This window comes from Ciconia boyciana, chromosome 5, assembly GCF_034638445.1.
Source record: "Ciconia boyciana chromosome 5, ASM3463844v1, whole genome shotgun sequence".
NCBI classification, from domain to species: domain Eukaryota; kingdom Metazoa; phylum Chordata; class Aves; order Ciconiiformes; family Ciconiidae; genus Ciconia; species Ciconia boyciana.
The window spans coordinates 79,645,586-79,754,849 of record NC_132938.1 but is presented as its reverse complement, the minus strand read 5'-3'; the positions used below and the strand labels follow the sequence as shown (position 1 = coordinate 79,754,849).

Here is a 109,264-nt window from a genome sequence, read left to right as displayed (position 1 = left end):
AAAAGCAAATGTGTTTCAGAAAACTGACTGTGGCTGCTTTCTTAAAAAAGACTTCCTGGCTAATTCAAGCCTCTGGATTTTTCAGTATCTGCAAACTGTGAGGCTCCTCTGCTTACTCTCACTGATGGTTGCTATTTTGGTTTTCTAATGAAATCAACATTCTGGCAACTTGATCTGGAACATTTACAGGAGATAGATACGCTGTTCTGAGAAACTGCTGTGATGTTTCAGTTGGGGAATTTCAATTACTGTTTTTAATTAATTTAGTACTGTCTAAGATGCATGAGAGTAGAAGATTGCACTACCAGTTCTTAAAGAAAAAAACCCAAGACTTGATTACCTTGCCATAATTGCTACATAACAAACTGTAACATAAAAACAAAGATGAGAACGTCTTATTGTAATCTGATGAATAATGTATGATATATATAAAGCACTGTGAATAAACATTAAGCCATCAGTCTGAGAAAGGACAGCAGAAAGTTATACGATCCTTTCCGTGTTTGCTTGCTGAATGTATGGATTTTCTCAAACTTAGATATATTTCACTTTTACATTCAAAAGCATCTGAAGTAGCTTTACTGTCATTGGCTTTCATTTTACGTTTCTTGCTCGTGTATAAAATTTCTGATGTGTTAGTGGAATCTTGCTATAGAAGACTACTCAAATAAGCTTGCTATCATTAAAAAAAACTAGACTGTTTGAGTTAACTCTTCATAGCAAAGAGCTGTTTGATTGATTTACTCAGTTTTCTCATTGGAAGACATGGGATGAATTTACAGTCTGTTTTTTCCGTTTGTCCAGTTAATAACAGAGTTGTATTTCAGCCAGTGCTAGTGATCATTCAACACACTGTGAATATAGTCCTACTGTTAGTAAGTCGTATTTGTTCCATACAATTGGTTGTCTACTGCAACTCACATGATATTATTTCCTTTCTCTGATCAGCTGATATCAAAGCAGGGTAAGCTGGTTTCTATTTGTTACTACTGACAAATACTCATAACTGTTGAATGAATCTGTTGTGTAAGAAAAACAGCTCTTCAAAAACACTCTGAAATTACTTAAGATGCAAATACTTTTATGATTATTTGCACTCACATTCACTGTGCTTCTGCTTTACACCACCATTAATGTGGAAGTAAAGAATCTTCTACCTGAGCATGGAAAAATAATAGAGGTACTACATACCAGTAAAGCATCTCTGCCATTTGTAAAAGTATCAGTATTGATTACAAGAGTATTTTTCAAAATAGTGGTTTTGTGCTATTTGGATACCTTTATTATAAACTAATGGATGCCTTCCCCATCATCAACAAAAATAAACATCAGAATTAAATAAAAAAAAAACCAGAATTGAATTTTAAAAAAATCCATCACATTATTTGTATACGATAGATGCAACAAAGGGATAGGAGATGCAGCTGGCATGAAAATAACAAAGGACAGGAGCAAAATTCTACATCACGCTTGGTGTCACAGCACATACTAGATTTGCTCTGTGGAGGCACAAAAAACACTTGTTCAGGATTTGGAGACATTGGCAGTTGTCTAGAAATCTGGCAGATCCATGGCAACACCAGCTAAAAAGTAGATTATCACCAAAAGCAGAAGCCTGTACCAAAGACAGAAGGAGCTGAGAAGTCTGGAAACTGGTTCCTGGCAAGAAGGTGCAGCGCAACAGGCAAGGATGTAGGATCAGCAGGGGTTAAACATCAAGGTGTTTTTGGAGGGCAGACTTTTCTAATATAATCTGCTCCATTTGGAAAGGAATTAGTTATCAAAGCAGAGAGTTGGAATTCTTGTTCCTATGGCCAGGAATGAAGATATCTGGATTGCTTTTTAATCTATCGCAGTTATTTGTACGCGGGGGTAAGATTTCATGCAGGGCGGTCCTTGTTGTATCATCTTTCTTGTTACTGTTTCTCTGGTAAAAATCTGAACAAAACCATCCAGATGCAAAGAGCGGGCAATGCTGTTAGCCTTACGCAGACGTAACTTGATGCCATAGCAACTTTTTATGCACTGTCCTTTTGCTAGATGCTGTAGGTCGAACCACCAACATCAGACTCACTGGAGCAGACACTGAACATAATACTTCACTGTATTTGTAAAGTGAGTGTTAGAAACTGCTTTACAAATCTTACAGCTTATTTTGTAGTACAGAGGGAAGAACAGGGTACTACAGGAGGATTCAAGCTATCAAACTACAAATAGAGATTTTCAGTTCAAGCAGCTTTCTCAAGGTTACACTGTGTAGTGGCTATTTTCCCCATTTTACAGGCCCAGACCAAAAATTAAATGTGAATTTGCAAGTGTAAAAACGGAATCCAGGCTTCCCGAGACCCATACTGTATTATAACTCAATTGTTCTCTGCTTCTCCCGTTCTTATTTTCAGTACTGATAAACTCAATCTTACGAGCCTTCCAAGTGACAAACAATACCTGCTTTAAACTGCAATGCAAACATAGTTGATCTTTATGCTGGACTGCGGCCATGCATGTAATCAGTCACTGAGCTCTTTAAAAGCAACAAGTCAAAGGGAGTTAATCACTGTTATGCTAGCTAAGAGGAAACAAAATTTAAAAGATGAAATTTGATGCACGTGAGTATTCATCAGACTAATGTTAAATCTTCAAAATCTCTTCAATCTTCAGTTCCACATTAAACCATCATTACAAAATTTAGTAGACTATTTGGGCCTAATTCATAGCTCAGCTATGATTAAAATATTTTCTAACTGAATATGATATGGTTACTCGTGATTCATTTCACTGTAGTACATCAGAAGAGAGTTTAGCATGGTATATTTGTTTAGCCCAATAAGTAGACATGAAATGATCGCACTGGGTTCTTTCAGTAGGAAGAGGGGAGATCATAAAAGCTAAGACGAACAGATAGATAAAAAGTGTCGTGTTACTTAACCGCCACCTTTAAATGACAATTCAAAGAGCAGGGTGAAGCACTATGGCAGAGGTGAGGAACATAGAACACCTACTTACAGGCATGTTCAAGACTCAAAAGCTTTTGCACGGAAGATAAATTTTGATTCCCGTAGGCTCTATTAAGAAGAATGTGATGCAACCTTTTGCTGCCAAAACCACAAAGAAAATACCACATAAATAGTTTTCTTTTTACTTTAGAATCTTTTATCAGAATTTTCCCAACTACTGAAGCCAAAAATGTAGTCATCCCATCTCCTGGGAATCGAAATGGAGAGAGGCACCTAAGAGTCTCCCTGAGTCCTGAGAGAAAATCAGTTCTTGCTTGCTAAAACACAGTGGTAAGTAAAAACAGCGGTGGAATGATACCTGGAAACATGAATTCTAGCCCAAAGCGTTACTTCAAGATTAACCAGAAACAGGTAGTTAGTTATTCCAGTGTCACAAACATTTCTCCATGTTCACAAATTTTGCAGTGAATGTTTTACTTTTTCCTCACAACAAACTCTTGGGGAGCTTTTGTAGCTATTTTGCGTATTGATTCTTGGACACATTCTGCAATCCTTGTCTTTCCATATATCTTACTGGCCCCTTTCCCAAGACCCCTTCGGTGCTTTGAGACCACCTGTACTTCCAAATTGCCTAGCCCATACAAAGGAGTGGGAGAAGGAAAGGAAGCTCGTGTTGTAGTGTGCAGCTGGGACGTGGTGGGGCCATGTATGCACACCTGGAATCTCAAAAGCCTTCTCAAAAGACTTTGAGAGTCCAGGAAGAAAAAAAGTCTACTTCTCTTCAGCCAGTAGTTCAGGAAGGTATCTCCTGAGTATCTGGGACTGGCTGTGATAGGAACAGGTAGGACAAACACCAAAGAAACATCGCAGTTCTCTTCTGCAAACTCTTGGCTCCTTACTTGAGTTATCCATACATTTTTACTCACTGTATTTAATGGTGACAGGTCTTTGGCTACAGAGGGCCTGTGATATGTTGCCACCTAGGCATACGCTTAGAGAGCAGCTCTTCGTTAATCTACATCCTGATGTGGTGAATTGTAGAGTTACAGGGGAACTCTCTCTGCACGAATTTTTATTTATTGTGTTATCAATCAGTAATGCTCAAGGATATCAACTTTGTTTCTGTGTTTTGGAGGAAAGTGGCTTGTCTGGTTTTTTTTCCACAATAGATCCTTAAACCATAATGATAAAGCCATTACAAGCATCTAGGATGACACCCACTAGTGTAAGTGCTGAGAAATACCCTCCTGGTAGTGGCACGGCAAACTTCACATTTTCAGCTGACTTACATTGTCTTCTTAGCAAACCATATATAAATGCTGGGAGTGTGATCTAACTAACACACCTGTCAAATAACAACGCCTGTTACTAACTGCATAAGCAATCAGCTCAGGACTCACAGAGAGATACTTTGCCTTAATAACAAAAGGCATGATTGTGACCGTTGCTAAGTCTGCCATTAAGAGGAACAGAGTTCTTATTCCTCTGCATGAGTTACCTGCATTAATAAACTTTTGCTTGTGGCTAGAGTTACTATTACTCATCCTACTAAGAACACGACGGGGAACAAAGAGGTAGGGGCAAGATAAACAGGCAAAAGTTTGACTCTTCCTCAATGTCTAAAACTTTGTTAACCTTAGCTGAGCTGGCACAGAGGTGAGGTAATCTGTTTCCAGCAGAGAACAGCAGCAAATTACTTTCCTCCTTCAAGAGGAGCTTGGTTGAGCACCGTCCTGCATTACCCCTTACACTGGGCAGATTGCAGACAGTTTTTCAGAACATGACAGTGCAACCCTCTGTAATTCCACTTAGAGAAAGAATTATCTCAGGTTCTAAATCATGATCGGATTTAGTCATGTTTCTGAGAAAGTGGTTTCTCACACCAGAGTCAGATTCAGTACATTTCTCTGCTTCTTCCACTACACTTCATTTGCTAGTCTTGAAGTTGGGGAAAAAAAAGCAGGACTAGTTCTAAAATTCCAACCTATCACACAGTATCTAGCCTCATAATCCACATTAGGGATTAAAATTTGAAGCCTTTACCTTTACTGGTGAGGAACGGCTCATGCCTCTTAGGAGTGTGGGAAGAGCTTTCCCATCTGGCCTTAGAGGTAGCTAATAATTGTCTATGACTTGTATTTTTAATTTCTTTTCTCTTCACTAAGAACTTGGTATTACTGTTTTTTAGTACCTTTACCACTCCGTGTCTGTACTTTCAGTCAGCAAACCCTCTTTAGCTGGCAGTGCACTGCAAAGTTCCTCGTGCAATCAAAACATCTGGATTCTATTAATTTCTCTTGTAGGACAAGAGAAATTTGCTGGGAAAAAATGAAGAGCAATCAGCTTTAATGAATGTTAGCTGGAACCGTGCATTTGAACCTTCCATCAATATATTTCATTCACTTTGTCTGTCATTTTATACCTTTTTTGAAAATTAAATCCTTTCCATGTGGCTCTGTTTCTTGTTGCTTCTAAAGTCAGGAGAACAAAAATTAAGGGTAGGAGTTAAGCAGAAATGTGTCTTTCTACTTCTGCAAGGTTTGGGGAAAATGATTTTTAGATTTGCCTTCAAAATTCGTTTTTACCTTCTGCAACTACTGAGTTGTACTACTACGAAACAAGGAATGTTATTAGGCAATGATTCGGGACAATAACATATGCTACGTTGCTTTACATTACCCAGCTTGCAGAAGCCACTTTTTAAAAAAATCTGATTTGAAGGGATATCTTAGAAGAGGCCATCTTCACTTCATTTGGAAGAGACTGTATGTCATGTCTTCTTAAGTGGCATGGCTGTGATTTTATCTTTTGTTCCATTAAACTAGCTATATATTTACAAGTGGTTTTTTTCCATGTAATTAATAAACAAAAAAGCACTGTCAATTTTTTTTCTTTTTTTTCCCCCCTGCTGATTCTCCCATTTGGCTAAAATCACATCCTACAATAAATTGGGTAGTTTATTAAATTGTTTACAGATGATACAGTTAGAATCTACTAGAAAGATGTTAAAATAGGTATTTTTAGGGAACTAGCTTATGTTGATTCTAAGTGAAAAAAATCAGATAGGAAAAGAAAATGAAATGCATAAAAAGGAGGAAATCAGACCACCTGGGTATTTACAGCAGTGAAATGCTGCCCATAAATTAGAGATCATGATATTCCCTTTCCCTCTCTCTCTTCCTCATTACTAAGGAACGGGTGGAAAGGTTTGCATTTTTAAAGGATCCACAGACCTAGGATGCTATTGTAGGAAACTGTAGGTGAAATGGCAGCTTTTCTTTTATTGCTGAATGAAAGACAAACATACGTCTTATTTTTTTTCACATTTGTAGAATGTCTTCTGAACTCAGCTACAGAACTACTTAATTTAAATTAGATTTTAGATAAGTCCACTCATAGTAAAACTGTTCAGAATCATAAATGATTATTACAATAAGAAAAGAAAATATATGGACAAGTGACAGTAAATGAGGCAAATAAAATTAAGAAATAGTCACCAAGACCAAGCAGAGCTTTAAAGGAATTCAAGGCTGAAATAGCTGACTCTTACTTAAGACTGTTATCTGAGATTAGAGAGTGCCATTTTTCAACAGGAGTGTTCCAAGAGAGATTCAGAAAACAACAAGCCTGTCAGCCTGCTATCTATACAAAACAAATAGGTGGAAACTATAATATGGAACAGCGGACATCTGGATAAATATGACTTATCTGGGAAGAGTTAAAAAGGTTTTCATAAAAGGAAGTCCTGCCTCACAAACGTAAGGCAGTCCTTTGAGGGGATCAAAAAACACGTGGATAAGGGTGATCTGATTGATCTTGGATTTACAAAAGGCTTTCAACAAATTCCTTCACCAAAGGCTTTTAAGAAAACTAAGCAGCCATACCATAACATGGCTTAGAAGTATAAGGTGATACAGATTGGGGAAAAAACCATTAATTCACATATAAAACAATGAGCTTTGAACTGACTATCATCAGAGAAGATTTTAAGATTTTAAAAGATAGCTCCATGAAAACATCAACTCAGCAGTGCCTGGAAAAGCAAATCAGGTGTTAGCAGTGTTGGGGTTAGCAACTAGAGAACAAAATAGATGGCATCATCACGTTATTGTATAAATCCCAACTTTGTCTGCAGTCTGAAGACTGTGTGGCGTTCCAGGCCCCCATCTCAAAACGGATATAGAACTATAGAGGATGTAGAGAAAGGCAACAAGGATAATGAAAGGTATGAGACAGCTTCCATGTAAAGAATGACTAATTATTCTATTCTTCTCTTGAAAAATATGACTGAGATGGATATGCAAGAGGTCTATAAATAAGCGCCCGGAAAGTGTGGCTGGGGATTGCTTGGTCACAGTTTCCTCTGATCCAAGAAGCAGGGGACATCAAATGAATCTGTAGGATCCAGATTCAAAGACGAAAAGGTGATTATTTATGTCACAATGTAGTTAGGGATGACTTCCTATGCTAAGCTATAGATACTAAAAGTTATGTGGGCTCAAGAGGAAACCTCATGGGAAAGTTCATGGAAGAGAAATTCATAACTGTTAGTAAGTACAGAGGAACTGCATCCAGCTGAGGAAGTTTCTGAGTGGAAGTCACTGGAGGCCGCCTGAGGAAAGTGGTGTGCATTTTCCATGTTCTCACTCTTTTTCCTAAGCAACCATTTTCCACTCGCTATCAAAGACAACATTTTAGGGTAGATGGCCTCACTTTGGTCTAAGTATGGCCATTCTTAGTTTATCACAGTTCATCAAGGCTAATGTGCTAGATTTTTTGACTGGCAGTTCTTGAAAACAGATGAGCAGGTGGGGGTTTGACCTGGAAATTTCTTCATACAGATCTCATCATAGAAGACCAGATTCAAGCCAAAGCTTTACCTGTATTTGGGCACAGAGAGGTGTTGGGTGACTTCTGGCATTTGCCATTCACTGAGTTTATAAAGTTATTTTTTGTGACATAAGATTTTTATCAGTTGTTGCCTAGAATTGGATCTTCAGGTTTTAGTGAAATGATGGAGATGGTGGCAGTGGTTAAGCGGCTGTGGTTTCCATTAGCTTTCAATTTTTCAGTGGATTTCAAAACTTATCTCAGAATTTATGCAATTTATTTATGCTATAGAGACCACAGAGACCAAAATGTCATAAACCCCATGAATGACTCCACTTTTATCATTATCTCCAGTTTCTGACCAGCATTTAGAAATCCCAAAGGATGCAGAGAATGTACAACAAGATAAGACTAGTATTAAAAAGCAAGATATGCTGCGGCATAAACATTTAAGAAAGTCATATAAGGCAAATGGGAATTGTTAATGCCTATGGAGTATTATTTGTTAGATTAGGACATAGGAAGCTTTGGGTCTCCCCACCATGGGAACAGTTTAGTTACAGACTTCAAATGTTTTTCTTACTGCGGAGCAAGCAACAATTTCTCTCTCAGAAGAAAAAAAGCAGCAATTTGTTTGGAATTGTTGTTATAAAACCCCCTCAACATATGGACTAGAAAAAGTTATTTTTCCTATCTTTGTTCTCCTGTCAGGACCACAATTCTTGCCAGTTCAAGCAAAGTGTCCTATATCAGTTTAAATGTACCAGGTTTAAATGTCCCCAAAGCTTTGTCATTATACTGGGTTAGTCTGAGTTTACAGATTTTGCATTTTTTTGTTTTTGTTTTTGTTTTAAATATTACATTCTTTCACAACTTGTTCTGGAGTAATTAGTACTACACAATATATATACAAACTCAGCAGAAAAAAAAGAATTTTTCTTTGGAAAGCAGAGATCTTACAGCACCAATGATGTTATGGATTGTGGCCATTACTTCCACAAGATGATTTAACTTCTAGAGCACCATGTAGATTTCACAGATTAGAAGCCACTAGAACATTAAACAGACACTAAATTATTCAACTTTAAGGATCCAAAAAACTAGCTCACAGTGTTGTAGACAACTGTTAATCTTGCTTTTAAGAGTATACATGGTGATTCTAGCCAAAACCATTGGCACGATTTTGCTACATCTTTTGCTATGACACAATCAAATTCAAAGTGCTTCTCTCTGCTCTTTTGCCTTAAGGACATCAAATAGATGGTGGGGGATTAACTTCAAGGAACACCAACTACTGATACTTCAGCAGCTGTACGGAGACACTTCAGCTATGTCATGCAACAAAATCAAATAGATCCGGGTGTTCTGACTGGTTATTTTTTCAGCTGAGCAATGACTAATCAATTGTTCTGTTTCATCATTTTACACAGTTCTGTCATATGGTCAAAGGAGACAGAAGCATCTATATCTAGTATGAATTCCCATCAAATATATGAACATCCAAATGCAGGGCTGTTTCGCCTTAATTAGTTTCTACAATAAGTATATGAAGAAGTTCAGAAGAGATCAGATTTGATTATTCCTTTTTACTAAAATGATAAAAGAGAGCCTAATACAAGCTCAAAACACCCTAACAGTAATTAAACACATAAATTTCATTATAAACTTATAATATTTGAAGAGCTGATAATTATGTGATTCATTTTCCTAAAAAAAAAATTGTTTATTTTTGGATTTCCCAGAGTGTCACAGGGCACTTTTTGCAGCTGTATACTTAAGAATTTTATTGTCATAGAAGTATCTATTAAAATGTGCATCATCAGGCAAAATTGAGAGAATTTTGTCTAAAGCAAGATTCTGCCTAGGGAAAGACTAAAAAACTGTGTGCTATAGCAACAAATCAACATTGCACAAGATAATAAGCAGTTAGCCACCTTGAACTGAGTTATTTTAAACAAGGCATCTTCAGTCAGAGGTTGTCCAGCAAAGTTCCTTTAAAGACCATTCCCTTTCTGAGTATGGCTTCTCTGATAGTGTTTTCCTTAAGTATTTAATTATATGGCAAGCTGTGCTTGTTTTGCTTCTCCAGAGCCTTTGACTTGTAGTCAATAAAGAAAGCACTCTTCCTCCCATTAAATCCTGATATTTAGCAAGTGACATTTTCCCTGTTTGATTAGGGAGCTTGTTTCCACCCAGTCTTTGGGTTATCTTAGTGTCTTCAGAGGCCTGATGAAGGGCTCAAGCGCCTAAAAGCCTGTCTACTTTTTCCAGCCATAGTATTTCAGTTTAACAGAAGATCCTGCCTCTACCTTGATATTTTGCCTAATGATCTTTAAAGAACATTGCTGTAGTGTAAGGAAGCATCACTTCAGGGACACTTAATTGACAGACACACAGGCTTAGGTTTAAAGCCTCAATGGTTACCAGCTACTTAGATGCAAAGTCGTGTAACTTAAGTGCCTGTTGCCCTGACGTCTCTATAGACCTAGAACCAGCCAACCAAAAACACTTCATACAGGGACCTCGGTGGAATTTAGGCTGTGGGAATCTGACATCAACCCCCAGCAACCTGGGTCTCAAAGCAAGAGGTGTTTGTTTCAGAAACTCGTCTAGCCATTAAAGATGTTTCTGCCCACCTGCTGAACACTCTCCTTTAGAACCAGCTTAGTTCAAAATGCAATGTGATTTAAGCCAAGCTAACTGACTTTGGGCTGAGGTGGGTAGGAGCGTTTATGCTGTCAGTTGTTAACACTCAGCTAGGGGAATATTCATCCCTTGCTGAAGAACAGTCACCTCTTAAAGCACTCCAACTAGACCTGGAGGAGCTCAGCTGCTTACAGTCTGCAACACCCCAAGTCAGCAATGAGGAACAGAACTGAACTGCCTTACAGGTCTTGTAAGGCACCGGCAAATTAACTTCTCACGGAATCTTTTTTTTTTTCATGCTTGTGGTAAGGTTCCCCTTTAATGACACAATGCAAATCATTCCTTGGGAGCATCAGTACAGAGATCTGATACTTCATTCCACTAATCCTCTTCCCCTCTCTGGTAGGAAAGGCAACAGGCTGCATAAGAACAGGTATTATTAGGGTCCGATAATAATTCAGGTCATTGCTAAATAGCAGTGCATGTTAAACTATACTGAGGTTAGAGAGAACCAGCAAAAGAAGCGATTCCAAGACAGGGAAGTTAGAAGGCTTTTTTTCTTTTTTCTTTTTTTTTTTTTTTTGCATACCTGCAGTGCTGCAGAAAGTGCATGCCAGGTAGAGATGAAAATCATAAATCTAGTTCAATCTAAGTGTATCAGTTATTCAGGGGATGTACAAGATGTGTCACTCGAGATTCTGCTTTCTTCTTTGTTTGGAGTATGAATGCAAGAAATGGGTAAATTAGAGTTCAAAACGTCTGGCACCATTTCCTAAAGTAAACTTACATCCTAAATTGTCACTGGGAAATGTACACTTCTTTTTGCTGTTGTTTTGATTTAGCTGTCACAAGAGTCATGTTTAAATACAGCCTTTTCTGCCTCATGGCCGAGCCTCTTTGTGTGCATTTCCTCAACGTTACTTACTTTACTTTGAAGGTGGGCTGAGCGTAGAAATCTGACGACAGAGTGGGCTGTGCCCTTGATCCGAGGGAGCTCCTACATTCTTCTGAATGACTACATTTGCTAGTGCAGTACACAGCAGCAGCAACAGTGTGGTGCTCTGGGTCTCCAGCTCTGCCTGGCAGACAAATCTCCAGCTCGCTGAACATCTGCAAGACAAATTTTTCATGTTCTTCTGTAAATGAATGCTGCCTAACTGCACCAGGAAAATGGGCACAGGGGATTATCTCTGCATTGCTATGAGTGGAGGGGCGCCTTGGGGCTTTAGATTGCAAGGTGGCAAGGAGCAAAAGAAGCCTTTGCAAATCGCCAAGGTAGGATCATGAGAGAAAGATGTTATCGGTGTTTTGTGAACGCGAGTGAAGAGAATAGTTTGTTTAAATATATACTGCTTCCAGTGAAATGGCTGGTGTGGGTCCTATTGTGATGCCTGTTTGAATTTGCTAACATGTTTTGCAGAGATTCTACAGGTGCTGATTATGTTTGTTTCAAGAAAAAGGAATTATTACTTTTTGGTAGCTTGCAAGTATCGCAAACATTTTCTTAAATGTTAAAGACTTGAAATTGTGAAATGATATATGCCTTTCAGCTCCTGTTTGATTCGCTGTATGTTTTTGAATGCATTCGGCATATCGCAAAACTGAATCTCCTATTAGGAAATGCTGTTACAGTCATCTATTTATGACACTTTTTCTACTCTAGGCATAGAATAAATACTGCTTTATCATGACAAAATGTTCTTACTATTTTGGGAATCCTGGAAAGCATTACACTGAGTTATCTCTAGTTTTGGAAAGTAATCCAGTCTTAGAAGCAGGTTTAATAGATGCCAAACATTCCCTCTTATATTTCATGAGCAACACTGAAAATTACTGAACACTTCATAAATTATCTTCATGTATAAAATGACAGCAAAACAGACAGCAGAAATTCAGAATAAATAAAAAATAAACCCCAAGTTGCAAAAATAATAGTTAGAAAGTAGTTTTGTTAAAAATCAGTGCTCACTCCATTGCAACAGCTTCTCCACTGGTGCAACAATGAAGATTTGTCACGGTTATTAAGGCTTATGTAACTGCACGGAGCTGCGTTCTGTTCTCCTAGACAAGAGGGACAAATTTTGTCCAGAGCTCCGAGGTCAGCAAAATACCACTGGCTGAAATAATACTGGGACTGATCATCATACAATGAATTCTGCCTTGTTAAGTTGAGGGAGAGAGATTAAAACGTATCTTATCACCTTTTAGTATCTTGGTAATCCAGTACATTGAGTGTTAAGTTTTTTGTACTTTGATATAGTATTTTAAATCAGTAGTTTAGCTATTTAAGCTCTAACTTTCTTAAGCTAAATTTAATTTACTGGATCAGTTAACTTTTTCACACGTAGCAGAAACAGTAAGTCTACCTCATTTTAGAAAAGAAGGACTTCTTAGTTCCTCTGTCAAGAACAGAACATCTTTCACTATTATTTTCAATGATTTCCAGCCCATAATATTAATCATATTCGGTAATAGAGCTATGATTTATTGAGTGTATGTATCATTTTTCTCATTACTGTTAAGTTTTTTGTTTGTTTTTATATTTTGCAAAACTTGAACTTGTTTAATTTTTTTTCCTACCGATGGGCAACTGTTGCTTTGCACGTAAAGCCACTGATAATAGATAACAGTGGAATCCTGCCATCTAGTGAAAACTTGTAGCTAGAACTTAAAATATTGTAAGTAACGGTAACAGGCAAGTGGCTTTGATTACATAACACCAAAGGTAAAAAGCACAGTAGTTCGAACACAAGATTCTGATTAAGCTTTAGTTTTCCTGATAAGAATGGGCTACACAATTTTTTTTTCATATTCACATCTTAGACTGTGGCACATAAGTATGGGTTCTGTTTTACCACTAAAATTTGGGACTTGAGAACTAGATACATGGTAACAGTTGTGCCTTACTTCTAATGGGAAAATCCACCAGTAAAATAGATCTAAATTCAGAAAAATAATAATATCTATTTTTAGAAAAAATATCAAAGAAGCATGAGTTTGTTTTCTTGAAAATGAACCCAATCAAAAGGCCACGTAATAGTAATACAATACTTCAGAATACCCTTTGTAAGAGTACATGCATGTCGGCATATATAAGTGTTATAAGCATGGTGGATTGGGTGCTTTATGAGTTCCAGATCATTTATTTCTCCACGCTTAAGAGTTGGTCGGGATCAGTGAGATTTGAAAATTGACACTAGCATCTGGCTGAAAACCTGAAACTTAGAGTTGACAGGCCACAGCTTGCTTTGGGACTCACTCTGTCGGCAGGCTTCACCCTCCTCGCCGGCGAGCCTGGGCTCTCTCAGAGGCACGCAGGCGAGGGTCTCCAGGTCAGGCACCACCGTCAGGTTGAGGCACGGCGAGGTGGGGGGTCTGCAGCTACGCTGTGTGTGACCCTTTTTGGGGAGAGGCAATGTTTTCAGCTTTTACTCTGTTATCTGTGAAAACTGAATCTAATAACTCATGAAGGAATAAAGAATTGCCCAACTAGTGCATAGTCATTTTCCTACTGGCTCCAAAATCCAAAGGTTATGTTTCCTAAACACAATAAAAATTTGTTTTGGGGTTGGTTTTTTTTTGTCAGGTCAAGGTTCAGCTTCTCCACTGGTGCATACTAATGTAGCTCCATGGAACCAGTGGGTCATTGCCAATTTACACCAACCAAGATTTTGTCAGAAGTGTGTATTTCTGGTTTTGGTGCCTCAGCCTGCGGGAGCTGGGAAAGCTGCAGAGGGGTTGCTCGCCTGGTTGCCGACACAACCTGAGCACGGTACACCCCTGGACTGCTGCAGAGGGAAGCGCACGCAGGCCCCGGTCATGAGCAGAGCGGTGGTTGTGATACAGATCTAAAGGGGAGAGGGATGTGAAAGGGAGGGAAATGAGATAATCCATGAAATGCGGCAGGATACAAAAGTCCCAAATTCACACTTAGCTACCCTTTTGATAAAGGAAACATATTGTTTTTAAAGCTAATGAAATAAGTCACTGCAGTTCACTGCCAGAAGCAACTTTTACCAGTTTGTTTTATGCCTTTTAAAATACTATTTTATTACATTTATAAAAAAACATGTAAACCCTCCCCACCTTGTTTGTTGCCTAGCTCTTAAAGCATATATACAAGTAGCATTCCTGCTAAAATCAATGAGAGTTTTGCCTGTAGTATAAAGTATTGTCTTCCCTTGTCATGCAAAGTGTTAACAGAGAGACAGAGACAAACCTGTTGCCTTCCCGAGAAATATCTCGGTATTTTTTCTCACCAGCATATACAGTAGAAAATTTTCATCAGCAAATAATTTTACAACCATTAAATTAGACTCAAGATATTTCAGTAATTTGTTAGATGTGAGATTGCAACAAATGGATTTTTTTTAAAGTATCACAAAGTATTATTTTGTTGTCCATTTTAAACTCTTATTCAAAATGTAAATTTTGAAAACATTTGAAAACATTTTCTGTAGAGGAATACAAACTCTTTAAGGCCCCTCCTCCTCCCAACCCTGGCTCCATAGATCAACTTACTTTGTTACGTTCACTAATGTAAATACTTCATAAAAATTTATTTTCAGTTAAAAAGAATTTGCGTATTCTATATACTGTCCACGTACACCATAATGACTTTAAAAAAAAATCTATTTTAAATACTGTGTCAAAAGAGATATTGTGCTAAGAAGGATATCTAATAAATGAATGTTACTTAAAAAAAAAAAAGATAATCCAGAGCATAAAGCTAAGGAAAACAGTGGTTGTATGAGTTGTGCTGTGTATGCACCAAGACACTAAACCATGTCAGTATTGCACTGTAGGATAGCTTTCCCAAAGCAGGAGACGGCTGGGAAATCTCAGTACAAGTGACCCTAGATGGCTAAGAATCCAAGATACAGAAGAGCAAAGTGACACGATGTCCTTTCTGTTTCCACTGTGAGATATATGAAAGGATGCTTTTTAAATGAATATCATAGATTTTTTTTCTGTAAATTTCTTCACAGTCTTTAATTTAAAATATATAAAAACTATGTACAAAACAGTGGATGGTTTTCCAGATTAGCATTTGCAAGGAAGTCCTGTAAGTTTTTCTACTAATACTTAACAATACCAGCTATGTTATACATAATGAAGCTATATCCTTTAAGAAGCATCTCTTTCACAATAGGTAATTTAATGGAGTTGTCCTATAGATTACTTAGATTTATAATTCAACCATGATGTAACTCCATTAAATCATCTGGCTGCAATAGAAGTACATTATTCTCAGCATATTTGTTACCTACTCCAACAGCAATTTGATGAACTCATTGTTTGTATCTGTCAGTGTCTTGCTAATTTAAGTTTGGGAACTTAACTGAATAGCTCTAGTATTCAAGGGTGGTAAGTTCCATGACTCAGACCCCTAAGCACTTCAAAGGCAATTCAGTCCTCTTTTTCCTATCAGTATCCTAAAAGTAAAAATGGACAGATGCTTAAAAATCCATATGATCATGTTGTAGGTTTTCACGCTTGAGACATTGGGGAAACTAATGTTCTTGAGACAAGGTGCCTCACTTGTTATTGAATTCAGATCATGTCAGTTCTGGCAGTACTCTGGTCTATATGCAGTATATACAGAGATACTTCTACATACATACACTGCAGCAAGAAAGATATCTTCAAAGGGGATCATGTTGTCCTATTTTATATCTATGAGAGCATTCATCTTGATCTCTCCCTGATTCATCAGCAGCAGAACAATACGTAGTTGCATATGGAGAAACACACAGCAATTTTTTTTTTAAAGTGCTGACAGATTTTATGTACTTTTTCAGCAACTTTTTTCAACAAAATTTTTAGAAAAATAAAATAGTAACATTTCCCTTCCTTTAATTTCTACCAGGCCAGTTTGCCAGTGCATAAATACAGTTATAATGCCTATCGTCTAAAATGTCAAGTTATTTGAAAGAACTTAATGGGTATTTTGAAACTCTTACCAATGTGACTTTGCACCCTGAAAATTTTTGCTCTACTACGGACATTTTCTTATGTCCAAACATGCCAAATATCCTGCAATTTTCCATTGTCTTGTAAATGTTAACTATAGTCCTAATTCATCCTACGAAATACTTTGATAATTCAGGGTTCAAATCCAATGGCCTCAACTAGGCTTCATGCAAAACTTATACAGTTTGTGACTATTTTGCCAATTTCTGAAATAGACTTCTGCTGCTGCTGCACAAGTGGTAGTTTTACCTTTAGCTCAGGAATGACATGTGACAACTGGCTGCCTGGCTATTTTAGACTTGTGCACTTGTCCATCGAAACGCTCAGATTTCAATTCAAGTCTCAGTTTCATCATTTTGGATTCATTGGAACCTGAAACTGAAAGTGAAACTCAAAGACTTGGGAACAACCTGAACCAACAGTGTGAAAAGTTGATGTCTGAATATGATTACTTAGTGGTGAATGTATACAGAGGTGGGCTCTGTTGTGGTAGTTTGACTTTCTCTCTGCATTTATCCGAAAGACTTGACACATGCAGAACAACCCCAAGGGGCTTTCATCAAGTTGACCTTTACACTTAGTCTAGTAGAAAAAAAATAAAGGATAAGACATGTTAGCACAGTTATGCTTTTGATCCTGAAGTAAGGCAAAGCATGTCACTATCACATCTATGAGAGGTATGTTAGCACACAGTTGGTCCATCCACAAAGTATATCAAAGCTGCTGGGTTTAAGGAAACTTTTTCAAGTTTCTGTCATTCTCTTACATTGTCACCATTGGCAACTGCTCACACTTCCAGGCAGAAGCTGTGTTATACCTGTGCTCCCAGCTCATTTCCGTGCTAAGTCACACAGACGAGTATAAGCCATCAGTTGCTGAAGCAGTGGCTTTTTGCTCCCCTGCTTGCCTCTGCACCGATGGCCTAGGAGCACCATCCTCCTAGTAAGGGGAAGGTAAGAGACTGTTCTGTGTTTCAGGTCATCTCCAGTTGACATTAAAAGTCATCTTGGAGTTGGAGTTGGTGCTTTGGTGCCGTCTGCTTCTGAAAATATACTCGTTAATGCATAGCCAAGTGGGATCTTACTATACGCTACTGTGTCTGAGATGAAGATGCTCAGCATGCGGTGTAAAGGCTCAGTACTGAGCTAACATGACCCTGCTGATATTTCCTTATTTGTATCAATTGACCTTTTAAACAGAATTTGAATACAGCTTCATGCATTAGCAGTAGACAGAGCAAGCCATGCTTAAAACATGGTAGTTGAACTTTGGCAGCAAAGGAAGGGAGTTTAGAGTTAACCTACATGATTTTAAACACAACTTGCCTTACTTGGACTTTATTTAAAACTGTTTGTTTAAATTTGCTAGCTAATACATTTCCAAACATAGTTTGTTTTTGCAGCCTGGACAAACTCTTATTCTCAAATTCACTCTTCAGACCATCTAACACAGCCAGTATTTGCTGATATTCAGAAAACCCTGTAAGGCATATTTACTTATTCTTTCACATAAGCAGTTATGTGGGAAATTGTGGTTTTATCTATCTCTTCTGGAGAGGATTTTGACTCCGTTACGAGCCTTGACCCAATTTAATGAACAATACATTTTTGCACATGTTTAGATGACATAGTTCAGCTTCTATTTAAGTAAATGACACAACTTCCATGGACAAACTGGGAAGAAGCTGGGCTTTATAAAGATTAGGTTAATTCATTTTGCAAAACAAAGGAACAAATGAAAGTTCCCAAAATCTAACTAAAATAGACCACTGCTAAAGAACTCTGTTCCTGAAAATCTGCCATTGCTAGTTGGAAAAACAATGGGGAAAAAAAATTCATACACCTTGACCAGCAACGGTTTATATGTACTTCCAAAGGTTAGGGGTCTGTGTTTTCTAGTTTCAAACTTTTGCATTCCAGCTATTGTGCCAGTGGAAATGTTTAGTACTAAAGTCCCATCTAGTTGTTTAAAAACTGCAGGCTGAACTAGCAGATGACTGTAGACCCTGTTTTGGATATACAGAACTACATACCAAGCTGGTTTTGGCATGCTTTTCACAGTATTTAGGCAAATACAAGCATCCTTTGGATACATGGTAGTATTCATTTGTGCTTGTTTCCAACAGCTACTTTTCCAACTCTCACGCTAGGAGAGTTTTCAATGGAATAGAATGAACAACATAATTCACACTGATTTAAACTAAACAAACTAAAAAAACCAAACAGTGTATTCCTACTAAATTAGATTAGCTGCTTTGTATGGAGCTTTGCTTCATTTTTTAGTTTCTTTGCTGGAAACATTTAAAATGACACTGCATGACACTATTATATTTCAATGTTCTGTGTTTTCTGCCATTGCATTCTTATCAGGAATGTGAATGTAATAGTAAGTCTTTTGGCCAAGTTCACATTAAAATATCACAACAGGAAATGTTGTTTACAAAGACCTTTAGGATTGTGTCAGATTGTTTGAGAGGATACAGCTAGCAATTTATGCATATCATGGAAGGGCTTTCTTCCAAATACAGAACTCGGTGTTCTTCACATTTACAGCAGAAATATTTAGAGCAGAAATTACTTTAAGGGACCATATTTCATGGGCTAAATGCTTAACACTCTATAAAATGAGACTGATTTGCAGAGATAGCTTCAACTTTAAGAGGAACAATTCTGTGCATGGAATCAACTGTGGGCGAAAATGATAACATTTAGATTGCAACCAGTACTTACGAGCACTGTTCCTTGGCTGGAACGAAACTGGCAGTAAAAAACCCCCCTGGATATCAGCTTGAAGGTTTTAAATTTCAGACCTAATGTACACAAGTTACACAGTGGATTTCTTTTTCCTTTTCTGTAATTTTTCCCATCTGTCCCATTTCATTAGAATCTGTAGTCCGTAGTCAGTGTGGATGTTAGGATGAGACTAATGCACATTTAGACTGAAACACTTCAGCGTGCACCAAAATCAAAGTGCTGTTTTTTGGTTACCTGCCAATACAACATGGTGTTGAGCATGAAAGCCAACAATCTTCAAAACACCTCAGCACCTTGCTCTCAGTGGGGTGCTAAGAACAGTGAAGAAGTGTCTGCTTTATTTGTTGCTTATGTGGAAGGTCAATTATAACTAAAACCTAGCTCTAAGCTCGCCAGAGCCAACAGGCTTATACCCTGAGCTCTCTGTCATGTGCTGCAGTCCTGGGCATAGCACAGAATCTTCTTTTCTTGTTTAGCGGGGAAACGCTGTCTACAAGTCGTCTTTCTACTTCCACAGAAATGTATTTTGAATCCTTTAAGTTTCCTTCTTTGTTTGCTATCTCCTTCCTACATCTGGGATGGGGCATCAAATGCACGGGTAACCTTTTGCTTCAAAAGAGTTATGTCATCATGGACTGCATAGCTGTAGAATCGTTATTTTATAAACTTGCCTTTTTGTAAGTATATTTTAGAAATATGGTCCCATTTAGGAAACTGGATGCTTTGTTTTTTGTAAGCATGTTTTATATTACTATTCATTAGCAGATGAACTGGTGATGGGTCAAAACTATGAAGAAAGGAGATAAGCTATGGTTTTCTGTACTGCTGGTTTCATTTGATATGTTCTCTATAGCATAAACATGCCACGTATGGCATAAATTGCTACAATATTGAATTTCAAGAAAGTTTCTAAAATAAAGATAATGCAAGACAATCATATGCCCATTGTGGCACTTTAACAGAAAGAAAAACAAATGGAATGACAGGGGAACATAATTTAATAAGACCAAATTTCCCCTTCCTAGTACTCTCTGCCTAATACAAGGAGTATCAGGAACTGCTTGTTGTGTGCAGGCAAAGGTGGCAAAGCTGAATTTTTGTTTTAAAACCCTAACAGTTGAAACTGCTATAATGGAAGCCTTAACAGAGGAGTTAGTTACATTTTTTCCCATGAACTCAATGGGAGCTTTGCCACTGACTTCAAAGGGCAAAGGATTGGGCCTTAGTATGTATAATAGAGTGCAGTTATTTAATTAGAAGCAGATATCATGAATAAAATTCCTCATTGGGAAGGGTGTAGCAGTTTTTGCTAGGGATCTACTTACTACAATTTTCTGTGTCTAGCAGAAGCCGTTCCCTTCAAAGGAAGAAAAAACCTTAGACTTTGGGGTATTCCAATAACACTGCTAAATAATTTAACTGTTTTCAAGTTATTTGCTAATTGTACATTTCATTTCCAAGCTGTCTTGGAAGTCTTTGTAAGGACAAAGATACTCGAGTTGAAGACATTTCAGTTTGCGTATTTATAAGAGAGGAAATGATTGCTAATAATAGGTACTAGACTGACATTACTAGAAACTAGAGGCCATTTATTAAAGGACTGATAACGTATCAGTGTAAGCGAAGGAAAAAATGTAGACTGTGGACGTATCTCTCAGTTGCAAATGTTTACTGGCTGAAGGGACTACTTGTAACTGCCCTCTTGCTTTCTTCAACTCTGCAAATAGACAGGCTTGTGTTGGTTGAAATGGGCAGCTATTTCTTGAACAACTGAGATACCAGGGCTTTGCTAACTCATCTCATTTTGCCTGAGAGCTCAGGGAACAATCATACAAGCAGCTCATCTCTAAGATTTGAAGTGTAGAAACCTCCAGGTTAGGAGAGGGAGGAGGAAAGAGAGAGGAGTGCCACGCAGCTGTGGGTGGCAACCTTTTCAGCAGGCGCAGCTGTGGCTGGACAAGCCGGACAGTAACTCCTTGTGTTGGCACACCCATCTTGTTGTAGATGCATCTTCAACAGTTTAACTGATATCACTTTGGAAAGGCTCTAAGGGTCCTGCAAAAAAAACGGCTTTTCTTCCAGAAGACAAGCATCTACATGGAGAATTGTGCAGCGGTAATTATAATGGTTGTCTATACCTGCATAATATCAGGTGTTTCCAAGATGTACTGCAATCAAGGAGAATCACATCATGAGTTTTGTTAGCTTCACTCAACCACCGCCACTGGAGCCCCTGAAGAGATCATCTCTCTATTTATCTCTCTAAATCCTCGTCTTCTCTGCCAGAAATTCTTGCTCTGCTTTCTCTTCTCATTCTCTTGGTAGTACTTTTATTTAAATACACAAGTCCAGCTACTTACTTAAGCATCACTTACAGTGAATTCACTGAAAATTGTGGGCAAACGATGCCTCAGACTTCAAACTTTCTTAGTTGGTTAGAACAGTGCCCATCACTTCCAGTGAAATTCCTTTGGACTGAAAGAAATACAGGAAACTTTCTGCTTTGCATGAACTCTCTCATCACAGAAATCTCTGAACTACCAGACCTTAACAGATGTGGCTGGAATAGGCTGATCAGCATTTTGTTCCACAAATTACATTTTCCTATTTTGCAGAGATCACTTCAAAGACTAGCTGCCATAAGCCACTGATTTAATTACAGAGGATGCATATGGAAATAATCTGCAAGGGATAAATAGCTTTATATATTATCATATATTCATAATGATCTTCCCATACACTGAAATAATACTTGCAGAATGGATAGTGTAAGACCCACTTATAAAATTCTTCAAATTAGCAAAAAACTATCATTAAGCATGGATGTTTTAAGCAAATTCTAACACATAATACTATGTAATGCCTAAGATCCTTACAGAGGAGCAGCTGTTTGACATCCTTCACTGAAAAAAGCCCAAAGTTTCAGAACTGTTGGCTTTCCAAAAAACTTGATACCTAGGAAATTAGAATGGTTTCACCTAAATTCTCAGTCAGTGGAATAAGTACGTTATGCTGATCTATATAAAATGAGCCATTCACAAACTTGCAGGGTTTTGTTACAATAATGCATAATAAATTTACATCATTGGTTTATGAAACAAAATGTTAGTTTTCAAGTGTTATCTCATGGTATCCATAGTGTCAGCCAAAGTTAGTCTTTAGATGTGTTGTGCATGTTTAGGAGTATCTAGGGGAAGACACTAATTGTTAAACTGAACTGGAAGTCACTAGAACACTGTTTCCTTTCAAGCCCCCAAATCCCTTTGCTAAGTGAATTAGGAGTGTGCCTTTATGTCCAGACTGAATAATCACCTTTTCATGATACTGACATATTATTGATTATCACTAGATGGTGCTCTTATTCACAATCCCCAAAATCACAGGTAAGTGAATGTAAAGACAGTTACACCTTGGAGAGATTTTGGTTGCTAGCTTTAACGTTTTCTTACTGAACCTGCTAAGTATTGTTCAGCTCAGTACCTCCTGGACCAAATAATTTCAAAGATAAATATGTATATAAAACAAGTCCAGAATCACATAATATCAAATTAATCAAAATCATAATATCAAATTAATTATCCCAAATCTTCCTTTCACTTCTACTTATTATTCCCTGCATATAAATAGAACATAATCACCTTAAGGAGGGCTCCATAGATTTGTATTAGGGTTTGATTTGTGGTTTCATAACACTATAATTAGGACACATTTTGATCTTTAAAAAGCTAACTAACTAAAAAGGAATATTTCAGGCCTTAAGAAAGAGGCAATCGTAATCCTTTAAAGAGAAAACAAAAAAAAATTTCTGCACCTATTTTATACCATATTATGAACATTCAGTAGTAATATTGCACACAACTATTGAATACATGTTGTGTAATAATAATTAAAAAAGAGTATAAAAAAACATTATATCAAACCTCAGTTTCTTCCAGCCCAATCTGGCAATAGCCAGAGCAGACAGGGCTGGGAGCCCTGGAGATGGAAGAAGTCTCCCAGGTCTTGTATCCAATTTAAACCAAATTTTGAGCTATATTAAAATGATGTTTTTCTAAATTCCTCATTATCTTGCTTTTCCTTTCTCTGCCCTCACTTTCAGTCATGACTTCAGTCTGTAATATTAGCTCTTCTAAACTCAGGTTATTTTACTAATCTGATGAAGAATAGACTCCCATGAAGTACACTAAAACCAAATCCAAGAATGCATCCTTGAACAGCTAGGGTGTTGGAAATCTACCTGAGTTTTGCAACTTGAGCCCATTTTTACTCAAATAGTTTTAAATTAACAGATCAGTACAGGTGTGATCCAACTAATTTTTCCATGACTGAATCTTTATTTGAAAGGCCCTGATTCAGCTCCTGCATGTGCTACATTTGTAAGTCATTTTCCAGATCACCAGGATAATGTTACCAGATTTCTGATTTCATGGCACAATTTGTGACTACAAAAAGGATTTGACTTTAAAACCTCTTGTAATTCTACAAAAGCAAAAATTTCCCAGACTCTCAGAGTTACAGTTTTCTTCCTCTATATTTACAGGAACAGTGAAAAACAATCCAGTGAATCTAAATGTAGCGAGAGGACCATGAATGCCTCTTTTTCTACACTGGCAAGAACAGTACAAAGGGCACGATAATTAAGCCTGAGGAGATAGTTATCTTTGTGGCCTATCATTTATTTTAGTGTTACTCCATGAACAAATGGCGCACTGAAATGCATGGCCTGAGAACAATGGTGCCCAGCCCCGTACCAGCCTTCTGGGTCATTCACTTGTTTGCTTCCAGGCCTGATTTGCATAAGAGGCCTGGAAAAGTTGCAGAGACTGGGAATTAGCACAAATTGATGTTGGGTGCTAATTGACTCAAGCGAAAATTAAAGATGCATTGGCCTGTTCAAATCAGGCTTGAATTCAGGCCTTCTGGATTCCTGCATCATCCAGTTCTGAAGAATTAAACCCTGGCATGGTTCATCAGCTGCTGGGTCCTGGGATAAAAATAGAGGCAGCAATGGGATCGTGTTTTAGCACATCTTAGCTGAAACTGAAACGGTCGGGAAGGAACCCTTCCTCTTATGAAAAATATTTTCTTTTCAGGTGTTCTAGGCAACAGCATGGCAATCGAGCTCACCTAAAATGAGAGCCAAACCAAATCTTTCCCCGAAAGCTTTTACTGGTCTAGACCCAAACATTTTTTTTAAAGGCTGGAAAATATTCATTGTTCCATGTTTATGTGCAGATGTCTTCCGTCAAGAACAAGGGATACAATTTATTTCAGTGACTGGATCGATCATGCTGGATGCACATACATACAGTGACAGTCATAGCTGTAGGAGTTACCTATTGCCTCAGACCTATGCAGTGCCTCTTGCCTGTCTGTTACCCAACTAAAAAGCTTCTTCTAATAGGTTTCCATCAGATCATTATGAGTAAGCCTTCAAATGAGACTTGAGCTGTCTGGCATCAACAAACAGTTTCCAATGACCGTAACATTTTTAGTAATCCACAGATTGTGGGACTGAGTTTAATATCTGGAGAAGATCTTTGGTCTGCATGAGGTCGAAACACTGTGTGAATAGGTTTCTTTGTGATTGCCAGTCCCTTTTATGTTGTAGGACTCTTGTATATCTTTCTCCTTACTGGAAGGGGAAACGATATGCTACAAAGTCCTCTCTGGTTTTACAGTTTCATAATATTACAGAAAGCAGTGTTCTTCCTTAGGGATTCACATAATCTCATGTTATACCTGTATGTCACCTCAAGCAAAACTTACACATTGGCCCAAGTGAGTTTAGTTTCATTTAAAAGCTTCCTTGAACATTTTTGATTTCTTTAGTTTTATATTTGTAAGATACTCTCAGGCCAGACAATATTTACATGTGCTCAGGTTTCATTCTGGCTATTTCACTTGGCTCCCTTAGGCCTTGTGTACCTCTGGTTTCTCCACCATTTTAACACAATTAGTCACAATCTAAACCAGTATCTCAAATACAGATCCTGCCACAACTGCACTTGACTGGTCAGAAATATATCTGTATGACTGCTTTGCTTGGACTGAGCACACAGCTAAGGAGTATTTAAGGCAAAATCCTCTCAGCAGCAGGCCCCAACTCCATCCTTCAGCTAATATTGGTTATTGTCAAGCAAGTATGTGTTGCTCAGATCTGCTGAGGTTGTCCTTGTTGAAACAACCCTTCCATCTCTGGACCCTTCTTCTTTTTAATGCAGAAAGCTTTGCTGCACTCCTGTGGTGCCAGCCGTGGATAAACAATTTCACGGAGTAAAATACGTATGCAACGTACATGGAACACGGGGTGGGGGGCACGAGGGAAGAGGTTGGACTTGGTCTTCTCTGTCTTCTCACAGATTACAGTAATATCTGGCATCAAGGCTTCTTTCTTCAGGCATGGAGGATGAGATAAAGTTTACTTCAATGTGCAGATTTCTGGTTTCTTCCATGCAAAAAGAAAAGAACTGGAAAGCAATCCCCTCTGATACAGTGACATTAAAATGCTCTTGCTGTGTGTTTTTGTTTAATTATTACGCTTAAGTTAATAAGAAAAAGGTAAGTTTCAGGGCAAAATAATAAAGAGAAAAGGAAACTGGACACTGATTCTGACACTGAATTTAATTTATGAAGGTGCTGACCTGTGACATCTGTTTAAAGACTACGCAATCCTTAAAAAGTGTGCTTCCTAGAGAAACTTGAGAAGATACTAGCAGTTCATATAACAGGCCCTTTCCCTCAAAATTATATTAGTAAGAGAGGGGTCAGCAAAATTCTAAGTCTTCTGAGGCAATCTGAGTCAGATTATCTTCTTTTAGGTGAAAAAGAGCACTGTACATTTCTACATTCCTATTCAGTTGCTTAAAATGCCACTCTTGATCTTCAGTTGATTTTTAAATGACTTCTTACATCACCAATATGCTGAAATTTGTGTCTGACTGTAAAGGTTTCTTAAACAGACAGCTATAATCAGTGCCATGAGATAAGGAGCTACACCACCCATCAATTTCCAATGTATTGGAATGAGTATTCCAATGTATTGGAAGAGTGCCGCAGATCAGGGCTGACTTAGCCATTACCACAGGTTTCCTGACACTCCTTCGAACAATCATTCATGAATACCATACTGTCATATTGTCAGATGTTCCTTCAGATTATTTTTTCTTTCACAAATAAGCTCTGATAGCAGTACAATGCATGTGAGAGGAGAAGACAGAGTGATTTCAATTTCCTCTTCTGCTTGTCTCTCATGTTTTTAAGCTAGTATTTGACCTTTGTTGGGAGTTGAAGCACTTTCCATATATCTAAAGGGAAATACTATATGGAGGATTTTGGTTTGGTAGCTGCCAGAGCCTTAATTTCAGAAGTGGTTAGAAAACGTGCCTCTTTGCTCTGTACAAGATAGTTGTTTGTTGCTTTCGTACATAGTAAAGCCAGTGCTCAGTCTAAAAATCAAGTCATGAAGATCTGGCACAGTTTTGGATTTATACATACTAAGGTTACTTGGAGGTTCCATATGGCCATAACAATGCAACTGAGTTAGACGCATCATTTAATAGTTGAAAAATACACAGGATATCTTGTAGCAAAGTTGGAGCAACAGTGGCCACACAAAATGAAAAGGAATGCTGTTGTCCTAAACTAATTTAACTAGGGCTGTCAAAAAAATTTCTACCACTATGCTGGGGTGAAATATTCTGATGGCAAGTAGGTATTTTATAGCCACGTGTTAATCTCCTTGAACTCTTGATGAGTTATTAAATTAAATCCTTAAAATGAGTAGCTCTTTTATGTGCACTTATATTTTCCAGATGTTTGATACAGTCAAGATTATCCTGTTCATTTGCATGTGCTTGTTTCTTTTGTTGTTATTTTTAGAAAATTCTTTAAAACTTACTATTATTCTAACATCTGAGTAAGATTTGGAAATCTTTTTTATTTTAGTCCCATAGCATTTTTCAATTATCTTTTTTAATCCTTATTTCTATTATTTATAGTTTTGGAAGAAGAGACAAAGAACAGAAGCCTATCATGACTTCAGGTTCTAACATTTAACTCAATAACACTCTACAGAATAGGCCATACCTCTGGGGCATAACTCTTCAGAAGCTGATGGAGCTACGCTAGAAGAACTATAGTGCATTTTCGACAGAGCTCAGGGGGAATAAAAAAAGGTTACATCAGAGAATATGACTGTAATTTGGGGTAACACAGTATTCTTCAGAACTATCATACTCTTATAGCAGGTTTCAGATCTTTAAGTTTTCAAAATAGGAATGTTCGATAGCAGCAAAATCCAGGACTTAATTTAAACTAATGAAGCAAGTAGGATTTTGTCCTAGGTTTTGTCTCCACTAATTGACTTTAACATTTACATGGAAGTTTAGTGAAATTATAATGCACAGGGACTATGATGTCTTTAAAAAACACAAAGCTTTTTACATGTGCTCTTCCATTATAAAAATATCTAAGATACTGACTCTTTCACACTTCAGTTCCTTGTCTTCAGGAAATGGAGATGTACCCATACATCTACTATGTGTGACTAGCTCATTGGTAGACCACAGTTGACTGATATGCTGCATTTGTGAGCTACACGTCACTTAATGGAATTAGCAACAGCGGTGATATGCGTCTGTCATATTTAGCAGTATGTTTTTATAAAAATTATATCTATGCTAAAACTAAAAACCATGCATCAAACGTAAATAATATCACTTCAAATTGTGATTTCGTCTTTCAAGGGCCTTCCTTCTTGACAAAACCAGAGTGTTGCAGGAAGTTAATGCTGTGCATTCAGTATGTGGCCGTGTCCCTGCTGAGTCAGCCCTGGAGTAATCCTAGCAAGAAATGTGTACCTGGGGGTTCTGACCACCTGCAGTAATTTCACTTTTTAAAAATCCATTTGCAGGAGAGAGACTACTTTTAGTATCCCAACCAAATTCCAACTTGTGCCTAGGATCTGATTACATTAGTTACCCTGTATCCCTTTCCTCTTTGAAAGTTTTGTTAGGAAAATATTACTTTACCTCCTAGAAGGCACACAGTGGTGCTCTTGCTATAGGATTGCTGCATTTCATGAATGTGTGGGCTGCAGACTTCTGTGTATATAACTGCATCCTTGACTTGGCCAACACATCTTAAAGCTGGCACAGATTTTGGCCAAAGGTCATTAAAGGTCAAAGGTCATTGGTTAGCGACCTGCTAGACCACTCAGACACACATGAGTCTATGGGGCCGGATGGGAACCACCCAAGGGTACTGAGGGAGCTGGCGGAATTGCTCACCAAGCCGCTTCCAATCCTTTACCAGCAGTCCTGGCTAACCAGGGAGGTCCCAGTTGACTGGAGATTAGCAAATGTGATGTCCATCTACAAGAAGGGCCAGAAGGAGCATCCAGGGAACTACAGGCCTGTCAGCCTGACCTTGGTGCTGGGGAAGGTTATGGAGCAGATCGTCTTGAGTGCCATCACACGACACGTATGGGATGACCAGGTGATCAGGCCCAGCCAGCATGGGTTTATGAAAGGCAGGTCCTGCTTGACCAACCTGATCTTCTACGACAAGGTGACTCGCTTAGTGGATGAGGGAAAGGCTGTGGATGTTGTCTACCTAGACTTTAGCAAAGCCTTTGACACGGTTTCTCACAGCATTCTCCTGGAGAAACTGGCTGCTCGTGGCTTGGACGGGTGTACTCTTCACTGGGTAAAGAACTGGCTGGATGGCCGGGCCCAAAGAGTGGTGGTGAATGGAGTTTACTCCAGTTGGCGGCCGGTCACAGGCGGTGTCCCCCAGGGCTCTGTGTTGGGGCCAGTCCTGTTTAATGTCTTTCTTTATCAATGATCTGGATGAAGGGATTGAGTCCACCCTCAGTAAGTTTGCAGATGACACCAAGTTGTGCGGGAGTGTTGATCCGCTTGAGGGTAGGAAGGCTCTGCAGAGGGACCTGGACAGGCTGGATCGATGGGCTGGGGCCAACTGTATGAGGTTCAACAAGACCAAGTGCCAGGTCCTGCACTTGGGCCACAGCAACCCCATGCAACGCTACAGGCTTGGGGAAGAGTGGCTGGAAAGCTGCCCAGCAGAGAAGGATCTGGGGGTCCTGGTTGACAGCCGCCTGAATATGAGCCAGCAGTGTGCCCAGGTGGCCAAGAAAGCCAATGGCATCCTGGCTTGTATCAGAAATAGTGTGGCCAGCAGGAGTAGGGCAGTGATCGTGCCCCTGTACTTGGCACTGGTGAGGCCGCACCTCGAATGCTGCGTCCAGTTTTGGGCCCCTCACTACAAGAGAGACATGGAGGGGCTGGAGTGTGTCCAGAGAAGGGCAACGAAGCTGGGGAAGGGTCTGGAGCACAAGGCTGATGAGGAGTGGCTGAGGGAACTGGGGTTGTTTAGTCTGGAGAAAAGGAGGCTGAGGGGAGACCTTCTCGCTCTCTACAGCTACCTGAAAGGAGGTTGTAGAGAGGTGGGGGTCGGTCTCTTCTCCCAGGTAACAAGCCATAGGACAAGAGGAAACAGCCTCAAGTTGTGCCAAGGGAGGTTGAGATTGGATATTAGGAAAAATTTCTTCACCGAAAGGGTTGTCAAGCACTGGAACAGGCTGCCCAGGGAGTGGTTGAGTCGCTATCCTTGGAGGTATTTAAAAGATGTTTGGATGTGGTGCTTAGGGACATGGTATAGTGGTGGACTTGGCAGTGTTAGGTTAACGGTTGGACTTGATGATCTTAAAGGTCTTTTCCAACCTAAACGATTCTATGATTCTATGATGAAAGTACTTCAGAATCTATCTGGGATGAGAGATGCCATATTATGCTTGGGTTAATACATAATAATAATACTTCAGAGGAAGATAATTAAGTAAAATCATAGAAAATGTATGCCAAAGATCTGCTTGAAACAATACTCCAGTTTCTTATATTAAGAATTCCTAAAAATGGCAGCATTAAAAAACAACTGGCTCTTTCCCAAGCTACAAGCCATTTGGATTTCCTTAAAAATTCAATCTTTACAGTTTCTGAATAATGCAACCATTTTAATTCAAGGACGCTCCCCTGCTGGTTTTGATTAATTTCTTTTAACAACACAGAAGAAGTCTGCTGTAGCTCCTCTGGTAATATAAGTCCATGTTACAAAGAATTCTGTTGTCTCCACTTCTCTAATAAACTATAGCGTCAGGGGTTTGGAGCTAAATGGATAGCAATGCAACTTAATTAATCTCTGCTTTTGCGTCTGAATTGGATTTATCAGGGTTTTTTCCCCTTCAGCCCTTAGCTAGTTTATAACTCTATTCTTATTTCCCATCTAAGTAACACATCCAGTGAAATATTTTAATTTGTATGCAATAACACCCATTTTACACATTTAAAATTAATAGCTTGAAAAAATTTTACCTATAGTCAGGTATCTTAAAAAAAAACATAAAATAACCATGTCTATCTGGCCAACTTTTTAAAATTTATTGCGAATCTTATGACATATGTTATTTTCCTTACAGTACCAGGTACTGAAATCTGGTTCTTACCTGAGTTACGGCTTTTGTTAAAATTAGGATACATTTAGGGATATCCTGGATTGCAAAGTGATCCCACCCACAAGAGAAAAAGTCCCAAGAAATCCCAAGTTTTTAATGGTTAAAAATCTTTATGTTTAATCTAATGTTTAAATCTTTTTTCATGTGGTACTAGAGAAACTTATTTACTAGTTGCAGGGCTAATGGCAGAAGCTTGGAAGGACCACAGTCTGAGAATGAAATGCACAGTGAGGGCACCTAAATGCCTGTTACATTTTCCATGCACAGAAATTGAGTAGATGTACAACATAGCTGCTATTAAAATAACAGTGGTTTTCAGAGGTTACAGAAATTGTCACAGCGATGTGTGACATGTAGATATTTTCCCAAATTCTAAAAACATGTGAATACTCTAGCATTCAAGCAGCATGATGAGTTTTGGGAATCATACAGCACTTTAATAGAAATTGCTGTGTTGGCTTACTTATACAATTATATACTCTTGAACTGTTTTCACTCCACATAAATATGAAATACTTCTTTGTTTAAACTCATTTATTTAAAATATTAAGTAAAATGAAATTAAACAATTTCCAAGCTGTTTCTTACAGATTTCTGGTAAACTAGCTGCTCGTTTGACATGTCATGTGTAATTTCAACAGTACCCTATAAGTGAGTGTATATACAGATGCTTTAGGCTAACATTAAACAATGTTCTATAGCTATGAATGTTTTTGTAATCCAAATAAAGTAGGTAGTGTTTTTATAACTATCAATTCTTGGGTTATGGAGAATGTCTTCAAATAGAAATGGAAAGAGGTTTATCATTACAAACAGGTCTCATTCCCTTAAAAGGAAGTTGTTTCTTTTTTCTTCTGCTTCTTTGGAGAACTGGCTACAAACTGGGAATGGTTATTGTATGACTCATTTGAGAAGAATAGCTACAGTGTAAAAAGTTCAGAAAGGATTTTAATAAAACCAAACCCAATTATCTTCTGTTTTGGGCATGATAAGGATAGTTTTAAACAGAAAAATATCAATTTTTTCAGAATGCTGTAAATCAACATAATTCTGTAGTGTTTTAAAGGGAAGGGGGAAAAGGTCAGGAAAGAATAAAACACTTACCCCTAGTTTCAATTCTATAGACAAGACAGAAATCTCCTTTCATAAGCAAACTTTACATTTACTTTATTCTGGTCTGGCCTAGAAGGGAGCTCCTGCACTCACCAGTGCAAATCACTGACTGCCAAAAACACACAACAAACTTGGGAATCATCACTCACTGAGCTATGCACAGGTAATGTGACTTTTCTACTGCACCCCACGTACTTCAGCTACTCAGAAATTCCTCAAAACCCCAACACTGTAAGTCAAACTGTTCGCAATAATAAAATTATTTCAAATAAAACAACATTAATGAGATAAGCAGCTATGCTGTGGACATTAGAGACTGCAAATGCTACAAGTAAATATTATTGTATTATTCCCTGCATTGCTTTCTCCCCAAAGGCTTAAGGGATACAATAGTAAAGTTAGGACAGAAAAAGGTCCTTTCCATCTTAAACTTCTGTTACTGATTATGGTTCAGAATTTGAAACTTTTGGCATAACTTAAGGACGTGAAAGAGGTAGTCTCATACCTTCTAGCTTTTGCTCACTGTGCCATTCAAAGGCTGATCAGAAAGTAGGAGGCAGTACTCAAGTAATCATTGTATTCTTTTGTTACATCTCCTCTCTTAGTTTTTACAATTTTATATATGAAATCAGGTCTCCAACATGCCACTTAAAGTTCTGCTTTGCTGTGTGCTGCAGTGCTCAAGTATCCTATCTTTCATTTACAAAAAGGCGAGAAACTGGTGTTATGTCTCACAAAGCTAAGCTTTAACAGGGTTTGCGATTGTTAATATTAGGAATATGCATAGAAAAAGCGCATGCTAGCTGGTGTATGTATTGTCAAGATGCAATAGCTGGGTGAGGGATGCTGACTGTTTAGCAAGCGTTCCATGCAAGACATGGAGAAACGCAAATTGTTTTTAAGTTCAGCACTAGCTGTTTACATATTGCTACTCTAGCAGGAGAAGTTTGTACACAGCACCATGAACTGTAAGAGTCTGCTATATAATCCTCTCTTTAAATAGCTAAGCGCTTAGATATTTTTTTCTAAACCCCAAGCAATGGGGTCAGGATACTCTATTTATTGTGATAGTTGAACACAGTTTGATAGTTAAAGATCTGCTGAACAGTCTGTAATAGTTTTTGTAAGAATATGGTTTGTCTTTTTAAAGTATGTGAGATTAGAAGGGCAACCATGCTAATCGTCGCATGTGGCTGCCAAAATTCTGTAGAAACCATCTGGAGGGAAACACAGTATACTGAAAAACATTATTTCACCTTAAAGTTATAGGCCACCCTAAAGGAATAAAACTTCATGGGATAAGTCAGTAGCTTCAGATCAAGACACTTCTTATTGTGCAGTCCAAAGAATACTATGCATAAATAATTTACAATTATTCCACTCTAAACAAAGACAATAATTTGTCAGTCACAACACAAAGGTGTTAATATTTTTAAAGATTTTTATTTACTTTGTCCTTAGTGCACATATATTGTAAAGGGATTTGCTGCATTCATCACTTGTAGTCAAGACATATTCTGTGTTCCCTTAAATATCAAACAACTATTATGTGGCTTCATTTTGATGTGAAAGTGCATGTCCAATATTGGCCATTTATATAAATTAAAGTTTCCAAAAGTGCTAGTAGGAGTTTTTTGGTTTTGGTTTTTTTTTTAATTTCTCATGCTTGTAGCACTCTGGAACTTTTCCCTGAGTGTTCCTCCTAAGATTGCTCCAACTGAGGCTGAAGTTAATAGAAAGCAACCAAGTGATTTCAATGGGAGTTTCACATTTGGAAAGCAAAAACAGGACAGTATTTTGGCAAGACTGTCCATGTATCTGAATTCCCATTCCTAGGAAGTTTACAGGAAAATGCTGAACGTTTCAAATTGTCCTGAGACTAACTGCATTTGAATCTGTTTCTGAATATATGTAGAATATCCTGTAGTCTTCAAAGCTAAACTTTAAAAAAAAAATGCTTCAAAGCCCTTTCCAACCCCCTTCCACCTTGCTAATGTTTGATCAGTTGAGAATGTCCTGGCCAAACAAGGTTCACAGATGTATCACAAGCACTCAGTTTTTTGCAAACCCAAGAATCTTGCATAACTTCAGATGACTCTCTCTGCTTTGCAGTATAGCTCAGGCTTTACAGTATAGCTCAGGCTATACTGTAAAGGAGGACATACACTGCTGATGCTTTATGAGGTACCTTTGATGATGAGAGATCTACAGTTGCAGCCATAATTTACCATTGCAGTAGATTGTGGATAGACAGAATTTCAAAATTTGGATATTTTTAATGGATTTAAAAAAAAATATATTTTGTAGATCTCACATTTTAAAAAATGTACGGGTGAAACTGTTGTTGCTGCTACTACTGTCCCACAGCGCTGTTCAGTGTGGGGAACTGCAAGGTTAGTATTTGGGAGTGGAGGGCAAGGGGTCCTGCTGCTGGGAATGGGAGGCCAGGTGGGACAGGAGGCTCCTCCTGGCCTATCTAGTGCTCTGCCTGATAGCAAGGGGAGTGATATTGCAAAAGACTGCAAAAGAGAGTCTGTGCTTCTTTTAAAAGGCCTATCCTTGGTCTGGTTGCCAGGGAGCTGTGGGAGGCAGAAGGCTGGCAACAGACAGGAAAATAATTCAGTTGAATTAAATTAGAGTGCATCAGTAGAACTAAGTGAACTATTAAAATAAACAGGCCCCTAAATCAGAAATGGGTATGACCGTAGAAATCAGAGTCTTCACAGATTTGCTTTATAGTATATTGAGTTATTAGTGCTGTCTAACAGGAGCCACTGCATTGCACAGTTGCAAACGTGCTCAGGACATGATTATGTTTAGGGTGGCACACGTGGCGTTGGCCCACCTTGGCCCCTCTGACATTGGTCATTTTTCAGGATCCATAGCAGGCAGTGATGCAGCAAGGCAGTAATTTCCTACAGAGACTGAGGAGCTGCTGCCTTAGTTTGTGGATGAAAGGAAAACAGAAGCAACAGCATGAGAGAATAGGACTGTGAGCAAACCCTTCCTTCCCTCTTCTGCTGAAGACTCCTGCTGAACACCTGCAGAGAGGGCAATGGTTGCTGTAGAAAAATGACTCCAGATTTTTAAAATATCCTGACCAAACCATCAGGCAGGATATAAGCCTAATCGAGTAGAAATAACCCAACGGTCTACTAACACCCTCATATACCCTGGATCATTTTTCCTCTAAGTGGTAACTAATTGATTTAGTGAGAGAGATTTTCTTATTTAAAAGGAAACATCCTGAGCATTTCCTGAAGACTGTAGATTTAATTTGTTCAGCAGTGGTATAGGTATTCATCAGCAAGCAAATACCTGATTTTAATTTATAACAGGCATTGCACTTCATACTAAAGCCAGAGATTTGGGAAGAAACTGGATGTGACAAAGTACTGCTTGTAATTGAGACAAGAGGGTTTTCTGAACAACGTAGGAGTATATTTTCCTACTGCTTAGACGTCTTTTGTTTGACAGTAAATTTTGTAGATAGTTATGTCTGAGTGAAAAATCACAGTGAAAAAATGTATTGATACATGAGAATAGTTAAGAGAAGGTCATATATTGCAAGAGATTGTTAGGTCATATATTCAGGAGAATAATACAGTGTCCTACAGAGACAACATAGATACTTATTAGTCTTGAATAAAAAAGTACTTTGGTTTTTGGGTGGTATTCTGGAATTACGATTTCCTGCTTAAAAAAAAGAATAATGAAGATAACCCAAGTTAATGAAGAGAACTGAAGGAAACAAGCTTCTCAAAAAGGTTTGTGCAGGAAGCAGCATACATTTTGTATCTGGACAAAAATACTCCAAAGAAAGTGTAGTGATAGTCCATAAAAAGTGTTACCTCAAACTGTGCTGGAATTTGCAGTTCAGTTCCCCTTTCCTTCAAAGGTTCAAAATGACAAGTTTTTGCAAAGCAGAGTTCTCAAAGTTTGCAAAAGGCCAATGGTTTAGTTTATATTTTTCCCAGTGCAAAGCAAATGACTGACAGAGGTCAAACATACAATTTGAAAGTTAAATCCTCTTCCCTAGTCCCTTTCCTGTTGCTGCCTCCTCTTAGTACTCCATTTGATAGGTTTCTGAGTTCTCCTATGCATTATTTAGCAGCCTCAGCTTGTAGCAACACAAAATTACACACAGCACCAGCAGAGCTCCAACGTGGTGTATTTTGGAGGCCTAAAGACTTCCATTTAGAAAAGCAATAAAAACAGTCCTAGGCTTTCAGTATGTATTTCAGTATGAATGAGAACAAAATACAGGTGAGAATACTTCTGTTAGTTCAAATTAATAAATATAAATGTGCTCTTAAACGGGTTCCATTCTAAAATGTGAATTCCTATAGAAAGGTTAACATCCTGAGCACTGGGATTTAAACCAATCATCATGGAAGAAAACCTAACAGCTAATTCTGCTGGAGGAAAATTTCCATGCTCACAATTTAAAATGTTCTTTTGCTTGCTGTTTTGCAATCATAAACAGAAACTGAAAATGTTTGAAAGATTTTTAATTTTTTTTTTCTCCAAGTAATACCTTTTTTGGTTATGGACTAGTGATGCTGACAAATACCTAATTCTTGCCAGGAGCTTAAATATTAAATGGCAATCTAGTCCATTTTTGACAGTACACATGCAAGATATGGCCACATCTGTAAAACACTGTTTTGGAGCATGCTCCTTAGAATATCTAAAATTGAAACTTCTAGAGAAAGCATGGCTAGTTTCAAAGCTTGTTGTATAACTGCAATAATTACTTCTGAAAAAAATAGCCCGATGCACAGAACATGAGTGACAACAGGTACTAACAGTCCAAGTGTATGACCAGTTGTGTACTCCCAAAGAGCTAAAGATGGAGCCCAAACCAAAAAGTCAGAAATAATATTCAAGCTTCCTATCTCGACCCATTTCAGACTTCTGCAATATGGGTGAGATGGCTGTAAAATTTTACACTTATAGATTTTGAGGCATTTGGATGCCAGGACCAAATTCTTAGCTTGGGCCCAGGACTGTTCCAGCAACCTCTTTTTAGAAACATGTTTAGCTTTTGTGTTGATGAGATCAGCAGAACTGATAAATGGCAATGGAATTATGCTGAAGAGCTCCAGTGGAAAGGCTGGTTCCAGTGATTGTCGCAGCAGATAGAAAGAGCTGATGAGGGGTAGGGATGAGTTAAGAGTCCACAGAATAGTCCCATTTAGCATTACAGGCCAGGTTCTAAACTTATGAGTCAGATACAGCTTTTTCTGGAAATATTTATGACCTTGGGTTTCCAACTACTGCTCTTTATCTGCAAGCCTGCCTTTCATCACATCTGAGATACTAAGTGGATCAGTTCTGAACACATTTTGCAGTCAGAGCCTCATCTAATCTCTCACCTTTCCCTCGTCCCTCCCCAGGCTCTAACACCTGTAGTGTGCTGCTCTGATTTCCTTCTGCATACAGAGACATGAGCATACAACTTCTGTCCTTGAATAATCCACTTCCAAATAAACTTTGTCTAAAAATCTGTCTTCAAACATCTTGTGTTGCTTAGACAAAGCTACCTCCTAAACTGGGTGTTCCCCTACTTTCTTCTCCCCTACCCTTGTCTTTTCGGTCCTTTCCTTCTATCCTGCCATATATATCAAATATCTGTGGTGTTAGGGTCCTCTTTTTGGCAATTTCTACCATGTGAAATGGCTCTATGGTGCTTCCCCCCGTTTACTTTACTGGCATATGCACATCTTTCCTGACATTTCTCACTCCATCTGTCAGGTGTTTTAAGGAAAAGAATTGAACAGGCATATTTGAAAGAAATTGTTCCAGGTAAAGGTACTGGGAAGCCATGTTACGCAATGAAGAATACAGTTCTCTCTGGGATTGTGAGGGTTATCAAGCACGGAAGAACAGTAATTTCAATGTATTAACTGCTTTGCTACAAACACTGTGTGGACAAGAAGATATAAATGATAATGACAGTAGATTAAACTTGGTTCACAAGCCTTCAGACATACTCAGTATGACATTCTTTTTCATTTATGCAGCTGAGCAAGTTTACTTCAGCCAGCGGGTGGGGGTCTAAGAAAACTATTTGGACTGCATAACAAGAACACATCTGTACAGTTGAGATAGCTTTGAAGATATGCCAAATTTGTTTGGGGATTTTTGTGGTGTTTTTTTTTTTTTTTAAATAAGCTTAAGGCTTTTCTAAAATAATCCTAATATCACTTCTACCCCTCACACCAAAAATAAACCCCAAATGAAAACAGCATCAAAACCAGTCATGTAAGCATTTTTATGGCCCAATACATAAACTGCTTAACCATTCAAGTCACAAAATAGTATGGTATACACATGAAAAATTGAATTGAATTAGTTTACATATTATGCATTTAAGCAACCATCAGCCAAACACATCTTTGAAAGTGTTGATATGAAATACAGAAGTAAAGTTGCCAATTCCCAGCGAAAATCACCTGTAGATGTTTGCAAATAGCAATATCCAATTACGGTATGCTTCGGTATTTAACTAGGCTTGGCAGGGAGAAGCAAAAACAAAAATATACTCATATACTGGCAATCTACAGCACGTTGAATTCTACAGCATTAATCGATGTAACCATCTTGTCCTATTTAGGACATTTTTTTGTCTAGATTTCTTTGTTTGGGTTCGATAATGTTACTGCAAGCTGATCCAAAATGACAATAAGCTTCATTCCAAGTGAAGTATGAGAATGCAGTCACAGATGCTACTTCACTGCTTGTCCACAAGGAGGATTGTAAAGCGTCTGTTAGACTCTTAAAGAAAGCAGTCTACTGGCAGCTACCTTTCAGACAGAATTTGCTAGTATTACTGATTTACTACATTTGTACATAAAATAGTAACATACATAAATTTCAAGACAGTGTATCAAATTCTGATACAACATAAACGTTCTAAGCATGCAGTTTGGAAGGGCTGGATTGTATTCAATGCTCTGGGAAAAAAAAGTTACAATTCCTCCTGTGCAGCTAAATTTGGAAAGCAAGAGACCCCAGATGTGCTCTGCAGTGTTTTATATGCTTGTATCAAGAACACTACGCTACTCAGTACAAGTCAGGCCTATGCCATCCCATGACATAGGCCACTGGCTTTCATACGCCCAGAGCATCCGTGGTGCACAGGGAACTGAAAACAGTTTGGACAAGCTGCCTGCCAACGGCACCAGCAAAGAGCAAACACCCAGACATGGCTGGGGCTTCCTCAACAGTGTGCATGATAGCTCCCTTACAGTGGTAAATAAATGGAAACACTGGGAAGATGTTTGCCATTTTCCTTCTGTTTTCTCTGTGTCCCACATCACATAAACGTAAATTTAAATTATTAGCGATTCGGATTCAAATTAACCTAAATGTGTAACTATCTTGTGGCCACATATAGATATTTGCTTTCCCTCGTCCCTATTTCTGATCTTCTTCGTTCATCATGAAACCTTTCGTGTCAAGAGAGCTCACTGGAAACTTCAGGCTTCCAGTTCTCTGTTAAAACTTGCATTTGAATCTCACAAGGACGCAACGGGTAAAGCACATAGAAATTTCTTTACAAAGACCTAGTGGTAGCTGTGCTGTTAGTTCTGTGGTCACTGTGAGGGAGACTGCTCCTGCCCTCACAGAACAGTCCAACAATCCTCTTTCACAAGTAACTGGACGCTGTAGAGCTTGGTGGAAGCATTACACAGAGGGCTGTCATATGTTATTGCAGTCTTATCTCTGAGCTTTTTTTCCTTGGATGAGTTTATTTTTTCAATCCTAACACAATTTCGATATAATTGTTGGCCAAAAACCAAGGCTAGTTTTGTGCTAGAACAGCCCAGTATAATGTGTCAGAACCTATTTTCATCTGCTTATTTAAGTCTTCCAGAGCAACATTTTAGCCCTTCCCACCAGACAGAACTATGCCTACCTTGCATGGTTTGTTTATGTGTACTTAGGATAGCTAGGCAACAAGTGGGCAACTGCTACCCATGACCTGGTAAAACTGTGTTGTATTAAGCTGTACATGTCCAACTTTTTTTATTTTAGAAGATGAAATTGAATGCAAAATCTGACCAAAACCATGAATTTGGGGGTTCTAATGTTACCTTCCTCTCTTTTTTCAAAAAATTAATACCTCTACCGCCCAGCATCACTGACAGAAACAACGGTAGCTTTAACTTCTGATCCAAATCCTGCAGATCCCTGGCATACCTAACTCATATATGCTTCTTTTACCATCAACTGAGGATTCAGTTTTGATTAATCTTTATCTACTCCCCATTAGAATACATGGAGAGCAATGCACCATGACCTATCAGCCACCCAAAATGAGCTCTTGCCAGAGGAAGTTTGTGGTACCTGATGAGCTGTGGCTCTGCATAGGGGTCTAGCATATTACAAAGCCAGGCACACCACGGAGTCCCACGGTGTGAAGTCTGTCAGGACGTGCAGTTCAGTGTAAGGTTGGTTCATGTTCATCTGCCCCTGTATCACAGGCCTGGAACTGGGAGTACTGGGGACCACAAGGGAGGGATACAGGAGCCGCTCGGACATGTTCGGTCAGGTGGAACCTGATTTATTAGCCCAAGCTCAGTGCTATTGCTGCAGTCAGCAGAGGCAAGGAGGACGCTGCAGCCAACTTCAGGAGCAGGGCGAAGTGGATATAATAGAGAACAAATCTTGCCAATTTTTTCAAGTATGGCTTGGCTACATAACTGTTGGGAATCATTACTTTATAATATATTAGATGTGCTTGAACAAGTTAAATGTCTTGTTTTCTTGGACAATGAAACGATCTTCCTTCTTTAATGTGCTATAAATTACTGTAAAATACAAATTGAGATATTCTGTTGATATGTGGGTTTTCTTTCTGGTTTTGTTTGGTTTGGTTGTTATGCCTGGTTTCTAACAAAGCATAACTTTCAGTCCACATTCATGTCAGCAATGCCCTTATTTGAAACAGCAATTCTTCTCAAGGTGCCTCGCAGGGTGATGACCCTTAATTCCAGACATCCCAGATTTGATTAAAGCCACATGAAACAAGTTCATCTTTGTAACCCTGCACTAGTATATTGCCTGCTTTCCTCAAACACACAAAAACCCTTTACTAAGACTACACTAACTCATCTTTACATTGGCCACATTTTCTTAAACTTTGTCTCTCTATCACAGTTCAAGCCCCAAACCAGGTACAGAATTGTGAAGTACACTAGCAGCTAGATCAAAACCAAGATCAAGAATGAAGTATGGAGTGTCACATTTATTCCTTTAAGAAAGAGCTCTCTTGTGAGACATTTGTTCTATCTATATATTATATGCATTCTATCTATGTATTTTTTAAGTAAAACAGAAAAATCCTAGCATTTATAAATAAAGTGAGAATCTCAGTATCTCAGGAATAATGAATGTCCACTTTGCTCTTTCTTGGTTTGCTTCACACACAAGACCATCATGCAGAGGAGACAGCATGGAGCCTGTGTAAAGCTTTGTCTGACTAGTGACTTGTGAGTTAGGCAAGAAGGAACCTTTCAGTGTTGTCTCTGTAAAAGCAGACATCTTCCTCTGCTCTCTCACAACATCAAAAATATGTGCTGTCAACAAGGACAATTATTACAATCAATCACAAGCATTCCTCCTGAATGAGGAGCAGAGTAATTTTCATTTTAAATCCAAGAACAAAACCATCTTTTCCTATAAGATGAGATCTCCCGCTTTCTTCTTCAGAAGTAAACTGCCCTTTTTCTTCCCTGGGGTTATAAGGAGATGAAATCGTACACTTCAAGTCAGTGGCTATTCCTGTCCCTCCCAAAAGTAGCTGGCTAGAAGGGAGAGGAGGGGAAAAAAAGGAACAGAGAATGCAAGGGCAAAACCACAAAGCTCTTTGGGGAACTGGACAAGTCATTAAAAAAAAAAAAAAAAAAAGAAGGCAACACACAAGTGCCACCACTAGTACCTGTACAATCATTAAAGAGGAACTGTGAGGAACTGCTCCAGATTTATTACCCATTTTAAGACAAGACCAACAAATATGATACAGGGCTGTTCAACAGAAGACAAACTATGGCCCTAGTCACGTTATCATAGTGATACAGAGCACCCAAACCCAAACAAAAGACCACCCTTTGTGAATTCTCTTTCTCTGTGGGTGATCACTACCTTCATTACTGTTGTTTTCCTTTTGTTTAGAGGTCAAAAGAAATCTTGTTGGTTTGGTCCCTGTCTTGCTCTCTCAGGCTTTCACCTATAGTTTATTAAAAGTTGGTAAGATCTTTAATGATCATAGTTTTGCAATTCCCATTTAAATTCCCAGCCCCTTTTCCTGGCTTCTAAAGCAGCTGCTCTGATCAAATACAGGCCTTGTATTGATTCAAGTTTTTGAAATCCCACTGGAGATGACTCAATCCAATGGGATACTCATAAAAATTGATTAATAATGATAGCTTTATTTTTCATGTCCACATTAACCTCTTTTTATCCATCTTTCCTCATCCTGGGAAAAAAAAAAGTCCTACCTAGCACTTAACTTTTTAACAGATAAAGAAATCAAGCATTTCTAAAGTTTAAAGTGTCAGCAGATCCCCAACACCATCATAGAATCATCACTGTTCAGTATTTTCTAGAAGAATCCAGAGTGAGTATAAAACATATGAAATAATGAGCAAGTGATCCTCCAATATGATAATATCTAATTTATTATAGTTGTTGTTCCTGGCTTCTAGTTAGCAACTAATGCTGAATGCTATTTTCTTACTTGAGAGCACCACATACTGTTATGTGCTTTTCTGACTTTCACAGTAGATATCCATTGGTGATTACTTGCAATACTAATCCAGTTCCAAACCAGTGCAGATTAATTACAGCACACAGAGTAAAATCTCAGGCTCTGAATATATTAAGCATGGCCACAGAATTTATCTTAAACTCCCCCCCCTCAAAAGTTGTCAGACATGGAGGCCTTTTCTTTAAAGAAGAAGATGCAGCCAGAAGATTCAATTGATAAAACACTAACCAAAACAGAGATTTTCTGATTTATCTCCTATGCATAAGCATGTGTATGTTTTCTCAGGTTTCTGAAGTGCTAATTATCCCCAAAGCTAAAAGCAAATTCCTCATATAATAAATCCTAAGCATAATGCGGCCACTACAGTTACAATACAGTGTATAAAATCAGTTGATCCTCTAATAGGTCAAATTCTAGGTGCAAAAATACTTCTGTTCATTGAATTATGAGACAGGAACCCATTATGAGCCCTGGAAAGCAATTCAATCTCACTAATTTTCCATCAGTGTAAAGAGCTTGTAACCTTGCCTGAACATTAAATTCTAGATTAAAAAAAAATGTAAAAAACAGTAAAACCAGAAAAGTAATTTAATACTGTTTTTCAACTCGTGGTTTCACTTTCTGTAGGAAGCAAATGTTCTTGTGGGGATGACCTGAAGGAATGCCAAATATCCATAATAGACTTTAGTACTGCATTTCATATAGTAGTGCAAACGTTTTCACAAATAAGCAAGCTAGAAGAACCTTAGCTCAGTTTCAAATAGCCTGAAATTGCTTTCTTGTTTCTTCAGTTTTCATGTGGAACCAAGTGAAACAGAGCAATTTTAATTGAGTTTTGCAAGGAGATTTGTTTTAGTTCATTCAAATTCAATGTGAATTTCCAAGCATATAAGCTGTTTACATGGACATATACACAGAGGGCAAAACTTCAGTTTTCACAGCCATGCTTGTGACTTTGAAATGTGAAGCTATAAAAGCTACATACTTAAGAGTTTATAATTAAATGAAGGACGAGTATCATATCTACCTTCCTCTTCTAACTATCCGTAAAACATAAAGCTACTAGTATTAATTTATCATAATATTTGATTTCTTAAACATTAGCATTAGTTATGTTTATAGAACAAGCATCTTTGCACAGGCTACACAACAGCAATTGTAGAATATACATACAACAATATACGTGCATACGTGGATATATAAATAAGCAATCAACAAAACATGGAGTGTTATGCTGTGCATATGTATATGAGAGACCAGTTTTCTCAAAAATTGTTGGAAGTTTTGTTTTTCAAATCTTTTGGGGCTGAATCTACAACTCATAAATACTGATTCCTATCTATCTCCTCAGCCAGAAGTAGCATACGACATGCACTAACAATAGTCATAACCCAGCAGAGCACTCAAGCACATAATTTGTATAAATATACAAGCATTAATTAGCACAAAGGCTATCTGCTTAGAATTAGATTCATGCTGATATAGTTGGCTGAACCCCAGCACATATGTCAGCCAGTACACAATTACATTCCTGTGAACAGTGATACACAAAATAGAGCCAACAGAAGTCAAAATTTCTTTATATGGATTCTATTGCCACAAAACTGAACGATTTCATATGACCATATGAGACCCGACAACTTAATGCCAGCAGTATTTGTTAAACCAGTCCAACGGGCACATCCTCTCAGCATCTAAAACACACGGCTCTTTTTTTCCCTTTTGCAAGAGAATCATAACTTCAGTTCTAAATTTAATCTGCTAAAGTGACTTCAAGTGTTAAACTTCTGTATATACTAGAGAAAGAACAGGACAGAATAAAAAGTACACAACAGCCTCACACGGACCATTGGGGAAATGCTGAGTCCCAGTGACAACAACAACGGAAAAGGTAGGTTTCTGCAGTTGAAATCTGGAGCCAGTCAGGTACAGATGCTTTGTTACCACTGCCATTAATTTAGGTTTCCACTCATAGGATTTAGAAATGGACATGTGGAAAAAATAAACTGTAAAGAATCACAATGGTTATTTCACATAGACTGTTCATCAGAACAATAGCAGGAAGGTTGTACTATCTCTCTTCAATGTTCAGAGATGGATTCATGTACAGAGCTCCATGCCACAAAACAATATATTTCTTTAGCAGAGTGTGCAACTTAAAATAACCTCACCTTCTTTTCCATCTCACTTTCAATTTACAGTTTCTTTAAGAAATTATAAGCTTCAGTTTACTTTCTGCTGCCCTTCTGGGCCCAGCCCTGCAGTCTAAATTGGTCAGCGTAATGTGGCAACTTTTCATTTTGCATGTTCCACAGAACTTGCTCTTCTGGCTTGCTGTTCACCCAGACAGGTTCTAAACACCATGTGAATAGAATCCCTTGCAGTTTTGCATGCAGAAGCATCTAGGGAAAAATCAGTTACTTACAAAGGAAGTTCTGAGAAGGCCAGAGATGAATGAACATGCAGAATTGCAAAACTGTTCTTGGCTAGGAGCTGATTGGGGTCTAGAAAGGCAATTTATAATAGGGCTAGGTGAGTTAGAGCTAGAGTTAGACCCTCAGTTCCCTTAGACCCTCTAGACTCTAGACAGTTAGAGCTAGGTGTTGACCCTGTTTTCCACCTGTGCGTAAGCACTGCAGCAGATGACTGCATGGCATTACTACTTTCTGTGTGGGAACCACTACCTTTCTTTTGTCCATATAATACAGGATCAAGGTCTGGGTCATCTTACTCCTCCCTATCTTCAGCAAAGGGGCAGTGACATTGCTGACCTTTCTGGACTAGGAACCTCAAAGAAAGACCTGCTTTTACCAGGACTGGGAGACAGTAAACGGCCACTAAATTTAGGGTCTCTCTAAAGCAGAAGAGCTCTGCCCCCACAGCTAGATCAGCATAACTGTGCCAGTGGATATCTCCAAGTTTCTCTGTAGCATAGTGGCACCCTCTGTGAGGTGCTCAAGCTATGCCACTATAGTGGCAATATAGCGACACCTATATTGGGCTTTCTTAGTGTGCTTACCTCAGGGAGGAAACATGCTTTTTTTTTCCCAGTAATCTTATCCAAAATAGTTATGCCAGCAACATTTTTTGCGTAGACTTAGTCCAAGCTAGAATAAATCAACTACCTAGAGACTCTGTGGTCAGGGACCTGGCATTTTCTCCCATGTTCTAGACCACACGTAGACGTGATTGTTTTCTTTTTTTGTTTCTAGGAGACATAGGTTAAAATAATAAAAAAAAGATATCATATTGAATATGCAAATAGATAACAAGATATCTTGGGAATGAATGTACCCACATAAAAGATAAACACGGAAAAAGAGGAAGATAGAGCTGAGTGAAGGACTTTCTAACAGCAGGAGACTCTAGTGAGTAGGTAAAAATGATATAACGATGCTAAAATGGTAAGAGTAACCTTAGCCTTGCACAGGGAACTGTGGTTCACCATCAGAGAAAAAAGAGATAAAAAAACTGAGTCCTGTTAGACTTTAAAAGTGTAATGTAGATGTAAAGCATTAAAAATTACTGCCTTAATCTTATGCATCTATCACTTCTACAGAGTTCAGCTAGTGATTTTACATCAAAGAGAACTAGAATCAGACCTGCTGTCTGGCAGCCTGGTGTCTGGCTGTGTCTTAGTTCCATTTACACGAGTGCTACATCCCAGATCTGGGCCAGCATGGTCTGGTTGCCAATCATAGGTTTATCTTTTACAGTAGTGATGATGGAAAGGCCTGGAGCTTGAGCTGAAGCTCAGAAGCCCCTTGCACACACAAACTGTCGAGCGCTGCTGAGGATATAAATCTGGACAATCCCTTCAGAGGATCTTACAGCGCTGCTGTTTCTAATGCTGAGTACCAAAAAGGCAGAGTTACATATGAAAATGCAGGCAACAAGTAATGTTAGCTACAATTGTTTTAGCATAGAAAATTATCAGATTGGAAGCTTATACAAAAGTTTGGAAAGAAGAGTTTATAGTCGCTAAACGGAATGTGAAACTGCTGTATATGGGGTGGATTCTGTTCCCATCATAGCCATTGCAAGCTTTTCCCCATATTGCATGTCTACTTACATCTGATTTATCTGGAGAGAAAAAAACCCAACAAAAAACCACTAGTGAGCTAATGAGGACTTTTGTACACAATGACTTTAAAGTTTTCCAACTTGCTTTACTCCTTGACATGATTTACAGATTCACCTCCTGCTGTTTAGCTTTAGTGCACCACAAGGAACAAGACTTCCAAACAAACTGAATCCCATTTGTTTGTGACATATTTAGACAACGGTTTCCTGGGGATCTTCTTTCGCTTGTTCAACTTCCCACTTCACTAAACATTGTCCAAGTACTACTGAGATGCATTCAATACAATTTTCCTACTGAAAGAATTTATTTCTTTTATCAGTTTGCACAACTATTTTCAACTTTTTGTGGAGAATATTATGGATAGTAAACAGTAAGTCCCACTCTCTCACAGCAGAACATGAGTAATTCTGATTGGAATTAGTATCTACTTTTATAGCCAGCTTTGGAAGAATCAGCACTGCGTTAGGTCCAATTATAAGAATTTCTTGGAAGCATTTTCTTTTCAGCAACAATTGTAGCCATCTGAAAATGTGCGTGGGTGTCCATGCACTTATAGTTTTGTATACTTACTTCGGAGAGGAACTCTCCCTGATCGCTTTAAGCAGTGATAAGCAGGCAAAAAAGTCAATAAATATCTTTATCATCAGTGTAAGTCACCTATTTGACACTAGGGATATCCCAGTGTGTTCCCTGATAACAGAATTACAAAGGACAGGTAGTGCTGCTAAGACCATCCACTGTAATTATAGAATATTAAAGTATGTATTCAATACCTAGTCGGTTTACCTTAAGAACACATCACAAAAGAAGGTATTTGAGGGCAAAATACAGTCTAAGGAAAAAATAATTAACTTCACCATTAAATAAAAACAACAATCCAACCTGTTTAAAACAGCCAAAGTAGGTTCACCTAAAAGGCGGTATCCCCATTCTTTGTCGAAAAAGGAAGAATTGGAAAAATGATCTCTTAAATCTGTTTTATTTGGAGATTCCAGGATATGAAAAAATTCATATTAATAACATCCTTTGTAAAAAAGAAAAAATACAGGCCGTGAGGCACAAGGGATTGAAGTGACTGTAGGTTTATATTTTAGGATAATGCTCTCCAAAGACTTTTTGAACATTTCCTTGCTTGGCTTTTGTACAGTAAGTATGCTGTGAGATTTCAGGCTGACCTTTAGCTTTTGGAAATGCTGAAGTCTGTGCTTGCAGAACAAGCCTGCACATTTCGGCTAAACAGAAGAAGGAAAAACAGGGAGGAATGTTTTGTTATGGGGTTGACTCATTTCTTTTAAACAAAGGAAATACTGCTGATTCAACAAAATACAACTAGAGATGCCTTAAGTGGAAAGTAAGGGAAATGTTTGATTGGCGAGCAAAATCTAAGTAAAGGGACATTTTTCTATAGATGGTTGACAATGGTTGCCATTACATAGACAGTAAGCAAAGAGATATTTCTTTTGCCCTGCCTTTTCGTGAGTTTCTGCATTGCATATAGCTTCCACAGCCAATGCCTTTTCCAGCTGCATATCAAATCCAGCTTATTATCCTTTACATTCTAACACTCTGACATAAATTCCTGATGAGGGAATGGAGTAGGAGGCCTCATTTACTTACTGGGTGCAATCTGCTGTGGAGGAACACATAACATGCAAGGAAACTGTCCATAGGATCATCACGATGGTTGCCAAGCTCCCTGCCCGAACTGCGCTTGCAACTCGTCTCTCTCAGGCTGTACTGAGAGATAGAAAGGGATAATACCTGCCTTTTGCCCTTCTTTGATCATCTCCTTATCTGCAGAAAAGACCGTGGGATGTGTGCCAATGTCCTAACCAGTATTCATCTAATCTAAGGGAAAAAACCCCACAACTAACAGTCGTTTCCGTATGAGTAAGCAAGCTCAATCCTCTTTTGAGGTCTCACAAGTCTGCTTAAAACTCTACTAAAATTAGAATGTTGTCCTTTTTAATTCATCACAACCCCAATAGCTTAGGCTGAGACAATGCCAGTGGTTTTCAGACCCACTTTTCCCAGTAGACTGCTTTAAGGGACTTTCATACTGGGAAATGTAACTAATGCCTTGTTTGTTCTCATATCTGGCTTGGGACAGCAGAGTTCCAAAAGAAATACAAGAGTTATTTGTTTATGTTAAGATATCACCCTGCTCCAAGATGTCATCTCATTTCTGATTTCTCCCATAAATTCAGTTCGCTCAGAACCAGATGCTTCTTATTCAGAGTGATTAATTGTAAGAAAACTTCTTAATATCTGTGTTTGTTTCTCACTTCATCTCATTTGAGTGTGAAAACAGACAAGAATGATGTGCAGAGAGCAGATGTTGTTGCAGAAGAAAATGGAACAGTTTTTCAGTTCACAACCTGAAGAACTCACTCTCAGCTCTTCTGTGGTGTAGTCAAAACTGTCTTGAACTTCTCATATTTCCTTTGAACATTACTGAAATAATTTATAATTAAAAATTCTTAATACTTTGAATGGAAAAGTTTCTGCATACCAACTTATTCCACGTTTGATGATAGGGTGACTGCCTTCATGACATGGCTCTCATAACTTATTCATTTGCTTCTGCAAGGCCAGGATACACGCATGTTGCATGTAGGGATGGATGGAAAAAAATGAGATGCCATTATCCTCATGCCCTCCCCCTTTTCCCACAGAAATAAAGAATGAAGCTGGCATCCTTTCCTACACCTTTAAAATTTTCCTCCATGGTGGAAAATCATCTCTAGAAGGAACTCCCGTGACAGCTATGCTAGGAACTGCAGAATTACAGAGAGTATGGGCAACCTCTTTACATAGTATTAGTTTCTTGTGATACACAGCGTTTGAGACTGGAATAATTTTCTGAGCTCAAGTTGAACAATAGGGTGTGGAGAGAGGAGCTCAAAAATCTCAACTAAATCATTTTGCCTAGAATTTGGGTTAAAAGCAGCCCCTCCTCCCATGTTGCTGAGTAAAAATAGGTACTGAAAAATGACTGAGTATTTGCCATTTTGTACATAAGGGGAGCTTGGCAAGAAACAAAGATATTTGCAGAAAGTCAGGTGGCTGGCATGGGTCATCATGAATTTTGAGTTACAGAAAAATGAGAAGCAGAGGTATAGAAGAAAGAAGTCTAAGGTCCTTGAACCTGATGGAGATCATTAACAGTAACAGCCAGAAACAGCGAGCTCCAGTGCCTTGTGTGCATTCAACTTAGTTGATGATTTCCTCATCTTCCTCAGAATGTAAATTTGAACAGATGAATCTTATGAAGGCTATGTAATCATACAGCATAGCATGCTTTCAGGTATTTCCTCTTTCTCCTCTGACCACAAGGCAAGGAATAATTCAGAATAATCACAGAGCAAGAAGATTCTCTGGTAAGAATAGATAATTAGGGTCTTCTGAAGGGGATATCACTGAATGGAAAGCTACTATCATGCCCAGAGGGAGACAAGAAATTGCCTAGAAAGGGGGGGGGGGGGGGGGGGATAAATCTGTGTATCTTCAAGTGTCAGTAGTTTCAGTTTTTATGCATCATGTTTGAAACTGCTGCAGTCTTTGTAATGACAACTGACATAATTAAGCCAACCTCATCTAAGTCAGCCAGCCACCTCAGTAAGATTGATTACTACTCGGTTTATTACAAGAGATTTTGAGAAGACATTTTAATAACAAATATCCAGCTGAACTCCAAGCAAATTTACAAGGCGCTGTGGTGCCTTATAAGAATGTATCTTGTATGTAGCAAATTCTCCCCCTCTCTTGTTGTTATATGCTATGCTGCTTCTAAATACATAGATTCTGTTACCTTTTCCTATCAGGAGTTTAAGGAAAACCTGGAGAACAGAACTGGATGATGCATAAATCTCTACATTAGTCATAATTAATTGTAGGGAAAGAATTTAGCATTTCATGGTCCACATGTATCTGTATATACCTGAGGGGCAGTACATAACATTCCCGAACTTATTCCTCAGAGCTGAAGCTATAGTTTATACATATGCAACGACTACCTACAAGTATCACTAGTCTTTTAGCAAATCTCATGCCATTTTGGTACTAGACAGTCTAAATAGGAAGGCAGTGCTGCTCTTGTGACACAATGCTTCTCAGAGCAAGTCTAGATGCAGTAATTGATCAAGTGAATAGACAGCAGTGCTAAATGAAATAGTTAATGACTTTGTATTACCCATGCCAGCAAGCGTTATAGTTTCTTCTTACATCTCCCTGCATAAATGCAGTAACAAGAAGAGACTTCCCAAAAGTTTCTGTGTGTGTGCCTGTTTTCTCCTCAATATTTCAATCCTGATCTGCTCTTTTAGTGTGTAGGGCCTCTTCAATAGAGATGACTCATAATGCTGAAGTATTCTCCAAATGCAAGGTGAATGAGCATCTGCAGGGGATTAGGCTGATGTCAAAATCACTCCAGATTCTCTATATTAGATATGAACCTGGGTCAGGAAAGAAATGAAGCACTTGTTCATTGAATCATTCTGCCACTTAACTCATCTTAGCCATACTTTAGAAGGTAATTACATTCCCAATAGCAAAAGTGATCTGAAATCAATGTTGCCAGATGAGTCTAGATGAAAGGTACAGATAAAGGCACGGGGAGCTATATGAGCCTTATTTTTCATAACCAGACCTTGTTATAGTCACCAACAGGCTTGCTAATGCAAGTGGAGTAATCTTTTCAAGATGATTGCAGAATCCTGTCTAGCACAGAATATAGCTTCTTGCATTGACCCCAAAAGAATGGGAGAGATCATATAATACACTCTCTTCTGTGGCTGCTGCCCTCTTCTGTAAAATCAGTCTGGACTTTATGGAGTCTAAGGAGCTCTGCTTAAGTTATTCTAGAAAAGTAATGCATTTATCTTCTATTATGCTATTTTCTCAGGCACAGAGTTAAAGTGGTCCTGCTTTGGCTGTCATTTTCAAGGATTCATGTTATAGGCACTCTTTCTCTCAAAAATATGTCTAAGATGAAACAAGGCTGTGTTTAGAGTACAATTCAAGACATGTTTGTATGGGCCTTTTCAGTTATTGTGGCAACTACAGATTCAGTAAGCCCCTGTAGACTGGCCTCCTGGCTGTTTTTTCCCCTTTCCCAGAAGGTTATTTAGATGGTTGGTAGCATTGGTCATGGATGTGTGGGGCTGCTTACACCTTGAGAGATTACATACTCCACTGATTGGAGCTGAAACCACCCCATATCTACCAACTACGCTTATGACCTCTTGCAATTGGACTTTGTCAAAACCTCAGTCATCATGAAATAGGACCTGTAGCCAGAGTAAAAATTCACTCGAGAACCACTGAAAACCAGCTTCTAGCCCTGAGGATTAAATAAGCCTAGGCAATTCTTGACAGAAATTTGCTTAAACTCTTCTAAAATCCTCCAGCGAAGGAGTTTCCAGGATGCCTAACTTAGCAAGGTCTTTCATCATCCTCAGAAATATCTAATATGTAAGCTTAAATTTTCTTTCCTGTAAAGTTGATTTCTTGCTGGTTTTAACCTACAAACAAGAACAAACAATTGTACTGCCTTCTTTATAATAGTGTCCTGCTGTCAAGAGGTTAAGTCCTCCCTCCCATCTCTATAGTTGGGGGGGTTTTTTTGGTTTTTTTTTTTTTCTTTTCCAAAAGAGAAAGACTGAATACACTAAATTCCTCCACAACTTCCTCATAGGTCATGCTTTCTAACTCTTTTAGCATACTTGCTGATCTACCTTGGACCCTTTCCAATTGGCCCACATCTTTCTCAAGTTGACAGAGTACTCACAGCACCAAATAAAGATGAATAATTACCTCCCATGTTCTACAGATTGAGCTATCCTATTAATATGGCCCAGGATCATGTTTCCCTCTTTCCTTAAGGAAAAAAACCCCAACAAACAACAAAAACCCTGCCACCTACCTCCTGCCACAGTCTTCCCTTATTTAGTTTAGAAACACACTAAATGTCCTCCAGAACCTTTGCAGCTGAACTGGTGTCAGCAAGACACTTCTTGTTTTTATAAGTTCCATTTTTCTTTCCCAAGTGGAGCAGTTTGCATTACTCTAATGAATTATATCATTTCACTTTTTGTCTTCCGTTTTCCAGATCATTTTGAATGTGTCTCTTTTATAATGCCAACAATCACACCCAGTGGGCTCTCATTAGCCAATTTTATGTGTATACTGTTGCCTCACTGAACGATTAATGAAAAAAGTCATAGAAGGGGATCCATGACATAAGCCTGTAACACTGTTTGAATGTAGAATGTTACTTTTTTTAAAAAAATATATACCGTTTTCTAAAGGATCTAACCTTGTAAAGTGCAGCCAGACAATAATGATAAATGCCTTGAAAGGCTTGTAAGAGAAATCCTTCCCTGGTGTCTATGAGCACAACATTAATAGTTTTCTAATCAAAGATGAAATCTTGTTGCAATAAAGTGTGGTATGCTTTGTGTAAGGAAATACAGAAACTCACAGGAGATCTGTCAGTAACGATAATAGCCAATTTTCAGTCCCATGGGGATTTTTTTCTGCCTAAAGAGATTTGGTGAAAATTCTTACGTCCCCACATCAAATAACATGTCAGAAGACAGAGAAGCACAAAAAATGTTGTCTCAGAATGGACTTAATGAGGACAAAAAGAAAAAAAAAAAAAAAGATAAAATGTCTCTATCTCAGCTAGATCAAACTTCTGATTCTTACTGTTAGTCTAAAGAGACTGTAAAAATCCTATTAAGAAATGTGAAAATGGTACTGACTGAATAAGTAGCAATACTTTTAATGTGCAACATGAATGCGCTCTACCTCCATCAGAAATTATTTTAGGATGGCTTTTAATATAGCTGCTTGAATATTTCATACCAAAACATTCCTCTTTGGAAAACTGAGTTTTAAACTCAGTAGTTTTGGGGAGAATGTCTGTCTTTTCATGAGGAAAAGTCCCAAACTTTCTGGGTTTTTTGACTGATTGGTTTTTGGTTTTGTTTTTTTTTTAATGCCTCCTCACCCTAACTGAACAGCTTTTAGTGTTCATATTTCACTTCTCTCAAAAAATATTCAGATATGAAAAATTACAAAAAAGCCACCCAGAACCATGTGTCCTCAGTACTACTTTCCCTGAGTTTTAATTCTGGCCTTACCCCTCTTTCTTTTTCCCTCCACCTTGTTTCTCTCTTCCCCTTTGCAACATATCAAGACAACAACTAAAAGTTCATAGGATAGTTTTAAACTACATATGCACGGTAGCAAACAGTACTCTGGTCTGCAAGTAACAGTTACTTAAAAAATAATCATAGTTTATCTAATTGTGCCTGTATTGGGTCTATTAAGTAAAAAAAATCATCATGATAACTACACAGATTTGTTATTTACATTGTGTGTTATTTACTTTGCGATAGGGAATGATTAGGAAGTGTGATTGTAAGGAAAGAGAATAATAATTCTCCTATGATCAGATGTTTTTATTTTTCTGTGTAGTGGATTCACTGCCCTCTACTGCTCGAGATGAGAGCAAAGCCATTAAGGAACAACTTAACTTCTCTCAACAAGCCAACTGTAACATAACCTGACTTGGAAAACTTGTAATAAGAAAATAGTAGTCTCACCTGCTTCTTAAGGAGAATGAAACTTTGTACTAGCAGTAAAGCTTTCCATTAAAATAACGTGCAATTAGAGTGAAGGTCTTCGTTATTATCTCATTAAGGTAAAATGTTTGAACTACATTATACTTGCTTTGTACAAAGGGCACGGTATGTGTGTGCACCCAAGCAACAGGAGTAAAAAAATGCAGTAATTATCAAGAAATTGAGACATGGAGAGTCTTGGATCTTCAGTAATGTTTAATGTTTAAAACCCCACCCTGACTTCAGACCTAATAGTAAATGAAGATCTAGTCAATACATTCATTTGACGAAACATGGGTGTTTACTTAAAGTGAGATGTAGTCATCTTTGACTATAAAGGTACCTAGACAACTAATCAGATGTCGACATCTGAAACCAAGGCTTTGGGTGTGTCCAGACAGTACAATGGGAAGTACGTGCTCCAGCTCTGGACGAGCTCTTCAAAACCCACTAAAATAGTGTAATATCTCACCTTACTATAAGGTAATACAACTTGAGGTTGGATGGCAATATCGGATTCCACCATCCTACTTTTAATACGTAAGCTAGCTTGTTCAAAGAGATATTTGGGTCTTCTGGTGGTGATCAACATGATATATAGATCCAGATTTTAAAAGTGCAAGCAGCTTTTGAACTGTGTTTAGTATACAGGGGGATTTTCAGCACAGCATAGACTGTACTGAAAAAGACGTGTGACTTGTATATAAACATTTGATGTATTTAAGATGTAATGGCACAATGTAATGATACTTAGGTCGCTGGGCTCATGAGAAGTATAACAACAGTAACAAGGGCAGTAACAAGGTGAAAATGGCAAGTATATTTTTATCTCAAGATAGCAGCTGGTGACAATATCATCATGCCTATTCCAATAGCATAATTTCACATTGCAAATATGCAAATCCCAATTCAACAGCTTGTTGAGCACTTCTCACTCTGTTCAAAATATACAAGTAGTGTCACACTGCAGCTTAAGATGCTCTGGGGATCACAGTAACTTGCCAAGAGAAACTGATGAGGAAGAGAGGCAGCTAACACCAGCCAGTGAATAATCCTGAGGAAGGATTATTCTCCTTCACTGAGGGTTGGGTTTGTGCATTTTTTGTAAAAACAGATTTCATTTTAAGCAACTATCATACACGGCATTCTACAAAAGTCCTCACTGATGCTGCTTCTTAAGCAGCCACATTCAGACTGTATTTGGAATACTGTCTTTACTCGCTCATATTGAATGCTGCCCATTCACTGCTAGGTAGCTATCCGTCTTTCCTCCCTCTCCAGACACTGTTTTTACTGTCTTAGTAAGATGCATGCCCTCTTCCCTAGACATTATTCTGTGTCTTAGCTGTACATGGGGCTGGCGAATGACAGTTTCAGCTATTTTCATCATATCAGCTACTTCAGCTACTTTCTCTTTTGACACAGACCTCCTAAAGAGCCCAGTTGAGATCAGCTATTGTCCCCCCATCAGTTACAGCATACATGTGGTTTGCATCCAGACCTCTAACATGGAAATCTATATACTGACACTTTTAAAAAGAAAATGATCATCATACACAGTAACTCTGTTGTGGCCAAGGCCACCATGGCCATGATCACCTACACACAACCATTATTACCTTGGTGCTCTCAAAGCCATATAGAGGAAACTCCCACCCTGAGGGTTGTGCCACACAGACAGTAGCCAGCTATTTCTGCTGACACACTACTGAATGGTTTCTAACATAGTTCTCAGAATAAAAAATATCTTCCTCCATATAAGGAAATTTTGATGCCCTGTCCAAACATTTAGTATTTGCATGGGTGAACATGAAAGTGAACTCTTCAGTAAAATCTCAGAACAATATATCCTGTGTGTGTACAGTTCTGATGTACAGTTTTTCTTTAAAGGAACATGACCACCATATTAAAAAGAAAAGAATGGTTACCATACTTTAAAAATCCACACCAACTTTATAAGCTAGACATAGAAGTTAAACTAGTTAAAGTGCAATTTTAATAGTGTCAGCTATGGTTTTATATGTATGCTTTATGATAATCCCATATAATTTTTATCATAATTTTTTCCCATATCACAGGAAAGCAAGAATAGTGGTGTGAAAGGCCAACAAATTCCCACATTTACCTGGTGTTCATTAAATATGATGTTTACATATATAGTTTTAATGACAAACACATATGATCACATACAAACACACATTACCAAAAGGAAGTCATTAAAGATAATATTGAAGTCAGAAATTGGAGGGGAGAGCGGTGGGGAAAAAAAATAATCCAGGATACAAACCCCAAAGACTCTGCTGTTCTTCTCAAAATAAATTTTCGTACTATTCCAGAAAATACCAGAAATCTTTATTTAGCCTGAGACAAGAATTTTGAAAGGGTGAATACTTGAGAAGTGAAAGGGAGCTGTTACAGTCTGGTTGTAAAGAGACTAACAAGTAAAAGACATAAGAGTAACACACTTATGAGGCTGGCCTCATAAAAACTGAGTAGTCTTCCTTGATACTGGGGCTAGCTAATTCAGAGTAACTGTGAGCTTCACCTTTATGGGCAACAGGATACACACAACTCCTACTGGGGACTGTATATTGACCACCACCCTTGGGTTTTTTCTTTCTTTTTTTTTAATGCTTGTCTGCCCACAATACATTGTTCCCATCATTCTAGTACCTTAAATATCATAATATTGAATAAATAATAAAAGAATTACAAGCATTGCCTAGACAGTTGCTTTTTCCAAACTTGGAAGTACTCTAGTAGAAAAATAATTATTTAGCTTTTCCCCTCAGTCTCATTTCTTTTACCCAGTTTGTTTCACTTCTTGTTTTGGACTCTCAGAACAAGTACTATGGCAAATATGTTTCTAAAACAGCTACACAAAAGGACTCCAGGATTAGTAGTATGTTTATAAATATTTTGGAAGTTAGTGGCTTTTCAAGCAAATCTTTATCCTTAACTAAATTCAGGCTTACAAAAACACACACACAGTACAGCTGTATTCTGTAACATTATGCATTTTGTGCTGCTGAGTGAACCTTCAGCTATTTAGAGGAGGCCTGGTGAAATCATTGTACAACCAGGACTTACAGACTGATGGTGTTTATTTACAGCGTAATGGTGTTGCTTAATCTTACCTGTCTCCTACAACAGCATTTCAGTAAGAAGATGCTGCTTTTTTCAGAGAGTCTTAAAGAACAGCTTGGGCTTTCCATCTCCCTCGCTATATCTTTTAAAGACTTTTGTCCTTTTAATTTGCACAATATGTTATTGTCTGACATGACTGGAGAATACTATGCACTGAAAACAGAAGCATGCTTATGTAGAGGTGCATGAGAGAGAGACATTAGAATAAAGTTAAAGAAAAAGATTGCAGAGTCAGTTTCTAATGGTATTTAATCAAATTTTGAAATTAATATAAAATAAGAGTTTGCAAATAAAATAGAATTTGAATGATCAAATAAGTATCCCTGTACTCACCATTTTAGATGATCAATTGATGATGACTAAAATTTCAGGTCTGAAGTCATGTCTCCTTGGTTTTCAGCTCTTTCAACTTTTTTCTTCAACATACCAGCCGATGTAGGGGAAAAAGCTGAAGTGATGCAAGTTTATGTACCTTGCTGTAAACAAACAAAAAGAGAGCTTACCTCAATTAAGACTTCCCTTCCTCTGGTCCAAAAGTTAACCTTGGAGCTTATAGTCCTTTATTATTGCTCTGGACTAGGCATCTGTATATTAATGTATTTGTATTTACATTTTACAAATGGAACCACTGTATGTAACAGATTTATGTCATTATTAAACAGTTAGTGTTGATCAAATGGAAGTTTTTATTTATCTAGCAATTACCAGTTCTAATCTCCCTCTGTACAACAGCTAACGAAATGAAAACAAATGCAAGTGCAGAACAGTATCTTACAAGCAGAACATGGAACTTTCAGTGGAAATCATGCTGAGAAAGTTAATTGAGAATACATTAAGACAACTGACTGACCAGATGTACAACATTTTAACAAATGTCTTTTCAATATAATAAAATTGCTAGGTTTATTAATAAACCAACAAGGATAAAGTTCATTGCCATATGAATGCATAGCCAACAAAAGACAGAATTAACCTCTAAAACCTCAACCAGTTACTTGTTTGGGAAACAGTGCAGAGATACGTTTAATCCCAGAAGGAAACTGCTCAGGAACTGGGGAGAGGCAGCCTGGGATTTCTGCCTGAGACAGCTGCGAAGTGGATCAAATTAGGAACATGCCTGTGCTGCAGAGTAAGCCAGCAGTACTGACGACATTTAGGAAAGAAGAGGGGACTGCCATGGGAAGATTTCTTGGGTGCTTTCTCAGTGAGGCAAGGGAAGGAATAGAGGCACTTCATAGGAGAGAGAGAGAAGACCGTTTCGGCTCAAAGCGGAGTTAGTTGCTTCGACACAGACTGGGAAGGATGAGGAGCTGGTTTTTGTGGTGCTACTCCAGGAATGAACACGACATTGTGAAAGGCCTTTAGCAGAACCATATTGCAGAGTTAGGACCAAGTTCCTTAAGTTTACCATGATTAATCCCTTACAATTCCTGAAGTTATCTTAAAATATTTACAGCTCGCGTCCGGCTCCTAGCTGTCCTAATGACAAAGTAACAGTGCACTGCTCTGGCACGTTTGCACCGAAACCAGCACTCGAGCCCTTGTCTCGAGTGCCGCTGCGAGGCACTGTTGCTTTGTTTGAAGCGTGGGGAGCTGTACAGCTCACCTCCCCCTCTTCAGCTAACAGATCGCTTTCTCATTTATTTCCTTTAGGTGCAGGCCCCGTACTTCCAACAAAACAAATGCCCACAATGCCAGTAGTGCCATCCAATTGTTCTGTTCCTGCCCTATATTCAAAAGCAATATAGTTAGTATATAAAGCCAATTCCACCAATAAATCTGCACAGGTGTCTGTGTGCACAATAGTTTGGCTAGAACGGTAGTCCCCCAAAATACTTGAACTGCTTCTCGTACTTTTAATAATAAGCCAGGACTAGTATGTCAGTGTATTCAAAAGCATTCTAAATGAACATTTCGATGTCAATGATTTATTTCTTCTGAATAACAAACATCAAAATAGAGAGTGTTATTCCTCCTGCTATTCCTGGTTCAGTGCATTGGGTGGGCGAAGGAATTTCCCTAGTTCAGACTATTTGGCAATTGCTGCCTATGCTTCTGCTTTGCCACCCACTAGTCTGCCCTGTCTTATCTTCTGCATGACACAAGATTGCTGTCTTTCCTTATGTTACTGGACATCACTTCCAGTTACTGTGTTTTTTCACCTCTAATTCAGATACTCCAGCTGTTCATAATTTTATTCACCTGAAGCCAAACAGGTCGTGTCACAGCTAGCTAGACAATACAAAAACAGAAGTAGAAACCCAAGACAAGTTAAGACCAGCATCAGTTCAGTCCTGCCTCCAATTTAGAATTCATCGCAGGAGCTGTGTCAGACTACAGCACAAATGGACCCAGTGTCCTTAATTTAGCTCTGTTACCCCATCTAGTCCTCGCTCAGGCAAAACCATATTGGCCTCAACTGCTGTGCTAACATTGGCAACAGCTGCTAAAACCAATGTTACCTGGGCTGCCTCTGACAGTTTGACCAGACCAGAAAGTCTCCTGTGCTTCATAGACAAATTATTCCCTAGAAGCCAAACAGTTCCTCTTAAAACTGCAGTAGAAATGACATTGAGAAAGTTAATTGAGAATACACATTTAACCAATTCTGTTCAGACCTTTTTCCTATCTATTCATACAAAAAAAGGGATTAAGGGTAACAGAGTTATGTGTTTGCTGGATGACTCTATGCAAGGAAAAAACAGGCTTCAGAAGAAGGCTCCCTAGCAAGCCAGCATTTCAGACACCGCTCCGCTCTTCTGCCATTAACTGTGACCACTATTCTTAGCCCATCTGACCACTCTATCTGATTGTTTTTCTGCAGCACCCAACCAGTGTAGGTGCACTTTGTACTCAGGATAACTAAGAAAACTGTAGTTGGAAAGACTGAATCTGTAACATCAAGTTTTACCTAGTTTGCCATGAAGGACATGAAAGTAATTTTTTGGGTTTTCCCAGTGTTGTCACCTGTTAGCATAGTCAGTTGTCTTTTGGTGCCAGACTGTGCTTGGAACTCTCTCTTCCCTCTTGCATCACCACTAGTGATAAAGAGCCTTCTCTGACATTTTTAATAGCTAAAGCAATCGTTTCAAGAACCTAAGAGAAATTAGAATATTAAAAAACAAATACTGGGTCTTCAGTTCTCATCTCAGTTCCCTCTCCCCCCAAAAGACATCCAAGTCAGCCTATCTTTGTGTTTTCCAGTTTTACACAGAATTTTTCTCCCCCACTGAGTAACAAGTATTCTCATACATTATAAAAAAGTAATGGTCTCCCCAGCACAGCCTTATAAAGCTCTTTGAGTAGAATCTCTCTCTAAAAATAGAAATCTCTTTGACATTGAAGCTCCAGGCAGCAAGGGAACTGTTGCATTTCAAGCTGAAGCTTTTGGAAAGCACGCCCTGCATTTCCTTTACAAGTGTCCCACAAATGTGCAAAATGCACGACCTGTCCTGTCATGAACCTGGAGTAAATGAGACTTCGTTTGCAGCCAGTGCTGTTGCAGCAATAGCTTCTTAGAAATAAGCAATAAAGACAGAATGCAGCACTGGCAAAAGGTGCTGGATTTACAGCTCTGCAAAAATAACACCCTTTCTTTCTCCGCTCCCCCCCTGCCCTCATACACAACTGCCAGCCTTTCCCAGACTGCCTGACTGGGCAAGATACCCTGAGTTAAGCCCAACACTTGCACTGAGGACAGATGAAAACAAGCAAACAGAAATCTCGCACGTCCGTGTAGCAGTTTTTCCAGTTCTCAGGCAGACATTCCTCTTGGGAATATACAGAAAGGAAGGGGCAGGGGGAACACAAATCCTCTTGGTCCAGCTTTTGCAGATGCTGCCAACTTGCTCTTACTAAAGTCAGGGACAGAAAAAGCCAACTCTGCCAGCATGCCTGAATTGAGGACTGTAAGAATAGGAGGTCTAATTCTTCAGAGCACTAAGTCCAGGAGTATCAAACAGAGGTCAGCACCTCTGTGTGAGACTGACTTAGACATGGCTGTGCAAGGGCAACAGCCACAGATGGACTATTGACATGGGAGCCAGAAATCCGGCTCAGCTTCCACAGTTAGTCTGAGTAAAACAGCATTTCCTCAGGGTTCTGACTACAACTATCCATTTGCCATGGCAAAAAAGTTATTCTTCCATCACGGTAATATTCCCCTGGCAGCATATTTAACTTGAAATTGAAAGTGCTGTTGTTTCCAAATTAACAAATAAAAGTGAGTACTGATCTTAAAATCTGAATGAGGAGATGGGTATATGATTGTAGCCTACTCTGAGAGGATTTTTCAGCCCTCAGTTCCAGGGCGAGTCTCATGTCCTACTTGCAAGATACTTCATTTTTACTCTGGTTGGCCCCACCCTGGAATTCTGATATATAGCCTCACACAGAATTTTATTTAAGAGCTGAAAGGCAGCTCATGAATACTGATCTCCATGTCAATTTTATGAAACATGCACAAATTGCCAAATGGGTTCATGGATTGCCTACGCAAGAAAGGACTGAGGGGGTGACAGAGTAAACCTTTGCAATAGACTTAGTAATAGTATAGAATAGTAAATCTTTGCAAATTATTCCTATTTATTTTATAATTATCTTCGGTTAAAGCCATTTCAGACTAAGCCACTGAAAAAGAAGGAAGAACTTCATGTCACAGTTTGCATCAATTCAGCTGTGACCATTTTAAAGCTCGATCAAATTACACTAAGGTAAATTCTGAATATATTCTAAGCCTAAAAAAATTGAGACTCAGATAAGGAAATCTTCATGGCAGATTATGGGATTTAATTGTTTGATTAAAAGCACAGGTCTAAATAACTTGCTCAGTGTTATCACGTGAGTAGCAAAGCCCACAGAGGGAATACTTTTGTCTCCTAGTTCCCTGGAGGCTTCAGAAACACCTCTTGAGAGTCTCCAGCCACCATTTTCCCCCTCATTAGGGCCTCCAGCACAAGCACAGAAACCTCGTCTCCTCTGTTGGGAGAGCAGACCAGAAGCAGACCACTGACCTCCCCTGGTAGGCATGGATATCCTTGGTGTACATCCACCCTCTGAGCCATCATTGCTGCTTTCCTGGCCAGCTTTATTTGAGCCACCAGGGAGAGGTGCGGCTGCTGAACACGCAAATTCCCCCATGAGTCACAAAAAAGGAGCTGTCCAGGACAGCAGCCAGGCGACACTGGAAGGTGAACCAGGCAAACTTTACGTGAACCTATGTATTGGCATTCACAAAACATTCACCTGGTTTGGCACAGCTTTCCTTTCTAAGCACCAAGATGGGTTGGCCTGATATTACCCTCAGTTTTTAAAGGTTGTTTCAAAACATCACACCCTAAGCGTGAGGGATGCTAAGTAAATTAGAAGACTGATAACTGAGTTTGTGCTTTTTGTTTGTTTGTTTGTTTAGTGAGTCCTGGGAAATTTGTCTGAAACTGTGTTTCATGGCTAAAGCCATTAGCCAATATAAATTTGTCCATAAGCTGTCATGTCATAAGCTAAAATATGAGGAATCGGGCAAGTAGAGAAATGTCAGGGAATAGTGAAATTTGGGTGAAACAGTGAAATAAGCAATTCTGAAATTTGGTCAGTAGAGAACTTTCCAGGGAAGCTGAAAAGCTTGAGTCTAGCTGACTTATTTTGAGAAGTGAAAGAAATAGAAATAGTTCAAGAGAGAACAACATGGTAGAGTTTAATGTGAAATCCTGGTAAATAAAGCTACCAGCTTTCACAGACGACCATTTTCTTTAGTCTAATTGTAAGTTTTATTTAGTTGGACAGTCCAGCTAAACATGACTGCAAGTAACAGAGGCTGGAACGTAGTCCCTGTATTGAGCTCTCAGCTGAGTTTGGGCCACTGTTTGATTCATACTTCTCCAATGACTTGGAGCTTTGTGCTTTCCTTTGAAGACTAGGCATTGGCCGCTTTATTTGTGCATAATACAATAACAGTTTAATGTATATTATCTAGATGCTGCATTTACCAGATGCTTGTGTTATTTGGTTTCTTTGAACAATCTGACTCATTTGTGCTAATGCAGTTCCAGAAGCCCCCCTACCCGGTAATCTGAGATCTGGCTCAATTGTGCTGAGCATTGTACACGCAGAAAGCTCTCATAACAAACTCAGTGCCACTGTTTTCTCCGTTGGAAGTGAGGCAAAGCTTCTAGTTACCTCTTCATGATCCTTCTGGTGTTGACTGAATTGCTGCCTCGGCAATGAGGCAAGTAGCAAGAAATACATCATTGGGCACACATTTCAGTATAACCTTGACATCATTGACAGTGATAGCTACAGCCCTCACTGAAACAGAAACCTGCAAGACGGCATTTATTTCTTCTTGCTGCCTTTGCTATTCCTTTCGGGAGGATGATCATATGCCACGGCTGTATATTTCCAAACTCATGACATAATGTTAAGGGATTGTCATAAACAATACCATTTCAGGAAATGGACTGAGGAGACTGAATAACAATTTCATTTTAACTGTCACTGGGCTAGTTTTGCTCTAAGGATTAAATGTGTCGTCTCATATCTAGATTTGTAATGAGAACCCTCCCTCTCTCCTTTCCCTCTCTGCTTGTTCCCCGTCCCCCCACTTCAAGAGAATTTGGGCAGATGACCAATGGAGTGAAAATGAGACATGGGAGCCACACAAGACAGAGTAATTGATACAGGATATGAAGCTAGGAATGAGTGGGTTTGACAAAGTGCACACGAGTAGCTGAGTGGCTCATTTGCCTGCTAGTAGGATGCATTTATGGTCTGTATGTCACTAATTAAGAAGCCAGACATCCCCCCACCCCTGCCACCCCAAAAAAACCCCACACCTCTCGTGTACCCCCGCAAACATTGCTCTAGTCTGAAAGGCAGGTCACAGGCCAAACCATCAAATTACACAAACATGCTTTGGACTAAACTGAGGAAAGTACAAAGACCTCCAGCAAACTCCTTCCCTCCAAACTCACCATTCTCCCACCAAGACAGAACGATTTTCACATCCCAGCACCATTCTTATCACAGAGCTGGGTAACTTTCCAGCTGGTAATAGAGTCTATTCTCTTATTCAAATAGACTCTTTTCTCTTCCTTGCTACCTTTGACCCACAGCAAGGAAGATGCCAAAAGTGGTCTGAAGCTCCCAGTGATGTTCCTGAGATGATGCACCCTCTACTATTGCTCAGGCCTGTGCCAAAGGGCAGCCAAAAGTTGTCCTAGCAGAAAAAGTTGTCCTAGCAGAAAACTGCGAATTATCAGACTCAGCCTATTGGCTCTGCATGCTCTGTAAGGAGTCATAGCTGGGACTTGCAAATCTGCCTCAAATCTCATTCATAAACAACTTCTCAGAAGTTAGTTAATCCTAGATTATGTAGCTTATTTTACAGATCTGAGGACAGCAAAACTAGCTGCAGCTGAAACTCACGAGCCTGCCACAGTCCTCCTGAGGCAAACCTCAGGACAAGTCCAACTCCAAACAAAAGCCCAGAGCAGTCCAGGCAAAGCAAGGAACCACCTATTAAACTTGGCACCCGTTTAACGATGGCTGGATGCAAGCTTGCTCAGCATGAACACTGCTCTGCTCTCCTGTCTGTTTGTCCAGAACTATAGGAGTGACTGAGAAGCAGTGAGTAGCACTGAAACCTTCACACTGCCCTCAAGTTAGAAGAACTCAAACCAAATGAGTCCTTAACTTGGCAACAATTCTGCCTTAACTGGAGATGGTAAGTTGGCCTCTCAGCATTGACCGCAGTATCTGTTCTAGTGCCAATTGTAGCCCTGGCTCTGGAGTCTATAACCTCAACTCCAGTCAAGACTGAGGGATGGCCCATCCAACCTCCAGCACGGATAAATAAGCCAGAGCAAATTTTATCCTAATTGATTTCACAGCTTAAAATTACAAACTATTAGCCAAAATAGCACAGCCTGGAGCCACACATCCCATTATCGCAGTTTCCACTGTTGAAATGCAGCAAACAGTAAGCATGCTTACTAACCCCACGTTAGGCCCTAGGGCTCTGCCAGCATAACCCACTCCAAGAATGGTGCTTATTTGCCAGCTGACGTCCTTACGCATCACAGCAAAAATGCCTGAGTTTGGGCTGTTCCTCCAATCCTGGTCTGACTCTGGAACCTTAGTTCCACACTGCCATCTGTAACTGAAAACAGTGTCCACATCAGCACATTTCACACATGATGATGATGCAAAAGCAGTAAGAGCTTTTGCTCTTTACATCGGGAAGGTCAGAAAGCAGTCTCAACAGGCCTCTGGATAGCTAATGTTGATTTTCATTAAGTCAGAATACGGTGCTCTGTGTCAGAGACCTAGAAAAATCAAGTGTTGTGTCAGTGTTTTAAAAGGATAAACACAAGTCATTATGTGTTCTGATATCAGCTCTGACTATATTAATGGAAGAGTCAGTATGGTGACTCAAAGAGTCAGAAATATGCAATTAATGATTGTGGAAGATTGCGTATTTGAATTCTCTCCCAACAAGATTAAGTCTGTTAAGGAAACTTGTAATCACACTGATGTAGCATGCTTTTTCTAAAGGACTTGCCACGGCACCACAGATTTTGTCTGAGAAATTTAAAACAGCTCATTCCTAAACCACTTAACTGTATGCATTCAGTTTGTTCTAGTTCACAGTTGAAGCCATATGAATGTATTTTAGAGCTGAAGACAGTCTCCCGACTCCAGCACCCCACCCTCTGTTTCTGCTTCCTCTCTTTTTCTCTCCATTTTGCCTCCAAGGACCTGCAACTCCTCTTCCTAGAGGATGGCAGTTCCTGGCATGGTTCAGGCATACCTGTTCAGTATCTTCCTCATACAGTTTCTCCCACTTTCTAGTTCTGCAGCTAGCCCATACATCTTTGTTTTACAGCACTGCATGATGTGATACAAACTCTACAGAAAGGACTAAAATAGACCTCATATCATGTATCTCACAGTTAAACAAAGAGGAAGCATATGGCCACTTTTCCCCCCTTCCCTCTTATTTACGGGGAGGAACAGAAGAAGAAGCTGGTCTTTTTTCTTTTTTTCCTTTTTTTTTTTAAGAAACTGAATTGCAGGTCTGAAATTGTTTAAATTTTCAGTTACTTCTCACATACCTTTGCTGCTTTCTACCAGCAGCCACAGGTCAGGGCTAGAAATGCTGTTCTCTTTGTAACAGTGTGCATAAACCCTATTATTATCCTAGTACCACCAGAAGAGAAGTACTTTCAGATGGCAGGTTTTGCCTTTTACCTTTCATTGACCTATCCTTTGATTGTAATTTTGATATAAGAAATGTGACACTTCTTCTACTGGAAATACCTAGTGCATCGTCTTAAGACCATATTAATAGTGCGAGTATATAGCAGTTCCACTGCTGTATCAGTGACAAGAGTTCAGCCCAAGATTAGGCACTGGAGGTGCTTGCCACAAGGACACTCTATTGTAGTACTTCCAATGTTGCCTCAAACTATTCAGTAGCAGATAATATAGACATTTTTATTCTCTATTCTCCCTTAACCTTATAATTACAGAATTTATTTTCTCCAGGCCATAAGCTATACTGTAGTTAAAAGACTTTTGATGCTACCAATATACTAAAGCACTCAGTAAAGATGCATTATTTTCTCAATCCCAAAGAAGTATTGACAATTCAATTATCTCTCTGCACAGGGGGTGGTGGGAAAGAAGAAATTAAAACGTAGCTACAATGTTCATGGAGAGATCAAAGTTGGTTAGGATTTAAAAATAAGCCAGGAAGCATATAGCCAGTCACTACTCAAGCAGGGCAAGAAGAAAAGAGGAATGGAAATAGAGCAGACAATGCACAGCCATGCTATTGAAAGACAGCGGCATCATTCCTCTCCTTGTCACATGTTCACCAATTCACCAGCAGCACTTGTCAAAAAGCAAATCAGCACAACATTTTAGTTTTGACACATCAACTACAAGTATGCATTAGTACACCTCAAAAAACGATAATCCATAGCCAGGCTATACACTAGATGTGTTGTACAAAATGAGTAACAAACTTTAAGTGCTGTACCCAAGCTCACTATTGGGAAATTTGCTGCGGTGCCAGCATACCAGATCAGTATTTCAGAGGTCATTATCTCATCCCTTCTTCAGCTGCTAACTTTGGATTTCTGCCAGAGAAAGGCAACCACTAGCAAGATGATACACCAGTACGTTAGGCAAAGCTTTTGGGAATTTGAGCAGGCTTTTCTTTTCACTGACATCAGTCTGCTCTCTGATTCCAAATGGCACAAGTGCTCCGTCAATATATAAATGCTCAAACATGTTCTTTAACCCTCCCACAACAGTATGTACAAGTTGTACCAAACTGCATTTGTGAAATATGCCATGAAGAGAACTGAACCTTTATGTAAGTTCTTCTCACATTATGGGAAGGAGGAGACAACAGTTACCAAACCAAACCAGTGCGCTCAAGAAGTGTGATTTCACATGTACAGTGCAACAGGGGGACTGATTGGAGACAGAGTTAAACAATAAGTAAAGCAATAACCAGATGGTACCACTACCCCTTTGCAAGAATGTCCCATGAACTTTTACATGAGTAAAACATTATTAAAGTTTTGCTTTAGCTGTGAGTTGGTAAGTAAAGCCAGAACCTTTCGGGCAACTGGATCAATGAGTTTTAAAGTTAAAAAGTACCTTCACTTTATGTAGCTTAGCATCCTATATCACATATTTTGCCATAAACTGCCATAACATTATACCACTGTTCAACTTGTCTAATGATGATCTTGGTGACAATCAATGGCAGCACTCCCATGAACTCGAAGAGTAACATCCTACCTCACCTTCTGGAAAGACTTTTTAGATTTAATCCAACAGTTCAAGAATTGTATCAGATGCTAAAGAACATTAAGTAACAAAAATATGTCTAAACATATTAACTCTTTTCTCCTTTGAGCTCTCTAATGTTGTATTTTCTCACTTTAAAATGCATTTAGAAATATAATTAGCTTTACAAACAGACATGAAAGCCATCTCTACAACAGTGGATGTGTCTAGGAGTCTTCCCTTAAGACCAGAAGCAGAAAAGAGTGTGCTGAACTGCCAAATTCCCAATATCATTATCCTGCTACTGGGAAGAATTTGGTGACAGGAAATATTTCTGTCCTTACCTTACATGCCAAAGATACTTAATTAGTCAAAGCTTCCTCTCAGGAAAAGCATTCAGGAGATAGCTTAGAAGCATCTTTGTTTAACCCAATTAATTAACAGACATTTGCATGGTCTCACTAGTCTTACTGTGCAAATTCTACGTACACTCCCCAAAGAATGGGACACAGTGATTTTAAAGGTAAAATACAGACAATTATATTTTACTATACTTATACTATCTATATTTATACTAGCTAAAGTCACAGCACTCCAGCTTTAGCATCTAACATGCTCTAGGGGCAAGGCTCCTTATTGCATGCCCATACATTCAGAGGAGATAGGGAGGGGCTGGATCTCACACGCTTGATGAATTTGCCCTGTCTGAAGGTTTTACATTATGGCTTTTACTGTGACTGAGTCCGAAGGAAACTTGCTTGTCTGGTGGAGAAATTCAATATAGAGAGGATGGGAACTGGTATCAGCTTGATGCAAACTTACCTCCAGGCAGCACAGATGCAAATAGCTTGAGCCACATCATGCAGCAGACTCATACTCAAATATAGGCATGGCTAATGAAAACTGACTAGAATTTGGTACACCAGCTCTAAAGAGGCCCTTTGTAAGAGTAAAATGTATACAGCCATCATGGATTTTGAGAGTCTGTATACAGAATACTCCTACACAGGATAGTCATCCCACCCAAACTCCGGTCTATAACACTGTGTTATCTCAATACTATATAACCCAGCTTGCTTAAAATTTAATCCCTAAGCTTGAGCTCTAGTCTGCCAAAAATGCCGGACCTTCAGTTTAGACCAAAACCTGGTATTTCCAATGAATTTATGTGGACACAAAGCCCAGACTGGAGTTCTAGGCAAGAACATTTCCTAATGATATGGTTTTGAAAACCTCAAGGAACTCCTAAACTATGCTACCATTACTCAGTTAAATCTGCGAGTGTCTCAAATTCCCTTTCTGAAGATCTGATGACTCTTCCTGTCCGCTCATCTCTATCTTTCTATCTACTGACAACTACTTTCTCTTTATATACCTATTCAAAGAGGAAACAAAGAACACAAAGGTCATTCAGTTTTCCTCATGTATGGGCACAAGGTCTGATAACCAACTGCAGCTTGCCCTGTTTCGTTACCCCAACATGTGGACCACAAAAACGAAATACTTTCTGACCATAGATTTTCCCAGCTGTCTATCTGAAGCATGTCATGATCTCCAATATCCAAGTGTCACCACACAGTATTAAAGAGATGAATTTTAGACAAATTTAGTTGAAGTGTTTGAAACACTGTTCAAAGTATGTGGAAGAGCTGGCAAGGTAATAGCTGTGAAGACTTTTGCTTTCTTGCTGAAGACAGCATTGTTATTCTGGAGTTAGAATAGGAGTTGCATGTTAACCATGTAACAGAAAGCTATCTGTTGTATAGACAGATTTAATGCATAATAAACTGTTGTATGGTACTAATTCCATGTGCTTGAAAACCCAGGGTGAGCTCAGGAGCTGAATGGCATGTTCATATAGACATTAATAACACACAAGTACCTGCTAACTTCCACAAGCCTAGATTTATCAACCAGTAAAACAAGTGGTCTGACTTTATTGTGGTTTTAGTAGGTTTTGGGGGATTTTTTTCCCTTTTTTCTTCAGATTCTCTCACTATTTTAAGCATACAGCCTATAAATTGCAGTTATGACTTAGCTTCCAAACCATGATGCAGGTCAAAGCATCTTAAATAGAGTTATTCCAGCAAAGGCCTTGATTCTTTGTATGAAACAGGATCTACAGGCTGATTGACAGGCCATATCTTTGTTTCCAGAGGTGTTGATTTAAAGCTGGAAACTGACAGTTTGTTTTCAGATAGAGCTGACAAAACACAGACATATAATTTTAAATAGTGGCAGATTTAGAGATGGAAGGCAAAGACTGGATCCCTATGGATGGGAAAGGTCACAAAAAGGCTTGTGCCACTGACTGTATTTTTTAATAGATGGCTACATAGCCAGAGAACAGAGAATTCATATCTGAATTTTTGGATGGGTACTAATATCTATATGAAGTCTGTGCAAAGGAGAAACAGGTCACCTTTTTCTTAAGACTTGCGTTTATACAGCCCATACTATAACTTGTGATGGCAAAGCCTGGAGATGGGGAAGAAAGTGTTAAGATGGAAATACATTTGGATGTTCTCATTGTAAACCTGAGTTCAAAAAAATAAAAAGAAAGGATGCGAGTTTGTCACTGCGTCACCTCTATTGATTATGTGACTATGGAGTACCTCACACACGTCCCACCGCCTGCCTGGGAAGGTTCAGAACATTGTCAGTGGAAGGGCTAGTGCTCTGGACTGAGGAGCACTGGCAAATGCTGGTTTGCACTGAGTTGTGAGCTGAGACCCAGGATTTTGACTTAGCAAGATCAGTGTTTACCAGGCTGAAGTCTCTGAGCTATTTAAAGAATCTACAGAGATCCCTAAAAAACCCAAACACATTACGAGGTAGGCTTAACTTACTATACAGATGTTTATATCTAAAACCCAAAAAGATTACTAACTGAAGGTTACTTTTTTGTCTAAAGGACTCCTGCATGCATAAACATTGTAAAGCAAGCCCCTAGAGCCCCAATTTATAAACTGTGCCTGAATTCAGTTCATTTGTAACTTCATTTTTAATTCCCTAATTTCATACAACTAAAACCACTAATGCACTAACAATTATGCCACTCACTGTTTTTGCTTCCTGCTCATAATAAAGCATTGTACATTGTTAATTTTATTAGAGGGACAGATAACTTTTAAATATATATTTAAATACATTTACTAGCCACTGCCTTTGCTGTAGGGTTTATAGTAGATGAAGCACCTTTTTTTGTTTGTTTTTTTTAAATACTGTCTACAGGAAACACTGATCTTTGATCCCTGATCCTGAACTTCATGACTAAAACCTAGCTAATCAATTAATGAGAAAAGTAACTTCTGGAAAGGAGGAGCTAATGCCTGATAAAATTAAACTAAGTATTGAACACATTAACTTATTTATGCTGGTCTTCTTAAACATATTTAAGAGAAACATGTTAGCTAGCTAAATTTATTGCACCAACTAGCAAGCAGGCCTTTAATTGTGGCAATACTATGTTATACTTAGTTAAGAGGCAAAGTACACTTTGTGTACTTCCACATGTAGTACTATTTGCCACTTTGTCAGCAAGCAGAATACAACTTTGTTTAATTGCTTAGATTTTGGATCACTTCATCACTGCCCCTGCCTTTTGAATCACTTTGAACCACCACCTCTTTTATGGCCAAGTCAAGGTCATATTCAAGTCAGTTGACTTCCTTGTTATTTCTGGTATATAGTCCATTTAATTTGGATTTTAAACTTAATTTTACCTTCTGTGAAAGTTAAGATATCTGACTGTATCCAAAAAGTTTTAGATTCAGAAACATCAGATCTGTATTCAGGGTGTCAAATGTTAGAATTGCAACTTCTTTCTTTTAGGGAAAATACTACTTATGAAAAGAGTGCATCAAACACTTGTTGCTTTAATACTAATATGAACAAAGAAAGAAGAGGCAGTGTCTCCACACTCCTAGCCCCACTCCCCCTTTCCTGCATACTGATACCTATTACCTCTGCTCCTTTCCCCTTTTTATCTCTCTGACAGTACAACAGAACCAGACATCCTGTTCTATGCTCAGACCTGCATTTTTGCCAACAGTAAAGGAATCAGTATTTCTGGAAAACTACCCCACCCCACTCCCCCCTTATAACAGGAATTTCATTCACGACATACTTCTGGATCCAGAAACAGTTCTCAACACAAATAGACAAAACGGATACTTGTGCTTACAAGTGTGAAACAATGTACTGTCACCAAGTGAGAAGTTTTAACTGTGCTTACCATCCAGTTGCATATTCCTGCCCCAAACTAGTGTAAGGACCACACGCTATAACCTGGGGAAAGAAAAAAAAAAGCCTTTAGAAACCTCCTCATACTAAAAACCCAATATGGGTTACTCAGTTACCTGCCAGACAATCCCCGAAGAGAGATACTAAAATCTTAATGTTTCATGCAGAAAGTCATGTAAAGTGGCAGGTAGATAGAACCTGCTTCTAGAACAAAAACTTATTACACAATTTCTGTATAATGGGAAGGCCTAGACTGATTATTTTTTTCTAAACAGAAAATAACTCGCCACAAGACATCTAAGGGCAGAGTTTGCTACGGTAGTAAAAAATACTGCTTTAAAAACTGGCTAGTTGTTGGGTCTGAGAAAGTAACCTTAAATCGGAAATCATTATTCAACAGGGGCATAACAGTAGTCAAAGGACATATCCTTGTTAAGCACCGTTCACCCTTTGTTATTAATGTTTAATCATCAGTCTAAAAGAAAACACAAAGTCACTGCTGGTAAAGTTTGCAGCTGACATAACTGAAGTAGTAAACAATAATGAAGATGGACAACTGATCTACAGAAGTCCCGCTTGCCTGGTAAGCTGTGCTATTTTGGGCAACACATTTCATCATAACAAAACAGAAGGCTAGCCATAGAAGACTCAAGACTAACACTAAGGCCTTACATGTGTAAATAAGGTTCACCGAAACTGGCTTCAAGCCTTGAGGGCCATACACTGTTCAGAAGAGGCTTCAGGAACCAGATAGGATATTCAACTGAACAGGCTCTTCCAGAGGTGACCCCTCAACAGAAGAAACTACTCTGTATGAGCAAGGGACTGTAAATAGCAGCGGAGTGTATTTCCACTACATCCAGTGACAATATTTTCTGTTCTGTTGTCTCAAAGCTGCTGGCAAATTAAAAAAGGATCAGTAAATAGTTCTGAGAATAACTCATGGTTTGGAAAGCTTGCTTTGAATTGAGAGTATTGCTGTGCAGCTATATGTATATTTTAAAGCCACAGAAGTCTTATTTTAATAGATAAAGGTTTAGGCTAAATGGATTGTGCTTATGCTCAGATTGCTCATTTTCTCAGACTGGTTGCTCAGTCAGGCTGAGCAATCATTGAGCCCGATTGCTCCGTCAGGCTACATCTGAAGCACACCACTTAGACACACTCCCAGATACAGGTGGTACTCCTAACAGCACACCAGAATAAGATTAAGATATACCTCATCCTTCCCAAAAGTCACTGGTAAAAGCAAGACTACAAAATATCCTAACAATTTCTTAGTTGCGCAACTGGAGGACCAGGACTGCAGAGCGTCCTCAAGTCCATCTGCCTCGCTTTAAACTACAACTCATTGACCTTGTTATCAGGTTCAACATACCTCAACTCTCTGATCTGCTTATTATAGGGCTCAGACACACAACCAAGATCATCAGCTAGTAAGCTGAGCCCCAGTTGCTGTCTGTGCATCCACTTAAGGCCACAACAAGTAACAGGTGCATCTACTTTAGCTTTTTAGCTTCATCAGGATTACATTTTTTGAAGCAAGTTTCCCTATTATCCTGCTTTACCATATGTTGTTTGATAGCATGGAACAGTTTTGGGTTGCACAAACTAAGCTGCTTTCAGATTAAATCAAAGGAGCAGATCTATACCTGCTACCTGACAAGGAGTCTCCAGGTCACAGAATGAGACTAGAGCTAGTTTAAAATAAAACCACTATAACATATGCAGCACGAAGGCTGGGCCCTCAACATTAGCTTTCTCTACAAAACTCCTCCTTTGCCCCACGCTAGCATGAGCACAGCCACTGTGTATCCTTCAGTTTATTCATCTTTCACTGGTTAAGAAACTGACTGAAATGGCCATGTGCTGCAGGCACCCATGACTGCTCCAGCCCCAGCAGCATCCCACAGCTACCACCAACCCACAGTAAGTTATCATCCCTCACTTTTGCCCCCCACATACCTTTGGGATGTCCTCTCTCACCAGTGCATCATGGCACCCAGACCGTCCTCACTCAGTTTCCAGGCCAAGTCTTTACAGACCCTCCTGAAGAGCCTCTGGACAGCCCCCAGTCCCTCAGTACACCAGCCAGTTGTGAATTGGTGCCAGGTGAGGGGCGGAGGAGCCCTCCACCAGCCCCCGTGGCCTTCTGTCCCAGGGAGCAGTGCTGCGGCTGCTTGTGCGGGCTCGTGCTGCTCTGCTCGCAGGGGAGTCCCGGCTCCTCCGTGGTGCTCAGATAACAGCGAGCATCCAGGCTAAGTTCTTCACAAAGGAAGTTTCCCCTAAGATTAACATCTCTGTGGATATGAAGAATTGCTCAGCACTTGACATTTTAAGCAGCAAGGGGCACTACTGATAGTGGGAAATTCTGGATACAGGAGTAATCTGGGAATAAAAAGAAATTACGTACTTCAGGTAAATTGTCCAAGTAATCCAGCACTGTTCTTCACACCCTCTAGCAACAGCGATCTAAACACCTGAAATTAGAGAATATTATAACAAATGGCTCTGAATAACCTGAAGTCTTTATGTACAACTTTTTATATACAACACTTTAATGCTGTTAAAAAATCAGAAATCTAAAACTCTTTACGGGCAGAGCATGCACAGCATTGACTAAGGTCAGTACTACTGCAATGTCAATACACCTCGTACAATGATTTCCTTAAAACTTTTGGAATTCAGCTGGTGTCTTGACAGGTTCAGCGCTAACGGTACAGGCTCAGCTTTGCTGTGTTATACCGGTATTGCAAGCATTGAAAAACTAAGAAAATCTTTACAAACATATTTTTCTAGTAGTGAGATCCCATTCACAAATTTTAGGGGAAAAAACACTTTTCCTTCCTAAAGAAAACTCCAGCCCAAAGCAGATGGGAGAAACAAGTAACTGAGGAAGCCTCAGCTGCACTATAAGGCATGAGCAATCACTAGTTTTGGAAGAATCTCTTCTGCTTTACAACCAAATATGCCTTGCTTTAAGTTTCCAAGAACTGAATAAAGGTTTCTTGCTGTCCCCTGTGTGACCAAGTTGTATTCCTGCTAACAAAGGCAGCTTTTGTTTCCCAGTGGGCTCGTCAAAGGCTTTCTGCCAAAACTTCCTTTGAGAGGAAACTGTCCACTAAACATATTTTACCAGGAAGATCCTGCTTTCCACAAATCTTCTTGGGATTTTTTTTGTTGTTGTTCCTTTTTTTTTTCCTTTTTTTCCCCCAGAAATCTGAAAAGTCTTGGTTTACATGAGTAAATTATTTGTTCATTCTTGTGGGTTTCCAGTGAAGACAAATAAACAAAACCAGAAACAACTACAGCTTGCCTGGCAAGGCAGTCTACATAGTGCTGAGTAACCTGGTGATATTCTGAGGCTAAAATAACACAAATGATGATGGTATATCCTATAAGGCTATAATAACACAGATGATGGTATACCCTAGCAACAACCTGCTATAATTTACGATACAACTTGCCCTTGCTCATTTTTTGTCAGCGCTCTCTCCTCCCTTCTATTCCCCCAACAGAACCACCAAAAAAAAGGATAATACTGAGGTGATTTCATATAGACATCGTTCAAATTCGGGAGGCACAGGTGCCTCTGTGGGAGGCTGGGAAAAAGGCTGACGTACAGTCAGGAGAACCATTAATAAGTACAGCATGTGCAGTGTGATCCTGCAATGGCAAAATCATGTTAAAGGTTTGATTTATGTATATAAACCTGGAAATATAATACTGACAGGAAATTTGCTCTAATGTGCATATGAACTGAAATGCTACCGGAGAGTGAGGTATAGCGACTTAGAGTAATTTCTTTCCTGCATGACCAGTCAAAGAAGGGGCTGAGTTTTTGTATGAAGGTCCAAATATCTCACAATTGTGATATTTCAACAATTTACAAGGCAGCAAAATGGACTGAGAGGCCCTTTCAAGAACTTTAAAAGGAAATTCAATGCCGTTTGAATGCTACCAAGGAGTCTGTTTACAAAATTATGAAACTGGTTGATCTGTCTAGCAATTCATGTAGACCTATTAACATCATTTGTACTTTTGCTTTTTGACAGAAATCACTGAAGTTATGGAATGGGTAACAGTTTCTCTCCTGAGACAGCTGTAATGGTAATCTATGACAGAACTGTCCCCAGATTCTCAGACACTCAATAAAGAAAGAGAAACAAGTTTTCTTCTCACAATTTAGGTATCACATTATGCTATTTCAGAGTTCACATGTTGCTATAATTGCTGTTTACATGTTTTTTGAAAAAGATTCACTCTAAATTCTTCCTAGCATCCACTTTAAATATTTACATTCAGGCCTAAGATGTCTTGTAAAATTTTAATAGCATACCCTCCTATTTAAAAAGACAGTAACAAAACCTCAACCCAAATACTAGCGCATATATGAAGCAAAACATTCTAAACACTGTTTAAACTGTCATTTCTTCCCAAAGTACAAGGATGTTTATGCTCTTGCCTAAGGCGAGATAAACAGAGCAGCATACCACTCCATATTTGTAAATGTTAACTCTGCAAGGTAGAAACTGGCTTCTGTGTGCACCAGGCTTCTGTTTCTTCACTGCTCTAAAAGCCGTAATATGACATATGGATATGTGTAAATTGAAACAACAAAGATATATGGCCCTGCCACAGAAAAACGTGCAGTCTCACTCTTTATTCTACATATCATCCTGACTCCAAGAAACTTTTCAAAATTGCCTCTAGAAATGCATCTTAGCTACCAGACCAGTGGCCTAATAGTATATTTGGGATAATTCCATGGGTCTGTGGGACAGTTGCACCTTCAAATCTCATGTGTATCAGAAGTAACCTTCCTAGAGTCAGTGGGGACTGACTCTGCTGCTGTTTGTGTGGTAGAACTATACTACTTCTTTAAAAATTTTCAAGAAAATGCTATGAGAATTAATAGGGATAAGATACCGACCCACCAACTGAATATCATATAAGGCCAAAGTACTCACACCAACAGGTAGAAGATTGAGAGCAAGGAACCCAAGGACAGCCCTTTTATGTGTATGTGTCATTCTAAAATAGACTCCTGCAAGCATCCTGGTTAATATAACACACTGTTTGCCAAATATGTACTTTAAAAATAGCAGGCAACTGTATGGCATACCTTGAGCAGTGTTAAAGCTGTCTAGGTTTTGTTATACAAAGAATATGGTAAGTTATAACATGCTGCCAGTGGAAAAATAAGTGAAACACCAAAACCCAAGCTGTATAAGATTCTTGAATGAGTACTTAACGGGGAAGGTTAAACCATAACAGGCGTGTCTTAACTTTAATAAATCAGGGCACTTATTCAGATGACTAAACATGGATTTAGGATCTCCAGTGATTCAGATGTTTATGGTGTGGCAACTAAACCTACAGTTGGGCATCTAAGGAAAAGTGTCCAGTATACCAGAAGTCTGTCTACCTACAGCTTTCACAGCATGTAGATATTGACATTCTGCCCAGAGGAGCCTGAAGTTACACACTCTCCTTTTAAAATCTTGGCATAGATTTCAGCTCTAGTAGTCTTTCATTCTGGGAGAAACTAGTAAGATTTTTTTGCATTTCTGCTAAACTCTGATCAGTTGATTGTTGTCCCAAACTTCTGTCTCCCTTTTTTTAAAACAGCTTCCAGCCTGTCTGACATCTAGCTCACAAGCTCGGTAAAGCAGAAGTTCTTGTATTTGTTAATACTGGCCAGAACAGCATTAACATCAGCTAGGACAAGTTATTAATTTGTGTTACTAGAAATTTATGGTCAATAATACTGATCATTTTTCTTTTGTACAGACAAAAGTAAGTTGAGGACATGGTTGCTGCTGTTTTCAAATGAACACTAATTGTGCAATTTTGAATTTGTTTTTGACTCATTGTAGGTTCGCAGCAAGAGCAAAGCAGCTAAGGCTGGACTGTGTGAGGGAGATGAGGTGGTGTCTATCAATGGCAAGCCTTGTGGAGACTTAACCTATGCTGAAGTTATCGTTCTGATGGAAAGCCTGACTGACGTCCTGCAGATGCTTATCAAGAGGTACAGGAATGCTCAGAATGCTTTGGTGCAATTCTGTTCAGTGAACCATGTGGAAAATGCTGGTTTTGAATGCACTCATTTTGCAGACATATACTGTGAGCTTCTGATAGTCCTCTTATTTATGTCTGTAACTCTGCTTGTCTTTATGGAAAAGGGAGGGAAGACTGAGTATTTGATCTGAAGGAATTAATGTATATAATTCAAACAATACAGTTCAGGCACAGAATTAAGAGTACAGTCTTCAAATGTAATTATTTTATTTTTAATTAAGTATTCTTAATACTTACAAGGTGTCCACTATCATACCTGCATACTGCAGAGTCTTAAGTTCAATTATTCTTTCCACCCCTTTGAAGTAGGGAAGTGTTGTTATTCCCCATAGATAGGGAAGTGAGGCTTACAAAAAGCAAAGGCTGTATGGATGGAGAAAGTGTGTTACACAGATATGCCTTGATGATGACATGGCAAATGGTCTTCTTGGGTGGCAAAATGTGTTAGTAGTCAGGAGGGGGCGAGGGTCTGGAAATCAGGAATTCTATTTCTGTAGCTGTTAACACTTCACTAGATGAGGTGGGGCAAGTCACTTACAGCTCTCTGGGTCTCAGCTTCTCCATTTATAAAATAGTGATAGTGAATTTCAGTTTTATTTGAAAATGCTTTGAGCTTCTTAGAGTAGAGAACCTTCATGTAAACTTGCAAGCAAGCCAGCACTACGGCTCACTGCACATCAGTATATTCTAATGACTGTTCTGTAATTGTCATCAGTGTAATGCATGCAATCTTGAGTTCAGAACCACCTACAGTAAGAACAGTTTCCCCAGACTTTGTGAATTCAGACAAGATGAACTCTGCATTGCCTTCAGTGTGGGTAAGAAGAGGAAGAAAAGACCTGAGACTTCCACACTCCTTGTAAGGAATTATGGCTCCCCCCTGAGCTACTGCAGTTCCCTGTGTCTGCTCTCCCACAGGCAGGGCCAGGAGGACAGAAGCGGTCAGGATTCATCACAACAGCTAACAGAGCAGCGTCACTGGAAAGGCTGAAAGGACTCTGGTGCAAAAAAGGCACTTGTCTGGTTACCAGGGATGGCTAAACAGCATGGGAAACTCCTCTGTGGTTTCTGCAACCTGCGCAAAGGAACTTTCCTAAAGTGTCTAGTAGTTCAAAGTTACAATCTGCCTTCAAAACAAGATGCTCTCAAGGAGTATTCATTTTATTTATAACAGACATTTTGCATGGCCTCTCTGTGCATGTTGTCTTGGGCTGAATAATGGATCAATGTGATGAGATCAGGGGAAGAGTGATAGCTGAGGGTTACAGCTTACCTTCTCCATAGTGCATAGCTCTTGTTTCTGGTTCAGCAGTGTACTATTTGAATGGTCCTCATGTGACATCTGCATTCTTATGTTTTTAATTCATAACATGACTACTGGAACTGCACTTGTAAAAATGATATTTGTGGATGACCAGCTGTCTTCTTTGCAGCCATAGAAATAGCTCCATATGCTTTGACTCCTGCCTGTTGCTGCTCTATAACTGATATTTCAGTTGGTCAGTATGCTCTAGCTGAAAGTGACAGCACATCTTCCGTTCACTCCATTGCCTCTGCTTGAATGTATGGGGAACAGCCAGACATGTCCTGAAAATCAGAATGAAAACAGAGTGCTTAGACCACATAATTCAGTGTTTCGTGGAATGAAACTGTGTCTAATCGAAATTTTAAGAAAACTGCAGTTGCTCAACACTCTGAAAGTGACTAAAATGTTCTAAAGGAATTCACTGTGAGAGTCTTTGAATTTCTTCTCATCAGCTCTTCTCCTCTAACTCCCAGCCTCTACTGTCAGTATCTTCCAGGGTATGGGAGAACAAACTGAAACACTTTTCTTCTCCTGCCACCTCCTTTGTGGGTAGTAGCCCTCTCAGCACTACCACCAGAAGGATTGTTCAGGAAGTGTCTTAGCATCCTCTGAGACTAATGAGAAGCAAATCCTTTCTTTTCTGAGTAGCCACTTGTAGCAGCCATCTCAAGAAAATGCTGGAAATCATGAGGAAAGAATAATGCCTAATTAAAGCGGTGTTCCAACGGTGATCTTTACAGCCAAGCATCTTTTGCTGGCAGGGGAGAATATTTCTCCTTGGGAAGCTTCTGTCTGTTCCTGAACTATATGCATGAAGGAGATTTTCATGGGCATTCATTGTTGGCCTAATTCTGCTCTTACTAAGCTTACTGGGAGGAAAATTAGGCTTTTAAAGTTGTTTTTAAAATGCTACTTGGCCTTTGATGTCTACAAAAAGTTTTCCCAATTCCCTGTAAACCACAGTCAGTTACTGACCAGCAGTGCCCACAAAATCTTCGGTTTACAGGATAGAGGAAAGAGACACCCTGCAGGGCAGGCACTCTCCAGATGCCACGTGGGGGAGCATCTTACTGACCTTCCCGACAAATGCTGAACAGATGTATCCGGGAAACATCGAGAGTGGGGACAGAAACAGAAACGCTAGCCTGCCCTTTTCACACCAGTGTTAGCTACTCTTGGGCTACTGCTGAGTCTAGAAAGAAAATTTCTAGGGGAAAGTAGGGAGTGTGCTCAGTGCATACCAAAATGAAATGCACCATGTAGGGAGTAAAACATGACTCTGAGACAAACCCTGCCGTGCTGACTCCATGAGTCCTGCTTCCTTCCTGGAATTACACCAGGGGTGTTGTTCCTGCAGTGAGCTGGAAAGACCTGAAACAAAAATAATAATTTGACAAAACAGAATCTTAAATGACAAAAAAGAGATCAGACCCAGTATTCTGCCTCTTGACACATGGATACACATTTATGTCTATATAGAGTAGAAGTATATCTGTAAGTAGCAAGGGCCTTTTAAGGTGGAAATCTTTCTCTCTCACACACACACACAATCACTCAGCTACCAATAAAGGCTAACATTTAGCTGGCCCATCCCCCAATCTCATATCTTACAAGGAAATGTTTACAGATTTCTGTAATTTATCTGTACTTAAGAGCAGTACAATTGATCATCCAAATAGCATAATACGATGGCATCCAGCAGCACTCACAAGCAGCTCCCTAAATTAAAATCTGTCTGACCTTTATGTAGCTCCATATGTGGTTTAATGGATGTTACACATTTTGTGCTATTTGAGGCAGACCCAGACTGCTACAAACAGTATGCTGCATGGCTAGAAAAGCAAGTGATATTGAAGCTTCTTCAGTACACTGACAGATTTATTTCTTCTGTTGCTTCTTCCAGCCTTTCTTTGTAGGGGGTTCCAAAGTTTCACAATACCTGGGACCAGCTTTTGATTTCAGAAATCTCCATAATACTTGATATTAATACTTACTGAGGGTACCTACTGCTTCCTTATTTGAAAAAGTGCTTTGCTACCTTCTAGTCAACAGAAAGCCTTAATAACATGCTGTAGTCTTCCTGTACAGAAAAGGTGTCTTCTCGAATTAATAGTAGTCAGTATGGCCCAGAGTACTGAAAGAAGAAGCTAGAGAGTACACTACGAGCCCTAACACCAGTAAAACAGCCTAACTGGGCCAGGGGAATGCATAGTTTAAAACAGGGAGCTACACTGAGGTACACAGTAGGCTTCAGGAAGTCAAAGTAACATTTGCCATTTAGAAATATATATTGTTTAATAACTAGGAAATACTGTATGGGTTCACTACCCTTTTTCACTGGATCACTGGAATAGGCCCAGAATGTTTTAATTATTCCATTATATATAAGGATGATGATCCTCACAGGAGTTCTTTGAATGTGTATTCATTCATGTGTATTCATGTAAGTATTTATTCCCCTCCCTCTGATCCAGTACTTGTCTATTCCTTAGAGAGTAAACTATTTGGGACAGGAACTATATGTGAGGATGGTGCCTCAAACAGTTGCAGCAGTAGCCACAGAGCCAAAAATTAACCACTCTTCTGGTGTCATGCAAAGTTAATTTTCTCCTGCACATGTGAAATATGAAGAAATATTGTCCCAGAAGTCTCAGCAGCATTTGTCTGGAAACACTATAACAGAAATGTGTCTGTGAAAGCATACTGATGTTAGGAATGATATAATTCAACATTGCAGAAGGATGGTAGTAGGATCATAGTTCTACCACAGTAGTGTAATTTCCCTCTTACTGAACTGTTAAGTTGAAGAATTTTGAAAGATACAAAGATGCTTCAATTTAAGACCTCTACATGCTGGGAAAATTCTTCTATTTAAATGGACATGCTAGGAGGTAGGTACCACAATTAATACAGGGGAAAAAAAACTATACAGAAATTGCTTTTGTAACTGTACTTACAATTGCTGTGCTTACAGCAGCTTAATTTCTTGAATTACTTGTTTATGTATGTGCAGATCCTCCAATGGAATAAATGAAACCTTGAGCGCTGAAAGAGAAAATGGAAAGCACGATAACATAAAAAATGAGGACTATAGGGAGAGTACTACACTGCAAATTAATACAGCGAGAGAGAGACCCCATGGAGATTTATGCATCACAGAGATATACAGTGAGACTCACCAGGGAGCAGGAGAAAGCAACATACACTTTTCTGAAACGAAACAAGAGACCACACAAAGCCAGAGAATTTCTCCTAAAGTGATAGGCACCTCCAAAGTGCTCGTGACAGATGAGGCTGCTTTCGGAGGGAAGACAGAAGAAAGAAGGCCAGGTACAATGGTTGAACTGCAGCTGTCCCTCTCAAATGACGCACACAAGGGCACCAATGCTCCTGCTGTGACTCTCTTAGGGGCAGAAAAATGCACCCCTTCAGGAAGAGGACCCAGTGTACAACAAGATGGGACTAGCCCTGTAATCACAATTCCCCTGGGCATGAAAGAGGGCAACATCCAGTGGTCAAGCAAAGTAGTCCAGTTTTCTAGTGACAAAGACGTCAAGAGGATCCAAGGTGCAGCTCCATCTCTCCCCAGGGTGGAGGTGATCCTAGACTGTTCGGACAGGGAGAAGGAAGCACCCAGGTCTCTAGCTGAAAGGGGGTGTGTTGATTCTCAAGTGGAAGGAGGGCAGTCAGAAGCACCTCCTTCCCTCCTCTCCTTTGCAATCTCATCAGAAGGCACAGAGCAGGGAGAAGACGACCAGCACTCGGAAAGGGATCACAGACCTCTCAAGCACAGGGCAAGGCACGCCAGTAAGTATGTCCCATCTAATAACTTGCACTGCCTGAGGGTATCTTTTGTAACTTTAAACATAATTTCAGAATTTAGACTGCATTAGAAAAAAAATGTTTAGAGTTTTTTCTGCAGTTTTCTAACTTTCCCTCTGTCTTTTTCTTTTAAACGATGTTTCTGTTCTTGCTTTATATATTTTTTCAGGGTAATACAATGCTCTTGGTGATGAGCCAGGAGTATACCCATGCCTTAACTGTGCTGAATAACTTTGCTTAGTAGACTTCCACTTTGAAATTTACTCATGACTTTGTCCAACTAAAAGTACTTACGTCTCCAAAAAGGGCTGCATTCTGCTGGTCTTCTAACGTACATTCAGAGGCAATCTGTAGAATATTAACAACAAAAGCAAGTTGCTTGCACATGTCTAAGTGAATCCTGTGGATTTTTCCTTTTATAGCAAAAACTTTGTGTTGTCATTTGCATCACCTAAAATCAAAGCCATGCCACTGCTCTTAAAAGTTAATAAAAAAGGCTAGTAGAAAAGCTTGATGTCACCTGCAGAAGAGATTTTGACAGACACTAGCATATGTATAACTGTTACATGATCCTTTCAGTTTTGTCAGTCTTCTCTAGACTGTAAAGTGAACATGCTATTTCTTCTCCCATACCCAGAGGTCAGCTTCAAAATGTGTCCAAGAAGTTTACATGAAAATAAACTTGCAACTGGATCCAATATTAATTAACTGACTGTAGATATGTATTATTTATTTATCTATCCATTTATTTATTATTTTATTCATTTGGGACCTTTCTATTGGTTGCTTGCTCTTTCCCAGCAATGTCAAGAATCCTGTCTGGGGATTTAGTAGCAGTATGTCAAAGGTGCTTGAATGCGTGCAGTGATATACTGTAGCAACAAGCTATTTCATATGCAGTGTTGGAATTAGTCTGCTAACCCACTGCTAATTCCTCTGTAAGCATATTTTTAGCATGATAACCATTTGTATCTTATTGGCAAGTGGATTAAGCAGTTACTTATGCCTAAGTGTCTGTATGCAATCCACATATTTTTGGCATATTAAATGAAGCATAAAAGAAAAGTGCACATGCTTTACATTTTGGCTGCGAAGTTAGAACCAACTGTGGGACTGTGCCTGTCTTTCTTGCAGTGCCTCTCTAATAAGGCAAAAATACAAGGAATGAACTACATTTACATGATAAACTCTGCTTTCAAGTAGGACATAGATTCTGTCCTTTTCCCATCTCATCTATGACAATCTCAATTCCTTCTAATCTAGTGGCAGGTCATTACCCTAGGAACTACTGATTTAATCTATAAAAATGTTTGCTTTTATTATTATTATTATATGTATAATCCTATCTACACATTAGAACAAACAAATTGCCAAGCACAGGGGAATAATCTGTGTGCAGCAAATACTATGCAAGTTTTTTGTAAAATTAGAAGTTATAATGCAGCATTTAAGTCAAATTAGAGAAGAACATTTATTATAGGTGTTTGATCTCTTTAGCAGAAATTTTCTCCCTAAATAGTAATCAGATTATATTTACCTGAGCAGGTAACATTTCTTCTGCCGTCTTTTGAAACTATTAAGTAACTATTCAGATGAATTAAGAAAAAATATGCTAGCAAAATGAAAAGTTTCAACTTTTTCTTTCCACAGAACTGTATGGGTACCTGCTGAATCCCCTTCCTAGAAAAACACTCACTGCTGATGCAAGCAGCTTATTTGAAAGCATAGAACTTGCATGCTGAAGGGCAACGATTTCTGTTTGCAAAGGCACTCTAACACTAAAGCCTCTACTTTTGGAAAATGTCTTCAGTGACTGTTGTAAGCATTTGGATTGTCAAAGGACTGACCCAAGGATTTTGTGATTTGGCCCTCTCAAAATAAAATATTACAAATTGCTGGTTCGGGTGCCATGCTCTTTTCTCTTTTATAGGTTCTTGTGAGGACCATTGGTCCAGTCATGCTGTCATCTGGCATAATGGCAAAACTCCAATTGTCTTTAATAGGAGAAGTATCAGACTCCATCTACTGACATGGCTAAAAGGATCATTAATAGAAAATACATCACATGGCTCTCTCTAATGAATTTGCTTTATTTATACTAGCAAGAGATACTAAGTAATTTACTGTTTTATTTTTATATATCAGAGGCACGCTTTTTCCTTTTGAAATTAAGTGGAAGGGGACCACTGATTTAGGCAGGAACAGCTTTAACTTCTAGCTTTTTTAAAGGGAGAAGTTATAGAGGCTGTCATTCATGAGACGCAGTGGTAGAATATAGGGAAGGGAAAGAAACAGGAACACCACCTGACTAGCGTTGCCCCATGAAGCACATGCTCCATGTCACATAACAAGGAAGCAGTCATGCTGATGTACAGTGCATCTGTCAGCTTTGCAGCTGCATCTATTTCTGTTCCACATGACTTGATGAAAACTAATAATTTATGCTTTAAGAAATATGTATTATTGATATATGCTAGGGAATACTCTGGAGAAGTTAGCTGAGCCTCCTCCATTCAGTTCTTAAATGTGTATTCATTCTTGCCACATTTTCAAAATAAATATTCTGGAGCTGTTATATCCTATACAATTTTGGATTATGTTTCAGGCAAGTAATGCTTGTTAAAAGACTGAAGCCTGCTTTCATTGAGTACCATGGCCAAACTCCCATGTATTCCAAGAGCCTGGAAGTTAATGCTAATAGTTTCTGTGTATGCCTTTTTGGATGTATACCTGCTTTTAAATAGCTAATACATAGAAGCATACCGGCTTTTATCAGCCACACACATTTTGTAATGCATATGAGTAAAATAAACACGTAAATGGCAGAAGCTGCTGCCACTGTCAGACAGAATACACTCAGTTTCATTTGGTCTCAGATGCAGGCAGTCATGGTCCTGGCTGGCGGGGAATGTCTGCTGTAAGCCTAGGAACTATGGTCAAACACTTGGTAAACAGCAGACCACAGAAACTGAATGAATGAGAACATATCATCTGCCTGTTGCTGCTGAGGTTACTTATGGGAATAAAAATCAAGAACGCTAGAAATAAAGACACATGTAACGTTCCTGTTGAACTAAGTTCTAAAGAAAGCAATGTAGCCTTTGAACTTGCATGGGTGTGACTCTAAGGAATGCCGGGTATAGAATATACAACACTGTTGATATTGTGGGAAAAGCTTAAGTATAATGACATCTCCATGCAAAATAAAATAAATGTTTTAATATGGGGGAAGGGGACAGTGGATAAATTTCAGTATAGATAAATGCAGAACTATTTGTTATTAGTCTCCTCATATTTTTCTGGGCTGTGTGCAATTAAATGTGCACTTCAATTCCTTCCATAGGGCTCCGGCGAAGTGAGAGTCTGTCAGAGAAGCAGGTCAAAGAAGCCAAATCTAAATGTAAAAGTATTGCATTGCTGCTGACGGCAGCCCCCAATCCCAATTCCAAGGGGGTGTTGATGTTCAAGAAGCGTCGCCAAAGGGCGAGGAAATATACTTTAGTTAGCTACGGTACTGGGGAGTTAGAACGTGACGAAGACGAGGGTGAAGAAGGTGAAGGTGAAGAGGGGGACAAAGAAAACACTTTTGAAGTGAGTTTGCTTGCAACAAGCGAGTCAGAAATAGATGAAGATTTCTTCTCTGACATTGACAACGACGGTAAGGTTGTGACATTTGACTGGGACAGTGGTCTACTTGAGGTTGAAAAGAAGACAAAAAGTGGAGACGAGATGCAGACGCTTCCAGAGAGCACAGGTAAAGGAGCCCTCATGTTTGCCAAGAGACGGCAGAGGATGGATCAGATTACAGCTGAGCAGGAGGAGATGAAGGCACGCACAGTGCATACAGAGGAACGAAGGGAAGCCACCATGTCAGAGAACTACCAGAAAGTAAGCTCTTCAGTCTATCAAACAAAAGAGGAAGAAATGTCAAGACAGCAGACCTGTGTGAGCAAAAGCTACATCGACATGAGCCAGAATCATAGCAAAATGGTACAACAAAATGGCTTTGGCTTAGCACCAAACACAAACCTCTCTTTTCGATCCTCTGAAGCTCAAAAAGCAGCGTCTTTGAATAAAACAGCTAAACCCTTCCCTTCTGGGGTTCAAAACCGAGCAGCTGCACCATTTTCACCCACAAGGAATGTCACCAGTCCTCTTTCAGATATACCAGCACCACCTCCTTACTGCTCTATTAGCCCACCAGCTGAGGCTTTATACAGACCTGTTTCAGCTCCTGCAGCCAGCAGAGCTGCCCCAACTGTGTGGTCGCCCACCGAGCCAACAGAACGCATAGCATCCAGAGATGAAAGGATTGCAGTGCCAGCCAAAAGAACTGGGATACTGCAAGAGGCAAAGAGAAGAAGCACGTCAAAACCTATGTTCACTTTCAAAGAAACACCCAAAGTAAGTCCTAATCCTGCCCTGTTATCCCTTGTACACAATGCAGAGGGCAAAAAAGGTACTGGAGCTGGTTTTGAGTCAGGACCTGAAGAAGACTACCTCAGTTTGGGAGCAGAAGCTTGCAATTTCATGCAGACTCAAGCATCTAAACAAAAGGCCCCTCCTCCTGTTGCTCCAAAGCCTTCACTCAAGGTCTCTCCTACTGCTGGTACTCCAGTTTCACCAGTTTGGTCACCTCCAGCTGCAGCTTCTAACAAGGCTCCTTCTTTCCCAGCACCAGCCTCACCTCAGGCAGCGTATCCTGCACCACTCAAATCTCCACAGTATCCTCAGTCTCCTGCCCATCCCCCAAGTACTCTCAACCTCGCTGGTCCTTTCAAAGGGCCTCAGGCAACCCTAGCGAGTCCAAACCATACGCCCAAGACAACACCAGTCACACCGACTGCTGGAGGAACAAAGCCACCCTTTGAGATGCCACCAGCTATGAGTGGAAAAGGAGCACAGTTATTTGCCAGAAGGCACTCTCGAATGGAGAAGTATGTGGTAGATTCAGAGACTGTGCAGGCAAACATGGCACGAGCCTCATCTCCAACTCCATCTTTACCAGCCTCTTGGAAATATTCATCTAATGTCCGAGCACCTCCACCTGTTGCTTATAATCCCATCCACTGCCCATCTTATCCTCCTGCTGCTACCAAGCCCTCCTCTAAGTCCACTGCTGCTACCAAAAATACAAAAAGAAAACCTAAGAAAAGTCTCAATGCTTTGGATATTATGAAACATCAACCTTATCAACTTGATGCATCTTTATTTACTTTTCAACCTCCTAGTACTAAGGAAAACCTTGCTATTAAGCAGACATCGAAGCTGTCCACTTCAAAGCAAACTCTACCTTTAAGACCACCTAGTGCTGGCTCTCCTACTAACGTCCGGGCATCTTCAGTGTACTCCGTGCCAGCCTACAGTACACAACCTTCGTTCCAGTCAAATGCCTCTATCCCAGTAAATGAATCATATTCACCTACAGGCTACTCTGCATTTTCTAAGCCAGAAACCACCACATCTTCTTTGTTTACTGCTCCGAGGCCAAAATTTTCAGCAAAGAAAGCTGGCGTCACTGCACAGGTGTGGAAGCCATCAATTATTGAAGAGTAAACCTTATAGCTGAAACTTAGTGTCCGTTTTGCTTGCAATCAATTGTTTGCAGTGGTAACCTGGCACACAACAGTGCCAATAGTATTCCTTAGCTCACTTAATAACGTCAGATGTATCACCTCAAATCTGGGTCCAAAATATTTGAACTTTTTTAAGGAATCAAAATAGATACAAATTTTAGTGCATGTATGCATATTATCAGATGCTTTATACACATAACATCCTGAAATGAATAGATACCATTGTATTAAGTAAGCAGGACACTAGGTTTTTGCTTTAGGACTACTACAACAGAAACAACAGTAAGCAATATTCCTGGTATGTCAAATTAATAGAGAAGAGTTTTCTTTCTGTCCCCCCTCCCCAGCTATGTTCTAATGACCTAGGGATTTGAGGACTTTTTTTTTAAAAAGAAGTGCCTTATTAAATGATATTAATAGTAATATGTATTACTAACATAGCATAAAATAGATACAGTATTAGACTCTGACTGATCACTAGCAGAATACAACTGGATAGACCTTTGGCCTGCACAGAGCCCCACTGAATTCAGTCAGAATCTGTCCTGGCTCAAAGGTCCTTCCACAGGAATCTGGTTGATTGGCCAGGGGCTTAGTTTGTAAGCTATGTGGATCAGCTGTGATCCAAAATAATGAATTGCCTCTGTGATTTCACAGAGAATGTCCTATAAGAGATGCTGGAGTGTTCTGAAGACTAAAAGAGATGGGGAAGACAGCTGGAAAAATTGTTAAAGATTTCCCATTTTGGGGAAATTTGACATCCCAAGCGCGGACATATTTTTAGCCAAAGTTTGCCTTGAATCCAGCAAGTAAGATAGAAGCCAGTAAATCTAAAACATTGACCAGTCAGAGAGGTGAGCTGGGTTTTGCAGCTGCAATGTAATGCCATAGCTTCTTGCGAAAGCACAGTGATTGAGAACTGAAGGGATATATATATTCAAGAGTACTGATTCTTGCAACCAGAGTAGTATATGCCACAGAAATTAGCACTTAAATCATAAATATGACCATGTCTTCCTATGGGCCTCTCGTACACAATTTATTATTTTCACCTGGGGCTTTACAGTGTTTCTTCCCACTTTAAATCTTTTTACTCTGATCTTATACTTTCACCTTTTACTTGTCATATTGGGGACTAAGTATTGAAATACTGCTACTGTAGAAAATTTTTAAGAGTCTGTGGTCTTGAAACCTACTGCATAATACTGCAGTGAATACAGAGTGTTGCTGAAATCAAGGAGCTATATTTGAATAGTTTAGCATGTTTTTCAGTAAGCAGTCCTGTTAACATCAGTGGTGCTAGGTCTGAAACAAGGTGTTGTTTCACACAACTAAGGGTATCAAAATCCATCCCAAGTGTGAAGCTAAAGATTAAAGCATCACTCTGTGAATAAAGGTGTCAGAATCTGTTGATATATTTGTTTAAACTACCATCCAGCTAGCTATAGACCAGATTATGGATCTTTTATATCATAGGGGTTTTAGCAGAACTGAAGAAAACATTCCCCAGCATGAACAAAATCTCCTTCGTTTGGTCCCATGATGGTAACTTAAACTGCAATCAAACTTGAGAAGAATGCATTTGGGTTTACATGCAGAAAGCAGACTTGAATCAAAGTCTAATCAAGCCAACAAAAATCACTCCTTTGAATTGTGTACCTCCAAAATCCTGCTCTCCCCTTTAAATTTTGGATTGCGATACTGACTGCATTAGAAGAAAATGACCAAGTGATCCATCTCCCTCTTAAAATTCAGGAGAATGATGGGAAATTTGGGGGGGAAAAAAAAAAAAAAGTTTGAAAAACTCAAGAAAGAATTACACTGCATTTGCCTGGAAATAGAAAGTAGCAATATTTTAATCCTTTGGAGATCTCCCTTCTATCTGTTTTCCACTGTCAATATCTGTATTTTTCTTCTATCATTAAACTTGTCCCTTTCCTCTCTGCCTGTTTGGGTTTTTTTCTTTGGTTTGGTTGCTATTTTTTTTGTTTCACTTACGTGTACAGACTGACAGTATATTTCAGGGGAAATCTATTTTCTATGCTACCCTGTTAATATGAAATCTCCTCCCTCCCCTGCCCTTCTCTTTCCCTTTCCTCTTCCCTTCCCTTTCCCTTTCCCTTCCCCTTCTCCTTCCCTTTCCTCCCTCCTTCCTTCCCCTCTAGTAAAAGTTTTATCTGATGTCACATATACTATTTTAGGTAGAAGTTTAAGATACTAGGATGTACTTGGAATAAAGATACCCTACCAAAGATAAGTAGTGCTGCTAGAGAGATACATAGAAATCCAATCAGCCTCATATCGCCTTACACATTCTTACTTACAGTCTTCTCCTGTAAAATACATCTGTAAATTATAATCACACTTCTGTACTTGTTCACCCTACCACCCCAAGAATATTTCCTTAATGAGGAGATTTTCAGCAGTTTTGTACTTCTACCACAAATGTTGATGTTGATGCATGTGGCTACTAACAAGATACCGCAGCTTACACAGCATGGCCACCAGTTCATACCAAGCTCAGGTCAGTAATTTTTGGAATTCATCACCAGCTACTGAGTATCCTCTGTGAAATATGTGAATTACTGAAATCTAACTTCTAGGTTTATGTATGTCTACATGGCATACTGCTTTCCAAGTAAGAAATAATAAGCATTATTATTCCAATCATCAGCAGAAGAAACAAGAGGGAAAGCTGGGATATATTCTCATCCAAAGGAAATCAGCTCTCCAGAAAGACAGAAGTCAAGTTAATAGGAGCTAGAGGAGAGCTGTGGACTGAAACAGAACATTCAGTTTCCTGAGTCATCTGTCTAGAACTAAATTCACCTGAAAGACAGAAATGCATAATTATCATCTTTAAAATCATTTTGCTATTTCTTTCATTTTCAGCACAACCCAAAAGTTCACTTAAGAAGTCAACTAAATCATATGCATGTTTACGGTAATAAGCAAAAAGTCAGATTCTGTGATAGCAATATAAAATATAGCTATTAGCCTATCTTCTCTTTACTTTGTCCAAAAGAAAAGGAAGTGCATCTATGCTGAAAATTTGGATTTTCATCCCATTGGATTTTGCACCAATAAGAGTTAAAAGCAAAAGCCCCAGTGACACTAGTCCTCTTAACTCAGCTAAGATCTTTTGAAAATCCCATTCAAAGTCCAACTCTGAAATCAATTTCATATATACACATCATTCTACATGCATAGTGCTTGGATCCAACTTGGCTTCAAGACTCTTTTCACTAATCACCTAACTCTGTAATTCTTATTAATATGTCAGAAAACTAGCCTACTTAAAGTAACAGTTTTATCCAAAATGTAACCTCTTGTGAAGCAGGTATTTAGAGGAAAGTTGAGCTGTTCATTGTCATGCATCCAAATTAAAAGCTAATGATGATGTCAAACATAGCTGAAATGTCAAGAAAATGAACGTTTTGTGTAGAGAAGAGCCATCTGAAATTTCAGTTTGAAAAGGCAGTGAGCTTTTGTAAATGTTTTTCTGAAAAAGCTATTAGAATTATTTTAATATAATATGACAAGGTTACCAAGATGCAATTCTTACGTTTACTATGTAAGCATACTTAACAGTGAATTTTAGGCCACCCCTAACAACAATACTTGCAGTATGTTCACATTAAAAGAGGAATTTAAGTGTTTTATGTTGTTTTTAGCACATTTAATTATAGTCCATACTGGAGGTATTATACTGCACCAGTTTGGATCTCACATTCTAGACAGCCTTTTCATGAAAACAGCTACCTTAATCAAGGGTTTCTGTACTTTCAACTTCTGATGCAGTTATAAACCTCTTGTTATAAAACCTGAATTGAAAAGTTTTGCTTTGGAGATGAGTAGCTTGTAGACAAAAACTTAAAATTTCTGTTGCAAAAATAAAAGACAAAATTTAGTTCTTGAACAAAGAACTGCTTAGCTTTCCCCCCCTTCTCTAGGGGAACCATTCTTACCATGTTCCTGCTCAGCAAAAGATAACATATTATGAAACAAACAGAAAGATATTTCAATGAATTTTTTCTGTAGGACCATTTGCAGAGTAAACATTACCATCGCTTACAAGTAAGCCTCATTCTTTTGCTTTCTGCTCTCTTATGGAAGAAATAATTTTGCCAGTGTCCTAAGACATGTGACAATATCCAGTGACAAGAAGCTGCTTGGTTCCAAAAGCACCTGGCTGGTGGCATGGGACTTCATAATACACTCATATCAAGACTTGCAGCAGGGAATGCCCAATTCTCTCCTAGACACACTGACAATTCACTTTGAGATCAAGCCAATGCCATTTTGAGATCAGCCATCAAAAGGAGGTTTCAGTTAAATTTTGTCTGAAGTCTTCTTGCAGTGACCCTAATTTTGTATACCTAGTTTTATTTATTTTATTTTGTATACCTAATTTTATTTTATATGAGACATTCAAGAGTTGAGACACAAAATCAGCCCTAAAACTGCAGTGACCCATTTTGCTGTCACCACAGCAATCATGTGGCAATGAGCTTATTTTCTTTTTGGCAGAGTGCTGTTATTATTCACACTAAAACGAATGTTCAGAATTCACATGAATTTGTATTTGAAGTACAGAAATACTAAGAGGTTGAGGTATCAGCAGGCTCCAAAAATTGGGAAGCGAAGGGCTGGTGTGTGGTTCAGACAGGAAAATGAGTGCTAAGTGGCAGAGCAGCAATTTTGAGAGAAAAAACTACTAGGATTAGAGGGAGCCAAGCAGTGGGGAGAAAACTCCAGGAAAAAAGCAGAGACTGCACAGGATAAAATACCTATCAGTGGATCATGAAATACTGAAGGTACAAGAGAAGAAAACAATCAGCAAGAAGGGTTTAATTATTCCGCACAAAGACGGCTGACTATTTCCAGCCTTTTGTTGAAATTTTCTAGATAACTCTTGGATGACAGAGTGCTCACATCACTGGACATGATTTTTTTCCTCTACTATTTACAAAAAGTAATGAATTTTTTATTAAAAATTTTTTTTGAAATTTTACAAAAGAATGCTAATACCTGAAATGCTAAGAACTGAGATGATAAGCTAAGAACTGAAATGCTAATACCCAGCGAAAAGAAAAAAAGTGAGCTTTAAAAAAAAGCAGACCCTATCAATAGACTATTGCTCTGAGAGACAACAGATCTACAAACATATTATCCTAGATAGCTCCTATACACGAGAGTTTTCGAAAGTGCTAAGGTGAACTCTGATAAAAGATTGTAAGCAATGATAAAGAGAACTTGACCCCAGATGATATGATCTGGGAGGAGCACTGTTTATCAAGTATCCAGGATGACACCTCAGCAAAGGACCAGCCTTACCATCATGCTCTGCTGCTCCAGCATCTCTGCGGGGAATCCTCTGTACACTATGAGGTAGGGAAATACCAGTGAAATGACAGCACTCTTCACAACTAACAATTTGCAAAATCTTTCTCCTCTCTTTTTCCAGGATCCTTTTCCAGATTTCGTACCTTTAGGAATAAAAAACGAGTGGTTCTAAAAAGATCCACTCTTCCAGTCTTGCCTTTTTAACAAAACATGATACACCTTTCTTTGCCTGAAGTGAAACACCCAGGACTCCACTGATCGCTTTGGCGGTTCGGCATGGCAAGTGCAAATCTTAATTACACAGCTTGGCATAATGTTATTTTATAATGAGTCTACTCAGCTTGCAATAGAAATGTTATAGAAAGAAGAAACTTGACAAGATCTTCAAAAACCTGTGGATTCAGAAGCTCTGAATTACTCACTGCTGGTAGATTTCTTGGGAAAATATGTGAGCCTGATAATTTCATAGCACACGTGGTGCCACCGTCACAACTTCATAGCACCCATGACAATGACTGTTCTTGCTTTATAGTAAACATTACCTTTGCAAATGATTACATAAGGGAGGAGCTGGATCACTCAGGAGCTATGTCTGACAAGTGCTTTTCAGGCCAGTTGCTTACTACAGGAAGCACTTTAGGTTTTTTATCAAATGATTTTCTTATCAAAAGTAGGAAAAATCCTGAAGCTCAGTGAACGCTATGTTGGAAGGATCTCTACAGAAGCAGACTTGAACTCTTCCTTTACAAACTAAGACTAATGATATATGGTATTTCCATGGTTTTAACATTTGCTTCCTTGAGTAAGGCTGGCAAAGACTTTTTCTTTATATAGCACGCTAATCAAGTGTCCTGTTATCCTCCGCAGTTTTCAAAGAAAAAAATCTATTCCAGTTTGTAATGATCTTAAGAAACTGGTTTTAATTTCAGTACATGGGAAACCTGCATAAACTTATGTGGCAGTATGTTATAATAACTGCACATTCTCTTAGGCTGAGGAAACTCAGCTACGAGAAAAATAACTTACTGAACCATGCTTACAGATTGACTATGTGGATGAAGGTTTCCTGTGTGGGGTAATCAATATAACAATAGTAAGTGTTTTCAAACAAGAATCCTTGATTCTTTTGTATGTCTTTAAGACAGACATCTTAAAACAGAGAGTCCCCTCATAATTCCAGGCAACTGAAAGATAAGCTGCTATGCAAATAATCAGGTCATTTCTAAATAGGTGTAAAGTCTAAACTAAACTGTTGAACAGATGGAGTGTTTCTCTTGATGTTTCCGTCTATATCTGAAACAATAGATTTCAACTGATTTAAGAAATGCACAACAATCAGGAGAAAAGGAGGAACATTACAGAAATAAAATACACTCCCAATCACTGTAACACAGGTTGGATTACAAAGGGTGACATGGAGCACAACACTCATTGATTTCAGTATGAGCTTTAACTGATTGCAAAGCGAAGAATTCACTATATTTACATTAGAAGCAAAAGTTTCCGTACAATAACGACCTATGGACAAATATTTTCAATTTTTTAAAGAAAGTGTGAAAAAAAAACTTTTTTTTTTTTTTTTTTTTTCCAAAAATGTCAATAACTGCTAGTGATTTTTTTTTTGATCTGTGAGAATGCTACTTCTTATAGTCTCACTGTGCAGGCTGTTGCAGGTACACGGCTTTATACTGTGAACAAAAGCAAAGCATGGGCTTCTGGGTACACTTAGTTTTCTTCCTAGAGTCTTGGTAGTTTTCCCACATCAGGCCTATAACTTAAAAACGGAACCTAAGCAGGTGACAAGAAAACCTCAAAATCTGCCTGCAGTTTAATTTCTTTGGTTAAGTAAACAGTTTTAGATATGTACAGGTATTTCTGCCAGTCCTAGCCATGCTACCTGAATATCTTTTACGAACCAAACTGGGCTGTAAGTTTCTTCAGAAAAGGTTTCCACATACTTCCTTGCAGCTTGTTTGGCTGATGTCAGAAAGTGCAGAGGTGTGACAAATAAGGAAAAAAAATTCATGATGGCATTCCATTAAAAATTCAAAGGAATACACAAAATGAGATGCAGCAACATAACTTTTTATGGTGATGTAAATCTGCACCTGCACTGTACTCTGTTGCACAGCTGTGAGCATTTCAGATGTACAAAATGATAAACTTTTCTCATCCTAAGATTACTTTCAGAGAGGTATTTTGGTAGAGAAACTTGACAGACTTGGTACTGCTACAGGAACAGTACTGAAGCAAGCACCTGACACTATGTATACATAATTCTGAAAAAACAATGTTAAACACTACTGTTTGGATTGCAAAATGAGGCACTTGGAAGTAACGTTGCCTGTACCAGCTTAATCCACCCCCCTTGGGTGTTTGTGTGGCCAAAACTTCTGTAATCATGTCATCATCTCCTGTTTTTTTCCTGTAGGACTCCAGACTCAATTCAGGGCACAGAATGGTACTGCTCATCTGACGAATAGCTCTTTACTGTTTTGTTTCGACATTGTTTCGTGCTTAGCACCATTCCTTACTTAATGTACACTCTTCAAAGTGTGCTCTTCAGGCAGAATTATTTCTTCATAGATTTTTTTTGTTAGTATCCAAGTCACTCAGAAGCCATAGTTCATTTTTACACTATTGCATTCTACAAATTAGTAAATAATGCATGAAGTGTCCAGCACTGACACTAGGACACTCCGTAGTCTTGGGTGTCCAGTTCAAGACACTTAGCATCTTGAGAGTCCAGTAGCATATGAACTAGTTACCATGTCACAGTATGTGATCCTTAACATCAGTCTGTGAGTGTTAACAGATCACAGGTCTCCAGGTGGAAGCCCAGAACGGGAATCCTCAGTGACCAGCTATGAAATCCAACTGGTGAAAGCATCTTTGGCACAATATACTCTTTTGCTATACAACCCTAGTATTCCCTAAATGAAGCCCTGAAACAGCACTGGATGGGGCAGAAGTCCTGAAATTTAATCAAAATGTATGCACTGGGCAATGATGCTTGCATTTCATAGTTTTTGAATACTTGACATTCCAACTTCACTAGCATTGCTTCAAGGTAGCTTTGTGTGTTTAAGACCCAAGGGTTTTCTAAGAACAACAAACCAAACCAAGAATACTATCATGTCGCATACTGTACCCAACAGGGTCCTCCAGCGTGGCTTGAACCACCACAGACAACTGCCATCATGCTGCTACAGTGACTGGCAGCAAACGCATGTTGACATCCTGCCTGTGAATCAGCACTGGGAGGATGACACAGGTTTCCAATGGGGCTTCACAGTCTTCTGACAGCAGAGAGGCTGTGGAAGGACAAACTCCATCCCTCTGGGGAAGAAATTTCCCTGGAACTCTGGAGGAAAATATACAGTAGTGGGTACGGGTTCTTTCCCCTGAATGTACCTTCCTTACCCCATTTCTTCATCTTATTCTTTTCCTGGTCTCCTCACCATAGCCTCATTGCAAGCTACACAGGTCAATTTTCCATTCCTTAAGCTTCTCGTCCAAGCTCGGGAACCTTGGCCATCAGGTTCTAGTCTCCCCACTCTCCAACCCAGTGCTGAATACAGATTTTCCTTCTGTATGAAGTATTACCAGCTCCTGCTTTTGCTTTGTCCAGTCTCTTCTCTGTCCTTCCCTCGTCTGTTTCTTCTACTGTGTTCAAAGTCTGCTTCTGCCCCCCTGTATTCAAAACAGCTTTGAGGCTGCTTGGGCCCAGATAGGAGGTCTTGGGCTCTGTCAAGGGGCAGCTGTGCTCTGCAGTGCATCTCAGTCCTGATCAGTGAGTGTGCAGCCTCAGGTCTGGACCCGATGGTGGGAAGAGACATGGGTATGCACCATAGGCCTGCATGCACTACTTTTTTGTGAATTAAAACCCACTTGTGCAGCCAGTGCAGGAGCTGTGGAACACCCCAGTGACTTCTCCAACTGGGGGGGAGTACACATAGCCTGCAGTTTAGACAGGCAGAGAAAGCAGAAGGACAATCTCCTTCTTCTCCTGTGTGGTGTCCAAAGACATCACAGCCTACAGCAGCCTAGACCTGTAATAATGAATAAAATCCTCCTGCCTAACCGAATATTATCGCTGCTAACAGAGTTCTCGGGAACTAGCTGTAAAAAGCAAGGTGCTCCTATTGAGCCTATATAAGGCTCTGAGCTTGAATATACATAGGCAAGTTTGCATGGAAATATGAGACACTTCCGATACAAAGAGTAGCCTCAAACCAGTTCTAAAGCATGTAGTGGTACCACTTTTCAAGGAAAAGGATGCTAGAATTTTTTGTCATTGACATGTATTTTTCCCTAGTCTCACTCTTTGAAATGGCTGAACTATAGAGGCTCATTTGGTTGAAATGCATCTGAAAGGGTTGGATCTTTTGGGATGAAGTAAATAAGAAAAAAACCAAACGACTAAGACTGTAAATTTCAGTTTGAAAGATTTGGTAAGAAAATTATAAGGAACTGGATAATTTATCTTTATTTTGGATATGTTCAACAATAGTGCCACCGCCTTCAAGTATTACAATATAATTAATATTTATTTTCTTTGATTTTAGAAAAAAATATCATCAGCCTTTACTTTATATCAACTTAAAACCCTTTCATTGTTCATACAAAATAGCAAGGTCAGAAACTAGGACCAACTTTGCACTTGTTTTTCAAATGTTCATTCACAAGGCTTCATCTATTAAGACCTTCCTCTAAGCTGTGCAATATAAAAGTCCAGAAGGTGGCAGCAAATATTCTTCCTTACAAGAAATAAGCTGTCTATTCCAAGGAAAGCTAAGATGCCAAAAGAGTTTCAGCCATTTGCTTTTTATAGGCATAACTGTATTGTATTTTGATAATAGTATATGGATAAAGATTAACTGATATTGGAAAGCACTGATTTTCTTTCATGTACACAGGTGCAAACCGAGCTAACTGAATAACTAATTTATGACAGGCTAGCAGCACTCTTACATTTCTTTTCCACATAGGCATTTTGCAGTAGCGAAGGCCTAATTCTAACATCTTACTTTTCTCTTCTACCATTACTTGACAACTAAAAAGGACTTTATTGTCAAAACGGCACAAAGCTTACGTGAGATGGTTGACAGTAACTGTTTCATTAGTTTGTATACTAATGATATAATGATTATAATTACGATGTATACTAATGAAATAATACCACAGTTATAAACAATCTAAACTTAGAATAAATTAGGTTCCAATTCTAAAATTCCTTACAAATTTTTGAAAGCAAGCCCTGACAAGACAGCTTTGAGGAAGTTAGGATCAGACACGAACTATGTGATTCTAATCGATCACCAGTCTCAGTACAGCCACTGACAAGGCTTTAATTGTTAGACAGGTAAGATTCCCTGCCTCTGCAGCCATTAGTATCCCCGTTAACCAAAACATTGCATTCCAATTTTAGCCTGCTATAAATTATCTCCAGAGTTTCAAATAATATGATTTTTCCATTTCATTTCAAAATTTTTGGTACTCATATCGTAAAATAGCTGTAGCATTTACTCCAGAGCTGGCAGTATTTCTGAGAGAAATTATTTTTTCATTATACAAAGTTTAAATTGTAAATGGTTTGGGGTGAAAAAAGCTATAATAAGATTAACAATATGTCTCCCTTCTATATGTAGTTCAGTTTAAAAATCTGAAGTGCTTGTTTTATGTTTAAAAAAATGGAAAGAAGGAAAGAATTAAAAGGCATAAAAATCAAGCGTTACTTATTTTGTCCTACCATTTTCTCAGTGGTTTGGTCTCTAACTGCAGTAGCCATTACAAGCCCATAGAAAGCAAAATGAGAAATGCATCACTCTGGGCTTTTTATAGACAGAGTTGTTTTTTGCGATAGTACAATTGTTTTATCTACTTCCTCCTCCTTTGTCCCCTTTTTGTGTAAACATTAGCCAGGCGCTAATGTTAACTCAGATTTGAACATGCTTTGATACGGGATTAAGGACCAGGACTATAATGAACAGATAAAAATAAAACTGCCTTAATGACTTAGACACCTAGGTCAATTTTTCTGAAGTGACTTAATCAGGTGGGAGTCTATGTTGCAGAGAGTTTCACTGAGACATGGACTATTAAGAGTCCAAACTACTTTTGAAAATAGAACTCCTGACTTTTTTTGAAAATTTAATATATGTCTCCTTAACTGGTGAAAAGGCAGTTTCAGCATGTAAACATATGAACAGTTTTCACTTATTAGGATGTGCCACCTGAGACAGAAAAACAGTTATTGTGAAATCATTTCACTAAGTCGTATTTTGCATTCCAATTTGGCCTGTAAAATGAAGAATATCTTTCTAACCCTTTCCTTTAAAATTTGTACTATTTTATGAAACTAAGTATTGCTCTTTTTGTCTTTCAGCTTTTCATAACTATCAAGAAATTTGAAATAGCAGTAAGTTCCAAATAACTGATTTTTCTGGACTATTGATTTAGATATTATTGAATCAAAGGCAGACATTCACACTCCTTCAACTTACATTAAACAGATTTATACGTGCACACACCTTTTATAAGTACTGTGTTTACATTCATTTACTTACATACTGAAATAGTTTATTTTGGAAGTAATATTATATTTGTTTTAGTTTATATTAATACACAGCTTATAAATATCAAAGATGCTTGTGGTACAATAAATGTTTGCTTCATTGATCAGTTTATAAATAGTTTGCATTTTTAAAGGCAATGTTAACCCAAACCTAAAGTTTAACCTGTTTGCATAGACACCCAAGCAGTCAGCAGCTGTTGTTAGGATTCTACGATTGCAATGGACAGCTCTGAATCGCCTTTCCTCTTCTTGGCATCCAAGAATCACTTTTCCTTCAATAACTATTGTAGAAAAGATCTTTCCCTCTGAAAACGTTCACATGAGGCAATGGAAAAGAACAAATTAATCACTGTACACGGTTCTGGTTTGTTTTGCAGCACAATACTTCGAGTGCTGGTACGGTATTATAATGAATGTTTTACAACAAGATTACAGTGATACAATATGTTATAATGTAATAATTCTGGTAGCGTGTCACTCTTCTTTCCCTTCTCCCTCGATTTCTGGGAAGAAGAATGGAAAATCTCTATCCCTCTTTTTATGATCTTCTTGTAGCTTAAGGGAGACAGAGGGTCGAATAATTATTCTCTATTTGCACTTCTTATTTCCCACTGTCTCACTTATGATCTGGGGTTTGTCCATTCTTTTTAGTACACGCTTGTCAAAAGATGTGTCTCCAAGAATTAAATACAAAGGGAAAATAATAGAATGTATCACTACATCTAGCTGCTGCTATCCAGTAAATGAATGAAGAATTCTAGCGACTAAATGTTGCCTTAATTCCAAAGTTTGTGTTTGTTAGTTTGAAGGGGCTGAACACCAAAGTAGTGATAGGAATCAGTATATGAATATCAAATACAGACCTGCTTTGAATGTAGAAATGTTCAGACCTAGACTTTCAGTCTAGGAACACCACTAATAAAAATTAACTGCAATGTAAACAAGGCAATATTGATCATCTCTCAGTTCCTGCATTTGAGATACATGTATATTTTAGCAAAATCATGCTTTTCTACAAGTGCTTCAAACCTATTTACCACAGAGTGTGAAAAAATGTGCAATAATATATATTCTGAAGCCAAAGATTATTCAATTTCAGAACAAAGTTGGGGTAGATGATAGAAATATTCTATTTTTTAACTCAATAAATTATTGGAAAAGTATGTCACCATGCAATGTACGAAAATCTGCTGTGCAGGGTGCTATTGGATTACTTTTAGTACAACAGACACTACCATAACAATCTTAGCAGTCAGTAGGCATAGAGACTAAATTCCTCCTTAAGGTAAACACTGAGGCATTATGGCATACTGCACATAACTGATGCATTTGCTATATTTCTTCCATGGGTGATGAAAGAAATTCAGTAATTTTCTGTGAAACAGACATGAAAATTAGAAAAATATTCCCCTGATTCCAAAGGTTATAACTGCTTCAAGTTGCAGCCACTTTACAAAACTTAGTAGAATTGTTTCAGGCCAAAACTGATATTTAATTTTCCTAGATTTATTAAAAATAAAATTCATATAAAATTTTGTTTCATTCTCTCTGAGCTTATGGGAATGTAGATGATGATGACAACTGCTATTTATCTTAGGAAGACTGTAATTCAAAATAACTAAGGCTCACTTCAGCCATATATATTTTCACCTTCTTGGATCTTCTGAGTCTTCAAACCCTCTTCTGCCCACCTTCAGCATAGTTATGACTTTTTCTCTTTGGGAAATGCAGAGAATTCAGCCAACTCCTTCTATCAATAGTCTTTTCCTTTAAAAATTATTGGTCCACTCTTCCTCCCCATCAAAAGTCAGACAGCCAGACACAACATTAAAACCGGAAATTAGTAAGTGGGGCTCTCTCTTAACTTTTTTCTCAAAATCCTTCAGACCTTTATGGAATAGACAAAGTACTTCAGCCTTTATCCAGGTAAATCACCTGGAACACTGTTTGCCCTCGCAGATTTTGTCCTTTCACAATCCAAAAAGATAACTCTTAGTTAAAAAGACACACTGTTCAACCCTTCCTTCATGGAAGGAGAGATTAATCCTTACTTCACCAAATCTAGAGGAAATAGATATGCAATTTCACATTTTAGAATTTTAAAGTTAAAAACCAGTCTATCATCAGAACTGTATCTAAATACAAGCTACCAAGTGGGAAAAGAGAAGAATTTGACTGGTCCAGAAATATCAAAACAGGACCAAGTATGCTAAAGAACTGCCTACAGATGAGAATCATCCAGCTGACAGTTTGATCCAGTTGGACAGTTTGATCTTGCAGCAGGAACTTTGTTGCTGTGATTTGGATGTGGGTTGAACAATCATCCAGAAGGAAGGAATCGTTGACTATCTTCAGTGACACAGATCTTACTGAATGTGCTCACGGTATCCAATGTATCTAGTCCCCAAACCAGATACTTAGCCCCTAACAAAGCTGTCTGCCGGGGCATTCTTTGGATAACCTAGTCTGTTTGTCTCTCAGGTGATGGTTATTAAGAGGAAGTCTAGAAATGTACACAAATATGCAAGACCCAGGAGAACAATGAAGAAAAAAAAGCATAAGCTACTCTGGCAAATTGAAAGACAGTGCTTTCAAACAGTACTTTGGCAAAATGGAAAAGACTTGAAATAACTATTCTTATCTTGGGGTTCTGAGGTAGAAAAGGAGAATATTTATCAACTTTTAAGGAAATACTTTTTTCCAGATAAACTGGCACAATCTCTCACTGGCCAGATCAATTGTTACAGTTGCTGCAGGTTACCTGGCAGTCTGTAAATCGAATTCCATTGAAAAAATCTATCAATCACAGATGTTTTCATCTAATAGACTAATCACTGGGTAATCCTATTGAGAGCCAAGGAAAGCCATCCTTACATAATGAAATATTCTTCACCTCATGAGACATTATGAACTATTTGGATTCTTACCTAGTCATTTTATCCCTGAGAGCCTGACTAAAGTTAAAAACAAAACAAAAAATGAATACAAGGAATTTTAGTATAACCAAGTTCATTCCCAAGGCACTACTGATGTTTCAGTTTGCTGACTGCATATCTTCCTGCAAGGCCTACCATTCTAGCCAAATACAGACCCATGCTGCACAAAAGCTAATAAACCGAGCAGAATCTCATACCAAAATGGAGAAAAGATTTGTATCTGCCTATGAGACTAAACTCTTCCATATCCAAAGTATTTTGCATTACTTGATTTTTTTTTATAAGGACCAATTTAAAAGATATAACAATATTCTCCAGATTATCAGTATTTGAGCTTCTGCTTTTTCTACAACAACACTTTCATGCTGAATTTATGATTTACATTACATTAGAGGTGCTGTGGATAGAAATGATTTGAAGTACAAACACTTGTTCATTGAGGTCTTCCAAACTAAGGACACAGGAGATTCTCAAGTCAGTAAAACACTCATGCCCGAATCTGGTTGTCAAAACTCTATGCTAGTTCCTGTATAACTGTATTGTTTGATTCATACAGAGGTTTTTTCTATGAGGACATTTTAGCTCTCTTCTGACAGTTCCCTTTCTTTGCTTTATATGATAACAAAGCTATCCGTAGAATAATTTCCATCATCATAGAGTAATATCTTATTTTCCATTAATGATCTTGATTTTCTGTTGAATCTGATCTGACACCTGCACTAAAAAAATGTAGAACTCGCTACAATGTTAAAATTTAATTGTCTACACTATTTCTGCTTTTACAAGTTAAAATTCTACCTTCATAACACAGTAGAATGGCCCATTTTGTTAGACAAATAGTGAAATACACTTGATAACTCATCATTCTTTGATTAAACTCTGTCAAAGAAAATTAGCTCCTGCTTTATCACTAATGGTCAGGCCAAAAAGATACTTCTGCAACTTGATGAACTCGGGAGTTTTTCTCTAAACATGACAGACTAAACAGTATCTTTATCTAACTGTCTTGAAATGTCAGATATTATACGCAACACTTCTTTCAACAGTATAATTTCCCTCTGCATCTCTTGAATCCTACAAAGCAGTCACAGGGTTTGGAACTGGAATCTCCATTAAATAAAGGGGAAATTTTCTGTCCACTCGTCACACAAAATGTTCTAGAACCCTCATGAGAGCAGTTAACACAGGTAGACTAACTAGGTGAACCTGTTTGATCAACTTTTTCATTGCTCTGTACAACCTTATCTTCTTAGTTTCATGGTTCGGGTTATCAGATTAATTTCTAATACAAACTGTATCTCGTTTTGCATACCTATTTTGATTTTGCACTTTTAAAAAATTTATTCTTGCCAATAACTTAAACAAAATGCACTAACCAGTCTTGCTGAATAAGCTATTTTCTGTGGATCCAGTGAAGAAAGAAATTGCAATACATTAGAGGACGGAGAAGTATTCTGACTGGCCTATCTGGGTCTACCACTCATTGGCCCCAGGCATGATCTATTACCTGGACTCTTATTTTCCAGGTAAGAAAAATAAATCCCTCCCATTAGGTGAAGATATGGAAAAACTTTAATCTATTCTTGACAGTATATAAATTCATCTATGGGAAAAAAGTTCTATATTTTCTTTTATTCACTTACCTTCCAAATGGTAATTCTGGCTTTTTATATGCTACCATCTTAGAGTACTCAGTTGGGATCTGTCTGTATGTGATGATCTGATCAGCCACATTTTAATGGTTGATCATCTCAAGGTTTAAGTGAGGATTCTTAAAAATTAACTGAGTTAAGTTGCTCAAAATGAAGTATTTTTTTCTGGATAGAAGTAGAACCTCAGGAAAATTTGCCATAAGTATGTGGGGGTAGGATTAATAATGTTGGGAAGTTTCCTCTCTAGAACAGCAAACTGTGAATAGCTGCGAAGAGGTGAAAGGATAGTCCTGTTACAAAGCATTAGTTGTGAAACCTGTCAGAACTCTCATTACGTAACTTCTGTGTGTCACTCTACACTTTTTTTAAGAGACTCAGACTGAGCACCACCAAATGGACTGAAAATAATGAAATCAGTAGGCTCTTTCTCAGTTTCCATCTCTCATATACAAGTCTGGTACTAAATCATAACTTAAAAGCCTGTGCAAAGCAGAGGTGTTTTAAGTTTCTTAAATGCGTCAAGATCCTGTGACAGAAAAGCCTATAAAACATGACATTTCTATGTGAATCTTTGCTAGAGAAGCTATACCTTGTATGATCAGATACTTATTGGCTGGTATCTAGATCATGCTCACAGTATTTTAAGCTTTGGAAGCTAATGAGGAAAAGTAATACAGGCCAATGTTTGAATGGAATTCTAGCAAAGCCTCTGGCAAAAGAGCCTGGAATTTCACATCAGATTTCAGAATTAAAGGCATTTAAACCTCAGGATATGAATCAATGGGTGTAAATCAATGAGTTTAGGAACCACATGTACAGAGACTACTCGGTAAGAACAATGTAATTTGTCTGTGTAACACAATGAACATGTCTGGCTTAGGGAAAAGGCTGTACCTGTTTCATATGCTGCCAAATGACTGTTGCAGCAGAACCTTCTCATGAACACAGTTTCTGTTTCAAAGTGCTGCATTACTAAGAAGATTAGGATTTGTCAAATATGAATGGATTGCTCCTATAAATGGGTCGGAATGTACCGAAATTTTGAGGGCATTGCCTTTTAAAGAAGCCACGTTAAGTAGCGTCACGTAAGGGTATTAAGTGAATGACTGCATTAACGTCTTTAATTTTTTGTGTTCATTTTTGTGCCCTGAAAAGTGAAAACTAGGATAAATCTAATAATCTCAGGGTAAGAAATGCCTTTCTTAAAAGGAGATTGCCAAAGATACGTTCTCAGACAGATGTCCTAGACAGAGCCTGTTATCAAATAAATTAGGCTGTGCCTGCATGTTAGAAAGAATCTTGTAAACACACACAGAACCGTCACAACATGACTTCCTTTTTCATTATTAAGAATGGTCTTGTCAGAACAAGGCGCACTAGCTAAGTAGTGGAAAAGCTGCACAGTTGCTAACGTAATTGTACCTTTTCAGTAAAAGCCTGTCTTTGGTCTATTTACTTTCCCCAAAAAGTCAATTTGCTCTGTCTCTGTTCCTGTTCCTCTATCTGCCTCCGTTTTAATACCTCCTCTCTTTCCACTAAATTAAAGTATTAAACAGTACCCATAGACATAAAAAGGGATTGCCAGGATGTCATGTGCTTTCAGGGTCTGTTGTTCCAATTTGGAAGTGAAGGGGCTTCCTTTTCTGTTGTTTAATAACTGTTACTATATTTGGTATTTTGTTTTCCTAGGAAAGAAGCAGTGGACGCTCATTATCACTTCCTGGGAGACCTTCATTCATTTCTCAAGCCATGTCTCCTACTTCTCCTCTTATATTTCAGCCTGCCCCTGATCACTTCAGCAAGCCAGACACAGCAGCCGACAGGCCTGGCAAGAGACTGACTCCCTGGGAAGCAGCGGCAAGATCCCCTCTTGGCCTAGTGGATGAAGCTTTTGGGCCCCAAAATATGCAGGAATCCATTGCTGCTAACGTAGTATCAGCTGCTCGCAGGAAAACACTTCCTGAGCCACCAGATAAATGGAAGCAGAAAGTTTCTTATGAGCCTCCAGCCCCAAGTGGTAGTGTAGCCTTATTAGGAGGGAAGCAAGCGGGTATTATATCACCCTCCAAAAGCTCCCTGTCTGCCCCATGTGCCACCACACAGGCTGGCTCTCAGTTGCAGTATGCTTACTGCAGTCAACGGTCCAGAACAGATCCTGATATCATGTCCATGGATTCCAGGTCTGACTATTGCTTGTCAACAGCTGATTCAAACTACAATCCACAGCCAAGGGGATGGAGGCGTCCAACATGAGCAGCTGAAGGGCCTGGCGTATTTTCCCTTCTTCCAGCTTTACAAGCCTTAGATTTGAGTTGGAGAGGGAAAGTTTCTTGCTGGCCTGACTATCTCTGAACTAAAGAAATGAGGAGGCAAAATTGAATGGAGCACAGTTTTCACATGACTGCAGGACTAGCAGCCTCTAGAATAGACTCAGTTTTACACCTAACCTAAGATTGTTCTGTTCATCAAAAGGCAAAAATACACATTTCTTGGGGTGAGGGGTGGGATGAAAGTGGGGCAACCAATGTGCTCGATACAAAAATCTAGAAAGGATGTAGATGGAGACAGTACAAGTGCTTGCAGTTAAGTTAATGTGAAAAAAATAAGTAAAATAAGGGCATTTTAAAGGCAAGAAGTATTTTACAGGATGTTGTAGGTTTTCTGGGTATGTTTGACATCTGAGTTCCAAGGTACTAGGTATAACCAGACTTGGGAAAGTTCCAATGGAAGTGGAATACTTGGAAGCACTGGCTTATTTGCCATACGTTTTCTTTATCGCATTTTTAAAATGAGCTAAGAAAGTAAATCAATGAATATTTTCACTGTGGCAACAGTTAAAATACATCTGTGCTCATGGTACCTGAATACCTACAACATGTAGATATATGCAATCTTACACAGTCATCCATTTCAGATGGATTTCAAGACAGTTTTGATGGAGTTTTACATATTGTAATTAGTCAAATCATCTGAACACAACAGGGAGAAAGGTGTTATTACTAGAGAGCAGTACCACAATACTTGAACAACAAAAAGGATGAGGAAAGTAGTTAAGAGTGTATTTAAACTGGATTGCAAGTTAATTTTGTAATAAACTATCAAACAAGTCAGAGGCTGAACAGCCTTTATTTCTCTGTGAAATGCACTACTTGCTGAACATTCACTACTACAGTGTCTGGTAATCTGACTGGCTGGGCAGTTATTCTTAGTATCTAGGTAGCTCAATGTTTAGAAAGCTTTTGATTTGTATTCTCAGTTTGGAAGACATAGATAAGTTGTTTAGCAAGAACAATACCTGTTCTACATAGAAACTGGTATGTGAAAGAGGATTTATGACATGTGTTACATGGTATGAGTCTAGTACGAGTAGCAAATATTTGGATTGTTGGTTACAATTAAACTATCTTGATGGATCTGAAGAGATGGTAAATAATTTTTGCTGGTGATACATATCTTGCATTTACAGCTTATTTAAACAATAGAAA

At 38.8% G+C, this 109,264-nt stretch overlaps 1 protein-coding gene across 2 annotated transcripts; it reads left to right on the top strand.

Moving 5' to 3' along the window:
- Positions 1–11,576: 11,576 nt before the first annotated feature.
- Positions 11,577–108,136, top strand: SYNPO2 (synaptopodin 2). 2 transcript variants are annotated; one of them, XM_072861224.1, is made up of 5 exons: positions 11,577–11,705; positions 78,363–78,514; positions 82,884–83,677; positions 87,036–89,218; positions 107,469–108,136. In XM_072861224.1, the coding sequence occupies exons 1-5, from the start codon at positions 11,577–11,579 to the stop codon at positions 108,030–108,032; spliced, it is 3,822 nt and encodes a 1,273-aa protein (XP_072717325.1). In that variant the 3' UTR covers positions 108,033–108,136. The 2 variants fall into 2 exon arrangements, with proteins under 2 accessions (XP_072717325.1, XP_072717326.1); XM_072861225.1 differs by having other exon boundaries at positions 11,599–11,705; positions 87,036–89,220; positions 107,477–108,136.
- Positions 108,137–109,264: the final 1,128 nt, after the last annotated feature.

Coding starts and splice junctions, on each gene's coding strand:
- SYNPO2 (XM_072861224.1), top strand. CDS start 11,577: ATGCTGCCTAACTGCACCAGGAAAATGGGCACAGGGGATTATCTCTGC. Junction 11,706..78,362: donor AGCCTTTGCAAATCGCCAAG/GTAGGATCATGA, acceptor GACTCATTGTAG/GTTCGCAGCAAGAGCAAAGC. Junction 89,219..107,468: donor AAGCTGGCGTCACTGCACAG/GTGTGGAAGCCA, acceptor TTGTTTTCCTAG/GAAAGAAGCAGTGGACGCTC.